At 52.8% G+C, this 126,074-nt stretch overlaps 9 protein-coding genes and 2 long non-coding RNA genes across 28 annotated transcripts; 6 read left to right on the top strand and 5 right to left on the bottom strand.

Moving 5' to 3' along the window:
* Positions 1 to 6,209: 6,209 nt before the first annotated feature.
* LOC140702962 (uncharacterized) lies at positions 6,210 to 10,945 on the bottom strand. Its single transcript, XR_012082235.2, has 3 exons — positions 10,873 to 10,945; positions 7,718 to 7,882; positions 6,210 to 6,972 (listed from the first exon to the last, which is right to left on the bottom strand). It is a non-coding gene; the product is annotated as an uncharacterized LOC140702962 (long non-coding RNA).
* Positions 10,946 to 26,500: 15,555 nt separating this feature from the next.
* On the bottom strand, positions 26,501 to 62,416 carry RGS3 (regulator of G protein signaling 3). Of its 10 annotated transcripts, none has more exons than XM_072985060.2 (24): positions 61,187 to 62,416; positions 59,494 to 59,637; positions 57,549 to 57,599; positions 56,231 to 56,289; positions 55,207 to 55,301; positions 54,169 to 54,237; positions 52,400 to 52,460; positions 51,432 to 51,525; positions 50,575 to 50,642; positions 47,160 to 47,241; positions 46,029 to 46,134; positions 45,161 to 45,527; positions 44,575 to 44,614; positions 41,962 to 42,149; positions 41,688 to 41,771; positions 40,164 to 40,275; positions 39,689 to 39,732; positions 37,847 to 37,978; positions 34,385 to 35,119; positions 31,919 to 31,998; positions 30,446 to 30,547; positions 29,713 to 29,774; positions 28,311 to 28,477; positions 26,501 to 27,741 (listed from the first exon to the last, which is right to left on the bottom strand). In XM_072985060.2, exons 2-24 carry the CDS (start codon positions 59,633 to 59,635, stop codon positions 27,556 to 27,558), a joined length of 3,126 nt encoding a protein of 1,041 aa, XP_072841161.2. In that variant the 5' UTR covers positions 59,636 to 59,637; positions 61,187 to 62,416; the 3' UTR covers positions 26,501 to 27,555. The 10 variants fall into 10 exon arrangements, with proteins under 10 accessions (XP_072841161.2, XP_078238753.1, XP_072841163.2 ...); XM_078382627.1 differs by having other exon boundaries at positions 59,494 to 61,304; positions 61,520 to 62,416; XM_072985062.2 differs by having other exon boundaries at positions 61,520 to 62,416.
* Positions 62,417 to 62,828: 412 nt separating this feature from the next.
* CZW-PARH9orf43 (chromosome ZW-PAR C9orf43 homolog) lies at positions 62,829 to 73,097 on the bottom strand. Of its 4 annotated transcripts, none has more exons than XM_072985073.2 (12): positions 72,984 to 73,097; positions 71,386 to 71,589; positions 69,811 to 69,991; positions 69,407 to 69,506; positions 67,830 to 67,963; positions 67,192 to 67,270; positions 66,207 to 66,298; positions 65,665 to 65,875; positions 65,178 to 65,238; positions 65,022 to 65,086; positions 63,659 to 63,824; positions 62,829 to 63,224 (listed from the first exon to the last, which is right to left on the bottom strand). In XM_072985073.2, the coding sequence occupies exons 2-12, from the start codon at positions 71,546 to 71,548 to the stop codon at positions 62,965 to 62,967; spliced, it is 1,512 nt and encodes a 503-aa protein (XP_072841174.2). In that variant the 5' UTR covers positions 71,549 to 71,589; positions 72,984 to 73,097; the 3' UTR covers positions 62,829 to 62,964. The 4 variants fall into 4 exon arrangements, with proteins under 4 accessions (XP_072841174.2, XP_078238757.1, XP_078238758.1 ...); XM_078382631.1 differs by lacking the exon at positions 72,984 to 73,097 and adding an exon at positions 72,039 to 72,462; XM_078382632.1 differs by lacking the exon at positions 72,984 to 73,097 and adding an exon at positions 71,731 to 72,015.
* A 147-nt stretch (positions 73,098 to 73,244) lies between these two features.
* On the top strand, positions 73,245 to 76,292 carry POLE3 (DNA polymerase epsilon 3, accessory subunit). The gene is made up of 5 exons (XM_020809128.3): positions 73,245 to 73,425; positions 74,055 to 74,129; positions 74,256 to 74,341; positions 74,822 to 74,940; positions 75,450 to 76,292. Exons 1-5 carry the CDS (start codon positions 73,327 to 73,329, stop codon positions 75,635 to 75,637), a joined length of 567 nt encoding a protein of 188 aa, XP_020664787.3. The 5' UTR covers positions 73,245 to 73,326; the 3' UTR covers positions 75,638 to 76,292.
* Positions 76,293 to 76,719: 427 nt separating this feature from the next.
* On the top strand, positions 76,720 to 84,763 carry ALAD (aminolevulinate dehydratase). The gene is made up of 12 exons (XM_072985046.2): positions 76,720 to 76,814; positions 77,923 to 78,097; positions 78,323 to 78,373; positions 79,335 to 79,431; positions 79,577 to 79,712; positions 80,102 to 80,185; positions 80,683 to 80,771; positions 81,122 to 81,177; positions 81,499 to 81,586; positions 82,286 to 82,372; positions 82,489 to 82,618; positions 83,924 to 84,763. Exons 2-12 carry the CDS (start codon positions 77,985 to 77,987, stop codon positions 83,989 to 83,991), a joined length of 999 nt encoding a protein of 332 aa, XP_072841147.2. The 5' UTR covers positions 76,720 to 76,814; positions 77,923 to 77,984; the 3' UTR covers positions 83,992 to 84,763.
* Positions 84,764 to 85,464: 701 nt separating this feature from the next.
* On the top strand, positions 85,465 to 88,414 carry HDHD3 (haloacid dehalogenase like hydrolase domain containing 3). Its single transcript, XM_072985047.2, has 2 exons — positions 85,465 to 85,623; positions 87,085 to 88,414. The coding sequence occupies exon 2, from the start codon at positions 87,117 to 87,119 to the stop codon at positions 87,843 to 87,845; it is 729 nt and encodes a 242-aa protein (XP_072841148.2). The 5' UTR covers positions 85,465 to 85,623; positions 87,085 to 87,116; the 3' UTR covers positions 87,846 to 88,414.
* Positions 88,415 to 88,419: 5 nt separating this feature from the next.
* BSPRY (B-box and SPRY domain containing) lies at positions 88,420 to 92,882 on the bottom strand. Of its 2 annotated transcripts, none has more exons than XM_072985040.2 (6): positions 92,640 to 92,882; positions 91,848 to 91,946; positions 91,455 to 91,685; positions 90,402 to 90,427; positions 89,734 to 89,858; positions 88,420 to 89,425 (listed from the first exon to the last, which is right to left on the bottom strand). In XM_072985040.2, the coding sequence occupies exons 1-6, from the start codon at positions 92,880 to 92,882 to the stop codon at positions 88,908 to 88,910; spliced, it is 1,242 nt and encodes a 413-aa protein (XP_072841141.2). In that variant the 3' UTR covers positions 88,420 to 88,907. The 2 variants fall into 2 exon arrangements, with proteins under 2 accessions (XP_072841141.2, XP_072841142.2); XM_072985041.2 differs by having other exon boundaries at positions 90,402 to 90,424.
* Positions 92,883 to 93,038: 156 nt separating this feature from the next.
* WDR31 (WD repeat domain 31) lies at positions 93,039 to 100,956 on the top strand. 2 transcript variants are annotated; one of them, XM_020809169.3, is made up of 11 exons: positions 93,039 to 93,147; positions 94,518 to 94,606; positions 95,782 to 95,863; positions 96,443 to 96,569; positions 97,183 to 97,257; positions 98,091 to 98,238; positions 98,358 to 98,458; positions 98,797 to 98,864; positions 99,340 to 99,481; positions 100,348 to 100,510; positions 100,802 to 100,956. In XM_020809169.3, exons 3-11 carry the CDS (start codon positions 95,817 to 95,819, stop codon positions 100,954 to 100,956), a joined length of 1,026 nt encoding a protein of 341 aa, XP_020664828.3. In that variant the 5' UTR covers positions 93,039 to 93,147; positions 94,518 to 94,606; positions 95,782 to 95,816. The 2 variants fall into 2 exon arrangements, with proteins under 2 accessions (XP_020664828.3, XP_078238752.1); XM_078382626.1 differs by lacking the exons at positions 93,039 to 93,147; positions 94,518 to 94,606 and having other exon boundaries at positions 95,662 to 95,863.
* Positions 100,957 to 103,728: 2,772 nt separating this feature from the next.
* Positions 103,729 to 112,940, top strand: LOC110087436 (fatty acyl-CoA hydrolase precursor, medium chain). Of its 3 annotated transcripts, none has more exons than XM_072985038.2 (13): positions 103,729 to 103,992; positions 104,787 to 104,991; positions 106,109 to 106,253; positions 107,497 to 107,630; positions 108,390 to 108,543; positions 109,542 to 109,646; positions 110,114 to 110,218; positions 110,472 to 110,612; positions 110,689 to 110,769; positions 111,351 to 111,498; positions 111,769 to 111,900; positions 112,217 to 112,289; positions 112,389 to 112,940. In XM_072985038.2, the coding sequence occupies exons 1-13, from the start codon at positions 103,923 to 103,925 to the stop codon at positions 112,564 to 112,566; spliced, it is 1,671 nt and encodes a 556-aa protein (XP_072841139.2). In that variant the 5' UTR covers positions 103,729 to 103,922; the 3' UTR covers positions 112,567 to 112,940. The 3 variants fall into 3 exon arrangements, with proteins under 3 accessions (XP_072841139.2, XP_072841140.2, XP_078238750.1); XM_072985039.2 differs by having other exon boundaries at positions 103,785 to 103,944; XM_078382624.1 differs by lacking the exon at positions 103,729 to 103,992 and adding an exon at positions 104,137 to 104,219.
* A 344-nt stretch (positions 112,941 to 113,284) lies between these two features.
* Positions 113,285 to 123,035, bottom strand: LOC110087437 (glutamine synthetase). The gene is made up of 7 exons (XM_020809123.3): positions 122,879 to 123,035; positions 118,127 to 118,301; positions 116,773 to 116,934; positions 115,176 to 115,322; positions 114,519 to 114,646; positions 114,185 to 114,384; positions 113,285 to 113,707 (listed from the first exon to the last, which is right to left on the bottom strand). The coding sequence occupies exons 2-7, from the start codon at positions 118,290 to 118,292 to the stop codon at positions 113,356 to 113,358; spliced, it is 1,155 nt and encodes a 384-aa protein (XP_020664782.3). The 5' UTR covers positions 118,293 to 118,301; positions 122,879 to 123,035; the 3' UTR covers positions 113,285 to 113,355.
* LOC140702975 (uncharacterized) lies at positions 116,842 to 121,866 on the top strand. Of its 2 annotated transcripts, none has more exons than XR_013539605.1 (2): positions 116,842 to 116,981; positions 121,699 to 121,866. It is a non-coding gene; the product is annotated as an uncharacterized LOC140702975 (long non-coding RNA). The 2 variants fall into 2 exon arrangements; XR_012082254.2 differs by lacking the exon at positions 116,842 to 116,981 and adding an exon at positions 118,301 to 120,321.
* Positions 123,036 to 126,074: the final 3,039 nt, after the last annotated feature.

Below are 126,074 nucleotides of genomic sequence, written 5' to 3'. Positions count from 1 at the left end.
GCCTGTTGGGGTAAGTAAGGGACACAACCTGCAACTTAGGATGCGCTCCGCTCCATGAAAACAGAAGACACCGTGTGGTTTCTAGCCCGGCCTGGACTCAGATTGGCTGGATTTCTACTGACTAGATTTCACCTAAAGAAACGTAGGGAACACGTGTTCAATGATACTCGTTTGGGAATTATAAGTCTATGACTTCAGGTATGAAAAATCATTTCTTGTAGTCCACAATTATGCTCAAAATCCTCCAAGGTAGGCTTCAGCAGTATGTGGACCGAGAACTCCCAGAAGGACAAGCTGGATTCCGAAGGGGCAGAGGCACTAGAGACCAAATTGCTAACATGCGCTGGATTATGGGAGGAAAGCGATGATAAATCTAGACAGCATCTTTAAAAGCAGAGACATCACCTTACTGACAAAGGTCCGCATAGTCAAAGCTATGGTTTTTCCAGTAGCAATGTATAGAAGTGAGAGCTAGACCGCCGAAGAATTGATGCTTTTGAATTGTGGTACTGGAGGGGACTCTTGAGAGTCCCCTGGACTGCAAGGAGAACAAACCTATCCGTTCAATTGATTGGATTGGAGCCGGCGAAATGGCCATGGCATCAAATCCTCCTGCATGTTGGGTACCATCATCTTGGGGGGGAGGGGAATCTCTGTCCACTGGGTATCACTGCATGTTCAAAGCAGTCATCAGATTGTTCACATTCCAGCCTCTTTCCCCTGCCCCAGAACAGGACTCAAGGCTGTACACAACACGACGGAAGAACCAATACGGAAATGTAGAGCTGGCCTTCGATTTACTGGAGTTCTAAGAGAAAGCGCCGAGAACGCATACGTTAAGCAAGGAAGACCTTCCCCTTTATCCAGAATCCATGAGAGATTCTGTGAAGACAGCGTGACGCAGACTGCCAGTTAAAAATGGGGAGCGGAAGAAGGCCCTCCGTTTGCATGTCCGTTCTGCCATGAAAAAAGCTCAACCTGTTGAATGTCTGCCTGCCGTCCGTGCACACGCTCAGACCGGGCGTGTTTCCGATCTGAAGAGCAAACCTCTTTCCAAAATCCAGCAGCCAAAAGCCAAAGCAGAGACTCCCTCTTTCCCCCACAATCTCCTTGTCGGCACTGAACTCACCTCCGACTCGCAGGGCGGCACTCGGAGCCCACAGAGGGATCCTCGCCTCCACCAACAGCCAATGGCTCCCCTCTTCCTCAGTCTCCCTTGTCTGAAGATCTCCAAGATCTCCTCCCAAGGCCTGTAATTTGGAAGCTGAGGAAAGAGGTGGGAAGAGAAGCCGCAGCACCCGGAACAAGGCCAACAGTGGGCGCAAGGGCATCTCGGCGGCCACATTCATCGGGGGTACCCATGCCGTCCGCAATTTCCAAACACTGCAGCCAAGAATGACAAGAAGTCACCAGAAATGAGAGTTGATTGCATTCAAAAGTATACTTTTGTAAACAAAGCAGGGGTGGTCCCACTAGGTTCTGGGGGGCCCAGCCCAAACTCAGCACCCATAAGCCCCCCCCCGACCGTCCTCTCCCGCGATCCTTGATGGAACCATCCCCAAACGCTTGTCTTCCTCCCCACGTTCCATATTTTACTGACACGACGTTTCTTTTTAACGTGCCTTTTAAGTTGTCTCGCCGCTGACAGCGCTGATGGCGGCGTGATCGCCCCCTCTTCCCCCCCTCCCCGTCAAAAGTTGCCACAAGTATCTTGTGTGACAATGAAGAGGAGATGAAAGCTTCCTTTGTATTCTTGCCACAGATCTGTTTCTCGTCACCTGCACTGAAGGAGACCGAAGGTGACAGGGGAAGCTGGGGGAGAGGAAAGGAGACAAGGCTGGCATCCACTGGCGCAGCCACCCTGGTGACCACTAGGGGGCACACCGGACCTGCTCACCAGCAATCCCTCTCCCCAATGAGGGCCTCTCCTTTAGGGAGCCAACCTCAGAGTTTCCAAGATTCTCCGCTACTGCTCCGTTCTCAACCTCGTTCTTTTGTTTTCACCTGTAAAACAGGAATATGCATCCAATTCTGCTCTTGCTGCAGCGTTGGAGGTTCGGTTGCTGCCACCAGGGGCCTTCAGAGAAGAAGAGGAAAAATTTGTGCTTCTAGTCCACAAGATTTCATGATCACTCCCATTACTATTTTTTGGATGTTTGTACCTGCTTGCGGTTTCTTTATTTAACAATCTTTATTGGATGTCAGATTGTCCACTGGTGGTTTGAGAGAGGAAGTGGAATAGGATACAGGGTTTAAAGCAGTGATTCCCCCACCTTGGGCCTCCAGTGGTTCTCGGACTTCAACTCCCAGAAATCCTGGCCAGCAGAGGGGGTGGTGAAGGCTTCTGGGAGTTGTAGTCCAAGAACCTCTGGAGGCCTAAGGTGGGGGAAACCACTGATTTAAAGGATACCATATTCTTTCCATGTATAAGACTATACTTTTGTCTAAAATCTTTAGACTAAAAATTGAGGGTCTTCTTTGAGGAGAGAACAAAAACAAGTGGAGGGGAAAGCAGGGATCAAAGCGATCCTGCAGCGCTTTGATCCCTTTCCCCCTGCACTTGCTAAGCCCCACTTAGATTTCTTAATTTTGGATTAGAAAAGTGGAGGGGCGTCTTATACATGGGAGCGTCTTATACACAGAAAAACACAGTATGTTTTGTCCCTTTGTCTTTGACCAGAATTTTGCATGACAGAATCTCTAACTTAACCCAAATGTAGATGATTCTGCTGTTTGGCGGAAGGAAGCAACAAGTTCTAACCCCCTTTGGGGTTTTATTCTCTCCCTGACTTCTATTGCATACTACCTGGAAAACCTGAAAATAAGTCAAGAAAAGGGTAGGGGAAAAAAAAACAGACATACTGCCAGACTACGATTCACCTTCTCTGTGAGGAACCTAACATGCTTCTGAAGCTCCCAAACTCTCCTGGAAAACCAAATACATCAGAAATAGTTTTACGACATGAAAAGGCTGTCATCATCACCGTATCTTTTCAGAAACTTAACAATCCCAATTATAAAAAAATAAAATATACATAACCCTTTCTGTGTGATGTCTGCATTTTTAATTCCACTCTTACTACCAGAACGAAAGTTGTCTAACACACCCATGTAGACACACATATATAAACACACACACACACGGCTGTGAGTATAACGATTTTGTATGTCATCCTAAGAAATTAGGATTTTTTTTCTTAAATATAAATTGAAAAAAATAAGTTCTTTTTCTTAAATATAAGTTGACAAAAACGGTAACTAAATAATACAGCATTCCACACCAGCTTCCTAAGAAACCATTCACATGGGTAGCATTTGGAGATGATGATCCTAGCTGGCAGAGCTCCTGCAAAAAGTTAGTTTTTGTTTGTTTGTTTGTAAGGAGGTAGGAAACGGCACCTTGAAAGGTCCCTAGTGGAAATAAAGTAGCTAAATTAGAATTACAATTTAACATTCCCCGGTTACTTTTAAATGACATTTTTAAAGGCAACACTTGTGTTCTACACCCTTCTTCCAGATACAATGAATAGCGTGTATGTTTCATAAAGCAACAAAAAAACAGCAGTCTGCAACACAAGTTACTTTTTAATCGATGCAACAGGTAACATGGAATTACTTTTGGAAGACCATCACAAACAGAAGGAGTGGATTATCTTTACCAGACTGAGGCATAACGCTTGGCTTTAACAAGGGAGAATTTTGACAGCTATGGGCCCAATAAGCCCTCCAAAGGTGGATCGGGCCCAATGATCCACCCAACTCAACTGAAATTCGAAGCCCATTCTCCCCAAGCCATATGGAGTCACAAGATCAGCCCATGCGGCAAAACTCGAACCCAAACCCCCTGCCCCATAAAGGCATTTTTCTGCTCGGGTGGGCGTGCTCGACAAGGAATCGCTGGTGTTACGACGATATTGCTGGAAAGATTAAATATTTTGGTTCTCCCGAGGCGGTATTTCCGTGCTTTCAAAGACAACAATCCTGAAATTGTCACCAATAAAATATTTATTAAAGCGTCAGATTATGCCTTCAGACACCTGTTTCGCCTCCTGACAGCTTGTGATTTTCATCTGGAATTTATATTTGCATATTGTGCTGATTTGCAAATGCGCCGGCAAGTGTTTAAGTGTTTATATATGTTTAGATATGTATGTATGCATCCATTATAGATAACCTAGATACGTTTCGGTTGTCTCTGGAAATATATTTTCCTCCGATGTCGACGCCCGGGTTTATTCAGACAGAATCGCTTCTCTGGGTCACAGGATTCGGTTGTTGGATAATGGGAGCAGACCCCAATTTGGGGTGTTCTGGATGGGACTCAACACAACAGGGTGAGTCTAAAGGGCAGGTTTAAATCCCCCCCACCCCTCCTTAGTGGTACCCCTTCGTCTAGAGCTGACAAAGCAACTGAGAGAGCAGCGCTCACAGCTTACTAAAAACCAGTCCAGAGAACCTTCCCTCCACTGGACTGGGAATATACAAACCCCACCAAAATTACCGTATTTTTCCGTGTATAAGACACCCCCATGTATAAGAGGACCCCCCCCACACTTTTCTAATCCAAAATCAAGAAATCTAAATGGGGTTTAGCAAGTGCAGGGGGAAAGGGATCAAAGCGCCGCAAGATCGCTTCGATCCCTGCTGTCCTCTCCACTTGTTTTTGTCCTCTCCTCAGCTTGCCTCCGTGTATAAGACGACGCTCAATTTTAGTATAAAGATTTTAGACAAAAGTATAGTCTTATACATGGAAAATACAGTATCATCCTACAGCAACCCTAAGAACCGAGCGGCTCTATGGTTAGATCAAACCCAGAAGCATCACATAGGCCGGTGATCCCCCAACCTTGGGCCTCCAGATGTGCTTAGACTTCAACTCCCAGAAATCCTGGCCAGTGGAGGTAGTGGTGAAGGCTTCTGGGAGTTGTAGTCCAAGAATATCTGGAGGCCCAAGGTTGGGGACCACTGATTGTCATAGGCCATCTTATATTACCAAGTAGGGCTGGCATTCCCTACAGCCAGCAATCAGCCAGAGAAGAAGGACCCAGTTTTCCTCCTCTCATCCCTCGGCCGCTTTTCCATCACAGGTGAGTATGGACAGGGGTCTCCTGCAGGTGAATATCTGGTCTCGGTTGCCCATATAGAGCCCAGGTAACCCATCCAGGCTGATTGGGGTGTTCCTAGGAGAATCTGGAGGCAGAATGGGAGCAGAAAATAAGATTTTCCTACACTTCATTCTTTCTTTAAAATATCCTGCTTCCGAGGGGGCATCTATCCAGGTTCTTCGAAAGCTTTCAAAAAAAATTTCAGCCCGCCTAGGAAAGAGAACAAGTGAAACTCAGTCGCTCACAGGAGCCAAGAAAGCCTCTCTGTTTTTTTTTTAAAAATGCAGATCCTTCCTTGGGCTGGTCTGAAAACCTCGCAGCCAGATGACCGCAGAGGCCGGCCGGCCTGTCGTCATCTGGGATGGGGAGAGGGAGGGAACGCTTGATTTCTGCTTACTCTAGCAGAAAATGCAACCCTCGGCACCAGATCTATTAATAGGCCCCAGAAACGCCGGAGGCTTTGATTCCCGTCTCGCAGCCTACATTGCAAGGGGGCTGGGTGGGGGGAAGAGAGGGAGAAAACACAAGAGGAGGTAGGCTCCCCACTATAGGCCAGATTGTTAACTGGGGCCAGTCACAGGAATCACACAGCTCTCCTAGCAGCTCCGCATTCAATCTAATCCAAATTCAAAGTGATGGTTCTAAACTATAAAGCCTTAAACAAACTATCTCTGGGACTGCATCTCCCTATACGAGCCTGCCTGGGTGTTGAGATCATCAGGAGAAGCTTTTTTCTCAGTGCCACCACCCTCAAAAGGACATTTGGTGGGATCACAGGAGAGGGCCTTCTTTGCCACTGCTGCTAGACTGTGGAACTCCCTCCCACTGGAGGCCAGCCTGGCCCCATCTTTGCCATCGTTCTGAAAACAGGCTAAGACCTTTCTCTTCAGGCCAGCTTTCTCTGAGTGAATGGTTGCCAAGTGGGGCTTTTTAAATATACCTTTCCTTTACAGGACTGTATTTCGGTGTGTGTTTTGTAACTTTTTCAGATTTGTATTCATCCATCCTTTTAGTATTGTATACTCATTGTTACTAACGTAAATACTGTCTTTCAATGGCTGCAAACGGGCTTGGATCCTTTTTAAGGAGAAAGGCAGGCTAACATTATTTTTCTTTTATTTATTCGATTTTTATACTGCCCATCTGGCTGCTAAGCCATTACAGTATTTTAAATAACGAACAAATAACAAATCCTTAAATTACAAGGAATCTAGGATGAGCTGAATTTCTTACTCGACCGAGCAACTGTATGAGAAATCTGTAGGGCATTTCCTCTTGCTTGCAAAATTTTTTTTTAAATAAATCTCACCTTTCCTAATCTTGTTCCCCAGTGTTTCTAAATTGGGATGAAGGTGGAATTCGGGGCAGGAACAAGGGAGAGGGGTGGCTGTATTTGAAGAGTAAACACCAATTTATCTTGCTTTGTACGAAACAAACGCAATGTTAACATCCAGGGCTCTCTTGTTGGTGTTAAATGAATTTTGTAAATCCACGTGCTTCTTTCAGTCAGTGTTTACCTAACAGAACAAGATGTCCATGGCAAGGAAATTAGGGTTAGCCGGCTAGCCCGGACTCAACAATTTATTTATTCAAAGCCTGATAGAAAGGTGAAGAGGGTCTGCCACAACCATCGGATAAACCTCTCCTGCCTTCTCGGGCTTAGATCCGGCGCCAACGCAGAGTAAACCATATGAAAATGGCCACAGGAGGTGGGGGGGGGAAATACTTTTCTCTTGATATAGACCTTGAGACCTGAGACCAGTCATGGATAAAGTCCTTATTAGTATTAATTATGTGCAGGAGGATTCATCGGTTTTCCAGCGCGGTGTTAAAATTGAAAAACAGTTGCTCGGTGCTCGCAACCGACCTGAAATTAGAAACGAGGTGCAAATATGACTAACACTTTTTTTATGAACTCACAAAAAAGTTCAACCAATAAGGATAGTCCACGATATTTAAAAAAAGTACAATCCACAGACAAAAGCCGTAATGAGATATTCTTCCCTTATTTGTTACCTACTTTTCTCTGGCCCACAGCCTATGGGGTGGCCACTCTGGTGGAGAAGCAAACCCAGTTTATCCTTCGGAAAAATTTGCAGAGGAATCGTGGGCTGAAAGATGGCTTCTCAGCCGAGATTTTCCTGGTAGATCTATTACCATAAATTGTGCCCCACTTTTCTACCCGACCCGCCAAGGCAACATAAATTACCAACTTTATTAGCACAATAAAACAAGTCCCCGAAAGCCATCAGCGAGGACAGGTTGGTTTTCTTTGTGGACTCGCCTGTTTTAAACAAATCTTGTAAAATGCCTTCTCCGGCTTCAGTGGGACTTCACGGATGCAAGACTGCAGACCTCGTGCATAGAGTTAAACTTTGGGGGAGCAGAAAAGATCAAGCCAGCGGGATAAGAGGGGAGTGGAATCCATTTCGGCCAGCTGTTAGAAAGGAACCTAGAGGGAGGGGAGTCAACAGCTGGACCAGAAGAATTAATATTGATTTCTATCGGTGCATAATAAAATGCAAGAAACAAAGGAAACAACGTCGAAGTCCTTGCTTGAGAGAGATGACGGTGGAAACAAAGAAAAGGAGGCCTTCATTTTTCAGAAATACCTTTTTAGATGCTTCAAAGGGCTAAGTATGGATTCTCCATGCTCACATCTGACATTCGGATGGCCTGGTCTTCTAAAAACTGAAGATCTTATTTATTTATTGTATTTATTGTATTTATGGAAGGGGCCCCCTCCCCGGTGTGGCTGGGATTCTTCTGCTCAATCCCTGGAATGGCAGAGGATAAAAATGAGAGATACAGAAATGGTGGAGAGTGTATCAGAAACGCGGCAGACACGGCGTACAGCAACGTCTCCCTCTACCAGATTCTCACCATTTCCCGGGGCCCCTGTCAGCCTGGATGACTTGCCCCATGGCTAAAACTCATGCATGCAAACCCTGACCTCCTTACATACACCCTGGTGGGTTCATTTCGCAATTCAGTTTGGAGGGGTGGCATTGTGCCTCTAGGGACCTCCTTTTCACCCCTCCTTTCCCAGTCAGAAAATTTTTTCCATAGTTTCCAGCTGATCTTTATGCCACAGCTCCTAGAGCAAACCAAGGAGCGCTTCATTTCTAACTCCTTCCAAGTAGAGTAAACTTCCCTGTCCAGTTCTTTCCTCTCCACCACTCCCCCCCCACAATTCCCACCGGGGCACCACTGCTTAAGCCAAACTGAGATTCAAAGAGAAGAGGTTGCGTGCCTAATTGCATGAAATAGAAAATAAGAAGGGTACCAGTTGAAAGACCAGAACAGGCAGAATCCTAACAAGCAAATGAAAATATGACATGAACACCAATTGCTGTCATTTAAGCTGCATCTCATGAAATGGTTATTCTATGTGTCCAACATCTTATACACACAAAAAACCAGCTAATGGCACCCATCAATCACAGCGACAGATAAACTCTCCTCCTTATCACAACAATACACCCACAACAAAAACACACTGGATCACCATAATCACCCATCTCCTGAAAAGGACAAAAGCTGATCCCACAGCCATAAATCCTCAACTCCCAAACAAACTGCACCAGAACACAGAGTGCTACTTCTGTCCTCTGAAGATGCCGGCCACAGAGACTGGCGAAACGTTAGGAAGAACAACCTTCAGAATACGGCCAGAGAGCCCGAAAAATCCACAACAACCATTAGATCACGGCTGTGAAAGCCTTCGCGAATACATTGTCCAACATCTGTTTCTTTTTTTGGCCACACATTCACACTGATTGGGAGGAATAACAAAGGATCCATTCCTGTCCCGAAGACCCAATTCCCTTGTCTATCCTTTCAGTTCCTGGGGGTAACCCTTGCACCTCCAGATTCCTTCTCTCGATTGTTCCAGGCACGCCCATTTCCTGACACCCCTCCTTAGTGTTTGAGCCCCAAGTGACTAGCTGGGACAAGACCGAAAGAGCAGAGCCACACGGACACACGAGATGCAGACTTAGCTCTAAGGGGGGAATCTAAATGGGAATTTACACAAAGCAGCTTTGGTACACCCTGAAAACAGGACTCCAACACAGCATGCTCAAAAGATGCTGGATTTTCAAAAGCAATCAGACTGTGGAGGAAACAGAAACCATTTAGACACATCCTCAAATAGATATAAAAATTGAAGATGGCTTCCCACGTTAAGCCACCGCTGTACGACAAAACTACCTTCGTTGCTCACATTTTTCACAAGTCATAATGAGCGACAAAAATAACTAACCTAGTTCCCCCGTTTGCAAAAATACCTGTCACGTGCATTTATTTGGTTGGGCTCCAGTCAGCCGGGAGAGAGTCAAGACAAGCCAGCTCTTGAATCTCCGGTTTGATTAAACCCACATGAAATTATTCTAATCGGGACACCTTCAAATTCAATTTCTCAAACGTATCTTACAGGAAAGGCTCCTCTTTGCTGGAAATAACAAGCTCGCTCCTCTGGAGAACAGAGTACAAAAGATCATAAAATATTCCTGGGGGTTGGTTGGCGGGTATTCCCAAAACACTGCTTTCAGCATTTTTACAGCTTCGTTACAAGCAGGTTTGTTACATACACACACTCACACAAAATGCTGAACCCATCACTTTGCTCCTCATTAAGTCTGCCGCTTGTTCATACTGGACCTCCACCATTCCCCTGTTACATTTCTTAAAATGATGAGTACCAGATCTGTGTGTGATTCCTTTTTTAAAAAACCTCTGCACAAAACTAGCTCCATGCTCCCAATGAGGCTCAGAGTACAGTGGTGCCTCGCTAGACGATGATAATCCGTTCCACTGAAATCGCTGTTTAGCGAAATCATCGTCTAGCGAAAAGCATTTCCCCATTGGAATGCATTGAAACCTGTTTAATGCATTCCAATGGGGAAGAATCGTTGTCTAGTGAGGATCGGCCATAGGAAAACCGCTTTGCGGACCACTGATCAGCTGTTTAAATCGCTGTCTTGCGAAGCTTAGGTCCCGAAAACACCTGTTTTGCGAGAGCGGAGGGAGCTGTCAAAATCGTCGTCTAGCGAAAATCAGTTTGCGAAGCAGGGACCAAACATTGTCCAGCGAAATTCCCCCATAGGAATCACTGTTTTGTGAATCGCTATGGTGATCGCAAAAAGTCAATGTCTAGCAAAAAACTGTCATGCGGGGTAACTGTCTAGCGAGGCACCACTGTACAAATCAAAGGATATCTGCCGGGTGATTGTCGAAATTTATCTCAAATGCCTTTGGCTGACAAAATTTAAGCAGCACCCTTCTGCCAGATGGGTCTTGGCCTGACCCTCAGCTGTCCCCTTCTTAGATGGTGGAGGGCTTTGCTTTGGTTTTGCAGAAACCTCTCCCTTCCTCATTAAGACCGTTTTGAAGAAACCGTGTTTCCAACCATCATCTTAGACAGCCTTCCTGCTTTGATCTGCAACGTCCCATATTGTGCAGTGCATATTTGTCTCCTGACAGCTCTTCCTTTATATTTCTATTTGCCGTTTGTCAGCCTAGTAACACAGATTCATATCCCCTGTTTGATGTGGAGCATGTTCTCTGAAAACACTTTTAAGTCGTGGCAATCAAGCATCCATATAAGCTTAAAAAGAGACTAATGTCTATAATATCGATCAGCAGTTAGAATGCCCTCTAGTGACTGGGAAGGAGGAAAAACTCGGTGCAGAAGTTGGTCGGACGCTTACGGCCCTTGAGAGTTTTCGTACAGCGGACCCTCAACTTAACAGACGGCTCCACTTACAGACTTTTCGAGTTGCAGACTTCTCTGGCCGCAGAATTTAGGTTTGACTTGTAGCCGGTGAATCGACCTACAGACCGAAAAAACTACTACAACAACAAAATGGAACGAAAACGGCCGGTTACGGATTGTAGGTCAATGGAGCCTCGAGCTGCAGACTTTTCGACCTGCAGCCACCGTTCCAATACAGATTAATTCCGTAAGTCGAGGGTCCACCGTGTTACCCTGTTCAAGATTTGGGATACGGAATATGTCTATGGGGCCGATGGATCTGCAGCAAACCCAGCACGGAGATGAAGCAGTAAGATTGTTTTGTCTGCACCCAAGGACCCTGATTCGGCTGCTGTTGCGCCCCTTCTCTGATAAGACTGCTCTACGCCTGTCAACGGCTATGCATGTTCTATCTCATGAACCCCGGGAGAGAAGCCAGGAAAGGAAGCACCTTCTTCTCTCCCCCCAGAACTCTTGAGTTCAGCAACCGCCTGCAACAAGAGCCTCTAACCCTCCAGAAGCCCCAGGGAGAAAGTGTCCAAGCAACACCAGCGCAGAACGGAGAAGCCAGGCCTCTCTGGGCGTTCTCCAGCAAACCCAATTTCAGGTGATGGGGAATAGCCAGCCTCCTCCATGCCTGGCGAGACCTCCCTCTTGGCCCAGAAGGCTAGGGAGCCATGGGGCCAGCTGGTCCGAACAGAGGATCCCAGCCAAAGACACAACCTCTTAAAACAAAGCTACTCCGCGGGACCAGGAAGAAGCCGGACAGAACTTAGTGGGGACCCCATGTTGTCCTCCAATTCCAGGAACCACCTGGTTTAAGTTTACAAGGCTCTGGACCCAATTCTTTAGGCATTGCATGCTCGAAGGCTGCTTTTTATATTCTCTGGACTTTGATGGGCTATATCATGGATATTTTCTTTCCCAAGCAGGTTCGATATCCCATTTTTCCCCCCTAGAACATCTTTATTGCAAAATTACCATTCCTGAAACCTTTGCAGATTTGGGGGGGGGGGGAAACGGAAGGATGCCTCCACCCAGGTTAATGCCATAGGAAAGAAGTCCGTGGAATCAATGAAAGAGGATATTGCATACTATGATGCTCCTTCCCCCCCAAAAAAGTTTTCCTCCACCGTAGCCATCACCCTGCATTGCTTTTGGTAACCCAAAGGTGGCCCTGAAGCCTTTCTGGGGGTCTCCAGTCTTCAAGCTCTGAGCTATGAGGGTGTCTGACCCAGGCTGGTGAACCAGAGGGAGGAAGATGATGGTGTGACAAACCCAGACCTACTGGGATCTGCCACACAGTTACACTAAGCTGCCACCAACCATTCCCTATAAGAAGTCACACAGACCAGGGATGGATTTTTAAACAATAAAAGAATAAGGTTTATTTTAAATACACACAGGGAAAATAAAACAATCAGGTGAATAGGATAAAGTAACGTGGCTTATTCTCACTCATACAAGCATACAGTTTGGTTCACACAGAACCCTTAAGTTGAAGCACAGACCCTGAACCTATCAGTTCTGGCTAACCAACAGACACCTGAACCTATCAGGTTGGTACTCTGACACACAGTAGTACCCTGTCTGACACACAGACTCCCACAACAGCTTCTTCTTCCCAGCTGCTGCTTCGTCACAACCCAGTGTCTCTCAGTCTCTCAGCATCTAAACTTCACCACACAGGCATCACATCTATATACAGTACAGCCCCTCCTCCTGATGTCCCGCCTTCCACTCCCCATAGGATGGAACTTTCCCTCCAAACCCATGACAGACAGGTAACATCAGTGCTGTATGTAACACCTCCCCTCTTTATAAGTTGTTTTGTAGGGGGAAAGCTAACGTGCTTTTCACCAAAAAACAACCTGTATAAAATACACAACAACAGTTATACATACCATATTATACTTACTTATACTTACATTCTAAATTAACCATAGCAAATAAGCATTTAAACATTTACCATATACAATACATCCATTTACCTTTATTCATACAAACCAAATTCAAAAACAGGTACATTTAACCTTTTGTCACCAATATATACACATAGTCCATGTTTCTTTCGCCGTCTTCATTCTTCAGGTCTTCTTGATAAGGCGTCAGCAACACAGTTCACTGACCCTCTGACCACCTTCACTTCAAAGTCATAGTCCTGTAGGTTTAAAGCCCACCTCATAAGTTTGCTATTGTGGGTTTTCATTGTCTTTAACCATTGCAATGGTGAATGGTCAGTACACAGAATAAAATGTCTTCCCCAGATGTAAGGCTTGGCCTTCTGGATCGCGTAGACTATGGCCAAACACTCCTTCTCCACGGTTGCCAAATGTCTCTCACCTTTTTGAAGTTTCCTACTCAGGTAGGACACTGGATGCTGGTCACCATTCTCATCCTCCTGGCACAGAACTGCTCCTACCCCGCTGTTAGACGCATCGGTGTAGATGATGAACTCCCGGTCGAAGTCTGGAGCCCGCAGCACAGGATAGTTGATTAACGCCTCCTTCAACCTCTGGAACGCCGCCTCACAGTCGCTGGTCCACGGGATGCGGTCATCAGCCTTCTTCCTCGTCAGATCGGTCAGCGGAGCCGCAATCTCGCTAAACCTCGGGATGAACTTTCTGTAGTAGCCCACCAACCCAAGAAATGATTTGACCTTTTTCTTGGTGTTGGGTCTAGGCCAATCACGAACTGCTTCTATTTTGGCCTCCAGGGGTTTTATCATTCCTCCCCCTACCATGTGACCCAAGTATTTTATTTCTGGGCTACCCAGCTGACACTTGCTGGCCTTTACTGTTAGCCCTGCTGCACTTAACCTCTGCAGCACTAACTCCAGGTGTATCAGGTGATCTTCCCAGGTATTACTGAAGATCCCTATGTCGTCAATGTAGGCCACTGTAAAGTCACTGAGCCCTGCCAAGGTCTGGTCCATCAGCCTTTGGAATGTGGCTGGTGCATTTCTGAGACCAAAGCTCAGGACTCGAAACTCATAGAGACCAAAAGGGCTGCAAAAGGCAGTCTTTTCTTGATCCCTGGGATCAATTCTTAATTGCCAATATCCCTTTACCAGGTCCAATGATGAGATGAACCGACAACCCCCTATGGTTTCAATCAGGTTGTCTAGCCTGGGCATTGGGTAGGCATCAGGAGTGGTTACACGGTTTAATTTCCTGTAATCAACACAAAACCTAATGCTCCCATCAGGCTTGTCCACAAGGACTATCGGAGAGGACCAAGGACTAGAAGAGGGGACGATTATGTTCTCCCTCAGCATCTCGTCCAGCTCCTTCCGCACCTTGTCCCTATAGGGTCCCGTTACTCGGTATGGGGATACTGCCTGCGGGGGTGCATCCCCTGTGTGGATCCGATGCATCACTCCCTTCACTATCCCCGGCTTGTTGGAAAACACCTGTTGATATTTACTAAGCAGCATTTTTAGTTCTTGCTGCTGGTCTTGGGTGAGTGCAGGACTGATCTTTACCTCCTCTGGGTTGTATTTTACTTCCCCTCTACCCTCCCAGAAGGGTAATTCCGCTTCCTCACTCTCAGCTGCTTTTATCGCGAATAAAACCCTCTGTTCCCCTCTGTAGTAGGGTTTTAGGGCATTCACATGAACCACCCTCCTTGCTTGGTTCTCCTCCTGCTCTATTAGGTAGTTCAGGTCTGACATCTTGGAAATGACCCTATATGGTCCTGCCCATTTGAGCTGCAGTTTATTCTCTCTGCAGGGCCTAAGCCAAAGCACTTCCTCCCCTGGGTCAAAGTGCCTCTCTCTAGCTTTGTGGTCATACCATGTTTTCTGTCTGACCTTCTGAGCTTGCAGGTTTTCTGCTGCCAGCTCTAGATTTCTCTTTAGGTCATTCATCAAGGTGTCTATGTAAGTCACAACGTCTTGTGGGTCATCCTGGGTGATCTGCTCCCAATTTTGTTTGATCAAATCAAGGGGCCCTTTCACCCCTAAGTGTGCAGCAGACATGTCAGAGTGACCCCTTTGTAAGATCATGGGGCGATACTTTTCAGGTACCACCAGCTGACTTCTGATCCCATCTCCCCCTTTTGAGATATTCCTCAGGGTCTCTCTATATAAAATCCCCTTTTTCTCCAGAAATCTCACTGGGGTTTCAGGTGTTAGCTGGGCGTCAGTCACCTGTTCAAAACACTTTTGGAGAGTGGCGTCTGCCTTTTGCTCCTGTCCAAATCTGCTGTCTGTGGTTAAGGTTTCCACCACAGCTTCTGAACTCCCCTCTGCTTCCGTCTCTGGCTCATCATTACCCCCCTGAACTGTCCCTGTGGTGGCTTGTGAGCGTGTAATCACTAGCACCCGTTTCACATGTTCAGCCAGGTCATTTCCCACGAGCACGGCTGCTGGCAGAGTCGATGAAATCGCTAGCCGCCAATCTCCCCTCCAGCCTTGAAAGTTGACAGGTACCTCTGCTACTGGCAGAGAGATTACCTGCCCCTCAATCCCTGCCACCTTCATGCTCTCATTTGGGATTATATACTCCCTAGGAATGATATCTGGATGGCACAGGGTTACCTGGGAACAAGTGTCCCGCAGCCCCCTATACTGACGGTCAAGTATTCCTACGTCCACCCCGGCTGTCTCAAACAACTGAGAATCTGTTTTTATCAGCAAGCAGCGCTTTACCTCCATAAGAGGACCATTTTCCTCAGCCTGATCAGCAGAGGTAGCTGTTCCAGACTGAGTAGCCATGGCAACAGGCTCCCTCAGTGACACTGAGCCTTGCTCTTTCTGGACACAGAACACAGCTTTTGGCTTGGTCCCACTAGACTCCTGAGGCACCATTCCTTTTAGCTGCTTTAATTTCTCACAATCTGAGATTAGATGACCCTTTCCCTGACAGAAATAGCATTTTCTGGTGTATTTTGATTCTCTCTCATCTTGTTTTGGTTTTCCCTCCAAAATCTGAGGTCTTAGTTTCATGTCTGAGGGCTTCCCTTCACCATGGGCCCCTCCCCCTTGCTGGCTTTTCCCTGGTCCCTGAGAGTACTTGCTGTAGGTTTCTTTGGGTTTACCTACAGATTTCCCCTCACCCAAGGGCTTTCTTATTTGGGAAATAAAATCTGCAATCTCTGCGGCTGCTGCCACAGATTTCGGTTTCCTTTCCCTCACCTGGAATTTCAATTCCCCATGCAGGACTGAATAGAACTGTTCCAGTGCTATCAAATCTTTAAGCTGCTCATAGGTCTCTGTCCCCTCCTGAGATAGCCATTTCTCAAGCAGCCTCACCAATTGGGCCCCCACTTGGGTAAAAGTCTGTTCTGGTTTTTTTGTGAGGGACCTGAATCTTTGTCTCAGCTGCTCTGCATTTATCCCATGTCTGGCAAACACCAGTTTTTTAAATTCTGCAAAATCTCTCATCAGTTCCTCAGGCATCTCGGCATAAACCTCAGCCAGGCTACCACTGATTAAAGATCGCATGATGGTCATCTTCTCAGTTTCCCTCACTGAGAAGTCCACAAACGCTCTTTCCACTAAGGAAAAGAACACCTCAGGACAATCTCCCTTGTGGTACACAGGGAATTTCTTCAGGTCAGCTTTAGACAATTGGCCTCCCTCAGAATCCCTATTATTATTATTGTTCTGGTTCATCAGTTCCAGTTTTCTTAATTCAAACGCCATTTTCTCTCTCTCCAATGCCAATTCAAATTGTCTCTGTTTCTCCCTTTCCTCCCTTCTTTCTCTCTCTAATCTTTCTTCCATTTCCCTCACCCTCAGTTCATGCTGTTGGGCTATGAGTATTTTTCTGAGTTCTGGGTCTTGCTCTCCTGTGCTGTCACCTTGCACTGAGCCAAATTCCTCCTCAGAACCTTGGTCAATCTGGGGGTCTTTCACTTCACTCATTTCGGCCATCTGGCTTCGAGTCAAGGGCATAATCCCCCCTCAGAACAGGCTGCTTTAAAAAGTCAAGCCTCAAAATAAAACGACCACTTTTTTCCTTCTTGCCTCAGAACCAGCTCTCCCTAGAGATTGCTGCTGTTCTTCAGCACTAACTTGCAACAGTATCGAGTCAGAGCCTACCCCCCTCTGCTGGGCCTCTCAGCTGGCAAGCTAGCTGGCTGTTGCTACGCAGTTTTGCCTCAGCTTTTTCCCGCCAAAACTAGGCTGCCTCAGAGCACCTTAATCTAAGTCTCCCCAGTTGGCACGTTCTTCCACTAGCGCACCTCCCCGTGAGGTACACCTAGAAGATTACCTACGCGCCTCAGACTGTCCCTGACTAGACCCCCCTTGCTCTGGGCACACCTGCCAAGGCTTTGCTGGACCGCTGGACAACTGGACCAGTCGTATCCCACACGCTGGACACCAATCAATGTGACAAACCCAGACCTACTGGGATCTGCCACACAGTTACACTAAGCTGCCACCAACCATTCCCTATAAGAAGTCACACAGACCAGGGATGGATTTTTAAACAATAAAAGAATAAGGTTTATTTTAAATACACACAGGGAAAATAAAACAATCAGGTGAATAGGATAAAGTAACGTGGCTTATTCTCACTCATACAAGCATACAGTTTGGTTCACACAGAACCCTTAAGTTGAAGCACAGACCCTGAACCTATCAGTTCTGGCTAACCAACAGACACCTGAACCTATCAGGTTGGTACTCTGACACACAGTAGTACCCTGTCTGACACACAGACTCCCACAACAGCTTCTTCTTCCCAGCTGCTGCTTCGTCACAACCCAGTGTCTCTCAGTCTCTCAGCATCTAAACTTCACCACACAGGCATCACATCTATATACAGTACAGCCCCTCCTCCTGATGTCCCGCCTTCCACTCCCCATAGGATGGAACTTTCCCTCCAAACCCATGACAGACAGGTAACATCAGTGCTGTATGTAACAGATGGATCTTAAGACCTGCTGGTCTAAAAACCTCCTGTCTCTCCCCTCACACACAGCCGAGGCCCTGAGGAGAGCCGCTTTGCTGGCTGGGAGTGGAGGTACCTCCGGCAAGCCAGACTCCTGTTCTAAAAGTCCCCCCCCCTCCAGACGGCTCCGTGGGGAGACCCGAAGCGCTCGCTTCCAGTTTGGCCCTCCTCCGTCGAAACCGGAACCCTGGGCCAGCCACGAAGCTCCCACCACGACAGCTTTGGGCCGAGTCACGCCGTGGTCCCGGTCTACCTCGCCGGGTGGTCGCAAGGACACTGCAGCTGCCTGCCCTCCACTCTCCGCTCCTCGGAGGAAGAGCAGAACAACTAAGGGAGAAGTAGACTTTGGCATTCAATAGGAAAGGCACAGCTTCTGCCGTCTCAGCCGCGCCAGCTGGCAATACGAACTGGACGCTGGGAGGTCCTGGAGCTTCGTCTTTTTTTTAAAACCCAAAATAGACTCGTGGGGGAGTCGGGAAGCTTGGCCAACAGCTAAAAATAACCGCCCTCTGCAGAACCGCCTGCAAGCCTGAGGACGAGTCAGCCACACTTACAGGACGTCAGAAACCTTCGGCCCTGCGTCCGGGACTCTAGTGCTAACCAAAGGCCGCACACGCCGGTTCTTCTGGGAACTAGAACTCCCAACCGTCGGCTCCAGAGAGAGGTGCTCACTTCTTCATCTCCCAGAGCTTAGAAATCACCAAAATCAAACGGAAGCAGCAAAGGATCTTCTGCATAAGACCAGAGGCTTCTCCACTGCATGACGAATGCGGTGACCCAGGAATAGAGGAATTCTATACAGCCCTTCCGTGGGGCATTGTTACTCAGAATTACTCACCGGACCCGCTCCGGCCAGCCTCTCTGTGGATCCTTTTTCTCTCCCATTGCTCAGCAGACTTTGCCAGATTCTCTCTGAGTCAGCAATCCTTCCCCCCCCACCCCCAAGCGCCAATGATGGCTCAGCGTTCCCGACCAACCCCTCTCTCAGGAAAGGAGTCTGGCTCGATTAACAAATTAAACCCGCAACTTGGCAAGATATACTAATTAGCCCTTCAGGAATGAATCACCAGAAGCTTAAAAATAGAAACGCTGTCCCAATTTCGGCATTATTTTTGTACAGTAAGAAGCCGAAACCGGGGATAAAGAGGTTATTTTGACAGCTGCTGATTTCGGGGTGATTTGTACCTGGAAAACAGATGCCACAAATAGCCTGCGTGGTTTATTTTTACGGAGACACGAATCCACAGAGAGCGACGCTATACCCTGTCCAGGCAGCATAATGTTTTGATGTGATCTTGATGCATTTTCCCAAGGCGCCTTTTCCTATACTAATGTGTGAGTCCACACCTATACGGATGCACGGCCAGACACTATTCAAGAATCAGCAACATGCGGTCATCTTTGTGCGAGGGTTGGGAGACGCTAACGAAAAGATCGTGGGAATGCTAACGAAGGCCCTTCTGCTCAATTTGTTCCTATGAATGAGAAACAGGCATTTTTGATTCCCTGTTGTTGTTTAGTCGTTAAGTCATGTCCGACTCTTTGTGACCCCCATGGACCAGAGCATGCCAGGCCCTCCTGTCTTCCACTGCCTCCCGGATTCCTTACAGGCCTCCGATCTCTATTTAAGGAGGTCAGACCCACTTTTTGTAAATGTACACTGCTGATGGTTTAGTCCCCTTCAGGGGTAAGTTACGTCCTGGCCCGCATGGCAGAAGATTTGCATTGAAACCCTACAAACTACAGGAAGGAGAGAGAGTATCAGGGGGTAATTTGGAGCCAAGAAATTGTGGGGCGGGGAAATGGCTGTGCACCCTCTCCAATCCCCTTCATCCCTCTCTCTCCCTCTTTCTCTCTCTCTCTCTCTCTCTCTCTCTCTTGCTCTGTTTTTAAAAAACCTGCCAAGGGACTATCATGCCTGTCCCGAATTCTGCACACATACAGAACTTGAATTTTTGGCTGTAACTATCAGTGTCAGACACAAGATGGCCCACTTAGCCTAGAAGCTTGTCTGTGAATCCTGCAGGTCTGCAATGAGTTGGCTAAGGCAAGGGGTCTCAGATTATTCCCCTTTCCAGGCGCAGAAAGCCTTGTTGTTGCTCATTATCCGACACGTTCATCACTGAGCCCAAGAACATCTTCCGGTTTCTCCTGCCAAGCGACCCTTTACTAAGCCTCAACCCAGGCCGTTCTGCATCACTGGAGAAAGCTGGCACAGATGCCCTCTGGCATCACCTGCCCTTGGGCTGACTTGCATGCCAACGATCTCGCCGGACGAATGCTTTGAGCTCATAAAAGGACATCGTTTTGTCAAAAATCCGTCTGTTGCTGCATCAGGCCCACTGGCCCGCAACCGAGCAAGGGAGCCTGGGAATCACCGAACAGGGACACGCAGACAAAGCTCAGCGCAGTTCAGAGGACACTGTGGGTTCAAGGGAGCTGCTAGCAGTCCTTGTGTTTGTCTAGTATGGGATTCACGATTGGGCCGCATCCGGATTGCATGCCGGATTGGGAAAGGCTCTCTCGTAGCTTCATCTGCCGTTCATTTAGAAGAAGCTAAAAGCACCCAAAACACACACATGAGGAAACTCTGCTAAAAACCAGCGTTTCTCCCCAGTGCAGCTCATGCACGCACGGCTGACCAGGGCAGAACCAGATGGGAGGCTTCTGAATGACGACGCTCTTCCAAACTGCTTCTTCACACCCTCGTCTTCTCCCCAAACTGGACGGCCTGCACCTTCCTTGGGATGCTTACGATAGTGTAAGGGGTGGCTGGGGGAAAAAGCAAGCTGTGGCGGGTGGAAATATCCAGGCAATTCCCCGCCTCGGGCATCGAACAGAGGGACCCAAACAATCCAGGACTGTGATCAGAAGTCCGATCTCCCTCCACCTCTTGGGGGATCCCCTTCTGTGTGCGGTGTGTGATTCCGGACTGCGTCCTCCTTCTCTTCCTCCCCTGAATCCTAACTGCAAGGAAGAGTGGCTCGCGGGAGTAAGAGGCCACCCCTGAAAGCTTTGACATCCACGCTGGGCTTAGCCCTGGCTTCAGATGGGGGAAGGATGCAGGGCGGCCAGATTTTAATCAGCAGGAAAGACTCACAACGGGCCCCGTGGCCCCACCTCACTTCCCTTTCCAAACTAGTTCTTATATTTTCCATGCCCGGCTTGCCATAGAGTGTAACAAGTAATTGGGGGGAAAAAAAGTGGGAGAAAGCCACAGACCGGTGTTATGGCTTAGAGGGCTAAATGTTACCATCACGGGATCTAAAATGGCCACTCCGGACTGTGGGATGGGGGAGAACAACCGGGTCATCGTCGTTGTGGCCGAGAGAGCACGAGGAGCCTCTTCTCAGCTGCTTTCTCAGGCCTCACGCCGTCATTAGTGGTCAGTCCGAAACGGCACGACGGCCCTCCCCCCAAACCACCGTGGGCTTGCTCTGTTGAGCCCTTCCCAGGCGTGGCTTCTGCCTCTGGCGCTGGGCTGTGGCCACGAGCTTCTTTAACCCAGCATCTCCTTCGCTCGCCGCGCCATGACTCAGTTGTACCAAAACACTGCCTCTTAAGAGATCAGGATCCTTGGGGTCTCCGCCTGAGCCGGGCGCCTCTGGGGAATGGCATCCATGGGGCAGGATGACCAGAGTCCTCAGCCTGACCCCCTGAGTCTTTCTTGACTCCCGCCCTCTCTCCTTCCCTCCTCTCTCGGAGTGCCAGAAGCATCTCAGGCCAAGCGTATCGCCAATGTCCGTGGCATGCGGTCCCCAGGTTGGGGAAGGTTGGCGGTGGATTGGGCCACTGCAGCTCTAAAGAAAGGTGAAAGTATTTGGGACCTTTAGATTTAGTGAAAATGATTTTTTTTTGAGGCACAAGGAACATGATCAGGACGTGCAAATGTATCCGTGGCCCAAAGGGGATTTTTTTTCTCCCTCTCACACAATAGAAGAATTCGGGATTAGCCAGTAAAAGGCTGATTGACAGATTTAGGGCAGAGAAATGAATGGAATATTCACACCGTGTGCCATTTCCTTATAGAAATTAGCTGCTCCAGTAGGGAGGTAATCGCCCCTTCGCTCACATGGCGAGGAGGGATGGGGGGGCACTTATCAATGAGAGCGGAGTGGGATTCCCTTTCGCTCCAAGTCCTGCCAGATGTTACAGCTGCCTCGCACACCTCCCTCGCCTTGGCAGCATCCGTTCACCCATCATGATAATCAAAATTGGGGAAAAAAAGAAATTTCCACGGATGGAAGCCCCACGGACATTCTTTGGAAGGAGCGGGCTGATTTCCTGCTGGACGAGAGACAGAACTTTGTTTAAATCCCTGTATATTTTATTCAGGCCAAGGGGGCAGATCGACGCCACTCCAGAAGCAACCAATCGAAGCCCAGAAGGACCTTCTCTGAATCTCTGGCTAGCAGGAGATCACAACTGCCCATCAGCCAGGTTGTGGCAAGAAAGTTCTGAGATGGAGGTGGGAGAAATTTTTTTGGGTGTGTGTGTGTTTGTCCTCCCCAGCAGACTTGAATCCGAATCAAGGCCATGGAGAGAAACATTATTGGCATTCCCTCTCGTGGCCGCGAACTCAAATCATGTCCCCCCCCCCCCCGGCAATGATTCTGGAGACAAACGGGCACAGTCATCATCCTTTCTTGTTAAGAGGCGGCCCATGTCTTCCCCTTCTTTCCAGCCATTCTACCAAACGGAGGGAAAAATAACGCAGAACTAGCGATTTTGCAGTCTCAACCCCCCCCCAAAAAAACATTTTGTACAAAATTCAACACCCTTTGCCAACAAAAACCCTGGATTTTGGCAGCCCGGATAAAGCCTGCGAACGGGCTCTTGTTTACTTCAATTTTTGTTATTTTGGGATGGCCTCTTTAGATCAGTCGCCAAGCCACTATCTCTTTAGACCAGGCAGTGGGAGAGACTCTCAGAGCGGTAGTCCGAAACACAACTTTTCCTTCTTATCTTTCATGGCCGTTTGGGTCCCGCGTTTACACCCTACCCCCAAACTCTCACAATGGCCATTAATAAGCGTGGCAATTAAAAACGAATTCTACGAGGTGGTGCATATGTGAGAAAGAGACGTAGCAAGCGCAATACAAGGTTAAGAGACATCAAAAAAACTGCTGCCAGCTTCTAGGCTTCACCCTCCGCCCCTCCGGCTACCTTTTGGAGATGTGCGTAAAAGGGAGCGTCACCCTTTCCACCCTCTGATAGATGTTCCCTTCAGAGCTACACAGAGCGATTGCTCTCGTTCAGAAAGGAAACTTAACATCGGGTACTATGGAGGAAGTACAGACAGATTTGTTGTTGTTGTTTAGTCGTTGAGTCGTGTCCAACTCTTCGTGACCCCATGGACCAGAGCACGCCAAGCCCTCCTGTCTTCCACCGCCTCCCGGAGTTGGGTCCAATTCATGTTGGTCGCTTCGATGACCCTGTCCAACCATCTTATTCTATGCAGTATTTTTCTCTTCAGCATTGGACTTTCCTTTCACTTCCAGGCACGTCCGCAACTGAGCGTCCTTTCAGCTTTGGCCCAACCACTTCATCAGCTCTGGAGCTACTTGTCCTTGTCCTCCGCTCTTCCTCGGTAGCATGTTGGACGCCTTCCGACTAGTCTGGCCTTTCCCCCCCTACATCTCATCCCACTGCAGGAACGGTGTCAGCCAGGGAGCTGCTTGGGCATCACAATTTCAGCAGACCCTCGACACACACACACACCATACAACCTTCTCTACACACTACAGGGGCTGCAGTTGATTCTGCTGTGCGTTTTTTTAAAATCCCAAACAGCAATACATTCCAGCTCCTCTCTGCCCACAGCCTGCGGCTTCCGCCTGCCTGCTATTTTCAGACACGAGCAAAAATTACACAGCTCTGATCCTCGTTAAAAAGAAACATCATGTGACTCGCAGATAGGAAACTCTGAGGTCAATTGTATGGAAACTGTAGAATGACTCCCCTTATTTGTCAAAAGCTTCGTTCTTCTTCTTCTTTGAGAAGTGTTTTTGGCCCGGTTCCTCCGCCTACCCACCCACCTTCCTTCCCTCGAGCAACGGAGACGGTCCCTTTCTGGGTAGACCACATTTTGGACATTTTCCCAGAGCCGCTCCTGCTCTACCGAGGATGATCTCAGCTTGGAGTTATTTATGATTCCTCCTTCGCCCGCTCTGGATGCTCTCGGCTGGGATTCTGAATCCTCAGCATCCAAAGAGAGCATCCGAAGGTGCCTGGACCAGGAGGAGGAAAATCCTCCTTGCTTATCCCTTGAACAAGTCTTAACCAAACCATGATGCTTATACTTGGGCAATGTCCTCTGCAAGCCATTCCCGTCTGGAAGAATCCTCTTTTACCCATCCCGCTTTATCCTTCCCACTACAAACTCTCAAAATATTTTTTTTCCAACAGTAGACAGCATTTTATTATAATGTATTGTTTTTAAAGGGCTAACAACAAGCAAATATTGGACATAACTATGAAACTAGACACACATTTCACCCATGAGAAGGGGCAGGCTTTGTACTTTTTAAGCAAATAAGGACCTTTACACCCCCAAAAAAGGGTGCCATTCCATTTCCCTTCTTCTTCCTGACTTGTCCTGATCTTACAAAACTGGGGAGGAGAAGGGACCAGGGTTAGGGGTTCCCCCCCTTCCCAAAATGTTTCTACAATGTAGGGGCGAGGATGTCACGAAGACGAGTCAGTCCTAAAGATTTAAATAAGAGGGTCACTTTCGCTTGGGGGGGAGCCCAGATTTTTTTTAAAAAGATAAAGTGAAAGGATAAAGCAAAAATAACCCCCATGTATGCTGTCCTCCCCGCCATAGGAAAAGGGAGGGATATAAGGATGGTGAATGGTCAAATATCATCAGAATCCTTGCTGTCGGTCACGTGGGGGCCATCTGCCCGCCTCTGATCATGTACCTGTTTCCATACTTAGAGCCTATTAACAAGAATGTATTAAAAGCAAATTTATAGAATAGGACCCTTTCACTCTGTGGGGCCCTGATGGTCAACTCTAGATCTCCAAGCGAGTGGATGCGGCAGATGAGGGCATGGATATCCGTATTTTTGTCTTTGGCTAAGAAAAAGAGTTTGCACGATAATTTCAAATTTAAGACGACTCTTCGGAAAAGCAGGGAATGCCTGGAACGTAGGAGAGTGCCTTAGACGTGATTCTGGTTCGGGGCCCGTTTCAAATGCCATGGGGAAGAAAAGGCCGTCCTCCGTCCCGAGGTGACCCGGCGGATCAACCAGCCCGGTTCTGCCCCAACACAACCACTCATTCCAGCCAAGGTTGCCAAAGGGACCGGACGATGGGCGTTGTAGTCCAGAGAGAGAGAGAGAGAGAGAGAGAGAGAGACTGTCTCCTTTGGTGGAGACAGTCGCAGTAGAAACAAGACTGTTTCTATCCAAATGATACTTTTTGTTGTTGTTTATTAGCCCTGTGTGGTTTCTGTTATCATCTCTTCTTGCTTCTCAGATGGTAAAAAAGGAAGGTCACTTATCCTTATTGTAGCAAAGGGTGAAACAGCGTGCAGCTTTCTTAAGCAAACTTTTAAACTTCATAAAGATGCTGAGCGGTACAATTTCACCATGGCGTGCCACCCAAGCCTAGAGATACGCTTGGGCACAGTGTGAAAACAGGCATTACGTATGTCTATTCTAGTTTTGCCCTCTGAAATTTCCCGTCCCGCCCTAGAAACCCATTTTTTCTTCCCCTTGGTTTCCATGCTCCTGAAAATTCTAAATTTTTCTAAGACTTAGTCAAGGGCTGCCGAGTCCTCGCTCCTCTCTTCTCCCCTCGCAGGCCTGTCCCCTCCGCTGTCTTTCGAGAGGCCGGTCAGACAGACCTCAACATCCGTTGTCTATAAAACCCTGGTACACTAACAGTTCACCCTTGGGAAAAGGATGGCGTTAGCTTCACAGACCTGCTTGGGCCAGTCTTTTTGTTAAAAGTGCATAGGTGGGAATATGTTGTCCCTTGGGAGAAGCCAGCAGGCTTTCTGAGCAAAACAAGAGGGTGTTTTCCTTCCCTATAAACTAACACAGTATTGTTATCATCCAGAAAGCGCAGTGAACTCCCCACTGGCGGTAGGAGAAGGCGGCCACCCAAAGGCTCTAGCGTGCTTCAGCTCCCAGGTTTCTTAGACGGACAGAAGCAAAGCGCAAGAACTGTAGTCCTCCTGTTGGCACAGCAACCCTCCCATGGGTACTGCATAGGACACTACTTTCTAAGAATGCAGAGGTTCCCCTATAGTCCTCATTCCTTCAGTTATGGGCAGAAGGAGAAGTCGCAAAAGCATTGCATGGACAGAGTATCTCCCTAAGGAATCCTAAAGCTGTAGAATAAGGACTAAGAGTCAAGAGTCATCTGGTCCAGCCCCCTTAATGTAGAAAGGCACAGCTAAACATCCCCCCCCCCGAACGACGGCTGAATTGTTGGAAGCACGAGGATTGATGTCTCCTGGAAGCGGAGAAGCCCACCCGTCATTACGGGGAGCCACAGACGGCTTTTGCACAGTGGCTCTCCAGAAAAGTGGGGCTCCCTGAGCTAAATGCAAGATTTTCCAGAAGCTCGAAGCTTCCACCTCCCTCACTGGACGGGTGGGGGGGCTTCGGCTTCTTTGCCCCCAGGAATGGCCTCGCTCACACCGACAAGCCCTTTTGTCGGCCAGCCAAGGACCCAACAGAACCGCCTTCGGTATCAGAGAAACAGGAATTAAAAAGAGCAAGGAATAAGAAGTTCTGTTGTCTCTTTATTGATCCTAAATAGCCAAGGCATTCCAAAAACAAGTGTTTGAGGGGGGGGGGCGTGCTAACTGTAGAGACAGGCCTCAAAAAGTGTAAACTGGGCACTTAGCAAGAACGTCTGCCCATTAAGACACCTTGAAGGAGGAGGAGGTTTGGTCTCTCTCGTGAAACAGACAGCACAGAAATAGCATATGATTCACAGCACTGGGTTTTATAGAAGGCCCACTAGCCTCTCGGTAGGCTAGGCGCTCGTTTTGAAACAGATCTCCTGTGGGGCTGAATAGGAAACAGGGCGAAATACAATATGGACGTAAAAGAGATGCCGAGCAGTCACCACTTCCTCACATTCAGTCCACGGGAAAGTTCGGGGGAGACAAGGAAGAGAACAGGCCGCAATAATAATATTCATCATAATAATTAAAATATATCTATATTGCACATAAATTACAAAAAAATAAAAATATATGAACAGGAAGTGGAGAAGTTCTCGTGAGCACGACCTGCTTAGTATCCAGCTAGAATACTTCAATAAATAAACCTAGAGAGAAAGACAAAAATCCGGATGGGCTAACGAAACAGCCGGACTGCAGGTCTGTCCGTGAGATGTAAATGTGTTGGAAGTGGGTTCGTCAAGGACCGAGGCGTGGACGTGCTGCTCGTTCCAGAAGTTCTCTTTGGAAGAAAGAAGGGGAGGCATTTGTACACCGGGTAAGGAAAGCCACCTTGATTCGGATCCAGGCCCACGCTCAAAAAAGGGATCCCTCCCTGCCTGCCGCCTCGGGGACAAGCCGTAAAGGAGAGTCCTCTCTGAATTTCACAGTGGTCTATGGGGGTGGGATCTTTGACCCTTAAGCTGCTTGGTTGCTAAAGAGGTCCTCGTACCGGAACGGAAAGCCAGTTCCTGGGACAGAAGGATAGCCGGACGGTGTCGTTCCTCCGGGCCCACCTGGGGGGGGGGAGGCATGGACTTCTGTCGCCAAGCAGCTCCTCTGTCAAAAAGGAAGTTGACTGTATGTAAACGTCCCTCCACCCGGCCCCATCTACAGCGAAGGGCTCGGTTTCTTCTGATTAATGAGGTCCAGATAAAGCTCCGAACGCAGGAAGCGGGGGTACGGGTCCTTCTCCATCAATCCGTAGATCCGTCTCTGGGCCAGATCAAAGCAGCCCGGAGTGACGTCCTGCATGTTCTCTTTGGTATGTTCTCGGGTGCAGGAATCTAGGTTGACCTGGAAAAACAGAAAACACACACACACAGTGTTGCTGATAGAGAACCTGCCTGGACAGTTGGCGTTCTTTAGCCGAAGGGAGGACAAAGTGGGGCCAGTCAGAGGTGGCTTGCTTCACTAACCTCCCAACGGGACATGGATGGACCTTTCTGGCAGTCCAACCATGGGAGGAGGAGGGGAAAGAAGGTAGTATGAAATTAGCACCATTTTCAGCAAATGACAGCGATCGGAGAGATGCCAGGATAGGCAAAACCACTCAGAGGATACTTTTTTATGTATTGGCCTGTCCTTTCCCCATAACCATCACTTGATTCTCAAAGTGAGCCTCCGCTGGTCCTTCAACCACCCTACGTTTTGGTACTAGGGGTAACTGAGTCTCTCCAGTCATCGTTTGCTGGCAATAACGACACGGATGTCATTGGCACATCTGAGTAAGAATCCACATGCTCCAGCTTCACACAAAGCCAGGCCAAGCGCTCTTGTCCGCGGGGAGGCACGTGGCCTCACCCAGCCTCAACCTGTGCCCCCCCCAGGTCCGAGAGAGGTCAGCAAAACCTTCCGGCACTCACTTCTTTGCAGGACTGGATCGCGATATATTCCATGAAGATCTTTTTCGCTTTGGAAGCCATCTTGGCCTGGGACTTGATCTTCCTGTAGTCCTCGCAAGCCAGCCAGAACTCCAGGTTTTCCTCACTGAACTCGGTGCGCAGGAAGGCTCGGAAGGCAGCCAGGCCATCTGAAAAGGGAGGGGAGGAGGTGGAGGGTTTGGGGGTCAAAGCAGGCCGGCTGAGGACCTCAGCTCCGTCGGCACTGGCAAACCCCTCCTTTGCCTTAGCTCAGCCCACTACCCAAGGAAGGAAAATGTTCTGCCACAATAGAATTAATCTTAGTAGAATCTGACACAACTGGGAATCCTCCTGATCAAGAAGTGGGTTAACTCTGAAGACTGAGTAGCCCCACAGAATAAGGAAGGAAAGGTGGGCTTCCTGCTTTATATATACCTCCAGAACCATTTGGCAGCCTCTTTTTGGGTAGATAATGCTGGATGATCCAGCAAAGCCCATCTGATCTCATGAGGCCGGGAAGAGGCCCTTCCACGTCTCTCCTAACCTGACAAAGAGTTTGAAGGTTCTTCAGGCCGAACGCCTTCCAACACATACGGAAAAGGGAGGGAAGGAGGGATTAGCCCTGTTAATAAGGAACCTTGAAAGCCAGGAAGGTTCATTTGGCAGAACCTTCACAGACCGCAGTCCACTTTGTCAGAGATATTGGACAAAGAGGTTGAGAGTTCACAAAAGCGTACACCTAAGACAAGCTCGTTTGCCTTACGATGTGTCCCAAGACTTCTTTATTCCCAGAAACTGTTCTTTCTCCCTCTGTCACACCTGTTGGGTGGGACTGTGCAGGCACATGCTTTTTCCTGGCTGCACCTGGAGTCTCTGCGGCCCAAAGCAGGGAGGTTTAACCTTTCTAAATCCCAGCGCAAGGCCCCGACAGGGCCCCATAGTGATGCCCCCTTTGGCGTGCTTGGTGGCCCGGATTCACTGCTGATCTCAGACGGCAGGGCGGACGGAGGCAAGACGTGGAGGCATCCGATGCCCGCCTGCACAGACAAGACTAGTCCCAACGGTTTGGCCAAATTCAAGGGTCTGCATGGCTCTTTCCAGAGGACAACACTGGTCTGGCTAAGAAGCACCACCGAGGCAGAAGGGGCAAGAGAAAAAAGAAGGGCCGTTTCTGTCCCAGAGGCTCTCCACTCCCCCCCCCCATTGCACTTGGCTATTCTTCTTCCTTATGGCTCAGTCACCGGCAAACATTGCGCCAGAGCTAGAGGGAACGTGGGCAGAAACTACAACTCTGAACAAGATTCGATACCGAATCTTGAAATGCGGCGGCGTGTTGGCAAAGGGGATGCTAACGATCTGAAACCCAATGACAACGGAGAGGCTGAGTCAGCAGAAAAGTCCTTACATTTGTGTTGGAGCAGCTTTTCCAGGGACTCCCTCCACTCCAGGGCTTCTTCGGCGGTTGGCCTAAGCAGGAAAGGGAATTAGATTGGGAGGGTGGTGGTTTGAAGAATTCGTTCTTACTCATTTGTCGTGCATTTCTAAACCGTTCCGTAGGAATGGGAGCAATTAACGAGAGAGCGAACTCTTTTGTTTCCCCAACAGACGATGAAACCCTTCCCTCATTAGTGCAATGATTTTAACTCGAACACTGCCCGTTAGCTCACACGCCCATTGACCTGCACAGTCCCTTGAAAAAGGCTGCATGCAGGATTGGTTGACATCCTAATAACCACCCTGTCCTTTCAAAGGACTTTGGCCCCTGGGCTCTTAAGAGGGACCCTCCTCTGGGCCCAATCCCGTTAAAGAGGCCACAGGTACCCCCCCTTCTGGGGGAGGACCCCCAGGGAGAAGCCACGGGGGGGGGAAGGGAGCCCTTGGGGGGGAAAGGTTGTGCGGACCATGCCTGCCCCCACGATCTCGAAGCCTGGAAGGTGCCAGCCTTTAAGGGTTCAGGTTCGGGACCCGGGTCTGCAAGTGGGGGCAGAAAGAGGCAGCCGGCTCGGGACAAAAGGCAGGAGGCTGAGCCCGATCCTGGCGGCTCTTTTGAGGTCTGAGCACCCACCCCACCCCATACCCACCCCCGCAGCCGCCCCGGCCCCTCTCCTCCCTCTCCCCCCCTCCTTCCTTCCACTCACTTGAGGGATCTGACCCCTTTGTCCAGCTTGCCCGAGGGGTGGCCCCCGGGGGACCCTTGGCGTCGCCGGAAGAGGCCCAGCCGGTTCTTCACCTCCTTGGCCCTGGAGGGGGGAACAAAGCCGGGAGGGATCAGAGGATGTGTGTGATGGGGGGGCGAGCCCGGCCTTCCAACACGCCCCCCCCTCCTCGAGGGTCCCAGTAGCCACCACCACCGCCCCCGAGAGAGAAGGGGGGGACCCCTCGCCTCCCCCCTTCCAAGGGGGCTCTTCTGCCCCCCCCAGACCCGCCTCTCTCTCTCCCCACCCCCGGGGGGCCCAGACCTACTCCTGCACGGTGTGCCGCCGCTGGAGGCTGACCACCCCGCCGCCCCCTCGCAGGATCTCGGCGGGCGGCGCCTTGGCTGGGGGGCCGAGGAAGAAAGGCATGATGGCCGGCCCCCCTCCCCTTCCCTCCCACCACCTCCGGGCCCGGGACTCTCTTGCCGATGATGAGGAGGATGATGCCGCCGCCGAGCGGCTCCCTCCACGCCCGCAGCGACTCAGCCCGGCCGGCGGAGGCGGGGCCGCCCGGAAGCGCGGCTCTTTATATAGAGCTGCCGGCGAGCCGAGGGTTAAGCGGCGGCGGGAGAGGCGGGGCCCACGGCAAGCCCCGCCCCCTTCCCTTGGGCGCAGGCCCCGCCCCCGGGATCCCCCGTCCCGGAGCGCCCAGAAAGGAGGAGGGAGGGAGGACCCAGCAGCGCCACCCGGTGGCCGGAGCGCGCCACGACCGCGGCGGCTGGTCTTGTTCCGCGCATGCTCGTTCGCTGTCCGGGGGATGCCCCCACCCCGGGGGAACCCCTTCCAGCAGGCGGGCCGGGCTTTTGGGAAGGGGCCACCTCGAGAGCAAGGAACCCTCTGCCCTCCAGCTGCTGGTGGCCGAGATCCGGGCAGGGCCTGGGGCTTCCCCCCCTCCAAGCACCCCCCTGTGGAGGGCCGGTGGATCCCTGGGAGGGGGGGAAGGAGGCCGGGCAAGGCTGCGCCTTTCTGTCGGGGATCGGGACCAGCTGCTCCGAAGCAAGCCTCCCTCCCAGGGGCAGAGCGGCTCCTGTTGGGGTGTGTGTGTTCCTGTTCGCCCCAGGGCACGATCCAGATGGTTTATGGAGCAGCTGGGGTATGTGTGTGGATGGGGTGGCTCGTGAGTCAAACTGGCCCAAGGAACGGGCAGCTGAAAGGGGGCCTCTGAGCATGCACGGAAGACCTTGGTGGCAAAGGAAGGTTGCAAGGGTGGCCAACGGACCCACAAACCTAAAAAACCCCACCCCCGTCTGCTCTGGTCACAAAACTCCCTATTTGTATGAACAAGCCAACCCTTGATGGCCATTTCGGGTGAAAGGCCAGCGCTTCCACCCGCCAGCCAGCCGGCCACGGGCTCTAGCCGCCCCCCCTCGCCCCCTTTTTCTCTAACGATCTAATCAGTGGCACGGCAAGACTTACAGGTTCCTGTTCCTCTTCTCGCGGGCGGCCCGGGCTCCTTGGTCGCAGGGGCAGTCCGGATCCAGCGCGTGCCGTTGCTGCTGCCGGGAGAGAAGAACAGGATGGAGGTCGCGAGAAAGCCAGGGCTCGCTTGGGGCAGAGGGCCAGCTCAGGGGCACCCGAGATGCCTTTCGGGAGTGGTCCCCCCCCCACTGGCACAAGAGGGGCCGAGAGCCAGCCGGCCTCCCGTGCAAAGGCGTCCGTCTCTCATCCAGGCTCCCTTCTCTTCTTTGTTTTCCGACTGAAAACCTGGATCGTCTCGCAGGGATACCCGGGAAGCCTCCCTTCCGAGGGAGATTTCCTTGCTTCATGCACATTAAACACCCCTTGCAAGGAGGTCTGTTTCCCCCCCATATTCTAGTTTAAAGGGTTGGTTCAGAGTGTATTCGCTCAACACGAGCGCGGTGGATACGGAAGACGGATAAAAACAGAACCGTGCACGGCTTGTGCATCTCAAACTCTGATTTTTCTCTCTCCCGGACGCACGGCGAGTGAAAATGTCAGGAACCGGCTTCACCCAACGACAGCGTGGGCTGAACGGTGGGGTGGCTCTCGGGGGCATTTGAAAGGTCCGGCTGCCAGAGTGGAGCCGGCCGGCCGGAGCAAAGAGCGAAAGGGCTCTCCAGAGACGGCTCTGGCCGACCTCCGGCCTTGCTAATCCTCTGCTGCAGTAGGCGAAGGCTGTCGCTTTTCAGGAAGGATTTGGCAAAACACAACAGAACACTAGGGGGCTGTGTGGCACTTGTATGCTTTTACACACCCATATACTATACACATATAATAATAATAATAATAACCTCTGAATGGCAGCGCTGGAAGCGGCCCCAGTGGATCAGCCCATCCAACCCTTCTCAAGAAGGCACAGTGGGGACGTGTGGGGGCAGGATGGGCGCTCGGCCCCGTAGAAAGGGTCTCCTACCGCACCCGTTTAGCTTCCATTCAGAGTTTCTCTCAAGCTCTTTCTGCTCTTGGAGGAAATAAGGCCACGGAAGCAAAGGAGCTTTGCCCTAAACCCGGCGGCCGTTTGTCTCCCCGGCATGGGGCTCCACGGGGCCTGCCTGGATCTAGAAGTCATTTAGCCGGTGCCTTCCGAGGGGAAACACTCTCGGGCGTCGAAGACCTTCAGACGGACTTTCTAAGAAGCTGCCTTGGAGACCTGGCTCAGGAATCTAGCCCAACCATGGCGAGACAAGGCGCCCAGACCGCCAGCGCTTACAGGGGCTTCCTTCCTCCCTCCCTCAGGTTGCGGACTCCGGACGGGCCTGGGCAGCCTCTTCTCTCGGGCAAACGCCACCTCGCGCATTCAGTTTGCAGCCACCGGCCCTTGGCACGCTTCCTTCCACGGCTTGGCTACAGCGTGCTCTGCCTTCGGGCATGGACAGACCGGCCGCAATGCCTCCTGGCAGCAGCCCTAACGCCCCCTACCCGTCCCTCTGCGTGGCCCATCCTTTGCTAGGGGAGGGAAGCGCCCACTGACCCTCTCGCAGCACCACCCCAAGTCCACACGGCGCATGAAAGGCCTCTCGTCCGAGCCCACGCGGCCTGAACCCACGGCCCCTCCCCATGTGGAAAAGAGACCTCCCACCGCCAGGGACCAGCCAGCTAAATGCCCGCTCTGACCGGTGGCAGGAGGAAGGCGAGGGGAGGCAGGAGCGGCCAGCTCCCCACGCCACCGTCTCATGCCCCCTGGGCTGAGGCCGGAGGGCTCAGTGGGGAAATTCTCAGTGCCTTTTTTTGTTCCTGATTGAACGTTCGGGGTGGGCTATTGCTGCGTTTCATCTACGGGGCAGGTCAGAGGACGGCTCGTCTCACACAAGTCACGAAGGTGTGGCTTCTCCTCATCCTGCCCCTCCGTTTGCGCGTTCATTTGTTGCCGCTCCGAGGGCAGAGCGGCCGTGGCCAAATATCTGGGGATCAGGATCATGCCCAGATGAGAACCCAGTAGACCCAGGGTGGTGCTGCAGGTGGGAAGGTCCCGGAAAGGTTCTCCCAGGGATCTCGGCACTTTCGTCAGCTTGTCAGGACCGCAAAGCCCCCCCCTTTTCTCCCACTGGGGGTCAGGCGTGAGCTGCTAGCTGTTCCCTTTGAGAGGGTCACCCACAGGAAACTGGCCATGAGCCGGGCTCCCAATCCAGGCCAGTCCTGGCTTCCTGCTGTTAAAGCTTCCTGCTGCTAAAGGAGTGAATGGCAGGGCTCAGCAGAGGCTCAATGCCACCAGACCCAATCCACCTGCAAGCCCCCCCCCGCCACCAATAGTCACACCTGCGGCAGCCTGCCGAAGCCACCCGTAACCTGCTCCCAAGTTCCAAGGAAGAAGGGCTCTCTGCTACCTCATTCTGTGCACCCTCCCCGGGAGTGTGTGTGTCTGCCCTTGCTTTCGGGGAGGTTTGGAGGGTGGGCATGTGCCAAGACCCAGGGCTGGCCTACCTTCCGGTGGTTCCCGACAAAGAGGAGAGTGAGGTGGTGGATGGAGCCCCCGTTCTTGGCGAGCTGCTTTTTGAGGGTCTTGGGGGAAGGCAGGGTCCAGCTGGGGGGCCCAGGAGGGGCCGGGCCCCCTTCGGCACAGTCCAGGCTGGTGTCGGAGGTGAAAGATTGGGGGGCCCGGGACTCCCGCAGGAGGCTGCCTTCGCTGTGGGTCCGGCGACGCAGGGAGTGCTGCACGCTCAGGCGGCAGGAGGGCTGGTGGGTGGCCGAGGAGGCTTCAAACATGCTGCAGCGCTTCCCCCTTCCCAGGTTCAGGTAGGCGGCCCCGTCGCTATCTTCATAGTCTTCCTCCTCCTCTTGTTCTTCTTCCTCCTCTTCGCTGTCGTCATCATCCTCCTCCTCCTCTTCCTCCCCCTCCTCCCCAAACAGGTTTGCGGGACGCTCCGGGTGAAAGCTGGCCGTGCTGGCCGTTGCCCGGGCGCCCTGGCCGAAGGGGCTCTCCAGCTGCAAGGTGGGGATCGTGAAGGCCGCCGGGCTCTTCCCGGGCTCCTGGGCCTCCTCCTCCTCCCGAGGGCCCGGGCCCCTCTCCTTTTCTTCAACAAGGGCGTGCTGGACCCCCACCATCGTCTCTCCTGTAGCAGCGTCCTCATCGGTCACGGGGAAGGCAAACGGAGGGCTGGGAACATCCTCCCTTGCAGGGGAGGCGACCCCAGGTTGGGCAGCCTCTGACTCAAGCATCTGGCAGGAGCAGAAAGGGAGAAAGGTGGATGGGTCAATCACATGCTGGGAAACAGTGCAAAGGAATAAGGGGGGGGGGGGTCCAGAGTCCCAAGAAAGATCACGGAAGGGTCAAGCATGGGTCAAAGTCTAAAACAAAGATATAACGTCCACCCACAACCATCCCCACTGATCCAGGCCAGCTTCTGGGGTGTCTTCCATGGCCAGAATCCCCAAACAGTTCAAGCGCTGTACTCCGGAGACCCTGGAAGGGTCTGCTCCAGAAGGGCGACTCTTGCATAGAAGCGATACAGTCCCTCCTCAGCTCTCCATCTTGGGACCACTGCGCCAGTTTAAAAGTGGGCTGTGCTTATTCCAAAGGGCAGCAAAGGGGAGAGCCGAGGCTGGGCGTTCAGGATTTTCCTCTTCTCACGTTTTGTGGTTCCTACGGCACCTTCTGGAACACCCACCCGAGAGGACGGCAGCCTCAGACGATGGAGAGTGGGATTTGTCCAGAGGTTGGGGCAGCCGGGAAGTGGAAGATGGGCCTCTGGCGGCACGGCCTTTGCGGGATGATGACTCAGTGCTTCGCGTCATCACGGTAATCAATGCACCTGTTAATGGTGTGCAGGACACATCCGGGCGACGCAAGAGTCCTGGTGGACACCATGTGGGACCAGCATTTGCTGGGATCCTTGAGCCCTGCCCAGGTAAACATTCTGACAAATGGGCGAAGCAAGCAGAGCCGAGACGAGACGAACCTGATCAAACTCCTCCCAAGACACGCCTGCTCGTGGACCAGCAGCCACAAGAGACTTGCCACACACACATCCCCTTGCCCATTGCACCCTGGCGCAACCCCTCTGCCTGGCACTGCTGTCCTTTCGAAGGCATGGCCCACAAAGCTGCCCCGTGGAGTCCCTTCTCCTGCAGCCGAAGAGCCAGAGGTCACCTGTAGTGGTCCCAGCCTGGCTCGGGGGTGGGGGTGAGGCCCACTCACGATGAACTCCACACACACCCTTTCGCTTCCACCCTCACAGAACTTGATAGTCCCCTAAAGGTAAGGTCCACCCTGGAAACGGGTCCCCATCAGGATGGATGCCTCTCCCTTCTCTCTTTCATCTTGCAGAGGGAAACAAGGAAAACCTCAAGGAAAAATACAGACAAGAGTGGGACGATTCTCCGCCGCAGTTCTGGGGATATGGGCGGACGAGGGACCATTTCTTCCCACTCAAGCCACCACGTTTGTCGGCCGCAGCGACACCAAGAGGAGATCTGGTGGCGTCCACGGGCGGCCGCCCCCTTGCATCGCCAGCGTCAGGTCGCCCACAAAAGCTAGCAGGCAATAAAACCGGCTGACCTTAAAGGTGCCACAACCTTCCCTGTTGACCACACACCATTAGGACACTCACATGCAGACACAACACAAGGGAGGTGGCAAAGTGTCCTCTGGGCCAAAGTGTCCTCTCCTCCCCGCCCCACGGGGACCTCCGCTCTCCTGGCTGCGGCTCCTCTCCTCCTCTGAGCTGCCAAAAGTCTGCACACGCCCCGGAGCCCCCAAAGCCTTCCCTGGGGGGGGGGGCCAAGAAGAGCAGCGAAGCCAAGGATGTCAAGGAGAGACACCCACCTCTCTCCCCGCCGCCCTCCGTCTTCGCAGCCAGCCTGCAGCCTCTAGGGAGGGAGCCGGGGGGGGACGACACCCCATTGGCTCCTCCAATTCCTTCCCCAAAAGACTGGGCAGAGACCTGGGGCCAGTCGGGGCTGGCTTGGCCTCAAGCCCCAAAGTGGGGATGCAGTCGAGACCGAGGAAAGATGCCCGCTCACTTCTCTCTGCACGCTGAACATCTCTCTCTCTCTCTCCTTGGCCAACAGCAACCAGCTTCGAGGATGGTTTTATTGCCCTTCCTCAATCACATCCTCATTGGATTAAGGGCCCCGGCAGGACCCGGGCCAGTGAGCAGCCAATTCTAATTACCCTCAAAGCTCCCGAGGCAGACAGAGGCAGGCATGGCTGGCTCCCACCCGGCGGCCTGCCCTTCCTGAGGCTGGCTGGGAACAAAGCAGGCTTCCGGGCCGGAGCTGAGAGCTGGAGGAAGCAAAGCCCTCGAGCAGCCGACAGCCCCTTCTCCTCTGCCTCCAGGTGTCCCTCCCCGCCAGGAGAGAAGAGCCCGGGGGGGGGGGAGAGAAGAGGCAACCAGCACCCCATCTCACTTTCTCTCCTAAGACCATTGTGGCAGCATAGGCACCAACACCTCCCCCCCCCCTCAAGAAGGGAAGCAAGGCACCATTTCTTTAACCCCGGGAGGAACGCAACAGGTCAAGGGGGGAGAAATAAAGAGGCAGGAGGCATCTGTTGAATGCCTGCCTCCATGAGGGGTCACTGCTAAAGGGAGGCCAGAAGCCTGGAAACCAGAGTGGAAGATTTCCCCAAAGCTAGAAAGGACGTGTCTGGGGTGGATCGCGCGTGATCCGTCAGGAACCCCAAGCAAGCCGTCATGTCTCCAGAAGATGGCCCTTTATCGCCCCTCCCGTTTCTCATTCAGCGCTTCGGGCACGATCAGGATTCAAGCGAGCTGCTCGGTTGCAGCCCAAGGGCTTGAACTGTGGCTGCCCTCGCTGAGCGAATCGACGACGCCACTGCGGCCGGGCCAAACTGGCAGATGAAACGCCGATCCACGGAGAGACCTCCTCCCGCCCGGCAGCCGGCCTCGTGGGTGGGCTCCTCCTCCCCGAAGGGCAGGGGCTTACCTTCGTCTCGGCCGGAGGGGCCGTGGGCGTGGCGGCTGGCCGCTGCTTGGAGATGTTCTGGATCAAGCACCAGCAGACGCGCTTCTTCTGCTCCAGGGAGAGAGCTTCCAGGCTGAGCACGCACTCCAGCTTCTGGGGGAGGGTTGGGGGACACAGGAGAGAGAGACACGGTCTTAGCAGGGGCTGGGAAAAGCACGGAAGGTCAGTCCCGACCGGGACCCGTGGGCAGCACTGACCGAAATGGCTCCAGCCCCTCTGCAGCCGCCTCCCTTGCCTTGGACGGCTTTGAGCTGCCAGTCCTGTATGGGAGGACCATCTGATCCTCCATCACGGGGATGAGGAGCGGCGTCTCTGGGGTGGGTCTCTCCCTCCCACTGGAAAGTGGCCAAATCGCTATTCCTCCATGTGGGCTAGTTCTATTAAGGCTCACGGCTTAATTGGGGAAGGAGAGGATTCCCTGGGGGTGGGGGTGGGGGGGGAGAGGACATCAGGGGAGCCGACAGCACTCTGATTCTACTCTCCAGGAGAGTCCTCGCTTCCAGGATGCTTCCTTCCGATGAGGGAGGAAAGCCTCCGCATGCTTCTCGCTCCTTCTCCAACACACACACACGGTCCGGCAAAAGTGCATCCGAAGCACAACCCCCTTCCTTTGATCAGGCCAAGGAAATGGGGGAAGAAAGGACCTCGAGGGGAAGCTCACTGGGAGAGGGACATCCTTTCAGACATCACAAGATCCTTAGAATAAGTGGGGAGGTCGTCTTGAATCCAGTCGCCTTGCGGCCCCATGGACACACAATTGGGGCTCCCTGGCCCACAGGATCAAGATGCCATTGCGGCTCAAACCAGCCCGGTTCTGCCTGTCCCTTGGGATCACACAGGCCTCATCCTTTCTGCCACTGGCTGTTCTTTCTGAAACCTTACCTGCTGGAAAGGCCAGGATAGCTCCCGGTCCTGAGCGGAAGGAGGGCACTCAGGATCGGCAGCCCAGGAGGAATCAGCAAGGCGCTTGCTCCCTCCCGCCTTTTGAAGGGATTGCCGGAGAGGACACGGAAAATGCACATGGAAAACACATCCAAGAGTCCACACTTCTGGCCCGGAGCAGTGCAAAAGGGGGGGGGGGGGACTTGCTGGAAATGAGTTCAGGCAGAAATGCCGCCTGGGAAAAAGGGGGCCACTTGGCCGCTCCTGCTCCTGCCCCACTGACGCATCCTGCCAGAATGTCCCCCAAGAGGACGCAGGAAAGAGGTTTCCAAGTGCTCTCCATCAAGAGCATTTCAGAAGCCCGGCTCCGAGGCTCTCAGCCCTCACCGCTGCTAATGGAATTAACGGCTTGCATCAATTCAATTAGGCCCAGGTGATGGTAGCGCTTGGCTAACGCACGGATGTCAAAACAGGGTGCAGAATGCTTCAGCTGCGATGCCTTTTATTTTTCCTGTGAGGGTGTACACAACTCCCCACAACACACCCATAGAGGCAAACCCCTAATGCTCCTCTTGGAGAGCACACGCCTTGGAGGGGAAACAGGAAAAAAAATGGGGCTGTGTGTGTGTGTGTGTGTGTGTGTGTGTGTGTGTGTGTGTGTGTGTGTGTGTGTGTGTGTGTGTGTGTGTGTGTGTGTGTGTGTGTGTGTGTGTGTGTGTGTGTGTGTGTGTGTGTGTGTGTGTGTGTGTGTGTGTGTGTGTGTGTGTGAGAGAGAGAGAGAGAGAGAGAGAGAGAGAGAGAGAGAGAGAGAGAGAGAGAGAGAGAGAGAGAGAGAGCCAAAGCCCCCAGGCCTGTTTCCCTCGCATTTCCCTCCACAGTGCGAACGTCCGTCACTGATCTTCAGGCCCGCTGGTCCCTTACCTCAGCCAGGTACAGGATGCAGAATTTCAGGTCCTCGGAGGAAGCTGCAAGGGAAGGACGTAGAGGAAAGAGTTCACTGTGTCCTGGGTGTCTTTTTCACCCACCACCCGCCCAAAGAGCCAAAGGAGGCACGTCATTCCCCATCTCCTCCTGCCTGCTTGGGCAAGTGGAGGGGATGGGGGGGCAAACCCAAGGGGAAGCCAGGAAGCCAGCGCACAGAGCCTATCTCATCTGTCAGGAGGCAGATCCTGCTGGCTGGCTGGTGCCTGCGCCGAGTGGATCAATTTAGGGAGGAGTGCGGGATAGTAGCAGTTCCGCTCACAAAGGCCAGAGAGCCTTGGGTCCAAATCTCCCCTTTATCCCAGCGCAGTGCTGGCAGACAGCCTTTGATCGCAGAGCTGGTCCTTCTTGCCCAGAGTCCTCTCCCCCCCCCCCGCTGCCCTCTCGTCGTGCACTCTCTCCTGAGATGACTCACCCTCCTGCAGCTGGACGTCCTTGAGGTACAGGGGGTTGCGAAGGACGTTGCAACGCCCCGGCTCGTCTTCCTTGGTGAAGAGCAGCAGGTCTGAGTAGACGAAGAGGGTCACCTGGGCACGGGGAGGGGAGACGGGAAGCTGACGGGACAGGCAGGGAGCCATCGGCGCACCTCCCTGGAGAGTTGGGCCACCTGGAAGGCAGCCCGCTAGAGGGGCATCAGGTCCCCTTCCGGGCCAGGGAGGCTGTTGGGCTAGCCTGGCAACCTCAGAGCCCTGCGGCTGCTGCTGCTGAGCCAGTGAGATGCCCACACGATGGGTGTGACTGACAGCCTTCCTCCTCCGTTGTTGCCTTTCATGACCCACTAAGTACATACAGGATCCTGCTTTCTTCCTCCTCTCCTGCCTTCCTGTCAGCCATCCCAGAAATTAACTCTGCACAGCCTGCAGAGGGATGCCTTTTCGCCTGAGACTCACAGAGCTGGTTCTTATAATTTTTTTTTGGGGGGGGGGAGATCATATCTTGCCCCACACTGTGCCAAAGGAAGGACGCATTCTGCGACCAGACTCACAGCACACCCAGGAGCAGCATTTCAGAGATAGCCTTCCTGGCTCAGAAGCAGCTCCGGCCTCAAGGAGGTGCTCACGAGGGGGGAGAGGGAGGCTGTCGGCCTCCGGGGGCCCCGGGGAGCCCAGTGTGGGGAGCCAATGTCCATCCAGACCCTCCAAGCGTGGGGGGACAGCCACACAGGACAGGCTGCCTGCTCTGGGTCGCCCAGGTGCTCTGCCTTCCCCACCTCTACCCAACCAACCTCTCCCTTACCTGCTACCTTTGCAGAGGTACCCAAAGCCCCCCCAACCCTCCCCACCCCATTTTAGGCTCTGAGCCACACCGGGCAGAGAAGTCCACCTGCAACAAAGGAACGGAAGCCGCCCAGAATCCAGATTTTGGAAGGAGGGGGGGAACTGAAATCAGGTCTAGACAGGATGCGATGGAAGCCAGAGAAAAAGGCCGAGGGAAAGGGAGGGTTCTGGCAGAGCTCCGTCCTCTCCGCGGCCCCGCCCCTGCCTCCTTCCTCTCTTTGTTGGGGGGGGGGAGCAGATTTTAGGTTTGGTGCTAATTTCATTGCTCTCTTCTCTTTTCAGAAGCAATACTGAAAACTGGGTCCACGAGGGGGTTTGTGGGTATAAACACACCTCCTTAGGCTAAGAGGACCCCCCCTGCCCCAGGAAGCCCAACGGAAAATCGGCCGCATGCTGTTCTCTCATCACTGTCCAGCTCAGCAGGAGCAATCGCGATAAATATGAAAAAAGATCAGGCGTCTCCCCTTTTGCCTCTGGCAGAGCAAACCACCAGCCAGGCGGCAGCAGAAGCTTTTTCCAGGGATTGAAACGGGCCCCCTCAGGAGCGACAGGGCTGCGGAGCTGAAGGGACCACAGGGTCTCTTCTTCACCAGGAACCTCACTGTAACCCTTGAGAGAGAGAGAGAGACGGAAGGCCGCCGGGATGGCCTGGAGAGACTGACCTTGGTAGGTTTATTCCGGATCTCATGGAAAAGCAACTCCTCCGACAGAAGCAAGGTCCGGGCTGGGTTGCAAAGGTCGAGAGGCTAAAAGGGAGAGGAGGAGAAGGTGAGAAGATTTCCTGGGGGGGAGGAGGAGCATGGCCCCCAGATTGCAGAGGGTGCGAGGGCCACTGGAAGGAGCCGGCAGGGGGAAAGCCCACAGTCCTCAAGACGGCCGCGCGGTGGGCCGAGGGACCGTTCTGTTCGCAACCACTACACGGCTCCCGAGACTTACTTGCACAAAGATGGGGAAGACCAGCACCTTGGGGGCCAGGGTCACGTAGGTGCCGTAGCTGGAAGTGGGGAAAGGGGGCCTCCCCAGGGTGCTGTTCTGGGCGCTGTTGCTGCTGACGCCTCCGCCACCTCCCTGGCTTTTGATGGTCTGCACCGTCTTCATGAGTCGAGACTTCTTGCCCTGGGAGTCTGGGAACAGGAGCGGAATGAGGCCGGGGCTGGAAGGCAGGAGGCCGCTCTGGGCTGAGGACCCTGCCAGGGAGCAGGGAAGGCGCCCCCCCCCCCGCTGGAAAGGAGCCCTCCGGTGAAATGACCTGTTGACCTTCAAAGGCTTGACAGGTCACCCCCAGGAGTCCTTGGCCTTTGGATTCTGCCCCCAGCCCTCCTCTCTCTCTATGCCAAGAGGAAGGTGCCCGGCCTTTCCAGCTGAAAGGGGCAAGGGCGGCATAGTCTCCCTAAAGACCCCCAGCTTTTCCTTCCTGAAAAAAACGCACACACGCACTGCTACGGTGGTTTGCCATCACAGACAACATTTCCGAGCCCACAGGGTGGTGCCTTCTCCCTCCACTAAGGCTCAGAGAAGAAAGGTTGCAAGGGGAAAATGGGATGTCTTGTTTCCACTGACCCTGTGCCACAGTCTGAATCCCTGGACAAGTAGGAAAAGGGGGATCTGGGGAAAGCAGGGGACGTTGAGAGGGTCCTAAGCACGAAGACAGCCCTCCCTGCTCTCCCCGGTCGAGGTGAGTCAGAGCAGAGGCGCATCTGCCACAGCAACTGCCTTATCCTTCCCCCCCCCGGTTCCCATTCATACTTAAGGACGCCCCACAGACCCCAGTGTCCGCTGACCCTCACTCCTGCCCCAGAGGGATCAGTTGGGACTGCAACCACAGCGGGGACAAACCCTGGTCCCTTGCGAGTCACTGGGGCTGAAAAAGGCAGGCAGGCAGGGGGTTCCCTTTGTGCAGTGCGGATTATTCGTTTTAGGGGCCAAAGGCCTCCCTCTGCACTTTTAACCTGCTTTGCGCGCCCGGCCACCTCGCAGGGGTTGTTTCCCCCTTATCTGTCTCCCAGGCCCGGCCGCGGCGAGCAGAAAACTTTCCCAGGCGCCCATAGGAAACGGTCCGGAGGAAATGTTGACTCAGCCTGGCGGATTGTCGGCTGCTCCGTTCAGCAAATTTCCGGCACAGCAAGTCCTGCCCGCAGAGGAGTGGGAAAACAAGGGGGGGGGGGTGTCGGCCAGCCACTCCCCCCCCTCCTGACAGGGGAACGGGGCCCAAACATTTGACCCCTTTTGTCACCAGCCTTTCTTTAGACAGGAAAGGGTCCGGCGACGTGCGCCAGGTTGTCATGAGACGCCAGGCCTGGGCAGGCCCGGCTTGAGACCTGACTGACCCTGGAGGTGGGAGGTGGGGGGCAGGAGGGCAGGAATAATGCCGGGGGTTGCAGCTAGGAAAAGGCCACTGACCCTACCATCCGGGCACGCCAGAAAAACCACAGGCACCCAGCGGCCTTCCATGGGATAACCGGCTCTTTGGCCCCCCCCCCATTTCCCTCTTGATGCCCACGGGAGGTGGTCTTCGATGCCACGCTGGCATGGCCTTGTGACTAGAGCAGAACCATGTGCTGCGGCTGGATCCCAACCCTCCCAAAAGCATCAGCCGGTGAAACGGGGAGTCCTCTCGTCCCCTTCCAGCCTCCCCGCATCCTGCCTCCTCCACCAGTTCGCGGCTTGTTTGTCCTCTGACCAACGACGGGCCGAACCAGCCTGTTGCTTGTTGGCAAAGGGAGGAGAGGACTCTGCGGGCCGCGGTTTGCCGTATACCGCAGGAGAGCCACCGCCGTCTCTTTACCGTGCATTGCCAAGGGTTCAGATAGCATTTGCCGAGGAAGGGGGCCCTGATTCTTCTTGGGGACAAGGATTGCGTGGCTCAGGAAATAATCACGGTGCCCTGGAAGTTTGCTTGTGCCAACAGAGGCTTCCCCGCCTGCCCTGCCCCCCCCCCCCACTGGAGAGATGGGGAGCAGGGGCACTCCATTCCTTTTAAAAAAGCTGGGTCGTAAGGCACCCCTCGGCCTTGCGTGGTCAGCAAGCCACGTCTGGAAGGGGAGATTCAGGGACAGGAGAGGGGAAGGAGGCTGAGAACGGGAGCTCCCGCCTTTCTGTGCAAGGAATGTGGAATTCCTTCCTGGTTCCTGGGAGTGCGACAGAAGAGCTGGGGAACGGAGGGAGCTGCACAGAATCCAGCCCCAGGAGGAGAAGAAAGGGGAGTGGCAGAAATCTTTCCCCTTCTCTCATGCCGGTTGGGGGTCACCTCGCGGCCACTGAATGACGAGAGGCTCTCGACAAGACAGGGGAGAGAGTCTCCGCTGCCCTTCTGCCTCTGCTCCTCTTGAACCCTTGACCAAGGGGCTCTTTCTACAGCTTCATCCCCAGCGCGATGGGATTTCCATTCGAGTCGGAGCCATGCCGGTGGCAATCCAGGACGACGGGGCACGAAAGGAAGGGGCGAGGAGCCAGCTTTTCGCCGCGAGCCGACGGGGCCCACGCCAGATCCCCAGCCAGACAAACCCTGGGTGGAACAGAGCACCATGAACTGAAAAAACGCGGACTCACCTCCGGGGCCTTTGCTGTCTTGGTAGACCGGCCTCAGCAGCTGGAAGAGGCAAAGATAAAAATCTTGTTACTCCCTTTCCGCAGAGAGCACAGGGATGCTCTGTCTGCCTATGCAGAATGTTGTGCTAGGGACAGGATTCAACATCTTTTGACATCTCAGGTTTCCCTTTTTTAAAAAATTGGAAGCCCCTGGGAAATAAGCAGCAGCAGAGGGTGTACAGCGATGTGGAGAAACTTATGGGAAAGCAGCCAAACAAGCCCCCTGTGGCTTGCGTTTGTGCTGAGAAAACTCAGCGGCTCTGCCCATCCCACCGTTCAGACGGCACGGGGTGGTGGTGGAGGTTCTTCCACTCGTAAGCCAAACGCGCCCAGGAGGTTGGCATGGATGGGGGCCCCGACTCTCCCTGACCTTGAGCCTTCCCCACAGAGCAGGATCAGCTCGGAGGAGGTCCCACCTGGAGCCTGAGGCTGGCTTGACCACCTTTTCCTCTTGAGGGGCCAAAAGGAGAAAGGGGTCGTGGTGTCATGAGCATCTCTCTCTGTCCCCCCACAGTTGCTGGCCTCTGCCCTAGACGGCCTCCCTTACCTGGCTTCCAGGATTGAGCGGCGCCAGAATGATGTAGTTCTTGTCTCGGTCGGCCCCTGAGGGGGGACGCGAGAGGAGCGGGGGCAAGGTCTGCTGCTGACGCTGCCGGGGGGCCTTCCCCAGCTCCGTGTAGCGCTCCCAGTTGTTCAGCACCAGCCCATCGTGGCCGTCATACACCACGTGGCAGCTCTGGCGCTGTTCTGGCGGCCGTGACGCCCGGCCCACCCCGTTCTTCTCCCTTTTCTTGGGCGGCAGCTGCAGGTCAAAGGTGGACTTGCAGGACGAACGCCGGAGGCCCCCTTCCAGGCCGGGCTTGACATGCGGAACGATGCGCCAGACCAGCAGTATAATCTCTTGCGGGCAGTTCCTGCAAGGAACCCGGGGGGGGGGTGTTACAAGGGCCAAAGTCAGTATTAGATCTCTGTGCCCGCCATTTCCTGTAAAAGATGCCCTTTCTCCCTTGGCAGAAATGGAGACCCACAACTTTTAGTGGAGCCTCCACCCAGAGAGAGAGACACACACACACCCCACTCTTCCATTTCCGAGCGCCTGTGTGCAAACTCTTCTGGGGTACCAGACAGCCAAAATATTGCTGGAGAAAAAAAAAGCTAGGCTGACTCAGGGACAGGCCTCTCCATGGCTTCCCAGAATCATAGAGTCATAGAAGAACAAAACTGCCAGGGGACTCTAAGGCCATGGAGTCCAAACCCCCCCCCCCCCCGTTCTTGAAGGTCCCTGACTCTTCTGCACTTGCTCACGTGCCCACAGGTCCCCTACCCTCCCTACCCTCTGATCCACAAATGGTAATGAACAGAGAGATCGCATTTCCACCTCTCTGGCTGCCTGCCCGAATGGGTCTCGTACCCACCGGATCTCGTGTGCCAAGTCCACGCATTTCCAGCGCTCCACGGGCTGCTCGTTCAGCCGAAGGAGGGTGTCCAGCTGTTGCAAGCCGGCCTTCTCTGCTGGGCCCCCTGCCGGAGTGCGCAGGAAAGAAGGGAGGTTATGGGGGCACCGCTCCTGGACAGGCTTGCCCCAGGGTTCAGGGACCTCCCCTGTCTCTGGGAGACAGGATGGCCACATGCCAGAGAGGGCAGGGCTCCTGTGCACTGGACTGCTGTGAAGAGGAGGACCTGGCAGCAGGGGTGTGTTTGCAGGACCACTCTATGACACCTACGCCACAGGACTCTATGGTTCTCTGCGGGAGCCCAGAATTTTGATACTTGGGATTTTTACTGAGGATCAAACTAGCAGAATGCCTCTGACTGTCTGGAGGGGAGCTTCTGAGATCACCCCGAATGTCAAAGACAGAGGTGTCTTCATTAACGACTACAGTGGTTTGGGGAGGGGCCCCTGAAATTCCTGGGTGCCACACGGGGGGGGGTGGTCCAAAGACAGACTGTGCATATTTAATAAAGAGGCCTTCAATGACGCCTTTGATGGCGGAAAGCAGAGGTGCTACGGGAGGCGGAACGAGTGCTTCGTTAAAGAACAGAGCAAACGGTGCAGGGGGAAGGAGAAAACCGATGGACCCAACTCCATCCCAATGACATTTCCCTCATGGGGTCAGTAGGGGGAAGGGTGCATGGTGTGAAATGAAGTTGATCCTGTCCCCTGCCCCTCCACACACACACACCGGCCCCACCCTCGCTGCATTGCAAGAAAGCAGGGACGGCCGGGGTTGGGAGCCGGATTTGGTCCTGCCTCCTTTTCAGGGACCCGGAGGATTCTATGCCAAATGTGGTTGGCTTGGCACTTATCCATCTGACATCAAACTAGGAGGCAAGGTGGGGGGGGGCTCGGTCCCTAAATGCAACAGAGGTGCCCCCACAGGCGTCTGTCCCAGGCTAGCTGGGAACCTCCCGCGTGGGTCCTGATGAAACGCCGAGAAGGCCCTGCTCTCTGGCTCTAGCCCCCCCCCACCTCAAAGGCCAGCCAGGATGCCTCCTGTCCCAGAGAGAAGCGACGGAAGACGGAGAAGCCCTCTGCACGCTCTTACCGGAATCCACCGCTTGCACCCGGACAGGGGAGTCGCAGCAGATGGTGAAGCCAAATCCGTTCTTTCCACGGGGAATCGTGATCTGAGGGCGAAGAGCAAAGTTTACTTTGGAAAAAATACAATCCTCTCAACCCAAGCAGATGTTTTCAGCGAAAAGGGGCATGCTTATGGGGGGGCGCACCCCATTCGTTCATCAAGCCTGCCGACTCTCCCCTCGAGACACATTTAAAGATGGTCTCTGGTCTTGCTGAGCTGAGCGCTAGCCTCGTTGGTAAAGTGTTTTGCGCAGCCAGGTGCCATACGCAGGAACTCCCCTTTTTCACCAGCCGAATCGGGCATGGAAATCATAAAGGTTTACACAGATGAGGTTTTTCTATACTAGTTCACCAGGATGATCCCTGGGGCAGGAGTTATTTTAGAAAAAAAGACTGAAGCCCTTTCTGTAAGTCACTAGAGAAAGAACTCATAGCCTTCACGGCTAGAAGGAGAAGCGGAGAGGCGGGGAGGGCTTGACCAGAGATTCCCACGGGAATCCGACAACTCCTTCAAGCGAGCCGTGGGGCGCCCTCCTCACAAGGGCCAGGAGACAGACCAAGGTGGAATCCTGTCTGGTTAACGCAGAGCAATGCCAGAAATGTTTGCCGCTTTCCTGTTTGACCAGGACAAGGGAAAGGACCGCCCTTCCGGCTTCTGGGAAAGGCGATCAGAAGGAGGATCCTCGCCGAGGGCTCCTGCGGGAGCCACCGGGCCCTGATCTAATGAGGTTTCCAGGTCAAAGGGAAGGGTACCCGGGCTTTTCTCTGCAAGGAGGCAGAAAGAAGGCTTCCGCGGACATGTGGGGGGAACTTCGGGGGCACCAGGAAGCCCGAAGCAGAGGGTTTGGGCAGCAGGGGGAAAAGCGGAAGCTGGCCAAGAGCCTCGTGGAAAATTCCTGGATCTGTAAAAGACAACCCTGAGGCGCCAAGCCAGTGGCTCTTCTGAAGAGGTGCCGTCTGGAGCCCCAGCAGAGGAACAACCTGCTATTCATGCCAAGGGAGTTCCTCCTTCCGCCACTTGAAAAAGCCCGACCAGGATCTCTGTGTTAACCCCAAAGTCCACCTTTCTCCTGCAGGTGACGGCAGCAACCCTACACACATCAGGAGCCCCAGAGGATTCGAAAGGGCTTCCTTCTAAGCAGACTTGTGCCCAAAATTACATGCCGTCAATCACTCTCCCCTGATGGACAAAAAAAAGAGAAAGTGATCCTCCGTTTGGGGGAGCTGGACCTTCGGCTGCTATTCTGCCTTTTCTTTCCCGTAAAACAAAAAAACAAACCCAGAAGAAGCATCGGAGGGGAGGAGAAGGGGACGGACAGGAGGGGGGAGAAGTGAAAGAATCAGTACAGTAATTGTACGAGATCGGTGGCTGTCACTGGACAGCTGATGTAGGCATCCAATAAAAATAATCAAAAGCAGAAGATGTGAAAACTCTCTTCTGCTGGAAAAACAACTGCAGAACAGGCCATGAACGGTTCCTGGCAAACGTTAGAGTAAAGCAGAAGAAGAACGGTGAACCATCGTCATGTCAACATATAAGTGAGATAACGTTTTTGAAGAACTGAAAGAGCACATAAAGAAAGTAGAGGATGATGTCGGAAAACTCAAGGGAATGGGAGCCAAAAGGGCCGCGGATTAAAACCAGAGATATTATATCAGAACCGAGCACAAAATGAAGAGCGCTGTGCTCGTAAAAAAAAAAAAAGCATCAACAGAGGACTCTGGAAACGATGAAAGTGGATAATGACAGTCGAGAAGTAAAAGTAAAAGCTGACGGTATTGGGTCAGAACACTAAATGCAACTTTTCACTGACTTGCACACAAAGTGCAAAGTCAACCCACGATAACAAACGATGCAAAGAACCAGAAAAGGCCACCTGGAAAGAAAAACCAAAACATTTAGCCCTTAAGACTCAAAAAAGAGAAGAAGAAAAGAAAGAAAGAAATTTAAACCTTACTTAGAGATGCTGGGAGATGAACAGGGATGTACATTGTTTGATCAGGATAAAATAATATAAAGACAAGACAGAAACAATATACAGAAAAGATGCAAGGGACATAAAATTCCTTGATGGAAAACTTGCAGTTTTAGAAAATGAAAATCATCATCATCATCATCTTGAAACTGCACAGCTGGAAGGGGCCCTGTGGATTAAGCCCAATCCCTGTCAAGGAGGCACAGTGAGGAACTGAACTCTCAGCCTCGAGCACCATAGCCAGATACTTACATGAAGTGAAAGCTGCTCTCGAAGTAACAGGAATAAATAAAGCACCAGGAGTAAAAAGGACACCCGTAGAGCTATTTCAAACCCCTACAGACTGACTGTACTAAATCCTACCAAGAAAATTCCACATACATTCAATCTCAAAGAAAGGAATCATTAAATAATCTGGTCATTATCCTTTAGCCGCTGAGAAAGCAAGCCGCCCCCCCCCCCCCCGGCCAAGACTGCTCCCCTGCCACACACCAACTGGTGCTGCCAAAAAAGTGGGTGCCTTTTGAAGCCCTGCACACCTGAGCAGGGGAGAAGGCAGAGGCAGAATCCAACCCACCTGCTGATAACGCTGCTCGGAGCACACCCGACACAGCTCATGGAAGCGACTCATGTCCGAGGCCTCCTCAGGGCTTGCCACTGGCCCGTGGAAAGCTGCACCATTCCCCCCACCCACCAGCCGGCTGGGCTCCCTGGCCAGGGAATGCAGCCGAAGGACAGCAAGAGAAGCCCCTGCCTGCCTGCCTCCCAGTCTGACTGCCGCTCCTGGCATGGCTGCCCTGGGAACCTGGGAGCGCAGGAGAAGAATCGCAGGAAGCCGCCCCCCTCCCTTGCCTCCCCCAGCGGCCTCCGCCAAGTGCGACTGGACGATAAGGCCAGAGGCTTCCTGAGAACAACTCCGAGGGACGAGGACGAGAGCCCGGGAGCTCCGGGTCCAATTCCGGTCAGCTCTTTGGGGCCGGCGGCCTTTGTTCCCAAGCCCAATCTCTCCGGGCGTGTTGGCGGATGTAGGAGCGGGCTGTGCTTTTCCTGGCACTGCCAAAGTGGGCAGGAAAAGATCTATTCTTATTTGAAGGGGGAGAGGTAGGGGTGTGTGTGTGTGAGAGAGAGAGAGACAGACCCACAAGCCACAAAGCAAGGAGTGCCTTTTCAAAAGAAAACTCCTCTCTCCTGTTCTCACATCCACAAGCAGAGATTCCTCCACCCTCTTCGCCCATCGCCCCGGCCTTGCCAGCTGCCCGGCGTCCTCGTTGTTCCAGAGCCACTAAGGGTGGTCTCCGAGTCTTCTCTGTTTTACGACGAGCCTTTTAAGCGTTCGTTCAGCCTTGCTGCCCAGATTCTGCCCTCAGCAAGTGGACCTCTAGCGCACCTCACCCCAACACCCACCTTGACCTGCTCCATGTTCTCTTTCTGCGGGTCCCCCAGAAACATGGCCGGCGTGGTCAACATCGGGGCTGCAAAACAGAAAATAAGTCCATCGAGAAGGAACAGCCCCATCCTCCCTTCCATCCAAGCATCACGCTTCACACCTCGACAGATCGTTGAAGCCGATGCGAAGCAACGCTTGCCACTCGAAACAACAAATAAAGTTTTGGCAACCGGTCCTTGAGGTTCCTGGCCTTCTCTTGGCCTCCCCCTGGCCCATCCATCCGATCAGAGGTTTGCCAATAATTGTCTTGCTTTTCATCCCACCCGCTCATTTATTGTTCTCCGCTCCTCAGTGACACCTAGCCCCAGTGGCGCCCAAGAACCAACCCGAGCCAATAAAAATTCCAACCAAAAAAATGAAACAATATAGATTAAAAACCACAGTGCAAGTGGATGGCGGAAGTCGCCAAACGATGGCCAACCGCACAATCCTTAGCAGCCCAGGATACCTGTCTATTGATTTTAGAGATTTTCACAGAAACGGTTCCAATACGGATTGCGGCAAAATTTTGCCATGTTTCAAAAGCCTTCCGTCTCTGTCTAAAGACCGCAAGAGAACAGGCCAAGCACGTCTCCCTGGGGGAAAGGTCTTCCGGGTTTCTCTTGGGCCCGAGGCTCTGGCGCTTGCACCCCTGCCAGTTTTAATACAAGGAGGAGGGGCTCAGAGGCGGTCTCCAAGAAAGGATGCCGGATAGTCCAATGAGAGCCATGGATTGATGCTGGTTTATCCAGGTCAGGATGGGGGACCCTTGGGAGAGACACTGCTCCGCTGGTTCCTCTCCTCTGCCTGAGGGGTCTGCTCACGAGTAACCCACCTCCGCCCTCCTGCTTGGCACGCTTTGGGGCCACTTTCAGGTGCTTGGTTCTTCCTAGGTCCTCCCCCAGCAGGTAGTACCAGCCGTAGATCTCCTGGGTGGGCAGAGGGACAGAGAAAGGCCTTCCTTGCTTGCTTGCTTGCCTGCTTCCTTTCCAGCACCCACAGAGTCTCCCTCCCTCTTTGCAGCCAACATGTTTTGGCTCACTAGGAAACGGGGCCCTTCTGGCCTGGGCCTGCTTTTCTCCCAGGGTCTGTCCACCACCACCCTTACCAGGAAACAATGGCCTGGCCTGCTTTGAAGTTTTGCTGGAAGGAAGAGCAACAGGATTGGCCCATTAAAGCGGCTAAAGACCAGTTTTTGCATCCACTGTTCAGGAGGATGTTTAAGCAGCGGTGGCTCTGACAATTACGGGGGGGGGGGGTGGAGGAGAGAGAAGAAAGGGGCTCTGGAAAGAGATTTTTTCACATTTGTGTTGCCCCCCAAAACGTGTGTTGGGTGTCTGCTTGCTGGTTTACTTTAACAATCCCTATCATGATCTGTTTGGCTCTAGGATGTTAAAAGAGAGAAAGTTGTTAACCTTGGTTGCCACTTTGCCCACGTTGACACGTGGCTGGCAGGGGGACCTGCTGCTTCTCTTTCTCAGCCTCTTCTCTAAAAGCTCCCCAGTGCCTGCCATTCAAAGGTCAACCGGCCTGGGATATGGGGGGGGGGCTTGAGCCATCCCAGCCCCCCCCCCCGGAATTCTCTGCTCTCTGGCTTTCTGCCTCTGAAGGCTTGTATGTAACTGTGGAGGGACAGAGAAGCTGGACGAACACCTCCGCCGAGGCAGGCTCAGCTCCCCCCCCAGTCCCTGCTCAGCCCAAGAGGTGGACCTTGTCCCACTTTGCCTGCCCTGCGCCCGGAGGCCCTTCTCCTCCCAAGGGGCCACCCCAGCTGAGTCCCCACCCTTTGGGGGCCCTGCGTACCTTGCCCGCGCTCAGCAGGCTCTTCACACCAAAGCTCATGCAGCCGAGAAGTTCGTTCTGCCTGGGGAGGAACCAGCCGAGAGAAGGAAAGTGAGAGGGAGGGAGGGAAGGAGAAGAGAGCCATAACAAGGCTGCCCCCCCAACACCTCAATGTTCCCAGGACACCCCCCACATGGCCAGGAGACCCATGGATGGGGGAAACGACACTGTGCACAGGATTGGCCTCGGTCAGAGGCCTTCTAAATGTTCCGCAAGAGGAAGGATACTTTGCCTACCCTGATCTCTCCTTGAATGAGCTAGGCATGGCTTTGTCTGGAAGTAAGAGATCCTTAGGGTGGCCCAGCCACAGTGGGTGCTCAGCTTCCCGCTGGCCACAGCAGAAAGGCTCACGACGCCTTCCTCTGGCTCAAGACGCCTTCCTCTGAGTGATTCTACCTTAGGGCATTGGGCAAGCCAGCCCCCCGAGCTTTGCAGCCGCCAAGCTTTGCAGCCAAAGACACACACAACCCTCGCTCTCCCCCCCCACTTCAAAGCAAGGGTTGCCTGGGGGAGAAGAAAAGCAAGCCTGCCAAAGGGAATCATTGAACAGTTCGCCTCCTGGAGACGATTTAAACCATTGGTTGAATTGGTTAATTGAGGGCCTGGCGCAAGAAGGCGAGACCAAGCAAGAGGGGGCCAAAGGCCAGCTTCGGAAGAAATCAGCTCCCTATATCCAGCAAAGCCCTGTTTCAGCCCCGTGTGACTGTGGGGCCCTGCCAGCAAAACCCACAGAGGCCCCCTAGCGGTCCAGCGTGCTGGACAGCTCCCTTTAGCAAACTCCCTCCCCATCCCTGAAAACATTTGATGCTCTCTCCTCTTCAGAGCCGAACGGGTTGGAAATGCAGTGTGACAGCCAGCCAGAGAATTACAAAGGGACCTGGCATATAAATAACACTTAAGTTCGAGAAAAGAACTATGACAAAGTCAACTGATTAGGCCAACTGGTTTAAATCCTCTGCAGGGGGGAAGAACGCTTGGTTATTCCTTTTGGTAGAAAACAACGATGCCCCCATTGCAGGGGCCACTTTATTCAGCGTCCAAACAAGATGTGTCTGAGATGGGATCTCCCCAGAGGCGTCGGCGCCATTAGTTCATCTCAGGGACGCTATAAATAGCATCAAAGGAACATTTCCATTCTTCTTCCTTCCCCTGGATAACTATGGGAGGGGGACACATACACACACTTTCAGTAGTATCACATAGATTTTGTGCCGAGATTCCTAAAATGTCAGCAAACAAAATTGTCTAACATAGTGAACAGAACTACACCAGCGGCATTAAAAAACCTGGAATCCCCCCCTCCCAAAAAAAAAGCCTGCAGCCTTCAGCTGTCTCCGGAAGGACAGGAGGGAGGCAGGCACTGGATCAACTTTTATGAACAGACTTGCAACACACAAAGGCTACTATCAGCAGGGTCAGATCCGCAGTTTCCAAGGGACGTGTACACCAGGAAGAAGCTCTACTCAGGGGGGTATGCCCTTCTCAGATCAGGGGGATCGGAGAAGGGCATACTGGTGTAGCTACCTCCTGCGCCAGATGCAGAGGACCTCATGTTCTCCCACATGGTTACCCTCACTGCCTTCTTGGTCTCTGGCCTGACCCTGAATCCCACGGCTGTCTCTCGACCAGGCCTGCCTCTCCCACAACAGGTGCTTCCAACCAGCAGTCAGGCCAGGGGCTTCGAAACGACAGCTCAGAGGTGCGGGCCTCTTCCCTGGCCTCTTCCTTACCTAGAATCCCGTCGGCGGTTCCACACGGTGACCAGCAATCGCTTCCGCCCATCCTCCTCTTGCAAAGGGCTGGAAGAACCAAGGAGAGAATGCGGTAATGCGGCTCCCGAAAACCCCTAGAATCAGCCGCCTTCCAGGATGGCCAAGTCCACACGCTGACCCCCCCCCCCGGTTTGCTCTCTGGCCTGCTCGCGTCTGACCGCCAGAGCTAGCCACCGCACCGGCTGCGGAGGCTGCCCAAAGCTGGACAAGTCTTCGGATCACTTTCCCGGAAACCCCTTCAAGCCCCTTCAGTTATGTCCTGAAAAAAAAAAATAACAATCCAGCGCCTGGTGGACGCGAACAAGGAGGGCAAAGCCGGAAGCCACGAGAACGCGTTCGAATGAAAGGAAATGCAACCCAGGAGATGCATTCGCTCAGCGCCGATCCTGTTCCAGATTCAGGATTTCAGTTCCAACCCCGGCGGCCGAAGACAACTCCCCGTTTTGTCCACGTGCAACCGCAGGCCACAGAACTTTCAGAAAGCCTTTTTTTCTCTGCCTTGACACCCCCCACCGACATACACTCGAGGATCACGCAGCGTCTAGGAAAACTCCCACCGCTTGGTTTAGGCGCCCAGGCGCGATCCAGCTAAGGAACCTGAAAAGGGGGGGGGCGAGAAGCCCAGCCCGCGAAGGAGGCACGTCTGTGCACGCGTGCCTCTTTGTTGACAGCTCGGGCAACCTGGCTCTGTGCACGGGGCAAGGCATTTAAGCGGCAAGGAAGCAGCCAAACAGTGCCTGTCACTCCTTATCTCGCTGTGCAGCTCCCCATGCGTGAGGCTTCTTACCTTGGGCAGAATAGCAGGGGAGCAGGAGAGAGAAAGGGAGCGAAACAAGGCTAAGTGGAAACAGCTCTGGTTAGGATGATCCTGACTCTGTGCCTGCCTGGGGTATGTGAGGACAGAGATGCTATAGCTCTCTCTCTCTCTCACACACACACACATATATATATTCTGCCTCTTTTTTTTCTCTCCCCACACCACGCCAGGGTACTCACAAGAGAAAGTGCTTGTGGAAGACGGGGTTCCTGCTGTCCGAAACGGTTCCGGTCCTCTGACGGCACTTTCGGACTGTACCCGGCACAAGGGAGACCTTGATTTGGAGAGAAGGAGAAAAGGCACAGGGTCCACCCTCTTTTGCCAGGAAAAAAAAACACACACACACACCTTCCAACCCACCTACCTCTTCTGAGCAAAGAGAGCCAGCCGTTTTTGTGGCAGGGGGCGGGGCGGGGAGAACACTCGGATCGCAAGCCAAGAGCAGAACCCACAAAACCTCAGGTTTCCACGGAGGTACATCAGCATTTGCTGGTGGGGGCAAAGCCAGGGTGCGGGTGGGGAAGCGGGGAAGGAAAGGAACCCCGACGGGTTTTGTTCTGCTCCCCAAAGCGGGCCCAACAAAGGGAACCAATCCCCGGGGCTGGTGGGCTTCCGAGGCCAGGAGTCGACGGGAGAATCTCTGCTCTGAAGAGGCCCGTGGATTGAAGCAGGGGGGAGCGGTTTGTTCAGATGCTCACCCCGGCCTCCCTGAACGTGGGATAAGATCCTACCTCGCCCCCCCAGCTGCAGCGGACTGCAGAGCGCATGCAAGCAAGGGGCCTTTGCCCTTCCTTCCCAAACCTGGAGATGCAGCTGTGGAGAGCACCAGCTGAGATGCCGCTGCCCCCCCCCAGCCACCACCTCCTCCTGGATCTCACACCTGCTCCTCAGTGCTCAGCGCCTCTCCCTCTGCTGCCTTCTTCAAGCTTCTCAGATGCTGCCAGTGCACAGAAGGGTCTGGACTCTATGTGTGTGTGTATATGTGTGTGTGTGTATATATATATACATCTATATATGCACATTCAAAAATCAATGCCCGCAGACAATGTAGTCAGCAGCTTGGTTTGGAGGAGGGCCTGAGGCAGGAAGGAAGGAAGCTGAGAGAGCCGGCAGGAGCTCTCTGGGGGAAATCACCGCAAGAGGGTGGGTGGGGGTGGGGTCACAGAACCAGCCCTGCCCCCCCCTCGAGGACCACGAGCCCACCTTGACAAAGGAGTCGCAAATCCGGCATGCCTTCCCCATCAGACCTTTGGCTTCCATGACTCCATGGGGGAAGAGAGAGAAAAAAGGAACAGATCAGGTAATGTCTCCAACAGGCAGAGGGAGGGTCTTTTGGAAACAGCAAAAAGGAGGGATCGACTGAACACTGGCTTCACACTTGCTCACTCTCCCTTTCTCTCTCTCACACACACAGATCTTTCCCTGGACACCTTCCGGCCTCTTTTACATTCCCAGGCTTTTCTATTCCTACCTCCTTGCTGACTCAGCATCCTCATCTGATCACACATCGCCTTGTACTTCCAGCCCCCCCTCCCCCATGTTCGCAGTGGTAGGTCCTCATTTGAGCCTGGGTTCAAGCGTCCAGCTGTGGGCATCCAAGGATCCTTTCCTGAAGGTGCTGAGATACAGATGTTGCTTCCGCCCACCCCACCCATCCTGAACCCTGCTGGGGAACGGGAATACAGTAGCAGGATAAATGCCCGACCAATTTCCAGGTGCAAGGGACCGGCACGGGGCAGCAGCAATCTCCACAAAAGAGCAGATTTTTCTACCATCAAAATGAAAAACACCCAAGGATGAGCATCCCATATTCAAGCCCCTTGGTTTAAAGAAAAAACAAAACAAAAGGGTGGATAACGAGAGGTAACGCTGAATCGAAGTGTCATGGGAGAAAAACTGGGGGCAGAACAAGTACCCCCCCCCCACATGTTGTAGCCTCTTCTGATGCATGTTCATGCTCTGAGTAGATTCCAGGTTGGGGTGAAGGTCAATCTGTCCTTAATGGGTGAAAGAAAGGACTGGAGGAAGGAGCTAACAAAGAGCGGGAGGTGTGCATCTGTGTATGCGCATAGGCATGTACACACGTGGCATGTAATGTCTGCCACAAGTAAAAGCCTCTTCAAAATCCTCCCGGCTGGTGCATCGGGTTGGAGGCAAAGACAGTTCTATGCCAGGGTGCCAAATGACATTTTGCGTGCCCGACTTCCTCTAACGTGCCACACAGGGAACTGGCCTGGTGGGCTCCGAGCCCCAGCCAGCTCAATAGCACAGACCAACCTCCTACCTGGAGTGGTTCTGCCCTCACTGCAGAGGAGAGAGGCCAGCCCCCCCCCTGCAGAGAAAGTCCAAGGATCATATTGGTAGCATGTCAATGGCTAGGACTTTCGCTGGCAGAGGGGTTTAAAATCTCTGAGTTGGAAGGGTCCCTAGGCTTGGGGGCACGTCACCCGGGAAGACATGGGTCCCAGCCCCTGGCCTGCCTTCCTCTCCCTTTCCTTGCGGAGCCCAATGGAACACTCACCACGGAGCACAAGGTCCTTGCCTTGCACGTGGATCGAGAGCTTCAGCTGCCCTGGGGGAAGAGAAGAGAGGGACAAGGAGGAACAGTGCTTCCCAGCAGATAAGGAGCCTAGACTTAGGAGCTACAGAGAGTCAAGAGACGGTCAAGCAGTCCCCTCGCAAGGGGCAGTGTGTCTGTCCCACCACCCCCTGTCCAGGCATCCTGTTCATGCGACAGGTGGTCTCCAAAGGGGTGGGGGGCTCTCCTCCTTCCCCTGGTGGTACCGAAGCACAGGCTGGCCGGCTCTCGTCTCTTACAGAGGCTGGAGATCAACTTAACAGAGCCTGCTCAGAGCGCTGAGGGCTTAAAAAAAGACGACACCCCCACCCAACAGTCCCTTCTAATTCTCTGATTCCACCACCTTCACTCACGGCTGGTTTCTCCTGAGGAAACCCATTGAGAGAGGTCCGCTTTTCCAAAGGAAGCCCTGGTGGCCCTCCTCTGGCGGTCTTGGGAGCAGTTTTCCACCCTAAGAATCTCCAGGAGGACTAGAGAAACGATGGTGCGGGGTTCGCCCCCGTTATTTTAAAAAAATGCTTATTTACCAGGTGGCCTCCCTGAAATGGTGAAGCGCTGCTTCTGGAGGCGTCAAAGGAGTAGCAATGAACTCTTTTCTCCTGGAGACATTCTATTTTATGTGTTTATTTAGCCAGGGGCTGCTGTCCAGCAGGACCACGTGGCTTTGCGTCTCCAAGAGGCAGGGCCCCAGACGAGCCGTAGGAAGGGGCCAAACGGGCTGCTCTCTGGCCCACCACCTCCTTCTCACGCTGCTCAACCAGCTGCTCCCAAGAAAAAAAAAACCCAGCAGGGAAGGAAGGCAGGAGGGCCAGCTCTCTGCTGGGAGACCGAGGTCGGTGGCAGCGACGATATTAGGGGCAGGTGGGAGAGGCACATACTGCCACCCGCTTGTTCCTCCCCGTGTCTGTTCTGGTCTATACGACAAAACAAAGTTTCTCCCCAGCCGCAGAAGGGCCTGTTCTGGGAGAGGGCGGGCGGTCCTTTGACTTGTTGCATGGGAAGAAAGGAGCAGGGAAGCGGTGGGAGAATGGGCAGTTTCTTCCCCCCTCCACTTTGCACACAGCTGCCCGCCCCTGCAGCCGCTGCCAAGGGAGGGTGTGGAGCAGCCGGAGAACCCAGACGCCGGACCCAGGCAGAACAAACCACTCCCGGCCACGGGCTGTGCCCACTGAGCGACCGCTGTCTGATTCCTCCATTCCTGGGACACCCCCTCGCCCAGGACTCACCGTACGTCTTCATCCAGAAGGCAGGCGGCGACGGGTGGGTTGGCTGGGGGGAGAGGGGGACGCCGGGGAAAGGGTTGCGCTCCATGCTCCCTTGCAGGGGCGCGCACTCTTCTGGCAGCCCCTGAACGCCACGCCTGGCTGTTTCCAAGCGCTCTTTTCTTTCTCCCCTCAGAGTCCCGGGGAAAGACGCAGCCGGCAAGGGGGGGGGGGGAGGCTGGCTTTCCAACCGCCGCTCTTTGAACAGCCCAGACTGCCATTGGCGGGTTTGAAACCAGAGCCACCCCTGTCGGCACTCCCAAACACACACCCTCCACGCCTCGCAGGCCAAGGAGCACCGAGCGGCTGCAGGGATCCCTCTGGGCGACGGGGACTTTCCGCCCCACACGGGAGGACCTCGGGTGCCTCCCGATGTACAGACTGGACGACCGAAGCACCTGTTCGGCCAATGTCCTCGCAGCACCCGCCGCCGAGTCCTGGCACAACCAGAAGAGAGGGCCAGGCTCCCTGCTCTGACAGGGAGGTTGACAAACCTGTCCACCACATGGGAGGGGAGGCTCAGGGGGCTCCATTTCACCCACCCACCCACACACTGCCACCTCCTTCACAGTGCGTTCCTACTCCTCTGCCCAAGGGCCCCCTCACTTTCACCCGTCAGCACCTACCCTTGCCTTTCACACACGCACGGCTAATCTTCCTCCGTCTCCTGAGTAACAGCTCCGATTGCCTTCTGGGGGACGATGCCCGAGGGCCACCGAGGCGTCCTTCCTCCAGCACCGGCCCGTCGGCCCAGATACCGGGGTCCATCCCTGCAAGGAGAAAGACAAGCCGAGGAGACGAAGGCTCGGGGAGGGGGGCATGGAGGGAAGGCAATCTCATCCTCTCTGGAGACCTCATTTTCAGGTGGCAGCGGGTGGCCCAGCCGCCCTGAGCGTTTGACAGCGGTCCTCCCATTCTTCCTTACAACCACCCTGCAAGGTAGGCCAGCGTTAGGACTGCCATGTTTAAGATGGGAGGGGGAAGCCAGTGGGCAGGAACCTCTTCCCAAAAAAGACTACCGTCTCTTCCTTCAAGCCTCCCTAGAGACACTGGCATTTATTTTTACCCCCCCAAAAAATTATTTTCATGGTGAAAGCCACTGTTCTTGTTGCAATGCATAAAAGCCAGAGAGAGGGGGGGCGGGGGAAGCAGCAGCCCGTGACAGACATGATATCTGAATCAGGGATTTGTTTGGAGAGGGACAAAGTTCACAGGTGAATCCTACGGTCCATGAGAAAAGCCAGCCTGCCGGGACAGGACCCAACGTGCACGATGGGAAAGGGTGTCCCCTCCTCCATCCAAGACCACCTGCTCGGCGGGTTCTCTCTCCCAAATCAGCTCCTCCGGCTTGGCCCCACAAGCCCACGCCTGTCAGGGATGCAGCTCCCCACGGCTGGTGTTGTCCTTCCCTTTCAGAGCCAACTAAACCATCTATGGGGGAAAACCAGGGGAGGGGAAGGCGACCCAAAGTCCCGGCTGCAGCCTTCATGGAGCTGAACCCTAATTCTGGCTCCCAAGGGAGGGAGGGAGGGAAGCAGGCGGGACCTGGGCTCCAGCAGAGGTGCGCTCTCTTCACCCGAGTTTCTGCCAAGCCGAGGGTTCTTTCCCCAAGCGGGAAAATTCCCAGTGGGAGTCCGATCCACCTTCGGCCACCAGGAGCCAACAGAGTCTGCGGCTTCCGTGCCCCTGCGGCTCAGCAAAGGGCACTCAAGGTTTGGCACCTCGGATCTCATCCGCCTTCGCCACCTGCGTCACCCCCCTGGCTACCTGTGGCCACGGGGCCCCGACAGCGAGCCACGACTCCTGCCTTTCTGGGGGTTCACCTCCTGCAGACCTCTGTGGGAAAGAAGGCCCAACTCTTTAAAAAAAAAAGGGGGGGGGTTAAACAATCATGTCCTTGTTTAACCCACCCCACAGATGAGGTGGGGCTCGGAGGGGCATGGGGCGGGGAGCTGGGAAAGCACAAGGGGGAAAAGGCTGCTGCGTCCTGTCCGCTCCTTAAAAAGGGATCCGACAAAGTCACCCAGCTGGCTGTTCCTCCTGGTGGCAACAGAAAAGGCCACAAAAGACGACGAGGACAGGCAGAGGGCTCCCTCCTGCCTCCCCATCCCCTCTTTGCAAAGATCACCTCCTTGGATCGGCACAGCTGGATCGCCTCAACAGCAAACTAGGGAAGAGCCAAGCCGAAGACCCTGCCCGTCTGCTGCTTTCCATTCTCCCAGCACGGGGTCCCCACCCCAACACACAAAGAGTAACACACACACACAACCCCCCACACACACACAAGTCAGTGCTCAGAAAGAGCAGCCCGACACATACCTTCAAACTAGCCCCTGACCGTTCGGAGGAAAGGCTGCCCTGCTCTGCTGGGAGCAAACGGAGGGAGCTTCCAGGCAGCCTTTCCCACCGGGAACGTCTGACCCGGCCTGGAGGAAAGCTGGGCGGGAGGGAGACAAAGACATGGCCGGGAGGGATTAAGCATCTCGGAGAGGAGGAGCCCCAGGAAATGGCTATTTTTTCCCTTAGGTCTTGTGCTGCCAGAAGGGCCTCCAGTAAGCGACAGGGACTTTGACCCCCGAAGGCAGGGCAAGTGCAGAAATTTACCGATTTCCCCCAATTCTGCAGGAAAGAATAAGGCAAGGTGTCTCTTACCCGGACTGCCTCCTCTTCTTCACCAGTCCAAGAGGAGAAGGAGCCTTCGGCAAGGACCTCCACGCGGGGCCACCCTCTTCACCTCCACGGGACGGTCAAAAGGGTCCACCCCTGGGGACCTTTTCTTCGGGCACGCCAAGCCCTGGGAGCGACGGCAGGGGTCCGTCGGCTGCGTCCCCCATGGCGCTTTATCGGTCAAAATCCTCCTCAGTGGCTGCACCAAGGAAGGAGCCAGGAGTGGACAGCCCTTGAGCTTGAGCGCTGAGCAAAGGTGGGGTGGGCAGAGAAGGAACAAAAGGAAAGGCCAAGCGCAAAACCACCGAGGGACAAGACGGAGTTGTCTCCGAAGTGTTTTCTCCTTCTTCAGCACAGTTGCCAAGGCCCCCCGGCAAGAGGGGAGGATTTGGCCTCTTGCGCCGGTTGCCAAGACCAAGGCATTCTCTGGACGGAAGCCAGGGAGGCTGCCTTGTGGAGCCCCTTCTCTCTCCCCCCCCCCCCCGCCCAAGAATCTGGTGCAATTCCCTTTCTTCACAAGTTGCGGTGGCAGTAAGCAGCGCGGAGGCCTGATCTGCAGGGAATCCCACACGGTGGAAACCGAAACACCCAAAAATAGCTATCCGGCTGGACTGAACTAAATGGAACCGGGCTTATAAAACCATGTTCCCCGGTCCTCTGTATGGCAGGCCCAGAGGGGGACTTCTGGGGAATCTAAATCTTTGCTTTCCTTCTGGCCACCCAGGCCCTCAAAACAACGGGACACAAGCACAGAGGAGAAGATACGTCTATGAATGGGGCCGCTTTTGTGAACCTGCTTTCAAGATTGTTCAGAGATTGTGCAAGAGGAGTATTACGGGGAAAGGGGCGGGTGGGAAGGGAACGCAAGACTGCTGGATAGCTCGAGAGTTCGGGGCTCCAGCTGCAAAGCCAGAGGTTGAGAGTTTGATACCCCCCACCCCCACCCTGCTTGATGATTTGTAGGACCCCTTCTAGCTCTGCCCTTCTAAGGTTGTTCTTAACACCTAAAGCCACACCGCTGAAGGTTTTTACAGCCGGCCTTAACAGAAGGGTCATGGCACAACGAAATCTTAATCGCATGACAAACAGCACAGGGTCCCCTTTGAGCTGTCCACCCCGAACAGAGCGTGCCTTGCATGTCAATTCTCTTTGCCTAATGAGCTTGGTTTATTCCTCCGTGTGTCTCCGCTGGCTTCTCCCTGCCTTGATGCTCTCAAAACGAGCTATTCCTAGAGGGGGAACTCTCCTTCCGGGGGGGGGGAGCTGAGGGGCAAAGGCCACACACGCAGCCAACTGAAGGAGCAAGATTTTTAATTATGCTACACTCAAGGGCACCCAAATACTCTTCTGAGAACAAGAAACAGGCGTCCATGGAGAAGGGTACAGACTACGTAAACCACACACACCCCCGCCGCTGCTTCAAGCCGGATCTAGGGAGAAGGGTGGCCGTTGCTCTCAGAGATCAGGGGAGAGGGGGGAGGGGGAGGGGGGTGCCCAGGAGGGGACAGGAACTGTGGGAGGGTTTCCTCCTCGGGCTCCTTGGCTGCTTCCTGGGTCCAGAGGTCCCTGCTGATGGCCGGAGGCTCCTTCTGAGGAAGCGGGGCGGCCTCCTTCCGGCTGGCAAGGTGCTGGCAATACTGGGTGTGCTTGGACTCCGTTCTTGACAGGCGGGGAATAAAACCATCACGACCTAAGGAAAGCAAAAAGAAAATGCTTGGGGAAGGAACCGGGCGCATCTGGCATTTGCTGCCTCACACAAAGACACACAGGCCCCGCCGTTCAGTGAGTGGAAGGTGGACTTGCATGCAACCAATACGCCCCCCGGTCGGCCACAGACGGGCCCCCAGGCGGACAAGACGGCCAATGGGCTTTGGGTCTAGCCCAGCTGGGCTCCCGCCTGTGAGAAACCACGGCTGGCTGGTTCGGCCTCCCGGAGACCTATAACCCCGGGACAGAGAAAGCGCCTGGGAGCGGAGAGCCGCTCGGCCAAAGGGCTTCCTCTTCCCCGGCACGGATGCTTCTCTCCCCACCCCTACTTCTCCCCCTCTCGCTGCTCTTGAGATTGAATGGCTGTCGCTGCAGCACAAGGCAGGGTCCAGAGGGGGGAGGCCAGGCACCACTCACCTCCCACATACAGGCTGGCTGTGTTGCTCTTGAACTCCACAAACTTCACCGACCTCTTCCTCCTCGGAGGGGGGCCCGCCGACGGTCCCAGTGAGCTCCAGTCCTCTGCAGACTGGGGAGAAGCAGCAGCCGCCATCGCGGCTCTCTGCATCTGACCATCCGGCACCTGGCTCAAAGGAGAGTTTCCCCGACACACATTTAATTCCTGGACCTCTTTCCAAGCTCTGCTGCTACGAGCAGCAAATGCCTGAAGGCTTTTGTGGGGGATCCTCTCAGGACTCGCCCAAAGGCAGGATTGAGAAGCACCCCACTGTCCCATGTCTCGGCAGCACCCTTTTCAGCAGCCGGGTCTCCCCTAAGAGCCGGCCTGGGGCACAGACCTTAAGTTTGCCCTACATCATTTTCTTTCCTGCTGAGAACTTGGGAGAAGCCCTGATTAGGAAGGGAGGTGCTGGGACTGCTCACAAAGAAGGGCCCCCACGGGCTGCTTCCTGCGACAATCCATCCTGGCTTGGTGTGAAGCTGGATCCACGAGAACAAGGAACACCCAGCATTACTCAGCGAAAGCAAAGAAATGTGCGACCCAACGTTTTCAGACCAACTGCCTGCTCTGCTCTCTGGTTCCTTCCCTGACCGAGCCAAAGAATGAAATAATGCGGAGAGGAACGAAGACCAAAGGAGGACAAACAAGAAACAAGAGCCAGAAATAACGTACGGGGCTCCTTTTTCAAGTTCTCCAGACGGATGTCTCCTTCCCCGCTGCACCCGGTAAAGAAAATAAGAGAAGGAAGATTTGAAGAAAAGAAACAGAATCTGTAAAGGAAAGAAAGTCGGTGAAGAAAGAGAGGTGGGGAGAAGGGGGAAAAGGCAGCAAACCTCCCAAAGCAGAGAGAGAAAGGCTCCAAAATGCACTTGGCCTAAGCATGGGAGGAAAGCTGGCCAGAGGGGCCCGAGAAGGCAGTCTGCCCACCAAAGGCTGAGAGTCTTGGGATCCCCTGCTTCTCTATCTAACCAGCAGCAGATGGAACTTGTGGTGGATTCCTCCTCCTGCCAGCCTTGCACTTATTGATGTGTCTCCCAAGCTGCAGTCAGCTGGATGCTTTTGCCTGACATAATGCTAGGATTTTAACTGCTCCGGGATAGCGCGTTTTGCCATCCCACTGTTTACTGCACCTTATTCATGCGAGGGTCCTTCTGAGAATTTGATCTCAAGAGAAACCAATGAACACCTCAAGTCATTGTAAAAAGAAACCCGCTCTGCTAATGCCAGGGCAGGAAGCAGTGTCCCGGCGACCCTCATCCCTTGTCTGGTCCTTCCAGATCTCTCAAGGGGCAGGTTCTTGGCTTGGCCTCCTTCACTGACCTGAGTGTCTGCTCTGTTTGGCTGCTCTGCCCGGTCAGGCATCCGACACCTCGCGCGCCCCAGCCCTGAAAGAAGGCCAGAAGAGGGGCATCAGCCTTTTCTTTCTCTAGCCAGGCTTTTGGGAACAGGGGAGCCCTGGAACTGTGATATCCACACCTCCAAAGGGAAGCTTCAGCTGGCTCGAGGCTCTTCTGGGGCCTTTCTCCTTCGCAGGGACCTAAAGAAAGACACGACAATGGAACTGTCAGGCACGGAGGCAGGTGCCGAGACTCCAGAGCCTCCCAGCAAGGAAGGAGAGAAAAGGGGGGACGTCACTGTTCTGTTCCGCCAAGTATGAGAAGCAAACCAGTTCCCACTTTTCTGAGACAGCTTTTTTCACCTTGCAAGGACGAGTAGCCCAGCCAGAGAAGCCAACCAAGAAATCCTGGACATCACGTGCAGTACCGTTCCCCCCCCCCACTGGAAAATCAGGCAGAGAAGTTGAGACGTTTCTCTTCCGCCATCTTAACCCCATCTCAGTGATGTGGTGGTTGGGCGTGTGAGATTTCTGTTGGCATGGAAAAGCAGCGCAAGACACGGAACAGTAGGACAGGAGATGCAGGAGGCAGAGAGGAAAGGCCCCCATAGGTAGGCCCCGGCTTACCTTCGTCCCGAATGTGTGTCGACTGGGCGCCTTCTGCATGGTCAAGGAGGGGAAGAACTTCTCCTTGCTCTCTGGCGTGGGGCTTCCATCCTCCAGAGCTTGGGCCCCTTCCTTGGAGAGAGGCGTCACCGGCGCCAGGTGCAGCTGACACGGGGAGGGCAGCCCCTGCCTCACCGAGTTCTCTTTGGAATGCCCGTCTTTGCCTCCAGGACTGCACAGAGCAAAAGACAAACAAACAAACAAAAAACAACAACATTAGGTCTCTCGTTGCTTCATGCAAAACACAGCCAACCCCACCTGCCCAGGAGAAGGGGGTGCTTTACCCACCTCGCCTCCTACTTTTTTTTATCAGAATTTGGCAGATCACGACAAAGCCCTGGGAAACTGGGGGACACATATCCTAAGCCAGAGGCTTCCTGAGTCTTCTCTTGGCTTCTTGAAGGTGCCACCGGTCTTGGGGGCCTTCTCCTTAGCGAGCGTCCTTGGCAGGACTTCCCCTTCATCCATTTACAAACCCAGGAGATTTGCTGAGAGCGACTTACTTTGGTTTACTGACAGGAGACTGTTGCCTCTTCTTCAGATGAAGGAGATAGGGCTGACCCCCTGTAGGGACTTTGTTTGACTTCCTGGTTTTCTGTGGAATGAGATCATCCCAGTTGATCAAGAGACAGGGAGCCTGAAATCCCCTCCCAGGCTGTCATCCCAAATATTTCTGTCCCTCCTGCAAAAGAGAGGCCTCTGGCATCAGGAACCCAAAAGCGAGGGGCACCCAAGGAAGAACCTCTTTGCCCTCTGCCTTGCTCAGCCTTGTTCCTTCATTCCGGAACCGTGTTCAGTTCACCAGAAACCCTCCCTTCCAGGAGGCACCTGTCAGCAATTTGCTCAGTGGCCTCCTGGAAGGCTTTTTCCAGGCCTGGGAAATCTTCTCGGTTTCTGTCCTTCAGACAAATGTTAAGGACAGAAACACAGAGCAAGTGAGACAAACAACGAAAGCCCGCAGCAACACAACTGGATGGTAGCCTCTGGAATAACCTTCCTCCGGAGATTTGTGCGGCCCCTTCGCTGGGCATCTTTAAAAACCAACTGAAAACTTAGATGTTTAGGCAGGCCTTCCCTGCAGTCAAAACTTGATTTTTTCTTCTTCCTCTTTTTGCCTTATTTTCCCATCTTGAACAACTTGTTTATTGATGTTTAAAATCTTGTTTTATTTTTAAATTGTTACTACAGTATATATGTTGGAAGCCGCCCAGAGTGGTCAATTAACTAGATGGGCGGGGTATAAATGCAATGGATGGATGGATGGATGGATGGATGGATGGATGGATGGATGGATGGATGGATGGATGGATGGATGGATGGATGGATGGATGGATGGATGGATGGATGGATGGATGGATGGATGGATGGATGGATGAATGAATGAATGAATGAATGAATAAATGAATGAATGAATGAATGAATGAATGAATGGAATAGCTTCCCATCCACCAGCAGCAGAATTTGGGCCTGGCAAGGAATCAAACTCACCACCTTCTGGTTGTCCTTGCAAGAGAGGATGCCTTCCAAAGCCAGCTCCTTCACGCACATCCTCTGAGTGGACATCGCTCTAAACAAAGGAATGGGGCCTCTGACATCATGGACGTCAAAGGCAGAACGTAGGGGAAGGGGCAACAGACAGCCACGCAAGAACACTCTCTCACCCTTCTCCAGCGACCGCTGCTGAATACCTCAGAGTACAGGGAAGTAAGGGCAGCGGTGGAAACGTCCCTGCCAAGCTCCCTTTCCGGTTGCCTGGATCCCCTGCCAGCTAAGGCTCCTCTTCCCCAGTTCCTGGACTGCCCACCCGCCCAAACTTACAACCCTTACATCCACCCTTAGTATTTTAGGATGACTTTGAGAAGCAACCAGTGCTTGTGTTGAGCTGAAAAGGCGCCAGAAACAAATTCAATAAAATAAGCAAACCCAGCCATTCTTTTCAGAAGTGACGAGGTTCTGCTTTCGGGGACGGACTGACCAGAGTCGGCCACAACGTGCCTCTTGCTGGTCATGAAAAGCATCAGCCCCTCTCAAGGCTGCGGCGTTCTCGGAGATGGCGCATCCGGAGAGGGAGCTGCTTCAGGCTCGCCCTGGGTGGGCGGGTCAGGCCGGACGGGCCTGCAACTCACGCTCTGGAGGTCAGCTTCTCGGGCTCCAAATGCCGATGCCTCATATTTGGGATCCACCTGAAGACTACGTTTCCATAGGCAGGCAGGAAATCCATCTGGTGCGCAGCAAATTCACCAAGATCTGCCACCTGTATCTAAATGGTAGGAAATCAGGCAATCAGGGGGGAAAAAACCCCTCTAGCTACATCCAAAGAGTTTGTAACGGTCACAGAACAGAAGCGCAATAAGTACTCATGGTTACGTGTTGGATCCCTGATGATGATGAGAGCTCTCTCACCTGGCTTTGTGAAGCTCAGGAGTATTATCTGAATTTTCCAGACATCATTCATAGCCTTTCATAACACTGCAAGTGATGAAAAGCAAACCTGTTCCCTATCTCTAAATTATACACAGCTCTTTATAGTCCAAGGCAGAGGCTTAAGAACTTTACATTTCTTGTCCCTAAGCATTTATGGTGTGTGTGGGAAAGGGTAATCGTATAAATGACGCCGACCACAAGATCGTTACTATAGCCGTTTTCATCGAAGGGGAACAAAGGCCGGCAGTAAATGAAGGGGAAAAAACATGGTTTCTCAACAAGTTGATAAAACAATCACACTGCCAAAACAGTAAGGTAAGAAAGCAAAGGATGGGACTGATCCGATTAAGGTCCAAATCGAGTCCGAAAGCGACTCGAAAATTAGAAACACTGAAAGCACATAAAACGAAAGAGGAAAGATGAAGGACCGGTAAGAGAAAGAGATTTGATGAATGGGACTTGCTTCTGAGTAAACACACTGATAAATTTCGCCCATAGGGGATGAGCTGTGCTGGTACTGCAATGGACAATGGATGAAGGGATCTGGGGAGGTAATACAGCAACTTAACCTCCAAGTGCAGCGACACCCACAGGCGGCAACTGGTCCTGGGGATGAGAAGTTCTCTTTCTGACAGCATTCCAGAGAATACTCCAGTTACAATCCAGAAGCACGATCCTAGGCTTTTTGGGTTTCTCTAACACTTGAAACCAATGAATTAATGTCAGCGACGTGAGGCCAAGCACAGAACAGGCAGGAGGGCTGAGGGTGCTGACTCCAAGAGAGGCCCAGAGAGAGAAAACAATAAATCGGGCTTTCTTGGTGGTTACTCCTTGGCTATGGAACCAACTACTAGCCCCTTCGCTAGGGATTTTTTAAGAAACAACAGAAAACCTGGCGGTTCCGGCAGGCCTTTCAAACCATGTCCTCCACAGAGCCCACTGAATTTGATGCCAATAGCCAATGTAATCGATTACTGCCACCTTAAATGTCTAGGTGTTTTAGAATATATTTTGGGGCTTTTTAAGTGTCTTTTATATTGTTTGAAATGTTATATTTTATTTTATAATTGAGCTGTTTTATGTCATTTTTGTGTGTGTCATTTTTTGCTGTGGTGGTGGCGGCCGCAGGCTCGATGGGCAGTATATAAGCTGAGCCAATGAAGGAAGGGAAGGATGGAAGGGGTACAGCATCACTGACCCTTCTGAGATGATGCAGTGCCCTGTCTGTCATTCCCTTAACCCTTTCAGCTGCGTCCCTGAATTTCAGGAGCTCACTTACTTTCTCAGCTGGTCTCCAGGAGCTGAAGTTTACTGATGCGAAGTGGGGAGTGTGAGACTCCATCCTGGAGTTCAGCCCTGGGAAAGAGTTCTTTTCAGAACTACAAAGGGGAAAAAGAAAAAAGTTGCAAAAAGCATCCGAGCGTGGGGCCATTATAAATAAATAAATAAAAGCTGCACAAGAGAAGCCCTGTGTGTTTAGCCAGCTCCGGACAATTTTCAAGAAAAGCTCCTAGGGTCATGACAAATAAGTGAATGCGAGCACATGCTTTTACAGGTTCTGAATCTTCTATTTCGGGCAGCAACATCTATTGGGAGGGACTTGCAAATTGGAGTTAGATTGGTTCAGAAGCATATCATGTAACGACACAAACCCTGCCATTTTTAAAAGATGATTATGCTGACCTCAGCACTGAGGTGAGAGGGATCAACGCTTCATTCAAGGTAGAGTTTGAAAGAATACGCCTGGCCTCTCTGATGCCGGAGATGGTCTTGGAGAGGGATGCCAAACTTCTGTTGCCTTTGATTCTCTCTCTTTGGGAATAATTGAGGGGAAGGTCAACAATCTTCAGTGTTGGCAATTCCTCTGAAACACAGACACTGCTGTGAGAACAATTCTCACACTGCAGAGAAGGAGGCACCCCCTTTTACTCCTGTTTCAAGCATCACTACCAAAGCAATAAAACAGCATTTATGTACAGATACCACAATGAAACAAAAATATCAAAGCAGTAGCCAAGTTAGTCTATGTAAGCACAGCTAGACAAAACCAAAACAAAATAATAAAACAAAAACACCCTTATGTTTCTTTTTTCATGTTGTTTTGGTTTTGTCTGGCAAAGCAAAAATGTGTTTCTACTTTTTTCTTAGTAATTCTTCAGAGATTTCAAGGCAAGCTGTTTAATATCTATATTAAATATTCTAACTACATAGAGAAGTATAAACGGAGAAAGCTGTTTAAAATACACAGATATATACTGTAAGAGAAATTTCTCTCTTGTGTTCCGAAGAACAGCCAAACCTAGAAATGTGCCTCGTAGTCAAAAGCTTCCTCCTCAAACACAAACAGCTGGAAACATTCTTAGGTTAAACACAAAACAAGAAATAGCAAACCGGCAGGAAACTAAGGGAACCAGTGGACAGGGCGACCTGTCTCACAGGAGTGTCATCGCGAAGAAGTGTAATGACCAGATATGCTACTCTGCCCTCTTCAGAAGAAAGAGGGGATAAGGCTTACCTCTTCTTATCTATGCAGGATGTTCAGTCACCACTGAAGCCCAGGAAGGCAAGATCTTGCGTTTCCTGTTTCCTACCGTTAGCAATACACATGGATGTGTAACTGGCAAACCCGTCCTTCCACCACCTTCAGGGGGGCTGGCAAACACATTTGAGTTCTTTGTTGCTCCCTTTGGCACATGCGAGTTTCCACACATAACTTTAGTAAGCCGCTGCTAGAAGAACTCTGTCCCCCCACCCACTCCCCAATAAAATCTAGGAGTGCAGAATGGTGCTCAGTTCAGCAGGACAAGGAGGTATCTGCACAGTTCCTCCTGCAGGCAGCTGTTTAAAGGGAATTAAGATTGTATTTGCGAAGGAATTAAGATGCATCACAATGGGCACTTGCATTTTATTTACCAAACTGCCTTCCTCTTTTACATTTCTGGCCCTTTAGACTCCAACAAAGAAGCCAAAGAAGCACTTTCCTCTAGGCTGGGTCTAAGACTGGGATAAATAGCCACCTCTAGGGAAGGACTACAAAAATTTGGCAAGTGCTAGCTGACCAAGTACATGAGCACCTCTTCCAGCAAACAGCACGGCTGCTACATTATTCTTGCTTTCAAGCGACTGTCATCACAACGGCCAGAGACTGGCTGCAATGAATATTGGTCTCAAAGCCAACAGACCGGCCTCGGAGTGCCGACTGGAAGAGGAAGGCGTTATGCAAACGGAAACTCCTCTTCCAGCAGAATTGCTGTTTACCTTCATATTCTGGAGATTGTCTCCGAAGTGAATCAAGGGTTCTTAGCAAGATCCGAGGATGCCCGTTTTCAATCCTCCACATGGTCTCCCAACAGGGCGGGTGCTGGCAAGCCATCATGTTACAAACCGTCTCATCCCACCAGCTGGCGTCAACGGTCGCCATTCTGGCAGTGACGTGCTGGATTCAGGAAAGATAGGACAGGGCTGCATGGACAGAACAAAGCAAAGGGTGCTGCTTATATGCCATCATCCCACAGCATTTAAAGTAGCATTTTGGTGGCTTGCATTTTAATTATGCAGACTACACATTCCCACCCCAGTGAGCTGGGTATTCAGTTTACAGACCTTGGAAGGATAGAGGGCTGAGTCAACTTCGAGCCGGCTACCTGGGACTGGACCTTGGTCTTGAGCAAGAGTTTTGACTGCAGTATTGCAGTTTAAGCACCGCGCCCTGAGACAAGAGACAACCTATGACATTTTCCTAGAGGCTGCCCTTATTATTCTTGCTCAAGTCACAGTTTAATAGCCACGGTTCTGACACGGACAGAAAGAAATCTGGACTTTTCTCCACCAGAGACATGTTACTGGTAATTGACTTCTGAAGGACTCCTTAATGCCTTGGCAATGAAAATGGCAGGCAGTCACTATCATACCTGCGGTTTCACAGCCCAGCAGGTGGTTGGTTACTTTTTGGGTGACCTGCTTTCTCCTGGCCTTTCCTGTTCTGAAAATATAGCCTCACCGAGGAGACATTTTGGTTTTAGACTGTCCCCCTTCCCTGCAAAACTCAAGGGATGATGATTACTAGCCAGAAAGGTCCCATCTTCAGGGAAGAGACGAGGGGGGGCACCCTGTGTTTTACTCTCAGAGCAACTTGGTGGAAACACTGATTTATGGCTGTATGTTCATCATCGCCATCATCATGCTTTCGTTGACCAACTTTGAGGGGCCTTCCAGAATCCTTGGGATGAGCAAAACGAAATGTTTGTTTTTGAGAGGATGAGATAGAGAGGACCAGAAGCACTGGCACTCTTTTGAGCAGATGGGGTGAGTGGGTTTTAAAACTCCACCCTGCCCCAATTCTGGAGCAAAGCCCCCCCCCCTGTGCTGCCTGGAAGCCCCCACTGGTGGAAGGGACCCACCCAACCAGGCTAAGGGGGGGTCTCCCAGGGAGTAAGAGGGCCAGGTGTTAGGGTCAGGAGTCAAGGCCTCTGTGTCCTCACTGGGCTATTGGGAAGGAGGGAGGGGGGCCCAGCCTGGCTTCCCCTATGACCCCCACACACACAGGGAATAGGGGCGGCTGAAGGGTTGCTGGGCCCTGGCAAGAAAAACCCACTCCCAACCTGAGGTGACAGGAGGGCTCTGGGGGCCGGTGAGCGGGCCGGTTCTCCTCAGGAATTGGGGTGGGGGGGTGGAACGACTCCTGAGGAGAACCAGGCCTGCCGCCCCCCCCCCCAGGGCCCTCCTGTCAGCCCTCCCGGCGGCTCTGCGTCCTTTCCCTCAAACCCAGAATAAAGAAAGCCCGCGAGGAAAAAAGGGCGCCGAAGTCCCCCTCCCCTCCCTTCCTCCCAAAGCTAGGCCTCTCCCCCCCCCCGCACCTGGGCCAAGACGGGCCCGGCGTCAGTTGCTAAGCAACGCCGAAGCGCCCTCGTCGCCCAGGCGCGCTGGCTATCGCGTCACGCCTCCTCCGGGCCTTTCCCAGAAGGCTCTGCGCGGGAGCCTCTTGGTAGGGAGAAAGAGAAGGGAAGGCGAGCGAGGGCATTGAACCCTGCTCGGTCTCTAACTTCCGGTTCCCCTTCCCATAAGCGGGCCAGAGGAAAAACCACAGCCCGCCTTCCTAGAGGTCAGGCCGTTATGGAGCCGGAAGTGTAGATAAACCTCGTTTTATTCTGGGCTCCCCTTTGGGCGGCGGAAAAGGGAGGCCGCGGAGGATGCTGGGGAATGAGGGGGGCGTGGCTTAGGCCAGACCTGCGCGGACGGTTCCGAGGCTCTTTTCGCGCGCCTTTGGAAAGGAGCCGCCGCCGAAGCGCTGCGGGCCCGGTAAGCGGGGAGGCCTCCCGGCCGGAGGGGGAGAAGCAGGGGGAGGAAAAAGAGGAAGGCGCTCTGCGCATGCCCAGAGGAGGCGCTCTGCACATACCCAAAGGCGCTCTGCACGTGCCCAGAGGAAGGCGCTCTGCACATGCCCAGAGGGAGGCGCTCTGCACACGCCCAGAGGAGGCACTCTGCACATGCCCAGAGGAAGGCGCCCTGCACATACCCAGAGGAAGGCGCTCTGCGCATGCCCAGAGGAAGGCGCTCTGCACATGCCCCGAGGCTCCCTCCACCCCTCAAAGTTCCCCCTTCCCCAGCCTTGGGGTGAAGTTAAAGGGAGGCAATCCCGAGAGCCCCCCCCAATTCCAAAAGCAGAGATTTGGGGCAGCGCCCCCCTTTTTTTTGGTCTGGCCCTCAAGCCTCCCATGGGGTGGGTCAGGGGTCCCCCAACTTTGAGCCTCTTGGGACTACAACCCCCAGAAATCTTGGCCAGCAGATGGTGGGCAGTGAAGGCTTCTGGGAGTTGTAGTCCAAGAACATCTGGAGGCCCAAGGGTTGGGGACCACTGCCATAGGGAATGTGGGGAGGAGGTGCACAGCTTTGATCGGTGGTTGATTGACCCCCCTTCTCCTCTCCAGCTGCCCGCCATGGCCGAACGCCCAGAAGACCTAAACCTGCCCAACGCGGTCATCACCCGCATCATCAAGGAAGCGGTGAGTAAAAAAAAGATATGGGGGTGGTGGTGGGGGAGCTTGGGGGGGGTCATCCTTACCCGCCTGTGAGCTGAGGAGGTGGTGGGCTTCCAGGGGGTGACGTCCCTCTCTCTCTCTTCACCGCAGCTTCCTGACGGAGTGAACATTTCCAAAGAAGCCCGGAGCGCCGTCTCACGAGCCGCTAGCGTTTTTGTGCTCTACGCCACATCCTGGTGAGTGTGTCCAGCGGCTTCGGTGGTTCCAGGCAACGTGGGTGGGTTTGTGGGTCGGTCGGCTTTCCTGGGGTAGAGTTTTTGTGCTGTGAATCCATCAGGATCTCCGTCTCACAGGGGGTGACGGGTAAGTTGCTTTTCCGTTATTGTCGTGTGTGGCTGCATCTGTTGCCCAGAGCTTTGCTACTAGTTGGGCAGGATAAAAGTAGAAATAAACAAATACATTAATATATAATACTAATGCAACTTTTTTTTAAAAAAATCTGTGTTTCCTAAAAATAGCAATGAGAGTGAGGACAACTGGTTGGGGACAGCCTGGCTGAATTCCCTTGTTTCCATTCAGATCATTGGCAATTTTAAGAAGGTGTTTTTAGAACTCATACCTTTTCAGGGGGAGGGGAATGTAGAAAAGGAAAATGACCATCGACGCAGACAATTTTTATGTTGCTTTCTTATACTTCTCTCTGTCTCCTTAATTAGCGCTAATAATTTTGCAATGAAGGGAAAAAGGAAAACCCTGAACGCTGGAGATGTCCTGTCAGCCATGGAGGAAATGGAGTTTCAAAGATTTATAACACCGTTAAAAGAATCCTTAGAAGGTAACATCTTAGCGTCTTATGATGAGAGATGCTGCAGATTAATTTGCTTTTGTGTGTTCCCCTTGGCAAGAAGATAATCCAGCAGTGACTCAGCCTTCACAGTCACACACACACACCCTTTTTTTCTTTTTGGTGGGGATGTGCCCAGAGTGTGGCCGGGACAAGAAGACCTTTTGGGGCAGCATCTGCCATATACCAGCAGTGACTGGTGCACCAGGCAGCAGGTCTCCTTGGGCTTCAGATTGGTAGCAGAAGAGAGGCAAAGCTTGTATTTCTTAAACCAGAAAGACAGCAAAAAGCTCTTTGATTACCAGTCCTGGCAATGCTCAAGGCCAGACAGGGAGGAAGTTACAGGGATGGCAGGCAGGACATCGCCAGTCCATAGGGAGCCCCTTGACTGCTGCTCCAGAGGGCCGACCCACCCAATATACCAAGAATATACCAAGAGCAGCATTTTTGAGAACCTGCATCTGACTCTGGTTTTGGTGTGTCCTCCTTTTTCCCCCCAGCTTACAGGCAAGAGCAGAAAGGCAAAAGGGGAGGCGCAGAGCTTAAGAAGAAAGACCAAGACAAGAAAGAGGACTCGGAAGACTCTGAGAAGAACCGGGAGGAGGAGAACAATGAGGAGGAGGAGGAGGAAAGGATGGAGGAGGAGGAGCAAAATGAGGAGGAAGAGGAGGAGGAGGTGGATAGCTGAGCCCACCCGGGGCAGCTTGCCCTGCCTCGGTTTCCTTCGGGTGGGAAGGAAGCGCGCCCCTTGCAGCCGCTGGTTCCTGCGGTCCAAGTGACTTAAAGGGCACCTCATTGAAGAAGCAACAGGCAGCCACTGCTGCGCGGAGCCGGACCCATTCCTCACCCACCTGTCCCGGACTGGAACAAACCCTCTGTGCAAAGGAATCCATTTCTGAACAGAAAGGGACTTGGGTGGTTCATTAAATGTAGAATGGCATTTGGGGGAGGGACGGGGAAGCCTCAAGGCCGAACCAGCTGAGTTTGGTGTAAATATATATATTTTTAATGGCTAATTTCTACTGTTGGCTTTGCCTGGTTTGGTTCCGAGACACGCTGTGAAATGAAGCGGTGATCAGGCAGGGCTTGGGCAAAATCAGAGAGGGGGGAGGTCACTCCTTTTTGTTTTCTCCTCCCTCACACCCCAACAACAAACACCCCCATTCCCTTCTCTCTGATCTGAGGATGCTGTTTTGGTTTTGCTCCAAGCTCCTGTTTTCCCACGGCTCTGGTGATCTCTCTGCGGGTCAGGACGTAGAGCGACTCAGCTTCTGTCGGCTCTTTTCTCCGCTGTTTTCTCTCTTGGTTTGACAGAACTCCATTAAAGATAACATTGCAAAGTTGTTCCTGGACTGGGCTGGTTTATTCTCCGCTGGGCAGGGTGTCGCTTGGATTTGAGCAGTCTTTCTCCAGTAAAGCCGGCGACAGAAGCTCCGGGAGTGCCCACCTCCCTGCCCCACTTCTCTTGCATTTTGGAAGGATGATGGAGGATGTTCCCCTTGCCCTTCTTGCTATACCAGCCTGTGAGGATTCTTGCTCTTTTCCCTGGAGAGTTTGAGAAGTTTCTTAGAGAGTCCCAGAAAGAAAAGCCACCCCTGTATTCATTGATTCAGCCTTTCCTGGCAGGGAATCTGGGTCCTCCACAGCCATAGAGTTGTGATGGAAGGAAAGACCTAGTCGCCTTTCTAGCTCCACTCCTTATTTCCGGGCGGCCTTAACCCCTGACGTCCTGAAGGCGGAAGCGAGGCTTGCGCTTCTCCAAGGAAGCAGGGGGCGGGGGCATGCAAATGAGGGGGCGGGGCTCCAGGGAAAGGGGACTCCCTCCAGCGCGGGGATTCCGGCGGGACGGACGCGCAGCGGAGGCGGTGAGCCGGGGTTGGGGAGGGGGCGGGGGGGCGCCTTTTCGGGCAGGTTTTTCCCGCCCCTCCCCGGGGGCTCCGGGCTGATCTCCGCTGGGCTGGCCCCCAAGCGGCTCCTTCTGCCCCTGTGCCCCCCCCACCCTGGGGACCCCTATGGGGCAGCCCCTGGTGCTTCCCACGGGTGGGGAGGGGAGCCTGATCCCCCACCCCAGCGCCCCCCCCGGGAGCCACGAGGTCCCCTTTGATCCTGGGCCGCCGCCTGGCTCTTGAGAAACACCCGGCCTCGGAGGAACAAGGGCGAAGCGTCCTCTACGGGGCATCGGTCGAGCCTCCACGGTCAGGAGCAGTCTACCTGTGTCGTGGGAAGCTGCTGTCTTTTCTCCTCCTCCCCTCCCGCCCCCCCCCCAAGGCAGGGCCCGGATTGCAGGCACCCCGACCCAGCACACACTCCCTCCCCAGTCCTTCCTCCGCCTCTCTTGCTGCTGCTTCCGGAATCCCAGCCGGGGAGGGTGTGGGGGGAGCGGAGGAGGTCCGGATCGGGGCCAGCCAGCTAGGCCGCCGGGGGGGGGGAGTTTTTCCGCTGGAGGTGCTGCTGCAGTGGGGTCCCCTTTTCCCCCAGGGGCGCCCGGTCTCCTCCTTTCCAGCATGGGGAAAGATCAAGCCCCTTCCTGCCCCACATCTCCCCCCCCCTTTGCTTTCCAGCAAGGGCAGTGCCTTCCTTCTGGAAACCAGAGAGGCCAAGGTTGTGGGGGGCGGGGGGGGAGAGGGAATCAGCCCTTCCTCCTTGTGCCTGACTCGGGGTGCATGCACTCCGCACATGGTTGAGAGATCTCTGTTTGTCTGTGTGCAAAGCCCCCAGCCCTGAGTTCAGATTATGCCCCCTGGTCCTCCAGCCTGGGCCATTGCAGAGGGTGCTCCCAGCCCCATAAGTAGGGCTGGGGGGGAGCCTGCTTTCTTTCCCCCACCCCCGTGCTATGTGTCCTCAGCTGCAAGGGGGGAGGGACAAGGGAGACCCAGGGCGTCTCAGAAGCCGTGCAGGGGAGAGTTTCCCAGAAGCCGGACCCGAGGGCGAGGCGGGCGCGTGTCAAGGCAGACGCTCTTCCCCCATGCCCAGGTCTCTGCCTTGAAGCCTCGGCCCCCGCAGCCCCCTCGCTCTCCGGCGCAAGAAACCCAACCATGCAGCCCGAGGCCCTTTTGCACAGCGGCTACTTCCACCCCGTCCTCCGCGCCTGGCAGGCCACGGCCGCTGCCTTGGACGCCAGCCACCTCATCTACCCCATCTTCATTACGTGAGTCTCGGGTGGACTTTGGGCCGCGCCGGCACCCTCCTGGCGCTCCCGGCTGGCCTGTGGAGGGGGTGGGAGAGAGGGGAAGATCCGACCCTCCATCCTTTCCCATCCTGTGGATGCCACCGCACACCCTCTCCTGACGAAGGAGCGCTGGCAAGGGGTGGCAAGGCTTTTTTATTCCTGCCCGCCTTTACTTTTCCCTCCCCCCTCCCTTAAATCTTCCAGGGACACCCCCGATGCGGTGGAGCCCATCGCCAGCCTGCCTGGTCAAGCCCGGTAAGTGGGCGCATCGGTCCTACCCGGACCCGCCTCTCCCACCCAGACCCGGGTGGCAAGTCTTCTGACTGGCACGGCATCCTCCCTAAGCCTGGAAGGGCTCTTTCTGCTTCCCTGCCTGTCAAGATGTGTCAGGGCTTGAACAGGCAGATGCCTGCATGCCAGCCGGGCGCCCTCTGCCCCTGGGCTGCCCCCCCCCCGAGGCCGATCAAGCCTCCTTCCATGGTTTCCCTGCGGCTTCCATTCCTCCTTTGACCGGGCAAAGCCCTGGTTTTGGTGCCCCCTTGCCCGGCGGGTGGGATTTTCATTTCTCCAGCCCGAGAGAAGGGGAGGAAGCCGCCTCTCCTCTGGTGCCATGGCATTGGCACAGCCCCCTACTTGCTCTGCAGCCTAAGGGGAGCTGCATGTCTCTACCTTCCTGGCCCCACGTGAAGGTTTTATCCTAAAGGCAAAAAAACGGTTTCGTTCAGCGGACAGCAGCCATTGAGGGGAAAGAGGCGGGTCCACCCCTGGCAGACAATGCCGACGATGGGAGGGAAGGGCGGTGAGCGCCTTATCCTTTGGCCTATTCTCCTCCTCCTCTGAGGCCTGCCAGATAAAGGCTTCCTCCCGAGGAGAGCCGGCTCCGCTGATAAGCTTTGATAGGAGGTCTTGTTGCCTTGCGATAGAGGTTTTTCTGCTGGCGGCTTCTCGGGAGGGAGAGAGATAAGGCTCCCTCCGAGCTCCCGGCCGGCCCACTCATTGGGGTAGTGGAGAAGGTGGGTGGGCTGGCACAGCCCCACTCCGTCCCTGGAGCGCCAACGCCTTCCTGTTGGATGGGTCCTGAAGTCGTTGATCCAGCCCCCATTTCAACCGCGTGGCTTCTTATTAAGTCCGTGGGCTTGGTGTTCAAGGTTGGGGGCAATTCTTAGTGACCCCATACCCCGTTCTTTTGCTCATGGATCTCCCCGCCCCCCCCCAGGTATGGCGTCAAGAAGCTGGAGGAGCTGCTCCGCCCGCTGGTGGCCGACGGGCTGAAGTGCGTGCTGATTTTTGGGGTCCCCAGCAAGGCCGTCAAGGTGGGGAAACTGGGGGGGTTTCAGCTGCCACCTAGAGCAGTTTCTGCCCACAACGTGTGGGCTTCGTCGCTGAGTTCCCGTCTTGGGCCTCGGCGGCTTTAGCTGGGCTACCACGTGGTCGGTTCCTTTCTGTCCCGCCTCGCAGGACGAGTGTGGCTCGGCGGCGGACGCCGAAGACACGCCCGTGATCCAGGCCGTCCGAACCATCCGTTCTTTGTTCCCCGAGCTGCTGATCGCCTGCGACGTTTGCCTTTGCCCGTACACCTCGCACGGACACTGCGGTAAGAGCCGCGAGGCAGAGCTGCCGGGCCTGTGCCAGCGTTTGGCGCCAGTCCTGCTGTCAGATCCTCCTCGTGATGCCCGCAGCCTTCTCTAGCATCAAGAGGAAGCTCAGGGGCAGCAAAGGGCCATGCCCTCTTTTACACCCTAGAGGTTAATGTCCTAAATAAATTAAATAAGCCAATCAACCGGTCCAGTTCCTCCCTGGAAATCCTGGTGGAACGTGGTGGCGCCAGATGCTTCCCACGTACGGGACGGGCGAATGGTGTGCTTCCGTTCTTTCCCCGCTGGTGTGAAAAGGGGGGAACCGGCCCTTGGCAGAGAGGACCTCCCTCCGTGGGTGGCCGTCAGCGGCTCGCGTGGGTCGACCTTCGTGCCTCGCTTTTTTCAGGTATCCTTCGGCAGGATGGCACCCTCCAGAATGAGGCCAGTTGCCGGAGGCTGGCGGAGGTGGCCCTGGCGTATGCCAAGGCAGGTGAGGTGTGAACCGTGCGGTGTGCCCCCCACCCACCCATCCGGTGTCCTATTCAAAGAAGAAATGGATGTGGCCGGGGGATGCTGGCCCTCTTCCCGTCCTAAGACGTGGGAAGCCCTAGGGCTGGGCAGCAGCCTATGAACTGGGTAGAAGAATACGTCCTTTTCTCTGGCCGACTGGGGAACTCTCTGCCACCAGAAGGGCTGAATTGAGGTGGCCTTAAGACCAGATTAAATGGATGGGACGAGGGTGAGAGGCCAGCTGTGCCTGCAAAGCCTGGCTCTGAGCCTCTGCCTAGGGCAAAAAGGGGTCGGTCAGCAGAGATGCGTCCTGGGCGTCCATCTGTGCCCGGGTGCCGGGCGGGCGGACCTGGGAATGGACCGAGCCGGCTGTGGGGCTGCTCCGCGGCTGCTCGGGGGAGGCGAGCTCAGACGGCCCCCAGCTCTGCCCCACCACGAGAGGAGACCGCTTACACCTTCTCCCCCCCCCCCCCCCAGGATGCCACATCGTGGCCCCCTCGGACATGATGGACGGCCGCATCCGGGCCATCAAGGAGGCGCTGGTCTCCAACGACTTGGGCAACAAGGTGGGTCTTGGCGCCGTGGGGCAAAAGGGCTGCTGCCTCCCCGCGGGAGACCCAGGCCTGGCAACCTCTCCGTCAGCACGTCGTGGGGCATGCAGGAATCAACCAAGTTCTCGGAGGGCACTGGGGTTTCCCTCTCCCGGCCGGGACCTCGGATACACTTTTGCGCGTCCTGCTGTGGCCACTGGGTGTCCGGCTCCGACATTACCCTGGTGATGGGCTTCCTTTTGCCTCCTCTGGGGGGTGGTTAGGATGCTGCCGGGCCGTCCTTGGCAGGCCCGAGAGAGGGAGGGAGGACACTCACCCCCCCCCCCGAGGCCTGGCACCGTCTCGCATCTCTGTTGTGTCTGCAGGTTTCGGTCCTGAGCTACAGCGCTAAGTTTGCGTCCTGCTTCTACGGGCCTTTCAGGTGTGTGTGTTGTTGTTTCTGGACTTTTGGGGCAAGGCAGGTGGGCTCGTGGAAGGCAGGAGTGTCTCCAAGTCTGGGCTTCACCCAAAGGCCCCGGCCAGTAGCCCATCAGTCCATTAGCCATTCGAGAGGGCTCCTTGGAGGAGTTGATGTCTCAAGGGATGTAAAGAAGATCACCGTGGGTATCCCAGACGGCGCTCTCCCCTCCCCGGGGGGGGGTGGTCCTGCGCAAGAGGTGAACCCAGGGGAGGGAATGGGCTGGTGGGGGGTGGGTGGATTATCTCAAGGCGAGACTGACCCTCCCGGTCCTGCCCTCCACAGAGACGCGGCCCAGTCGAAGCCCGCTTTTGGAGACCGGCGGTGCTACCAACTCCCCCCAGGATCCAGGGGCTTGGCGCTGCGGGCGGTGGTAAGCAGGAACCGCCTGGACCGGACTCCGTTGGGAAGGGGTTCCTGTTTTTCCCCGGCGGCCCTCTTAGGAGATGGCTGTGGGAGAGCGACGGGGGGCATTTGCTTCGGCACCCAGCAGGGGAGAGCCCGGTGGCGGGACCGCCCGGTGGCCCAGAAACCAAGATCCTCTTAGAGGCATTAGTGCGTCTGGGGCCGAGGGATTACCGCTGAGCCTGTGACTAAGGGTCGCTGCCTGCCCTCCGGTGGGTCCCAGGGCAGCTTTCCTGCTTCGCTGGCTTCGATCCGGCTCTTTCGGGGACATCCTCAGTGAGGGGGAAAGCAGGCTGTCCTTGATGTTTTTGTTGGGAGCCCGGCTGGCAGAGCGCACGCCGCTCCCCTTTGGAGTTTCCTCGTGCAGCGGGGGGGGGGGAATCGGCCCCTGGGATGCCCGGAGGGAGGCTGAGATGCTGGTACTGAGCGCACATCGCCCAGCGGGAAAGAAGGAGGCTGTCGGCGGCTTTGATGGGTGTCAACAGCTCCTGGATCAAAAGGGCCGTCGTGTTGGATGGGGTATTTGTATATGCCGATTGAGCCCATCCGTAAACGTCTCCCCTCAGTCCTGGAGGGCTGGTCTGCTTAGGGGCCCCCCGGGATGGAGTGGGTGCTGGCCGCACGGCACTTTCCCTCCTCATGGGCTGGGCGTTCCTCTGCCTCGCAGGACCGGGACGTGCGCGAGGGAGCCGACCTGCTGATGGTGAAGCCCGGGATGCCGTACCTGGACCTCGTGCGGGAAGTGAAGGACAGAGTAAGCCCACCTGAATGCGGGGCAGATGGGGGAGTCCCCAGCTTTCCTGCTGTTTCACCTCCAAGTCACATATGTGTGTATGTGTCTGTGGTTTTTTTTTCTCCCCCCCTTCCCAGCATCCTAATCATCCTCTGGCCGTCTACCACGTCTCCGGGGAGTTTGCCATGTTGTGGCATGGAGCGCAAGCCGGAGCCTTTGACCTGAAGGCAGTGGTCCTGGAGGCCATGGCCGGGTTCAGGCGAGCAGGTGAGACAGGGAAGGGGGCGGCGCGGAGGGAAGGAGGGGGGAGCATGGGTTGCAAAGACCCCATGAGCCCGGTGCCGTGGATGGACCAAGGAGGCCCCCCCAAACGCTTGCTCACGTCTCTGGTACTGAAGCAAAACTCTTGATACACCGTCAGCCCGATATTTCCTGTGTGGTTTCATAAAATAACAAGAGTTGGAAGGGGCTTCTTAAGGCCATCCAGTCCAACCCCCCTGCTCAAGGCAGGAATCCAAATCGAAGCAGATTGGACAGACGGGTGGTCCATTTTTCTCTTGAAAGCCTCCAGCGTTGGAGCGCTTCCCCGCCTCCCCCTGAGTTAATGGGTTCCATTATCGTACCGCTGTAACAGTTAAGAAGGTTTTTTTTTTCTGGATCCTGGGTCAGAATCTGGCTTGAGCCTCTTATTGTGTGTCCTGCACTCGGTGAACAGATCCTGCCCCATCCTCTTGAAAGACAGCCTTTCCAGTCTTTAAAAAATGCTTATTTCCCCTCAAGCTTCCTTGCTCAAGGCGAAACGCGACCAGTTCTTGCAGTCTTGCTTGCTTTCTAGTACTTTTCCCAGGGCAATCGTATTGTCAAATACAGTGGTGCCCCGCTTGACGACAATAATCCGTTCCAGGAAAATCGCTGTTAAGTGAAATCGTCAAGCGAAATAAAAAACCCAATTGGAATGCATTGAAAACCGGCTAATGCGTTCCAACGGGAAAATACCTCATCGTCCAGCGAAGATCGCTCATAGAGAACTGCCAATCAGCTGTTTGAAATCGCTGTCTTCCAAAACAGGGATCTAGAAAGCAGCCATTTTGCAAAGGAAGGGAAGCCATTTTGCGGAACCGGAAAAATCATCGTTTAGCAAACAGTGCGCGAAGCAGGCTCCTAATCAACGTAATGCGAAAAAAACCCATTGGAACCATCATTTTGCGATCACAACAGCGATCACAAAAACTAATCGTCAAGCGATTTTGTCGTCTACCAGGGTCATCGTCAAGCAGGGCACCACTGTATGTAAATCAAAAAAAGGCTCAGGATTGTGTGGCCAATAAAAAAAATCCACCTGCTCAGACGTGGGTGTGAAATCCAAAAGTGGAAGAGAGAGGAGAAGAGAGGGCCTCTAAAGGACCCCAAATGGTGTCAAGAAGCCCCTTTTCGCGGGGAGAACGCACGAGAATCAACACGAAAAGAGCTGGGGAAACATAAGTGGATTGGCAGGCGTTCAACTTTTTAAAAGGAAACTTTGCTGGGTGTTTGTTTTGTTTTGATTTCTTCAATAAATATTTTCTCTCGCAGGGGCCGATATCATCATCACGTACTACGTGCCGCAGCTCCTGCAGTGGCTGAAGGGTGACCGGGCGTAAGCCCCCCCCATCCTTTAGGAGCCAGGAGAGGTGGTCAAAGAAGCCGGGATAACCCTAACAGCCTCCGTCTGCACGCATGGATTTCAAGGGCCCCCCAATAAACTCCCCCCCCGGTGACGCTTAACGCCGATTGGGTTCCTTAATCAGGAACGCACGGCTTCCGACAGCCTCGGGCAAAAAAAGAGAAATTATTAACTGCCCTGCCCTCCAGAGAGCCATTCTGCGCTAAGGCTGGGTTGTAAATTAACCAGAATGGTTTATGCAAGAGAAAACACTCGATTTGGGTGAAAGTTTTTTTAAAAAGTTTTTCTTTAAAAAAACTAGTTTTTTTTAAAAAAAAAACTTTTTTAAAGGATTCCATTCTTCTACCCACCCACCCCCACGTCGCCGCCCTTATCCATCGTAGCCATTTTATTGACGAGAGCCATTCTGCGGACCGCCTCTCCGAGCAGCCCGGATGCCAAAGAGGGGAGCGTTTCCTGAAAAGATGCTAGGTATATATATATATTTTAACCACGTCAGATAAATATTTTTTTTCCAAATGCTGAAATATTTTTAAAAGCTTAGAGAACAACCCTGCCCCGAGAAAGGGGGGGGGGAAATATACTTTTTAAAAAGCAGCTTTGGTGCCTTTTTCGAAAAGCAGGGTTTGGGGTGCAAGGGGGGGATCCTCCAGGCTTTGACGGGAACGTGGAGGGTACAAATCTTGTGTGTTACTTTTCAGAAAAGAGCTGAAGAAGGCCAATAAAAATATCTTGTATACTCCAAAGAACTTCTGATTTTGTGCAAAATGGGCAAATATTTGGGCTGCAGGTGGATTTGGGGGGTCGTCTTTCAGGCCTGGTGGGGGGGTATGCTGAGGGTGGAGTAGGGGAGGGGAAGCCGGTCCGCCTTTTTATGGAGCAGGAAGCAAAATCTCCTGTTTGGACCGATTGCAAAAATCCAAGCTGGACCGCCACGTGGCCGCGAAGGTGCACCGGACGGATTTCTGGCTGCCGATTTAAAAAAGGAATAAAATGAGTTTGCTGGGCTGGGGAGGGAAAGCCGGTCTGCCTTTTTATGGAGCAGAAAGGGGAAGAAAAATTCCCTGTTTGAAGCGATTGCAAAAATCCAAGCTGGACCAGCACGTGGCTGCAAAGCTGCACCGGACGAATTTCTGGCTGCTGATTTAAAAAAGGAATAAAATGAGCTTGCTGGGCCGGGGAGGGAAAGATGGTTCGCCTTTTTATGGAGCAGGAAGAAAAATCCCCTGTTTGGAGCGATTGCAAAAATCCAAGCTGGACCAGCACGTGGCCGTGAAGATGCACCGGACGGATTTCTGGCTGACGATTTAAAAAAGTAATAAGTGAGCTTGCTTGCTTGCTTATTTATTGATACGGCGCCTTTCTCCTTGAAAAGCACCCTCCAAAACGCCCCAGCTGGGGCGATCAAGCCCCCCCCCCCTTTGCATTCAGACGAGCGGAGAAGCCCCGGGGAAGCCGCAACTCCTGGCAGAACCCGGGCAAGGGCGGAAGTGAAGCCGGTGCGCCCGGCGCCGCGCATGCGCACTCGAGCCCGGTCCTGACGGCGGCTTCGCTTTGCTATCCGTGCGGCTTCCAATCTCTCCCGCCCCGAGAGCGGTTCTCACTTGCGGTAAGGGCTTGGGCCAAGATCCCGACTCGCGAGTCGGCGTTGCACCTGTTCCCACGCTTCTCTGCAAGGAAAAAAAGGGGGCCCTTCTGGGCGGGAGCCTTACACCCTTGGTAGCACTCTGTGCGCGCTCAGAGGCACCCGTTCTTGCAAAAGTTTGGGGGCATTTAATAGAAGGCATGCAATAAAAGGGGGCGTATGGAATGGGGGGGGGACAGAGCCGCCCTCCTTCCCCTGCCCCCCCCCTACAATCTCCCTTATGGGGATCAGGATCCTTTTAAAATCTGCCACGCCTGGGGGGGGGGACGGATCCTTTCCCTTAACTTCCCCTTTCGTTGCTTCTTCCTGGCATTTCAAGAGTTTTCTTGGATTGAGCACCCTTGGGCATTTTGTTGCAGAACAAGCTTTTAAAGAGGTAAATAAATGCAATTTTTAAAAATTGCATTTTTTAAAATTGCATTTAAATGCCCTTTAGTCACCCCATCCTTAACCAGCTTCCTAAATGAAATTTATATTTGAATTTAATCTCTCTCATATCATCCTCAAGGATTGCAGGCCCCCCACGATCGAGCAGCCTGCTTGGCCACCAGCTAGGGCGAGGGTTTTTTTTGAGATATTTTCCAAATCCTGGCTCTCGCGTCACAGTGACCAACACCAGCAGACCAACTGGTTGGGCCGGTCTATTGAGCAACATCATCACGCTAGGAAAGCTGGAAATTGCTGCCCAAACTGGAATGGCTGCCTTTTTTTTTCCGGCTGAGCCGCCAAACAGGAGCCATTCACCTGCAGGATCCTGGCAACGCATGCCGCAGGTGGATCTCTTCCAGGGAATGGAAAAAAGGTCGATCCCCCTTTTTCCGCGGGTGGGGGAAAGGGTTGAGGACAAAGTTGACTTTGCTCCTGGTGAAAAAAATTAAAAGATTTTGCATGAAGGCGAATGGGATGGAAAGTACACCGAAAAAATTAATGCAGTGGTGCCTCGCTAGATGATGATAATCTGTTCCACTGAAATCGCTGTTTAGCACAATCATCGTCTAGCGAAAAGCATTTCCCCGTTGGAATGCATTGAAACCTGTTTAATGTGTTCCAATGGGGAAGAATCGTCGTTGTCTAGCGAAGATCGGCCATAGGAAAGCCGCTTTGCGAACCGCCGATCAGCTGTTTAAATCGCTGTCTTGCGAAGCTTAGGTCCTGAAAGCACCTGTTTTGCAAGCGCGGAGGGAGCTCTCAAAATCGTCGTCTAGCGAAAATCGGTTTGCGAAGCAGGGACCAAACATTGTCCAGCGAAATTCCCCCATAGGAATCACTGTTTTGCGAATCACTGTACCGATCGCAAAAAAGCCAGTTTCTAGCAAAAAAAACGTCATGCGGGGTAACTGTCTAGCGAGGCACCGCTGTGCTTTGCCCCCTCGAGTCAGGGAATGAGACCTAGTTTATTTTCTTCCTTCTGTGTCGTCTTTCCAGGCCGACGGAGATTCGCTGATTTACTCCTCGGGATGCAGAGGCTGAAGCTTCGGCTGCTGACGTGGGACGTGAAGGACACGCTCCTTCGCCTCCGCGTCTCGGTGGGGCAGAGCTACGCGGGTCACGCCCAGGCCCACGGCCTCCAGGTCTCGGCTGAAACCGTGGACCGCGCTTTCCGAGAAGCCTACCGGGCTCAAAGCCAGCGTTTCCCGAACTACGGGCTGAAGAGCGGCCTCACCTCCCAGCGGTGGTGGATGGAGGTGGTCTCGGAAACCTTCCGGCTTTCGGGCCTCCGGGACGAAGCTCTCCTCCGGCCGTTGGTGGAGAAGCTGTACTGGGATTACAGCACTGGCCACAACTGGGAGCTGCTCCCGGGGGTCCGGGAGACGCTGGAGGGTTGCCGAGCCCTGGGCATCCCCATGGGGGTGGTCTCCAACTTTGACCGCAGGCTGCCGGACCTCCTTTCTCAGTGCGACCTCCGAGAGCACTTCCAGTTCGTCTTGACCTCGGAGGAAGCTGGCTTCGCCAAGCCCGACCGGCGCATCTTTCTGGAGGCCCTCCGGATCGCCGGGGTGGCCCCCAACCTCGCAGCCCACGTGGGGGACGATTACGAGAACGACTATGTGGCTTCCAGGGCCGTGGGGATGCACGGATTCCTCTTGGAGGCCCCTCAGCAGCCGGGCAAGAGGGAGGCCGAGGTGCCACGTGCCCATCTCCTGCCATCGCTCCCACATCTGCTGTCTCTTGTAGAGCAAGGCTAAGAGGAGCACGGCGCATGTGCGCCCACGTGTGTGTTTGTGAGTTCTGAATCCTGAATCCAAAGTTTGTTCTAGTCTAGCCAAATCCGGGCTTTCCATATGGGGAACCTCGTTTTTGGGGGGTCTGGCGTGGGGCCCACAAATCAAAGCCAATTTCTCCTGGGAAGTTTTTCCCTCCCCTGTTTTTCTTGGAAATTAAAAAAACAACGACCCTTCCTGGTTAATGCACAAACTCATTCATGGTCACGATGGTGACCGTTCGGACCATCGTCCGGCGAAGCCGCCACTCACATAGCGTGAGAGGACAAAAGGGGAATTCAGCACTGCTTTCCTTCTCAGCGCGAAGACACAGCGGCACTGATGAGGTCGGGGAACCAGAGGGATCACCCCAATGGCAAAAGGGGGGCCTCTCTGCCCCATCCAGGCACCTCCCTTTCTGCCACGTTCGTGGCCAGTTTGAAACGTGGGGACGATTTCACCGAACTGGCAAAACCCTCCTCTTCTGGACTGCCTTTGCAGGTGGACAGATAACGTGCTTTGGGGAGAAAATAAAAATAAAACCTTCTGGACAATCTCATTTCTTTTTTTTAAAAAAATGTAATTGTATAAATTATTTGAAAGATTACGTCTGCCAGATTAGAGCAAGAGAAGGCGCAGCCCCGGGTATAGTTGTTCGGGTGGCAATAATCCGGCTGTCCTGGATGCAGAATTTCAGTTTCTCGTCCCTGCTCTTCTGTCCACAAAGGGACGCAGAAAAGGTGTCCCCCCCCCACCAACTCCCCACCACCAACCCTTGTCTACCCCTCCGGAGCCGCACTGCTATTTAAGGCAAGGTTTTGCACGTTGGGACCCTCGCCCCCCCCCTCTTGCTCGCTCACTAGCTTGTGCACTCATGCACACCTAGGTACACGCACCGCGGGACCTGCAAACCTAGCGCCATCTTATCGGGGAAGGAGGAGCGAGGACTTGAGCCCATCCATGTTCAGGCCACGCTCCCTCCTTTTCAGAAAAGGCAGACGTCAGCTAAGGCCCCATTCCCATTGCAACTCCACTGGGACCCCCACCTCACATCAGAGAGATGCTCTGATCCGCCACGGCCACCGCGGGGTAGAGGGGGCCGGTGAAGTTCTCGCGGTGCGTGTGGAGAATCACGCAGGAATCGGGGTCGTAGAAAAGGAGTCCTCCGGCGTCTAAATCCAGCAGCACCCCGATTTCGGCCGGGCACTTCAGGAGCTCCACGGTCTGGTGGGAGTCGCGGTGGGAGAACTGGAACTCTTTGTCGTAGCGGGAGAAGACCCAAGAGGCCGGGTTGTAGCCCAGCCGGGCTTCTGGGCCGGCACCCTTGCGCTGCAGGGAGGCGCTCGCGATCCCCAGCTTGTATGCGCCGCTCCCGGCCACCCGGACTCGCCACGCGTGGACCCCGGTGCAGAAGGATTCCTCGGCCAGGGCGTTGGGCCAGTGGTCGAAGCGGGCCGGGCCGTCCAGCTGTTTCCGGGCCTTGCGGGGGCTGAAGGTCAGCGTTTTCTTGTCTTCGGAGAGCGTCAAGAGGGGGCTGACCGTTTTCTCATCAATGTGGACGTGATCTGGCAGGAGAAGGCAAACGGGTCAGGGGGTGGGTGGAATGGACAGATTTCCAGAGGGCTCAAGGCCGGTCGCCTCGATGCCAAGGTGTGAAATCCTGGCCCCCTTGGCATCCCCATAGCTTCGCATAATGGGGCTCCAACATTTAATTAGTTAAAAGGCGTTTCTCTGAATCTCTGGCATCTGGAAAGTAGGTCCCTTAATATTCAGCCAGAATGTACACGAGTGTACACAGATACAGGTCTGACGCAGAACGAAGTGATGCTAGCAGATCCCTGCAGGTTTTCTCCCTGCAGAAGAAAACACTGACCTGTCACCTGCGAGAGAACAGCTAAGGCCCACAGCCGGTTCACCAGTGGACTCTGGATGCAGTGCGGATTAAAGTTTAACTTCTCCGACTCCTGGGGCTGCAGTATCCCCTCGGCTTCTTCCATCCTATTGAGGACAACAGCAGAAGGAACCAGAGTTTACATTCGGGGAAGGATCAGTGGCTCCTTGCTGTCTGTAGTAAAGCTCGTGCTGGGTCTTGAGGACTAGCACCCCTATTTATCTTAACAGTCATAACGCGAGTCACCTTCACGATTCAAACGGGGAAAGAGCTGCGACGAGGCGGCCATGAGCTTTCCCCTCAAGGATTTTCTGAAGCCGGAGTGGATTCGGGGGCTGGCTTGCCCTCAGGCGCCTTACAACCCCCCACTCACGTTAATGGTGTTATTTTAAAACCATGAGGCTGTGGGACGCATTGGGCAACACAGCCACGAGAGGAGGGTAGAAAGGGACGGTCCATTGATTTCTGGTACGGCCGGCCGCAGGAAAATATCAGAAAGCAGGACCTCCAGGAGAGCAGGCAGGAAAAAGGAGGAGGCCAGCAACCCCCCCATGGATCCTGATCTGGCAGGATTCGCATGATGTTCTCTTGGGGGAAGGCCTATGGGGCAGGGATGGGGTGGGGTGGGGAGGGACCCCCAGTGGACTCACCTTTCCAAGATTTCTTCCTCTGCCTGCTGAACAGAAAGGGAGGGAGAGCGTTATAACCATCCAGGACGCGCACCGCATCCCCATTGCTAACGCAGGGAAAGGGGGGCGCACAGAGCTGAACCCCAGTGGAAAATTCATTTCCTTCATCTTATTTAAAATATTTCTACCCCTGCCCGTTCTCCTTCAACGAGGACCCAACGCGACCCCATCCGGCCCAGGAAAGATCCGTTTGCACACAAGGCGAAAAGTTAGAGTCGGTTTCCGGCCGTATTCTCAAAAGTGAGATAAAATACCGCCCGGCGCTAAATGCTCGCTCGTCCCTGCTTTAGAACGCTAGCTAGCCCTGCCGTCGCTGGCTTTTGCAGTTCTCAGGCAGGAAGCAAAAATGCTTTGTTTTCCCCCACCACCTACCCCATAGCCTTAGCAATATATATTAATAACCTTGCCTGCAACAGGGAGAAATAAGAACAGAATCCAGATTTTAAACTTCTTGATCAGCAAATTTTGCCTGGTGTTGTAGAACAATCAGATGTATGGGGGGGAGGAGTCCTAACCTTCACCCTGCAATTCCCACCAGGAAGATAGGAAAAAAATATTTTCCCGTAAAGGTTCTGGGTTTCAATGACTGCTTCTGGATGGATGCCGAAGTTTCACATTTCTGTGCTTAAGCCTTTACTCCTATGTTCCTGAAAACCCTTCTGAGTGGAAGCATAAATAATGAGTTATAAATATTCAGGGCTACGGCTATGAGGATGCCCAGCATAGAATTGTGGGCAGAGTACAATCACAGGCCAGGACTCTGTGGATCTGGGTTCAAAACCCCAGCTTGGCCACGGAAACGTTCTGGCCAAGCGGCTCCTTAAATCTTTCCCTTGCCTTAAAAGCCCTTTAAGGAAGTCACGACGGCCAGGTAACCTTAACCATGATGTATCAGGTGGCTGAATAAAGCCGCCCGGAGCTCTAAATAGACCTCTCAGAGCAGATCAGCAGCACGGAGTCTATGGGACCTCCCTGGCACCGTCGGCTCCCTCGGGACGCGTCTCCGGCCCTTACCACAAGGCCGTGGTCGTCTGTGGCCGTGATCATGGCCACCAGGTAGGTCCGGAGGGCCTCCAGCTTCTGAAGGGCCTCCTTCCAGTGGGCCTGCTGGGTCAGGATGCTCTGGTGGGCCCGCTCCTCCTCCGTGTGGGCCGCCTCCAGCAGGCGCTGCTCCTCGGACTCGCAGGCGCTCCTCACCAGGTTCAGGCGCCGGATCAGGACCTCCCGGGCGTGGCTGGCCGTACTCTGTCCACGAAAGAGGAGGCAGAGTCAGCCTGCGGGTCAGCCTCGGACTGAGGGATTCTCCCGAGGGTGTGGAAGACGCTGCTGGGGCTTGAACCCAGGACTGTCCACATTCAAGGCCCTGTGTCCCCCCCCCATATTTCCGCCCCCACCAGCCCTCCTCACCACGACGCTCTGCTTCTTCTCCGCCAGCACTTCGGCCATGAACTTGGCGATGACCGCACTTTGCATCTGCAGCTTCTCACACTGATCCACGACTTTGTTCTGAAACAAACCCAAAAAACAGCCACAGGTGAGATGCTCTGGCTCTTTCCCGTGTCCAGAAGAGAGACGGTGAGCAACGCTTCTCCGACCGCGCAGGGGAAAGGGAACCGTTTCGGACCCCCGCATTTTACAATCAGGGAAGTAGCTGGACCCAAAGGTTCTCAGCACTGGGGCCCAGAAAGCTGGATTTATCAATCTGCCTTCTCCCGAGCCAGATGGCAGGACCCTGACCCTAATCCAACCTGCAAGGCCAGAGAGGCTGAACCAGGAGTCTTTTGCTTCTGAGCATGTGCAAAGTGTTCTTCTCCTGCCTATGGCCCAAAGTTTAACTGAGAAAGCCCTTCCATGGCTTGTCTGGCGACCCCCACCGTGTCCTGATCGCTCCCTGTCTTTGCAACTTTTCACAGAAGCCCCGCCTGGAAAGAAAAAGCTGGTCTCCCAGCTGATGATCAGCACCCTGGTGAGGGTAAATGCACTCTGCACGTGCCCAGAGATGCCTTCAACCCCCTTCCTTCCTCCCCTGGCATCCTCAGCATTTTCCAACTTAGACTTTCCCAAGGCCAAGACATCAAGGACGGAGAGGGGACCGGGGAGAGTCGGTCGGAGGGAGCGCTTGGGGGAAGAGGTTGGGGGGCTGAGCCCCCTCCTGCCCCAGCCGGGCCAGCCTTGCCACCCCCGCCAACCCCGCCTCACCCGCCGATCGGCGGCTTCCAGGGCCAGCGGGCGCACCGGGTGGTCCCTGCAGGCGCCGTGGCTCGGGCACCGGGCGCAGATGGGGCGCCGCTCCAGGGCGCAGAACCAGTCGCGGGGCAGGCCGTGGGCCGGGCAGTGGCGGGGCCCGGGGGTCCCTTCCCCGGGGGGCGCGGCCGCTCCATCATCATCATCATCATCATCCTCCCCCAGACGGCGCCCCTCGGCGATGCGCTCCTGAGCCATGGCCGAACCGGGAAAGAAAGAAGGAAAGAAGGAATAAGGAAGGAAGGAAACCAGCAACCGGGCGCGCCCAAGAGGCACCTGTCGCTGCCCCGGGAGGGAGGGAGGGAAGGCGGACCCGAACACGCCCCGAAGGGGATGGCCTCCCCTCCAGGTGCCCGCCCGGCCCGCCGCCGCCGCCAGGTCTCCGATCGCGCTGATCCTCCACGCCCGGGAAGAGTCTATCGCCCTCCCCAACGCGCCCACCTGCGGACCTGCTTCGGGGAAGGTGCTTTGGGGATGCCCTCGGGGAGCGGGTGGAGGAACCACCGGGGATCGCCGCCCCGGGGAGGGGGAGAGAGAAGGGCGCCGCCTAAGGGCCTCTCCGGAGCCAAGGAGCGTCCAGGCAGGAATCCGCCCGGTGCGGCGACTTCTAGGGAGACCTCCCGGAGAGAGAGAGAGAGAAATCTGGGAGCCTTCCAGGACGCAGCGCCCCGATCCCCGCAGGGAGGCAGGGAAAGCGGCGGCGTCTCCGCCTTCGGGGGGGGCGGTTGCCAAGCGGGGTACCAAGGATGCAGGAGGCGCGTCGGCGGGTGTGGCCGCAGGTGAGCCCCGCTGAGGATCGGGGAAGGGGGGGATCGGAGGGAGGGGGACACCGGGGGGACGGAGCTTCCCCCCCACCTGCCAGAAGCCGGTGCTGGGAGACACCCTCCCTACTTCGCCCCCCCATCGCCCTCTCCATCAAGCCGAGGGCAATCGGCGCCCGGGAAGCGAAGGGAAAGGGCTCCCTTGGAAGGGAAGATGGGGGGTGGCAATCCTCCCCCAGCGGGGATGGAGCACCCCCTCCAAGTGGGATGGAGGTCTCCCCTGCCTCCCCCTCCCCATTTCTCAATTTCCCCCCCTTCCTCGCCTTCTTCTCCCCCCCAAGGAAATCTGGGCGCTGTCACGTGAATGGGAGATGCTTTTCCAAGGCAGGCAGAAGCGAACAAAGGCGGTCGTAAGCAAAAAACGGGCGACGCACCGGCAGGAAGACCCGGGGGGGGGGGGGGTTACAGGAGGACGCCCAAGTCCGTTGGTCGCTCCTGGTGCCTAAGAGAGCGAGCCTCCAGCTCCAGGAGCAGTGAACTGCCCAAGAGTTGTTGGAGAGGATTGCATGGGGGAGGGAAGACCTCCTGCCTTATTTAGGTTCACCCTCCCTCCATGGTTGAGGAAGAGATGCCAGCCTGGCCCTCCATCTCCCCCTCCTGGAGTTTTTCAAAAATCACTTCTCTTAAGTTAGGCGCATTATTCCATTGGAGATCATTTTTATTTCTTCCAAAGGGTGCGGTGCCAAAAAATTGGCCCTCTGCCTGGCTGTGTGTGCCCAGCCCTTGAGGCGTTGAGGTAGACTGCCACTGTAGCTGGAGGCTCGGGAGAGGCTGGCTTCGGTGCCTTCTGGGCTTTACAGGGCAGCGTGTGGATTATGGGTCAGAAAAGATGCCTTCCACGCGGGGGGGGGGCAGAGAATAAATCTGAAGGATTTGCGAGCGCCGTGCGGTTGAAGTGGGAGATTGTCTCCCCTTTAAATCTTTCAGCTCTGCAAACAGGCAAGGCTTAACCGGGTCTTACTGCTGACTTAGCGGAGGGGACGGTCGGAGTAAAATTAGAATCGCTTTCTAGAACGCGGCCCGGGAGAAGACCTCGCTCCGGGAGACGCCCGGTGGCTCGAACCCGTGATCCCAGCAGCCTTCGGTCTGGAGGACCCTAAGGTAAACTCTGCTGTTCCAATTCCGTGGCCGAATTCAACGTGGCGAGGATGGGGGGGCATAGGAAGAGTGTGGCTGCAGCAGTCTCCATTGAAGCGCACCTGTGCAGAACGCTCCTGGCTTGCCGAGGGGCTGAGCATCTTTTACACCCTTTCTTGGGTGACTCCCCCACCTATCTCCCAACTGCCCTCACTCGAGAGGCATTGGTGGTGAGACAGGTGCCACCGAGGGAGGGGCGGGAGACAAGGATCTACGGTTATGCTCCCAGACCCTGGGTCACCTGCTGATGCTAGTGTCATGGCGTGGGACCCTAAAATCTCACCTTGCGGCCCAGGAGAGCATCTTCAGCCACCTCTGGGGCACCTCAGCCATGGCCTCCTTCCTTCGGATCCTAACCCATCCTGGAGAACAGGGATTCTTCAGCACTTACCCCCCAAAAGTCTTTGGGGTTTCGAAAGGCACAGCCAGGAGGGTGTCGGGCATCGGAGAAGGGACCACCGGGCAGCCGGCTTCTCCCAAGGAAGGAGCAATGGGCTCCAGAGAGCTTGCCGGTCCCACGAGGAGCCCAATGGCGACCAGGGCCTAAATGGAGAGGATCAGGTCACTTCCGTACGCCATGAAAAAGTGTGGGTTTAAATTCACAAAGCCGTAAAGCTGCCTTCCTTCCCAATGAGTAGCATCATAAACGGAGGCACAGATTTTTGCACCAGCTCTGTGACTGTGGCATAAAAATAGGGGTCTCTTTGGGGTCTGGCCGGACCGGCTGCTCTGAGCAGGGCTAAAGACAGCGTTGGCCTCTTGCGTATTTCAGATAAAAGAAACCGACTTTTCCAGCTGCTTCCTGGTCTATTTTCCTGGCTGGTCCTGATGGTGTTTCTACTGTTTCAGTATCTTCAGATCGAAGTTGCCGCATTTTATTGCCATGACAAAAATGAATGTTTTCACTGCTTTCTGTATACCGTGAAAGATGGCTGTGTATAACATTGTTTTAAATTAAATTTGGCATTCGGTTTGACATTCAGTGTATTAGGAATGAAGCAGACAGAAGGTCTCTCTTTGTGTTGTAGAAAAGAGAGAGTTGGGCAGCAGGCCAGCAGATAACTGAAAGCCTGCTGAGATGTGGGTAAACACTGGGAAGTAAGTTCGTTACCCTAATTCCAGTCTTGTCTCTCTGCCAGGCGAAGGGGCTGCCTTCTCTGCTGCAGGATATAATATGGGGAAGCGACAGAGCAAACCGAGGTGTAACTCTTCCAAGTACAGGTAAGGGAAGAGCGTGCAGGGGACCCCATCTTATCCGTTTTTATTATGTGTGTGATAAGCCACCGGATCATGTTGGACTTACGATGACCCCGGCGAAGTTTTAAAGGTCCGTGAGACAATCCGCGCGTGGTCTGACCGTGGCCACCCTCCCGTGGGTTTTCCTGAGCTGTTTGAACCCGGAGAGCGAGCGATTTGCGCAAGAAAGCTACGTGAGCCCCCTTCTTGGGCAGGTCTGGTCTTAGGCACCCTCTCCCGTGGAAAGGATCCCGGGCACCCACGGTTGAAGGTTGCCTCTTCCAACCTCAGCGGAGACACATCTGGACGAGGCTGCACAGCTCCGTGTGGTTTTAGGATGGAAACTATTTGCACAGCCAAAGGGACGGACAACAGAGGCTCCCCCAGATTTGGGGGATGATGGGAACATAAAGAGAAGGTTTGTTTTGCCAAGGGACGTTCAGGGGCTGGGGCAGTGAACCTGTGCCCGGAGGGGGGGCATCCGGGAGTCACGATAGTGGACGCGCCCTATCCATGCCAGATCCTCACTCTTCCCCTTCTCTTTCGGCTCGCCCGGGCTAACAGGGAGGAAGAAACCAAGTGCCCTTCTCTTCCCGAGGCGGCTCTGCGGGACCAGCCGGCTCACACGGACGCCGTGGCCTCCGTGGCCTCTCTGGCCCACGACCAGTGCGTGTCGGGCGGAAAAGACAAGGTAGGTGCAGGAGCTTTCTCCTGGGGCTGCTCCAATGCAGCCAAGCGGGAGAGAGGGCCGGAGAAGTGGATTGCCATCCCGGAGGGCAAACCGCAGTTCCCCGAAATCTTTGGGGAATCCCGTCTGCAGCAGTTGGTGTGAAGGCCTTTAGAGCCAGTCCCTATGTCCCAAACGCTGGGAGGGGGCTAGGCCCCCCCATGTCATTCCTGCTAGTTCTCAATCAGCTTCTTCATCAGTGGATAACCAAAGTCTCAAAAAGAAGGAGAAGCCGGGAAGGAGGCAGAGAAGCCCACTCAGGGCGGCCATGAATGGGGACACCGTTACTTTCTGTGTTTTTGTGCGTGTGCAAAACATTCGGTTCAGGTGCTTTTGATATTTCTTTATGCAGTCGATCTGCGGGTTATTTACCATGAGAACAATTCTTATTTTTTCCTCTTCTGCACCAACCCCATGCTATTCTCCGACATCTCTTTTTCATAGGATTGTGGATGAAGGAGTTCATTTTTTATAAATGGAAAGGAAGCTGATGTTGCCAAAACAGATTTGTCCGATCAACCTTCAGCAGTCCCCCAAAGTTGGCCCATCGTTTTCTTTCTCGCCTTCTTCCTTACAGGCTGTCGTTGTGTGTAACTGGCATCGTGGCAACGTGGTGAGGAGGTTCTGGGGCCACGAAAAGGAAGTGACGAAGGTAAAAGTGCCTTTTAGGTGCGGCGGAAGACCCTGATTCTCGTCCGTGCCGAAACAACAGGCCTGTCTAACAGAAAAGCTTTGTCCTGCCAGACTCCCCAGGGAAGCCTGAAATTCAGAAGAATCCGGGGAGCCCCCCCAAAGGGAGAGCCCCGGCCTTTGAATGCTGAACGGGGGTCCCCACCAGTTTCTCTGGACCCAAAAGAACCCCATTTGTTTCTTCATTTAAAATATTTTTACCCCGCCTTTCTCCTTGAAAAGGGCCCAAGGCGGCTGACATCCTTAAAAGACATTATTTAAAGCCAGGAACAATATCTACAAAGAGGCAGCTGACAGCATTCAAAGACAACATTAAAGCTAAAAGAATAAGTATACAAATATTTAAAAGGAACAAACGAACACCACTCCGAGAGATGGGAAACACGGGTCGTACTAAAGATCCAGTCAGAGCGGGAATGCATAGGAATCCACCTGAGAATCACACTCAGGGAGCCAGTTACTCAAAGGAAAGCTTGCCTGAAGAGAAAGGTCTTTGTCTGCTGGCAGAAAGACAGCCAAGATGGGGCCAGGCTGGTCTCCAGTGGGAGGGAGTTCCACAGTCTGGGAGCAACCGCAGAGAAGGCCCTCTCCCGGGTCCCCATCAGAAGCGCCTGTGAAGGTGATGGGATGGACAGAAAGGCCTCTCCTGATGGTCAAGGCTGGGGGGGGAAGCGACTCCCCTTTGCGGAGCCGTCCGTGGGGAGAGACGGCAGTGCGAGGGCCTGTCTTCAGAGACACCCACACCCCTCCATGGACCACTTCTGGACCCCCGTGTTCCTCTCCTTCTCTGTCCAGGTCGGCTGCCTCGCTGAGCTTGGGTTCCTCTTCAGCGCCTCTCGGGACCGGACGGTGAAGATGTGGGGCTTGTCCAGCGGGGCACTCGGGGAAGCCCGGTGCTTTTCCGGCCACGAGCTGGTGGTCAGCGGCTTGGCTGTCAGCCCAGGTGAGGGGGCCCTTCTTGCAGAATTCCCACCCACCGCCCGGCTCGGCCACCGTCTTCTTTGCTCCCTCCCTCTCACTCGGCCCGTCTCTCTCTCTCCGCCCCATCTTTCGCACCCAAAGCTTTCCCTCGGCTCTGCACAGGATCCCGGGACAACAGCGTGTGCACGTGGGATCTGGAGACGGGGGCCTGTTTGCGTCGAGTGGCCATTTCCAGGAACGTGGTGAGAGCATTTTGGAAAGAGGAATGCCGGAAAAACCTTCTAACAAATGTCCCGGTCGCGATAGCTGAGTGGAACCTCTGTATTCTGAAGCAGTCTACCTCAAACTATCAAAGTTTGAAGAAAGATGTTCCTTTTGCCTGCAGAAGGGTGGGGGGTGGGGGATTCCCCGATGCATCTGAATATTGCAGAAAGATAGTCAATCCAAAGAGGAGTTTGGCCTAAGCTTATCCGCTTGGCTATTACTGAGAAGGCCACATGGCTGCTAGCTGCTGTCAGTCCTGGGTTTGAATCCCCATTGCTAATATCTTTATTAGACCCTTATTCTTCTTTGTCTGCAGGTGACACATCTCTGCTGGGTTCCCGGGGAGCCGTACATCACCCAGACATCAGAAGACAAAACCATTAGGTACCTGAGCAGTAGGCACAAATTTTGCACAGCTCTTGCAGGTCTCGTTAATGTCATTTTCTGAATGCCAAGCTTGGTCATTTCTAAAGAAGTAGCTCATGTTAAGTCTCTCATGGTTAAAAAAAAAAGGAAATTAAAGGAAAACAGCGCATTGCAGCAGTTTAAAAGTTAGTAAGTATGTTCATTTCCATTTCTTTCTTTTTTTTTCTTTCCTTTTTCTCCAATATAACGACTTGCAAGTTTTGCTTCTGAATCCAAACTTGGGGGACTTAAGTTTCACTGAGATTTTATGCACGCTTGAGAGCCACCCGCCACGGGGTGGCAGGGCTCACCTGCGCTGAATTTTTGGCCTCTGTGTTTCCACCAGGATGGGCCCGCTGAAGGTCTCAGAAAAGGGCAAACAAGAGTAGAGAAATGTCTTGGAATGACTTCAGCAAACGTCATGCGCCTCTTCATCCCGTTCTCTTGGTTGCAGAATCTGGGACACCCGAGAGTTACAGGTGGCTCACCTCTTCCCTGCCAAGAAGCAGATCCAGACGTCCTGTGACGTAAGCCCAGATGGGCGCTACTGCCTCAGCACCAGCAGCGGCTTTGGTCACGAGGGTGGAGAGGCTACGGTGAGCTCAGGCCTGTTAACACACACCTAAATGCTGCAGAGCAGCAAACTGCTAAAACTATGCCTTATAGAGAGGTGGTCACACTTGCCGATGATCAATGAAGGCCATTGGGTGAGCAGCTCCTGGCTGCTGTTTGGCCTCATAATTCCCATGGAAGCAGTAAGGGTGTACTTAGCTGTTCCCATGTAGCTTATCCATGTTGGCTTTATTTTTATAAAATAAAGCATGACACTGTAATAGGTCACATTGTTCATCTGAGGTTGTATTTACCTATGGTCATTTTCAGCCCTGCTAAGGACCCGGTGATCTTTATTATGTTCTGATACGTAAAACCACAGAATTCAAAGAGGGTGTATTTTCTCTTTCAAATGACTGTAAATCCCCAGGGTGGCGGACAGACCTCTCTCGGTGTTCCTGCAACTGCTAACAAAGGATTAAGTCATATAACGCTGAATGTTGTCACGTGGATGAAATGCACTCGTCCTGGATGAAATGCACTCGTCCTGGATGAAATGCACTCGTCCTGGATGAAATGCACTCGTCCTGGATGAAATGCACTCGTCCTTTGGTCTGCCGTCTTCTGCGTTGCCTCCTGCTTTTTAGACGAGAGGGTCCTTCGAAATGCCCCACAGCAGCATATAAAAAGAGGCAGCCCCCAACGTCCAAAGTCCAGGAAAGAAGAGTGGAGGAGGAAAGGCCAAGGGGTCGGAGGGTGCCCGAAGAAAGCAGCTCTTTACTACTCAGCTAGGGGCCACATTTCCTAGGTTGGAGGTCCTGCTTGCCTCCAGGGCTTGCGGGCCACCTCGCCCGGAGCCAGGAGAATGCCCGGCTGGCAGCTGGTTGACCTGGGTGTTTCTCCTTTCCAGCTCTGGGACCTCCGACAGGTGAAGGGCAGGGTCCGCGAATTCTGGGGCCACGCGCAGACAGCATCATCCTGCATCTTTCTCCCACAAGGCCTCGCCAGCTTCCCTGAAATAGCCACCGCCTCGCACGATGGCACGGTCAAAGTGTGGAGCCTGGAGACTGGAGGTAGAAGAATATGGGTCGGTGGCAGAGGCTGCTTATATCTTGCCTCCAAAGGGAGGAACAAGTCATCTAGATCAGACCTCAGACCCCTCTCATGGGGTGGCAAGACAGAGTGGCAGCCCTCCCCTACGAGTTAGCCTTCCCTTTAATGGGGTCTGTCCTCAACATCTGGCTGTCAGAGGTAGGCTGCCCCTGCTGGTGGAAGTTCCATTGATCTGCCACGCTTATTCTCCACCGATAATTTACTATTTGTTTTTATTCCTTGAAAATATTTTTCACCTGTTCTCTTAACAGCCTGCCTGTCCACCGCCTTCCTCGATGGGGCTCTGTCTTCTCTGGCGGCGTGTGGAAAAGCCACTTTCCTCTGCGGCAGCTCCACGCCGTGGATCCACTTGATGAGAGTCCGCTCGGCCAAGGGACCAGAACTCCAGCAAGTGGCAAAGTTCTGAGCACCGGACGCTCGCCTCTGGAGGAGAAAAACACAACCCAGCTAAGGAGGGAATGGACCAAACGGGGAGAAACAGCCATGACGGCCCAAGTGAGCCTTTTAGCCAAGTGGGGCAAGGCCGGTTGAGCAGCAGCTGGCCCAGAGCCGGAAACCTGGGGTCCCCCCACCTAGCAGAGGCAGTTTTTTTTAGGCACCGAGAACGAAACGAAGGAGGGACGAGGCATGTGCCCCCCCATCCCCTGATCTTCAGGCTGCCAACAGGTGACTGGACAATTAAATAACCTTCCAAGTTTAATGAACTAAAGTATAGGAAAAGAAGCCCCCATCCTCCCTTGGCCAGTACAATCCATGAAAAGTACCCAGTTCAGGACCAGCTACCAAAACCAACGACCTGTGTGCAATTCTTAGATATGCATTAGTGCTTTGACTGGATTTTTAAAAAGTACTACGTACATGTGTTTTCCATTTTTTGTGTTTCCCATTGCTCAGAGTGGCATTTGGGGTTTTCAATATATATATATATATATTTGTATACTTCTCGTTCTGCGCTTTCACGTTGCCTTTTAAAGATGCAAGATGCCTCTTTGTACTCCTTGTTCTTATTTATTTAGCATTTGATTTCTACCCCGCCCCTCTATTTCGCTTTTACCTATACAGTAATCATTTAAAGTACAAAAATAAATTAAATAATAAATAAGAATAGTAAAATATCAATTACACCTATATAGTATGACAAATTACAAACACCCACTAGCTAAAAAAAACCCTAAAATCAAAATTACGAGAGGCTGCTAAAGGGGGGGGGAGAGAACCAGGAGAACCAATTAAAAAAGCAGTTTAGATGAGCATCAACCAAAGATTAGTAGGCAGGCCCTCCGAGATGAAACCCTAGAGTAGACATTCCAGGACGCTCTAGCATTCAGCGCTCGGAGGGCCGGACTCAAACGCCCCGTCTCTCTGGCTTGAGGGGACTTGGAGTGGGCGGGGCTACGACGGAGGAGGTTTCCTCCTATGAATGGCCGGGAGAGGCCAACCCGGAAGCGTTGCTTGGCAACCCCGCGTGGAGGGCGAGAAAGAGGCCTAGTCTCTTTGTCGGCCTCCCTCCCTTCTTTTTTCTGTGTTGTGTTCAGAGAGCCTCTGCCCATGCACAGAGATCCAGTTCTTAAACTCACCGTTTTTGGGAATAAGATATTAAACAAAGCAGGGAATGGGGTTGTTAGAGGAGAGCTTTATGTGATACCAGGAAAGAGCAGATTTACCATCAGTCCCAGGAATGTTTTAGTACAAGGAGTCCACCTGGCGAAATGGTAGCCAAGCTCACCCATGTGGCTACTGACTCTGCTGGCCAAGTGTTGCTAAACAGTAGCTCTGTCTGTCCAAAGTCCTGACCTAGCAGCCCCTTGTCTTTTAAATTATACTTTCAAAAAGGGGGGGGGGAGTATTAAAAATGGGATGGTTACTGTTTTAAATGGCTGAATTTCAAGCTTAAGAAGCCATCTTCTTCAGGGGCCGAACCAGAATCCCACCCTGAGAAAGTAATTTACATGCCATGAAAGCTCACAGCGAAGGTAGACTGTCGGGCAAGAAATTGAAGGGAAGGCAAACTGCCGCCTGAAATATCTTTTGCACCAGCCACAAATTTTCTGCCATGCTGGGAAACCCTCTGCATGAAATAGATAATAGCTAGTGGCACTGTGGGGTCACGAAGAGTGGCACTGTGGGTTAAACCGCAGAAGCTTCTGTGCTGCAAGGTCGGAAGACCAAGCTGTCGTAAGATCAAATTCACACGACAGCTCCTGCCAACCTAACCATTTGAAAGCATGTAAAAATGCGAGTCGATAAATAAGGACCACCACGGTGGGAAGGTCACGGCGTTCCGTGTCTAGTTGCGCTGGCCACGTGACCATGGAAACTGTCTTCTGACAAAATGCTGGCTCTACGGCTTGGAGATGGAGATGAGCATCGCACCCTAGAGTTGGACACGACTGGACTCAATGTCAAGGGGAACCTTTACCTTACCATGAGAACGCCTTGGCCATGGGACAGCAATCAGACACATAAACGTTGGATTTCATACTCAAGAGACAATGGTCCTTCCGTCCCTAGTTGACCGGGAAACTCAAGAGCCGGTGGGATTGTCCAGGGACAGAATAGGACTTGGCTTTCTCCCTTTCATGGCCTTTTACTTCCCTTCCAGAAACATCCAGCGCTTCACTTTTATTCCCCCCTGAAAAACCTTTCCATACCTATAGTAATAGCAAAACAACTCCTTTAATATCTCCTCTACTTTAAAAACCCAGTTAGAGTCACCCTAAGTGGCCTGTGACTTGACGGCCCAACGTACACACCCACGGCCTGTTTTACGGAAGGCGGTCCTCCGTTTGAATTCATCCTCCATGGGGATGGCTGTCCAGTCCAGCTCCGATAGAAAGATGGGGTGGCCCAAGGAGGGGATCGTGTTAATGAGCAGCCATGTTTGCACAGGTGTGCAAGAATGCTGAGTCATGCTGAGTCGTGGATAATGCAACATTTGCAGTGATTGGCTATATGCAAATATGTATATATAGGTGGAATTACACTGAAGTGTATCCGGATCTCTTACTTGAATGTTACCCTGTCCTGCTGTCCGTTGATGCTGCTGTACATACTGTACATATACTCTGGTGTCGGGAGAAGCTGCCTGATTGTGTGTAACATATTTGGACTACCTGGACCGGACAAGACTCTGCTAATTTCCGTCAGTGCTGCGCCAAGAGCCTAGAGAACTGATTCAACGGCTGAAAAGTCCGGACTTTGGCTTCCTTGATCTTGGCCTTGACAAGCCATAGCTGGAAAGCTTCCCAGAAACTGTGAGAGGGAGGAGGTGTGTGTTTGTGTGTGTGTGTTCCCTCAATGGACTTTGGAGAGAGGCGCTCTTTGTGCTGCTCAAGGCGGTAGAGCCACAAGTTCCAACAGCCGAAGGAGAGAATGTGGCCTTCCCTGGCAAAAGGTTGGCATCTGACGCTGTTTTTTTTCCTCCTGACTGGTGCATCGGAGGGTAAACGTGGCCTCTTCTCTTTCTCATTCAGAAAGCTTCCTTTTCAGACCGAGCTTCCCCTGAAGGGGCCCGAGGTTCCTTTCTTCGGCTCCGAACCTATGACCCTTTCTTGCTTTTTTCCCTCTTCCGGCTTTGTAGGGAGAGAGCTTCTAGGGGTTTGTTTGGGGGCAGCTTTACGAAGAGCAGTGCAAATTTCGCGGCTTCGCAAACAGCTTTGCAAATCGACGGTAAAAGTGGCCCCTCGGAATGGCGATGTCTTCTGTGCTTCTCACCAGGGATGTGGCTCCTAGCCAAACGTTGCTTTCCAGATTCGCAGCTCTGTGGTTTTATAACGAGGCCCGTTTAAAAAAAAGAAAGAGAGGATGCATGGCTTAATGGTAATAAGTGAACAAAGAACTGTAAAAACCGGATACCAGGATTAAAATATTTCCTGGGCGTTTGGCACCCTTTGGAAAACATGGGCCATAAGAATAGCCACGAGGATATGGTATCTTGTTTCCACAAACTTTTGGGAGGTGCCTGAGAAACACGAAATTCTTCCTGTATACTTTTTATTTTACTCAAGGCTAGATTATAGATTACCGTATTTTTCGCCCCATAAGACACACTTTTTCCCCACAAAACAGGGGGGTGGGAAGTCTGTGCGTCTTATGGAGCGAAGGAAACAGATTATATTTTCCTGTTTTCTTCTCCTAAAAAATTGGTGCGTCTTATGGAAAGGTGCGTCTTATGGGGCGAAAAATACAGTGTGTTTGCCGTCCTTCCATTACTGCCTTCCTCTGCTTGTTTCCTAGGTCAGGGAAATGACCCGCCGGAAGTGGTTACAAAGTACGGACCCGTCCGTGGGAAGGTGGCCAATGTGAGTGGCACTGATCAGCCCGTGAACGTCTTTCTGGGGATCCCTTTTGCCAAACCGCCGGTCGGAGCCCTCCGATTCTCGCCGCCACAACCCCCTGAGCCCTGGAGTCACGTGAGAGAGTCCACCACGCACCCTCCCATGTAAGAGTGTTGCTCCGGCCGTTCGGCCACCTCCCTTGGCATCAGGGGCATATGGTTAATTGGCAGCGTCAGAAACATGGCTTGGAGACCCAACTCAAATTCCTAGAATCCCACGGGAGCGTTTTGGGGTGGAAATCCCAGTTCACGCCTCATTGGGATGGGAAAATAAGCACAAGGCTTCACGTGTCTGTTGGTGCAAATACTCCCACCAAATTGGAACACAATGGACCCTAAATGAGATAATGGAGCCATGCACATCGGTACAGATGCAGCTGTCTCACTGCAAGACAAGGAGTCACATTTTCACACCTTTTCCTATGTTTCCGGTACCGGCATTCTGGCTCCACATTAAAACTCCATGTGTGGATTTGCAAGGAAACAATCATAGCCCTTTTTCAGAGCCCAGCCGGTTCAATACTGAGGAAAACAGGAAGAACTGGCAGGGTGGAGGGTGGTGGAGAGGAGGGGGTGGCGGAGTCAGGGCAGAAAGGTGTGGCTGCCGCAGGTGAACTGCAGGTAGCAGGTGGGTGGACCTCAGACCTACCTCTGTGCTGATTCACCTTTGGCTGGGCCAGGAGGAGATGCAGCAGGATTTGTCCTGTCCTGTCCTGTTTGTTTATTTTTTTTTTAAAGGGACTTGTGCTTGAATAAAGTGTTGTGATCCTCTCCATGTCTAGAAACGAGGCTGTCACTTTGACCGACTTTGACGGGAGTGGGTTTAGCACCCCAGATGCCTGGAATGTGGACCATCAAATATGAGCAGCAGACCATTGGAGGGAGCAGTTCCCCTCTCAGGGATGAGACAGAGGGGGGACAAGAAGTTCAGAACGGTTGCTGTTCTGAGCTGAGGAGGCTCTACAGGCAGATTTGGGCAAAGTGGGACATGGGTGCAGATGTTGGGTGGGGGGCTGGAAAGAGAAACGGCGGTGGGGTCATCACCCTGAGGCTGTGGGGCTAGGGCAGAGGGGTCTCCTCAGGAGAGAAAGACGGAGTCCTTGCAGAGGAGGTCCGCCGACCACCCTTTGTGGCTCCCTCCATGTCAGAGGAGACCCACAGCTGCTGCCCTTGTGCTGCATAAACGGACTCATGATTTGGATCTGTTTTTTTTTCTGTCAAGGTGTTTGCAAAATGTGGAGACAGAACAAATCCTGTTAGAATCTATTACCAACACGAAGGAAAATGTCTCTGTGAGGATGTCTGAGGACTGCTTGTACTTAAACGTCTTTGCACCAGTCCCTTTGGATGACAAAGCCAAACTTCCAGTAAGCAGACTTACTTATTTGCCACGGGGGGGGGGGCAGCACCCACATATGCATTTTTATCTTCTTATAGCTCCCTCCATCTTCTACGGGATCCCTCTGTGGCTGTTTCTGAGAGGAGAGTTCTCCTTGTTTCCACGTTCTGCAAACTTGCCACAGAAGGCCTTGAGGGGGTTGCGTGTTCTGCATCTCTTTGTGTCGCAAGACATTCTGTCCCTTTTCTGGGGAAAAAAAACACCTCCTCCTTTCTCTCTGGCATCCCCTCAGGGATCTGGAAAGTCCCTACAAAGTTCTTTTGTGGAAGAGTCTCTCGGGTGTCAGCCTTCTAGTTAGGTAACTGAATTGTTCTGGCTCGTTCAACTAGATGCTAAGAGGCTACACATTGTACTGAATTGAGTTAAAAAAAAACAGCGTTTGAAAGGTTTATACCCTGCTGTTTAGCTAGAATACCTCTCAGAGCGGGCTATAAATATTTACAAGGAAGGCACTTCCTACCCTTAAGCCTGCAAGTTCAAAGCTGTGGGAAAAACAGAGATGGAGGAACTCGCTCTTAATTTTCTACATCACTTTGTGTTGATGTTTATGTTCCTCTCTTGTCTCTGTTAATCCTTGTTGCTCCTTGCAGGACCCAGCTTCAAAGGAACAAACAGGGATCATAAACCATGACTAGGTGTGACATCCAGCTGAACACTGTCCCTTTATCTTAGATCCTAGCACAGATGCTTTACCATGTAATCTCTGTATTTTCACTCTTAACATCGGAAGAAGTGGACGGTCTTCTACGAAAGCTCACATTAAAACATAGCAGTTAGTCTTTAAGGTGCCGCAACGTTTGGGTTTCTTTGTTTGTTTGTTTTGCTTTTGTTTTGGGGGTTTTCCACTGATACGAATGCTCTACGGATACGTAAAGCCAGAATATTAGGCAAAAGAAACTAAACAGGACGGCCAGCCTTCACGATCTTCAGCTGATCTTCCAGTTTCAGCAAAAGCTCAGCTTTCTTTGCCTGCTCTTCTCTTGGCTGATCTCCCACCCAGGCGAAAGGGCACGGCAGATCAATCTCGGCTCTTGCCCCTGACTGGGAGATCAGCCCCAGAGGTGGGAAAAGGCAATCCAGCTGTGCCCGGTGAGTGGCTCTTTGAGGCAGAGGAGGGGAGCAGCAGCCTCTGTGCTGTCACCTTGATGAACTGGGATGAACTGGGATGAGCAGCAGGAAACCTTCTCTCTGTCTCTCTCTTTTGCTTTCAGGTGATGGTTTGGATCCATGGAGGAGGGATGGTTACGGGTGGAGCCTCCATGTTTGATGGGTCTGCCCTAGCCGCTTATGAAAAGGTGGTGGTGGTGGTCATCCAGTACCGGCTCGGCATTCTCGGTTTTTACAGGTAGTGAGGGTTCTATCAAACTATTTCCTAATGGAGCCTCAAGCAGGCTTTAGGCAGGGAAGAAGGGGCAGCCTGGGTTCTTGCTCAGTTTGAGGTGAGATCCTTAGTCACTTGTGGATTTCCACGTAAAATCCTCCTTCAGGAATTGGGGTGAAAATGGATCTCTGCGGCTCCCAAGCTTCTTTCCGGGATAAACTAGGAAGCTTCTAGTTCATGAGATGTTATCCAGCTGTTTATTTATTTTACATTTATTATTTGACTTCTACCCCACCCCTCTAGACAGAGTCTACTTGGGGCAGCTTATGGTTGTTGGGTAGCCAATAAGCCACACACAATATCAAGGGCAGCTTCAGTCGTTCCTCAGCTCATGTGATCTCTCCCATCTTTTGCCAACGATGCCCCTCTGCACAGGAGAAACAAGGCAGTCTGTACGAAAATGGGCCAAATGGTCACAAAGTGTTAGATGAATTTGCAGGGCCGGCCAAGAGATGAGGATCATCTCTCAGGTGGGCCTTTTCCATGTTCATCCTCCCCATGCCCAGGGCAGTCACATGTACCCGTCCAAAAAGGACAGTGAGGTCCAGCGGACGGAGCAGATGGTGTGAATTGGCTTCCTTAGGATGATCAGCAGAAAGTTCCTCCAACCTGCTTTTAAACGGATGCAGTGTGGCCATCCATCCTCGTGGGTGTTATTCAGCCTTCTGCTTCCCAAACTCTACAACCGGGACCCACGTTTTCTGTGTATCTTGTTCCTTCTAGTACCGGGGATGAACATTCACGTGGAAACTGGGGTTTGCTGGACCAAGTGGCGGCTCTCCGGTGGATCCAGGAGAACATTGCCTTCTTCGGAGGAGACCCCGGATCTGTGACGCTTTTCGGAGAGTCGGCGGGGGGTGGCTGCATTTCTGCCCACGTATGTCCGTGATCTGTCTTCCTTCCTATCGGAAGCACCACAGTCCAGTTAACATAGCAGATAATTTTCACCTGATCATGGGCCACACGGGAAAACCTTTGGGGTCGCTCATATCAGGCAGTGATTGATTTGCACTTCATTTCCAGGGTAATTAACATGGGTCTCATTTCACTGATGCTAGTCTTTACTATTCTTGTGTAGAATTCCCGGGCACCACTGTGGCAAATTCCTTAGCTAGCAAACAATAGGGCACAAGGTTTATTTGGATTATGTATCAGAAAACTAGCAATAGCCTTAAACAGCTCAGAGGCTGATTCGTTTTAAATTTTAAATGGTGGATTTTTACAAGCATCTGTAACTGAAACAGCAAAGCCTTTGTTTTGCTCAAAGATGGATCGTTGGGAAGAAAGTTCTATTTACTAAGTTCTGTTTGCATTTTGATGGTGAAAACGCAGCCCTGGTGGAATTAACTCTTATCATTTCCATTACAAGGCAGGATTGTTTGTTCAGCCCTGGACAAAGTCCCTCTGTGTTCTGTTGAGTTGTTCTGACGGGTCAAACTTTATAGCCAAGTGAATTAAATTAAAAAGCTTAGAGCCATTCTCAGACCCCTAACTGAAGACTCTTTTGGTGCAGGCTGATATGGTCTAAAGAGGGTCACTTGAGGTTGTGGAAGGGGGGGGGGAGACAATATGCCATTTCGACCTCAAACAACCCTAGCTCCGGTATCATGAAGTGACCTAATAAAACAAACCAGAGGGGGCTGGGAAGTGTCGTTATTATTATTTTCCTGTGCTAAATCATCGCTGATGTGCTAAATCACTTAGATTAATTTTTAAAAAAAATCTTTGACTTATGTGTATTGCCATGATGAGCAACAGATCCCAAGGGCTATGGGGCGGTATATAAGTCCAATAAATAAATAAAATAAAATAAATAAATAAGGGCGGGGGGGGAAAGCTTTCTCTGACGTTGCTGCTTGTTGTCTCCTTCTTAAGATCTTGTCCCCAGCTTCGAAGGGCTTGTTCCATAAGGCCATCTCTCAAAGTGGCGTCGCTCTCTTCAGCCTTTTCTTCAGTGCCCACCCAGAACGGTATGCAAGGGTACGTTTCATTGTTCTTATTGTTTGTTTATTTTATTTCTTACATTTATGTCCCACCCCATTAGCCCATACCCACTACTCAGGGCAGTTAAGAATTGCGCGAAGAAATGTGTTCGCCCCTTTTGGGAGACCCATTAGGGGAGAGTAGCCTTTTTGACCTTCCTGTTCAGGGCACAGTACATATCCTGGGAATTCTGAGCTTTGTAGTCCAGCATGCCTCAAGTTGTCTTCATAGTGTCTCCTCCCTTGTTCCCAGGAGCAGCATGTTGTAGTTTTCCTTCCGGTCCCCGTGCGGCCCCAATCCTGGCCTTGCCTGATTGCTCTCCCTCAACTCCTGCACCTCCTTCCATTCACTGGCCATCCCAGGGCATCATGATCCCACATTTTCAGAGGTTTGGGTCTTCCCGTGGCGGAGAGGAAGGAGGCTCGTTTACTCTGCAAGGGCTGATCCGTTTCTCCCGATTCTAGAGCGTGGCTGAGGCTGCCGGCTGTCCGGCTTCCAGTTCATCGGAGATGGTCCGTTGTCTCAGGGGGAAGACCGAGAAAGAGCTCTTAGAGGCCCATTCCAAGGCGGTAAGCGTGCGGGGATCTGATTCCAGTCACTGCTCAGGGAGGAGCTGAGCTAACCATGAGATGGGAAGAAGGTTAGATACTGTTAGTGCCGTCCTTCAATAAGCAAGCATGCGGAGACATGGCACCCCTCTCTTTTGCAGCCTGGCGGGGTTGTTCACCTGCCTTAGTTAAAGGACAGAAAAGACTGAAAGTTTACATCTAAACACTGAGCTCAATCTCTCTCTCCCTTCCTTCCTCCCTCTTTCCCCTCCAGTACTCTACGTTTTCCTACTCCGTGCTTGATGGCGTATTTTTCCCCAAGAGTCCCGAGGCCCTGCTGGAAGAAAAAAACTTCATGAACGTTCCCTATATCATCGGCATCAATAATCACGAATCGGGATGGCGTATTCCTATCGTAAGACCTTTCTCGTGCTGCTTCAAACATTCGGGCTTCCCGCGATGCAGGATTGACAGTTGTGCTTCGTCTGCAGGCACTGAAAGTTCCAGGTTACGTGGAGGGCATGGACATGGAGACGGCAAACCGCGTGCTGTCTGGCTGGGAGCAATTTACAGTAAGGCAAAGGTGTCCCTTCCTTGGTGTGGTTTAATTAAAGTTTGTATTCTTGGCATCGAGGATCTTATTGTGGCCCTAGGTGAATTCTGAGTTTGCCGTTTTGAGCATTACCTAGTGGAGAGAGAAAAAGAAACGAGCAGGATCTTTCTCCTGGATTAGAAGAGTTGCCGATTATTTCTGCTTCTCCGGCGCTTTGGGGTACTGGGTCTCCAGTGGAAGATGGGATGGCATTTATGGGATTCGGGAGACCTGCATTGCCCTGGCTGACTTTTAAAGTTGTTCCCTCTCTTACTCGCTGGCAACAGGACCCGTTGTCTCCAGAAGAGGAACTTGGAAGCAGCGTTTTACAATGGCCGGAGCCCTTCGAAGGGGTTGGTGCAGGCCTCCTGCTTCTATCCGTGCTGTTTTTAGCTTTACGCGGCTGTCTTTTAATAATGGGATAAGCCGCTATGGGTCCCTTTTTAAAGGGGAAAGGCAGGGTACAAATATTTTAAATCAACAAATTGCTTCTTTTTAAAAAAAGACGGCTGGAAGAATGGTCTTTAATCATGACATCTAAAGCACTTTCTGGCCTTGCAGGGTGTTGCTCCCAACGACGTTCACCTCCTTGCCGAGGGGTATCTGAAAAACGCCAGTGATCCTCGACAGATCAGAGACCAGCTCCTGGAATTACTGGGGGACGTGTCGTTTTTGGTTCCTGCCATTAGGACAGCTAGAGCCCACCGAGGTGAGTAGCTGCTACAGCTGGTTATGGGGACATCCCACCACCCTCCCGTGACCAGGGGCCTAGAGCATCTAGACAGATGTTCAAAGAACTGGAGGTGGTTTGAAACAGTGATCACCTGCATCACCTGTCTAAAACGGCCACCGGACGTGCTCCCAAAGGCAGCTCCTCTCTGTCCTGTCCCCTGTTCTTATCACTTCCAAGTTCCCTTTCCTCTTGTTACGAGTGACTTCCAGAGGGTTTAAGAATGGCCCAACCGGACTCTCTTTCCAGACGCTGGCTGCCCAGTCTACTTTTATGAGTTCCAGCACCCTCCGAGCACCCTCGCGGGCCTCCGGCCAGACTTCGTCAAGGCGGATCACGGGGACGACGTTGGCTTTGTCTTTGGCAAGCCCTTCCTGGCAGGTGGGTTCCTTCTGCTTTCCAAAGCACTGCAGCAATGAATAAAATACTGGCTCAAAGGCAGCAGGAAAAGAGGAAGACAGAACGCGAGGCAGACGGACTCCGTAAAGGAAGCCACCGCCTTTCGTCTGCAAGACCAGAGCAGGGCTGTTAAATTACAGGACTTTCTGGAAGGCCTTAATTAGGTCAGGAACTGTTTGACAGCATTTAACAACCCAATATTTCAGCATTTGAAAACAATGAGCATCTTCACTGTAGCCACTCATCCTGCCTAATGTTCTCTCTTTATGGTCTTTTGAATGTCGTGTCTCGCTTGTAGACGAAGGGACCGAAGAAGAGAAAAGGCTGAGCAAGACGGTTATGAAATACTGGGCGAATTTCGCTCGTAACGGGTGAGTGAGAGAAAACCTTTTTTATTTATGTCGAGGGAAAGCTGCCCGAAGCCAGCGGTTTCTTGAGGTGAAAATTTCCCCCCGTTTCACTGTTTCCAGGAACCCCAATGGTGTCGGGCTGGTGGAGTGGCCCCCGTACGACGAAAATGAGCAATATCTGGAAATAGATGTAAAGCAGAAGGTGGGCAAGAAACTGAAGGAGGAATATGTCAACTTCTGGACCAAGACACTGCCTGAAAAGCTAGCAGAAAGCCAAAGAGCACACGCAGAGTTTTGACTAGCCAGCTCCCAAGCCTTCGGTTGGCCAGGATTTTGTGTTGGTGGCGGGTCCTTAGCTGAGAGCTAGCTGGGTGGAGAGTTGTGAATTAATCCCCTTGTTAATTAATCCTAGATGTGTTGATTGTGGGGGGGGGGGGGAAGGCCAGGTTCTTATGGGTCCTTCTGCTTCCTCTCCTGTTTCCCCTCTTTGCAACAGCTAAATGAAATCTATAGTCACTTGAAGAGGAACAGGACCTTCTGAATAATCTCTTTTTCATTATCTGGGTGGAAACTTTAAACAAGAGATCGCGGTGTCTTGTCTCTTACTTGTATATTTCGTAAAGCTACGCATTTCTGCTCTATCTTTAATTAATATAAATCAGTGCCACCATTTTTCTCCGCCCCTTTTGTGTGATCTGTTCAGGGAGGCGGAGGTTAGCCATCGGGCACAACAAGAAATACCCAATTTCGCCCCGCCAGATGATGAAGAGCCGGGATCTGGGATTTTATTTTGCTTCCTTGCGGTAAAGATGGGAATCAGAAGGAAAAGAGGAATTTGACTTGAATCAGGAACAACGTGAAGTTAATTTTCATTTCCTTAAACCCAGCATTATTGATCTTGTCCAAAGAACCGGAAACCCCCCCGGAAAATCTGCTAGGGAAATAATTCTCTCTGCTATAAAAATAAGAGCCCTTTTCTAAAGTGTTGATACATCACCAGACCGGAAAGGGAGAGGTTTTTTTGGAAATGACGGAAGTTTACTAACGAGAGGGGAGGCAGAACTGGGGGGACCAAGGGGCGCGTCCGCTAGTCTTTGGCCGCAGCCCTTTGCAGCCGCGTCTCGTCGGAGTATTCCACGGGTTCGTCCCCGGTCTCATTGAGGAGGACGGTTCGCATCATGGCCTCCGTCACGGCATACGGGTCGCAGTTGGCTGACGGGCGGCGGTCTTCGAAGTAGCCGCAGCCGTCCTGCCCGACTTGGCGGGGGATCCGGATGCTGGCGCCCCGGTTGGCCACGCCTGCCGAAAACTCGTTGATGCTGGAGGTCTCGTGCTGGCCGGTCAGCCGCCGCGAGTTGTCTTGCCCTCCCCGTGGGTCGTACATCCGGATGTGGTACTGGTGCCTCTTGCTTAGTTTCTCAATGGCCGCCTCGATAAACCTGAACGGGGCAGAAAATGAATGGTGAAGCACATTTCGCTTCCAGGCTTACCAGCAACAACCGAGCCTGTCGAATTTTGAGCAGCTGGACCACTCCAAGTACATGATGGAGAGCGGGTCTTTTGTAAAGCATACGCCTCTTAATGGTCCGCCCCAAAGCAAAGGGCCCTCCAATCCTTGTCTAAGTAAACCAAGGCTGTTATACTTTGGACAGATTGTAAAAAAGAAAAGACCAGAACGGCATTTTCGGAGATCACTCGTTCCTAGCGTCCTCACAAGTCAGAGACGACAGTGACGGCGCACAGCGACACAAAATAAATTTGAGGAGTTGTTGCCAACTGCAACCAGCAAAAAAATAAACCATCAGGTCTTGCTCTCTGGTCCACCCACCACCCGTCCGCAGTCCCTCCCCCGGAGAACCCAGCCAAGGACAAGAGGGATTTCTCACCCAACCCCCGGGATTCCCCCCTACACTCACTTGATCCCTCCTTTCTGCCTCGTCTCGTTGGTGCTGACGTTGGTGTGGCATCCGGCGCCGTTCCAGTTCCCCGTCATGGGCTTGGGGTCCAAGGTGGCCACGATCCCAAAGTCTTCGCAGACCCGGTGGAGGATGTACCGCGCCATCCACAGGTGGTCCCCCATCTCGATCCCTTCGCAAGGACCCACCTGGAATTCCCACTACAGGGAGAAGGAGATAAAGGGGGGGGGGGGGAAGGTGGTGCTGAAATATGTTCATGGAGCTGGTTGGTGCTGGTTTTTTTGGAAGGAATGGGAGGAGGCCTCCAGTTGTCTGTCGCTTGGGAAATAAATACCTGCGAAGGCATAACTTCGGCGTTGGTGCCACTGATCTCGACCCCGGCGTAAAGGCAGGCTTTGTAGTGAGCCTCCACGATGTCCCGGCCGTAGACTTTGTTTGCTCCGACCCCACAGTAATAGGGTCCTAGGAAAGAAATCATAACATCGGTCCATTGCCCCGTCGCATCCGATCTGGCTTCCCCTTGTAGCGTTAATTCCCACCTTAGTTTTGCTCCCAGTTTAGATTCACTCCTCACAGGAACCAGGGACTGCTGTCATGAGCTTTCCTCGTTGTATTACAAAATACTCAGGACGGTCTTGAACAGGCAATTAAGAGCCGTTAGCTTTACAAAAGTCCTGCTCTTGGCAGAACACAGCTCAAAGCAAGTGGGTGGTCAAGATCGACCCAGCGGCCTGCTTTTAGACTCTCGGGGGAGAAAAGCATGCTTCCTCTTGTTGCAATTTCCAGAGGCGCGATTCCTTGCCAGCTACCACGGATGATCAGAAAGACGAAGAAATGGGTTCTGGATGGAATCAAACTTGAATTCTCATGAGAAGGTAAGTGGACGATCTGGGGGGGAATTTGAAGCTATTCTTCTCTGCGAGTCTCTCTATTTCTACTGCAATGCACCACGAACATCACCAGAAATGCAAAACTCAGCAACCGCTCTTACCTTGCGGGCCTGGAAACCCGTTTTCCGGCCAGCCGTAAGGGTGCCCGTCGATCCCTAACAAGGTGTATTCCTGCTCCATGCCGAACCACGGATGGCTGTTCTTCACCATGTCCATTACCTTTTTGCAGCTGTTCCTCAAGTTGGTCTCTGGGAGAAATAAAAGAGGTCGCGGCATCACCACTGTGTCTGTGAAAGCGTTACCCTTTCATGAGCAGCTTGGATTTCTTCCTTGCTTACGGACGTGCAGAATTCGGCCTCGTGGCCTAACAGCCGCAACGGGGACGATCTCCGTCCTTCGACAGGGCAGACCGGCAGCCTCGAGGAGCTGCTGAGCCTCTCGCCCCATGACCCCAGGGCAGAAAAGATCTACTGACTGGTACCAAACTGGGTTTCCAAAAAATGTATTCCTTTTCTAGGCACAACTCAAAGCGCTGGTTTTGATCTGTAAGGCTTGGGTTCAAGCTATCTAAAAGATGGCATCTCCCTCTATGAGCCTGCCCGGCCATTAAGATCCTCAGGGGAGGCATTTTTCTCGGTCCTACCACCCTCACAGATCCATGGGAGAGGGGCCTTCTCGGTGGCTGCTCCCAGCCTCTGGAACTCCCTGCCACTGGAGGTCAGCCCGGCCCCATCTTTCCTATCCTTCTACAAACCTTTCACTTCAGGCTGGCTTTTCCTTAGTGATGGGCTGCCTGGGAGTTTTATTTTTTTAAAACTAAATTGTTACACCGTGTTGTTTTTAAATATGTATTTAGCATTGATGTTCTTTACCATTTTAAAAAAAAAACATAATATTTGTTTAATTCTTTTTAAATATTTGTGTCCTTACTGTTTTGAGCTTTTTATAAAAAACAAATAAACAAATATTATGTTTTTTTAAAAAATGGTAAAGAACATCAATACTCAATACTTTTTAATCACGTGAGCCTCCCAGCGTCATTTGCAAGGGGAAAGGGAGGGTGTAAAAATATTTTAAATCAATAAACAAACCCAATGTTGCACAGCTAGTGTGCACGATCATGTGGGCTCCCTGTGGCGAGTTTGGGATGTACCCAGAACTCAGATGCACAGCGAGGCGCATGACAGCCAGCCCAGAAAACCACCCAAACCACCTTCGTCATTTCCGTTACGCATGCAATATTTAGGGAGAAGATTCGGGCCAGCAGGATTTATCTAAGTGCTGACTTCCTATCTGGAAATGAAGTCATTGGGTTGATGATGATGATGATGACCTCAACTCACTAGTGACTTTGGGTCAGCGGCATGCCTTTTTTAGCCTGACCGGTAGGATGGTCATGAACATAAAAACAGGGGGAAATGGCACAAATCACTAGGATTTTTAAAAATGCAATTAATATATTGCATCCATTTGATGGTCGTATAAAAACCCTCAACGGGTGCCACGAAGGCTTGTTGAAAAGCCATCCGTGGCTAGCAAGCTCTTCCACTTATTTTGATTAACAGTGATTTGGGGCAAAAAGTGTGGAAATTATTTTCGGGAAGACAATTCGCATGCATGATTTGGGGAGAGGGCGAGAGAGACATCAAGAAAAGGGGGAGCAAAGAACGGAGGAAAGACAGAGGGCGGACAACTCACCTGCCTTTTTCCGGTTATATTTCAGCACCTCGCACAGCACAAGCTTGTTGGGGTCCAGGCAGAACGGGTCCCGGAAGATCCTCACCGGGATCAAGAACATGTCGCTGTTAGAGCCTTCAGACTGCCCGGTACTAGATCCATCGAAGTTCCATTCGGGGAGATCTGTACCAAAAAAAATTTTTAAAGTTTGATTGGCTCAAGAAGCCCAGGTACGTGAAGTCTAGGACTACGGCTCCCATAATCCACCAATCAGGTGGTTGGGGGACTCTGGGATTCCGAGTCAAAACAGTCACTGCCTGAAGCAGAGCATCGGTGCAGATTTTGGGAGAGGCATTGCTTATTTTTGCAGCCAAAGGACTCCCAAGGTAGTGTGTTGGCAATGGACAGAAACACACTCTCTCTCTCTCTCTCCCAGGACACAAATGTGTGCACAATCCACACCACACACTTTGCCTTCAATCCCTGGCATTTCCACATGGGGTTAAGGAGGGTGGGGAAAAAAAAAAACTTCTCCGAAACTCTGGATCTACATTTCAGTTAGGATTATAATTGCTCAATTCTGGCTTTTGTGTTTACCTAAATCTGGCAAGATTTAATCAGATTCTCACATCCTGGGGACATTTCATTTAAAAAGGGCCTTGTTGACACACAGGCGTAGCAAAAGGAACTCCAGCCAGCTGGCCCCGATTCCTCCACCCCTCGTGGTTAGATTTATGCACAGGCAGCTTAATGCTCCTGGAACGTTTTTGCATAACAAGGGGGCACCATCCGCCCCGTTTTCACATAAAAGGAATTAAGAACCAACCGGGCCAACTTCCAAAGGAAGTAAAAAATTAAAGGGTGTGTGTGTGCGCGAGAGACAAAACCAAGCTCAGATGCCTGGATAATTATAGTGGTGCCTCGCTTAATGATTGCCTTGCTTAAAGAGGAAATCGCTGCACGATTAGGTTTTTGCAATTACAAAACGATGATTTAAATGTTTTTTTTTTTTTTTGTTTAACGATGATCAGTTCCCTGCTTCAGGAACCGATTTTCGCTTTACAATGATCAACAAACAGCTGATCGTCGGGTGTCAAAATGTTTTTTTTTAAATTTCATTTGACAATGTTTTCGCTCTACAGCGATTTTGCTGGAACAGATTAACATCATCAAGCGAGGCACTACTGTATCTCTCCTCCGCTGGAAAGACTGATCAAGTTTCTAGCTCTCAAGCTAGGATGGTTCCTTGGACGTAGCATGTCAGTGATATAGCGCCGCCCGGGCAGACTGGAAATTGGGCAGGGCAGAAAAAAGGGAAACAATGCAAGGAAAGTTTATTGGAGATAAAACTAGACCAGCCCACATCCAGCCTTACCTTCAATGCTTTTCGGTTCAAAGTCCAAGGTCCTGGTTTTACAACGGAGGCCTTCCCCAGTTCCGTCAATCCAAATGTAGGTTGCCAGCACCTTCTTCCCTTGAGGCAGCTTCATATACTGGTCCCTGACCCCCTTGTTTAGCTTCGAACTGTGTGACACAGACATGATGGCAAGCTGGGGAGAGAAAAGGTGGATCGGGTGAGACTCCCCACCAATCTTGAGCTGCTTTTTGGACCCAGCCTTTCCCCCACGAGGAGCTCCAGAGAATATACAAAACCTGCTCCTTATTTCGGAGGCGTCCAAAAGATAGCTGATTGTGTACTTCAGCTTCTCAACAACCCTGCGAGGTAGGCCAAGCTAAAAGGGATTGTTTTAGTAAAAGCCGTTTGAAGCTTCTGGGTTTTAATCTGGGCTTTTTGGTATTGTCAAGATCGGTTCACGAGGGATTACTTGTTGTCTGCCTGTTGTTTTATCCGTTTGACCCGAACTCGGCTTTTTTCCCACCATCCGGGGGGCACCGGGACAGAAAATGCCGCTATAACCACTACACCACACTGCAAACAACACCTTCTTTCGAAGAAAACGTTCCTTCTCCATGCAGGAGAAACGGGAAGATTGCATCTTTCAACAGGGGGTTTTGCTACTGAAAGATTTTTTTTAAATTGCATTTATAAATAATACTTCAAAAAAACTCCAGCCTGATTCATCTGACACAACTTTTTTTGTAATTAAGGGCTTGACTTTTTTCTCCCTAAAGTGACTAATAATCTAAATGCGGGATGGATCCAAACCAACGCTCTGCTTATACGAAGACCCACGGAAATCATTTGGACTGGCTCACATGGGTCAAACCCACATATTTCAACGCCTCCGGCCTTCTGGGGCTCCGGTCTTCATCATCTTTTCAACGGATCATCTGGGCCGGGGATGATGGGATGGGGAGCCCAACCTCACCTAGAGGAACTAAGCTCCAGTTTTTTCCAGCCTTGATGTAAATCATAAAGCCACTTTCCCTGTGCAGATAAGCTTGGTTGATGCAACCTGGTCTTGGAAAGGTGGCTCCATCGCCAGCCAGCCGCCCTCCCCTGGGGCTCTCTGGGGAGTTTAATCCCATTACCGCCCTTGCATATAAAAAGAGGTGGATAAAAGTTTACTTGCAAAGGGATCACACCTTTCTGCCCACTGGACACCATGATTGGATTAACGTCCCTCCAAAACACCAGGGTGGGGTTTCATGGACGGATCATCAACTATTTAGGGCTCTGCCCCGCCACCATTTATTTTCATTTCTGTATTCAAAATATCGTTTACCCCGCCTTTCTCCTTTAAAAAAAGGACCCAAGCCGGCTCGCATCCCGCAATAGACAATATGGAAAGCAAACAACGATGAAGTGTAGAAAGATGGAAAAAAAGGATGAAACTAATCCGGGATCTAAGAAGCGGTCAACCAAAGCAACACCAGAGACACATTCAAAGCCCTTAAAAAAAAAACACTTGGGCAAACGATGGATAAATCCCAGCCTTCTTCTGGAGAGAGACATCCAAGTTTAAAAGGCACCACTCGGATACAACCTCCGAGTCTGGACGTGTTCCAGGAAGGTTTTGGGGAGGAATTGCACAAGATGCGGTAGTGGAAGATCCAGAAAATTGCGGGGGCGGGCAGAGCTAAGCACCCCATCCCTTCCCACCAGCTTTCCTTACTCCAAAAGTAACAAAGAAATGGGTGAACGTAATACTGAAAGCAAAGATAATTGACATGCCAGCAGAGTTTGATCTGGACCGTCCTGAACTAGCCGGCCGAGCTGGTTGGGGGTATTCTGTATTTCGAAAAAAGGAACTTTTCCAAACATCTGCAGGCCACCAGGTTAAGGCAGGAAAATAGCTACTGGCAATCTTCCTCTTAGCAGTTTTTCCTTTCTTCCGGAAGACATAGGGACCCTTAGCACTGTATAATTTGCTTTTTAAAAAAAATTAGAAAGAAAAAGATCTTTTTTAATTGTTTCTACTGTGAAAGTGTTTGTTCTGTGATCTGCACACTGGTTACTACTCTGCTTGGTTATCAGGAATGATAACAAACCAAGAATATGATACATCTCTCAAAAATGGATCGCAGTTTATCGAACCCGATGCCTACCGATGGAACTACATCAGTCTTGCGAAACCTGGATTAGGATGATGGGAGCCATACAGGAAGGTATGGGGAAACTGCCTGGTAAGGGAAACTTGTGCTGGATTGTAACCGTTCAGTGTACTCTGCACATGGACAGGAAACCACCACCAATCTTTGGATACACACCTTTCCAAGTTAAGAATCGCTTGTCGCAAGCCCTTTTAACCGGGCATTTTGTATGCAACGGAAATAGTCATATATAAAAACCTCTTAGATGGATGAACGGGGGCACCCGCTGACCAGAAATATCGCTCGGCTGTTAAATACAACCTCAGCGCCCGAGACTCAGCAGAGATAAGGCCAGGAACCAGGAACTAAACTAACACACAAGGAACTGGAAAAACAAATAGAAAAAAAGCTGATTAAAAAAAAGAGGGTGTTTTAATTCCGTGTCAAGGTGAGCTTCGGTCAAGAAGCTTTATAAGCCAGCTCAAGCCATCCCTAAAGACACGAGGAAGTTTTAAAGTCCAACAGAATTCTTCCTCGGAGCTGTGAAAGGTTCCTCTTTTTTTTTTTGGACTACAAAACCCTAAATCCCCATGGGCCAGCAAGCCTCATCAACACTTCCGCGCTCCGACCGGCCGGTAAGGGTTAAAGATGAGAAAATAAAAATAGAAATGTATTTCTATAAAAATAGAGAACCAAGTCATGATAATAATCCTGAGCTGAAGCCATCGGACCCAATAGGGGAGAGCCGGGATCTTTTCCTCCCAAGCTGGCCTACCTCGCAGGTTCGTTGTGTGGAGGAATGTACATTGCCTTCAATGCATAACCCCGACCCAAAGGCAAAGAGGGTGCAAATATAAGGGACTGATCATCCATGTCTTTCCATCCCATATACATTAAAGAGTTTTTACATTAATCAGATGGGACATTGTTCAAAAGAAACATACAGAATTTGTATTTTGGGGGGCTTTTAAAAGATTAATGGTCTAAAGAACCCTGTCCCCCCCCCTTACTTATTTCACTGTTAAATTGGCTGTTTTAATTATTCCTTATAAGGTCATTACCCGAGTTAACTTCTGGATTCTCTCTGTTTAACCAAAAGGGATGGGCTCAACTTGGGAGATTTCCCGGTTAAGATTACAACACTGTTTGCAGAAGTGAAACTAAACACGGTAAAAAATAACAGGCAAATCCGACAGCATTTCAAAAGATTAAGGCGTCTGTTGGTTCAAAGAGACCTGTGAGGCTCTGAAGGCTGACACTTTTATTCCAGCATCCGTTTTTGGGGAGGAGCAGAGGTTTTCGGCTTTTGCCCCGGACGCCCCCACGGAGCACTATCGTTGGGGATAAATTACAAATTGGGAGTGGGTAAAGAGAGAGAGACAGATAAGACAACTTAAGGGTGTGCCTCTGTCTCTTTCATCCCCTCTGTGTCTCCTTCTCTGACACACACAGGCCACTAAAAGAACACAGAACCCTTCGCCAGCCCAAACAACTGTGCCAGCTTTTTGAGAACACAGATCTCCTTCGGCATATCCCGCAGCTGAAGAACTCTGAGAACCTCCAAAGCCTACCCATTTTCCCATCAGCCAAATAAAAGGCCTTTATAATAATAATAATAAATGTTTATTGCGGTCATTGACCAGCAAAAAATAAAAGGCCTTTCTGCGATACAAGGATGGTGTAACGGTGGCAATGGGGAACCATTCTTTCCACATCTCCCATGCCTCCCAAATCCTATGTGGTGAGGTCTGGAACCGCCATCATCCTACGGATTTTGGAAAAGCACACACACACACACACACACACACACATATATATATGCAACAGACACACACACACAAATTAAAGTGTCGCGAAGTTTTGGAACTGGTGAGGATGATCTGGAGAGAGCTAGCCGGTCTTCTGCTGCCCAAGCGTGCGTTCTAACATGCATGAAGAACACGGAAGTCTTTCCCCCTCCATTGTCACATCTGGCAAGGGGGCTGGGGCGGGGATTAGGATTCCCCCCCCCGCGAGGCTCCCCCTTTGTCTCCAACTCCCAACGACAAGGAAGCGGCGCGTAAAGGCAGGCGGAAGATGTTGCGGGTCGAAGCGAAGTGTTGGGAACCACAGCCATGTCAAGGGCGCTGCTCGGAAGGGGGCCGATACTTCCCCACTCCCTCCCATTTCTTTCAAGCCATCGAAGGAGCCAAAATAAAAGAGCCGGGCCCAAGACTTTGATTTTTTTTTGGGGGGGGGGCAGGAGAGTAAGGATCGGGGCCGCCAGAGAGAGAGAGAGAGAGAAGGAAAAAGCCGGCTGGGAAAAAAAAGTCCTCCTCGCTTTGCCAAAAAATGAAAAAGGAATCCAGACCCGGATGATGATGGCTCGCTTCTATGGGTGGATCGTGCCCTCGCAAAGGGGAAGAGGGATCGGGCAAAAGGCCACTAGCTTCTTTCCAACCCCCCCCCCCCAAAAAAAGAAAGGGGCGCACTTGGGCATCCGATCGCCCTATGCGCCTTTACGCACGCCGCCGGCAACTGCCTTTGGCGCACCCGCGAAGGCTCCGATCCCGGGCGGGGGTTGACTCCGAATTAAGTTGAAACCCGTCCGATCCGGGCAAAGAGATCCGAAGCCGCCCGGCTGCCCGCTTACCTTGGGTGGCGGGCGCTTGGATGGAGCAGCGCGGCCGCTTTCTCTTGGTGTGGTTCGGCACCGGCCGCTTCCTCGGCTCCGCCGGGCGCTTTTATGGCCGGCCGTCCTCTTCTCTCCCCCCCACCTTGCCTTCCCTCCCTCGCTGACCTGGAGGAGGAGGAGTCGGGAGGAGGCCGGCCAGAGTCTGGAGGAGGCTAAAAGTTTGTTCAAGAAGGGAAGGGGATCGGAGGCTGCCCAGAAAGCCAGGTTTTAAAAATCTTCATAACCTCCTAAAATTTGGGTTGCAGATGCGACCAGTGGCATTTGGAAATGTGGGTTCCCTTTTAAGAGAGAACCCCCCCCCTCAATAGCTGGTCGCCTGCATAGGAATTCAATAATGCTGGCAGTGGAGTCTATCTATCAACACAGAAAAACGGGTCTTTTGTAAGGTTAATGGCTCTTAATGCCATATTCAAGACCAAACCAATGTTAGCTTGAAAGGGTATAGGATCCCTGGGAAAATCCATGTCTCTTCCGGATCCTCTGAGGATGGCATCTAAGATCATCGGAAACAGGGAAGGGAAGGGATGGTGTAGTATTTTTGGAAAGCCTCTAGGTTTTTGACCTACAATTCAAGGGGAAGAGAGAGGCATACAGTATACCCACAAAGGGATTGTAAGGCTCAACAGCAGCGCCCCATATGCAGATTGTTACAGCTGATCATTCAAGGTAAGGAAAAGCCGCCCAGGAAGGAGAGAAAAATCCATTGGCTGGAGAGGTGGGGGGAGTTACCTACAGATAACATAGAGCCACGGTGTTTAGCGCTCCCATATGCAAAACGACAATCCTAATAGGGTTTTTGAGCTCTGCGAGATATCGACCGGGTGGTTTGACATCACTACCCCCACCAGCAGGTTTCTACAGCCGAGCGAGGATTTGAACCCAGGTCTCCTTGAGGACTGGCCTGAGACTCTAATGTGCTGGCCTCTCACACGGGGCTTTATTGATAGGGAAACAATACACTTATCTATGTTTGTATCATTCGCACATTTCATTTCTAAGTCTTCATTCGCATGTTACGCTTAAACTTGGAAGTAAAAAGTGATATACAGTAGAAGTATATGGATGAGCCGGTTGGAAGGGAAACGTGGATGTCTCGCCTCCGATCCTGACAATACCAATTTAGAGGGAAGAAAGGACCATCGTTTCTGGGCATTCGTATCCCACCCACCCCCCACCGCTCCCCCAATCGTACACCAAACCGAAATCCTGGCCTCTAACCTGTTCGGAGCTCAACAAGGGTGGAAAGTCAGTCAACCAGGAATATTGTTTTAATCAGCCTTCCTCATGGTGGTCGGTGGGGTGGGGTGGGGTGAACGCTGACTAGAGAGGATGCTGACAGCAAGAGAGAAGAATCATCCTGTGATGTCAACAATGGAGAACAATAGAGTCTAGAATCTCAGTGAGAAAGAGATGGTAAGGATCCGGTGTAGGCTGTACTGAGTTAAGAGGGCTTAAGAGAAAGGAACTTGCAACATGGCTACCATTTTATTTTAATTCAGACCTCATGAGGACTAGGATCTTATTTTCATGGAAAAGCAAATAGCTTAGCAGTAAAGCGCAAGCAAAACGCAACCGTCCAGAAAAGATCAGCCGGCCAGCATATCATAATCTCAATGGGAAATAGATGGTAAAGATGGAAGTTAAAGCTCGAGGTGGCCATTAGTGTCAAAAAAACAATGTTTTCTCTCCAGTTTTGCTCCAGTGAGCTCAAGGTGGGGTGGATGCTCTCCTTTCCCCCTCTTTTATTAGCACACCAACCTTGCGAGGTCAGGCAGTCACAGAAAGAGAGAGAGTGTTGCACAAAGAGCTGTATGCAATTGGATACGGGGGTCCTTCTAAGTGCTGGAAGAGTGTGGATAGCTCAGTGGAGCCAAAGGATAGGAGTTCGAATTCCCCACTCTGGGTCTCCAGGGAGAAGGGCCAGCCTGGGTGGCCCTGGGAAAGAAGGGACTGGAGAACCGTCTCTACTTGGAAAACCCTGGAAAGGGTCAGTAGAAGTTAGAATCGACTTGAGAGCACACGATTATTATTAGTAGATCTAAAGCAGAGACAAAGATGGGGGTTGACAGGCTCATTTTTTCAGTAGGCCTGCAAGGATTTCTGACTTCTAATGGTTTTATACAATGAAATTTAAACCCCAATTGGTACCAAATGATCCAGACAAAATTTCGTGTCCCCAGGTGGAAGGGAAAAGACTGATTTCCATCCCGTTCTGGTACTCAAACTCCATTTTTGAGTTGAATGGATTGCAAAGAGAACAAACCTATCCGTTCTGAAGGAAATCCACCCTGAGTGCTCACTGGAAGGACAGATCCTGAAGCGGAGGCTCCAATACTTTGGCCATCTCATGGGAAGAGAAGACTCCTTGGAAAAGACTTTGATGTTGGGAAAGTGTGAAGGCAAGAGGAGAAGGGGACGACAGAGGATGAGATGGTTGGACAGGGTCATCGAAGCGACCAACATGAATTTGACCCAACTCCGGGAGGCAGGCGGAAGACAGGAGGGCCTGGCGTGCTCTGGTCCAAGGGGTCACGAAGAGTCGGACATGACTTAACAACAAAAAAACTCAGTGGTTGAGGTCTCTGGCTATGGGGCCAGAGGTTCGGAGTTCGATTCCCCCACTGGGCCTCTTTGAGAGGGGCTGGACCCGATAATCCATAGGGTCCCTTCCAGCCCTGCAATTCTAAGATGGTTGTAATCATTATAAAGCTGTTCCCGTTTTATGGAAAACTTCTCTTAGACAGACCCGGGAAGCACCTCCATTAACAAACCTCCTCTATCACCTCCTATGTGTTGTTGTGTGTGCACATTCATCCAGACCTGATAAATTTTGTGGGTGTGTTCCCCCCCCCCAAAAAAAAAGAAGGATAATTTTTTAAAAATGCCCAACCAAGCAAAGGGAAAGTCCTCCAAAGGTACAGAGGAAAGAAGCTGTCTTAGCATGTGATCTGCTGCTCCCACTGCCAAACCCTCCTTTCCGTACAATGAGCGCTGTGCCACTCTGGTTAAGCCGGTACAACAAACATAGTTTAAAAGGAGACAGGGTTGCCTGGTGGCTGCAGGCGCTGGCTTCAAGGTCACGCAGAAGAACGCAGCAGGGGAGCCCGGAGCAAAAACAGCCGCTTTCCCTCCTTTGAGGGAAGGCTTGGCGAGA

Source organism: Pogona vitticeps, chromosome ZW-PAR, assembly GCF_051106095.1.
Source record: "Pogona vitticeps strain Pit_001003342236 chromosome ZW-PAR, PviZW2.1, whole genome shotgun sequence".
NCBI lineage: Eukaryota > Metazoa > Chordata > Lepidosauria > Squamata > Agamidae > Pogona > Pogona vitticeps.
Note: the sequence above shows the minus strand (reverse complement) of the source record. Positions and strands in the feature narration are given on the sequence as shown.

Coding starts and splice junctions, on each gene's coding strand:
- RGS3 (XM_078382627.1), bottom strand. CDS start 59,782: ATGGGAGGACCGCTGTCAAACGCTCAGGGCGGCTGGGCCACCCGCTGC. Junction 50,643..51,431: donor TGCCAAGCAGGAGGGCGGAG/GTGGGTTACTCG, acceptor TCTGTTTTGCAG/CCCCGATGTTGACCACGCCG. Junction 47,242..50,574: donor AGAACATGGAGCAGGTCAAG/GTGGGTGTTGGG, acceptor CTTCGCCCTCAG/ATCACGATTCCCCGTGGAAA.
- CZW-PARH9orf43 (XM_072985073.2), bottom strand. CDS start 71,548: ATGGCGACCGTTGACGCCAGCTGGTGGGATGAGACGGTTTGTAACATG. Junction 67,271..67,829: donor GAGAAGCTGACCTCCAGAGC/GTGAGTTGCAGG, acceptor TCCTTTGTTTAG/AGCGATGTCCACTCAGAGGA. Junction 65,876..66,206: donor TCTCCTGTCAGTAAACCAAA/GTAAGTCGCTCT, acceptor TGCTCTGTGCAG/TCCTGGAGGCAAAGACGGGC.
- POLE3 (XM_020809128.3), top strand. CDS start 73,327: ATGAGGGGGGCGTGGCTTAGGCCAGACCTGCGCGGACGGTTCCGAGGC. Junction 74,130..74,255: donor CCCGCATCATCAAGGAAGCG/GTGAGTAAAAAA, acceptor TCTTCACCGCAG/CTTCCTGACGGAGTGAACAT. Junction 74,342..74,821: donor GTGCTCTACGCCACATCCTG/GTGAGTGTGTCC, acceptor CTCCTTAATTAG/CGCTAATAATTTTGCAATGA.
- ALAD (XM_072985046.2), top strand. CDS start 77,985: ATGCAGCCCGAGGCCCTTTTGCACAGCGGCTACTTCCACCCCGTCCTC. Junction 80,772..81,121: donor CCAACGACTTGGGCAACAAG/GTGGGTCTTGGC, acceptor TTGTGTCTGCAG/GTTTCGGTCCTGAGCTACAG. Junction 81,587..82,285: donor GCTTGGCGCTGCGGGCGGTG/GTAAGCAGGAAC, acceptor TCTGCCTCGCAG/GACCGGGACGTGCGCGAGGG.
- HDHD3 (XM_072985047.2), top strand. CDS start 87,117: ATGCAGAGGCTGAAGCTTCGGCTGCTGACGTGGGACGTGAAGGACACG.
- BSPRY (XM_072985040.2), bottom strand. CDS start 92,882: ATGGCTCAGGAGCGCATCGCCGAGGGGCGCCGTCTGGGGGAGGATGAT. Junction 91,686..91,847: donor AGAAGAAGCAGAGCGTCGTG/GTGAGGAGGGCT, acceptor TTTCGTGGACAG/AGTACGGCCAGCCACGCCCG. Junction 89,426..89,733: donor TGTTCTCTCGCAGGTGACAG/GTCAGTGTTTTC, acceptor TTCTCCTGCCAG/ATCACGTCCACATTGATGAG.
- WDR31 (XM_020809169.3), top strand. CDS start 95,817: ATGGGGAAGCGACAGAGCAAACCGAGGTGTAACTCTTCCAAGTACAG. Junction 99,482..100,347: donor ACGAGGGTGGAGAGGCTACG/GTGAGCTCAGGC, acceptor TCTCCTTTCCAG/CTCTGGGACCTCCGACAGGT. Junction 100,511..100,801: donor GTGGAGCCTGGAGACTGGAG/GTAGAAGAATAT, acceptor TTCTCTTAACAG/CCTGCCTGTCCACCGCCTTC.
- LOC110087436 (XM_072985038.2), top strand. CDS start 103,923: ATGTGGCCTTCCCTGGCAAAAGGTTGGCATCTGACGCTGTTTTTTTTC. Junction 103,993..104,786: donor CCTGACTGGTGCATCGGAGG/GTAAACGTGGCC, acceptor CTTGTTTCCTAG/GTCAGGGAAATGACCCGCCG. Junction 110,613..110,688: donor CGGGATGGCGTATTCCTATC/GTAAGACCTTTC, acceptor CTTCGTCTGCAG/GCACTGAAAGTTCCAGGTTA.
- LOC110087437 (XM_020809123.3), bottom strand. CDS start 118,292: ATGTCTGTGTCACACAGTTCGAAGCTAAACAAGGGGGTCAGGGACCAG. Junction 115,323..116,772: donor ATATAACCGGAAAAAGGCAG/GTGAGTTGTCCG, acceptor TATTTCTCCCAG/AGACCAACTTGAGGAACAGC. Junction 114,647..115,175: donor CGGGTTTCCAGGCCCGCAAG/GTAAGAGCGGTT, acceptor TTTCTTTCCTAG/GACCCTATTACTGTGGGGTC.